The following is a 123,996-nucleotide window of genomic DNA, read 5'->3' as shown; positions in this document are numbered from 1 at the left end:
TACTAAGCAAAGCAACGGAAAAGTAGAAGTTAAATCCACGCTCCGTCATGATATTGTTATTGGTGCCCATCAGCGTACGGTGGTATGGGGTTTAACCCAGTCCTACCCTGGAGGGGACAGTTTGGCTATCTTAGAGACTGCCGGAGATAATAAGCTTCATCCAGATCTTACTGTTACAACTAGTCTTATCTCGCTTCGCGGAAATGGTGGGAAATGTAAAATCCCAGTCGAAGTCACGAACATATCTGATGAGCCGGTTGTTATCAAAGGGAGAACGAAATTAGCGTGCATTTCATTAGCTTCTGCTGTACACGAACCAATCATCGAACCTGATAGGGGTAGTATTGGGGACATTGATAAAAGTAGTTTTCACGGGCTGTTTGATTTAAGTGGCGTCCAACTGAACTCTGACCAAAAGGAGAGAGTAAATATCATGTTGAATCGCATGCAAGGAGCTTTCGCTAAAGATGCGCAAGATCTGGGCTGCACCGGCGTCATTGAACATGAGATCAATCTTTCTGATGATGGTCCTTTTAAAGAGACAACTAGGCGTGTTCCACCTGGACAACTTGAGGAATTCAAAAATGCGCTTAATGATATGCTTAACTCAGGTGTCATAAAAGAGTCGAAAAGTCCGTTCGCTTCCCCAGTAGTTCTCGTCCGCAAAAAAGACAACTCCTTAAGAGTATGCGTGGATTTCCGAAGACTGAACAGTAAAACGATCAAAGATTCCTATGCTATTCCCAGAGTCGTGGATACCCTTCAGTCCTTGAGGGGATCTAAGCTATTTTGTACTCTCGATCTACAAAGTGGCTATCTACAAGTTTGCATTTCCGAGAAAGATCAACCAAAGACCGCCATGACAACACCGTTCGGACTTTTCGAGTTTACTCGAATGCCGTTTGGACTCACAAATGCACCGGCCACGTTTCAACGGCTGATGGAACATTGTCTGCGAGATCTCAATTATAATACATGCGTCGTCTATATGGATGATGTCATTGTTTTTGCGAGGAATTTCGATGAAATGATGGTACGTCTCGAGGAAGTTTTGACTCGACTCATGAAGTGTGGTCTAAAATTGAAACCATCCAAATGTAAACTCTTTCAGACACGTGTTAGATGTCTAGGTCATGTAGTGTCTGCAGAGGGAATCGAACCTGACCCTGAAAAGGTAGCTCCGTTACACGAATGGTTGTCGAACCCACCAAAGAACACAAAGGAACTGCAAACCTTCTTAGGTTTTGCTAGCTACTATAGGTCGTTTGTCAAGAACTTCTCAAAAGTTGCAGAACCTTTGCGTCAGTTACTCATTACAGGACCAGCCAAGAAACATAAACAATCCTCGCCACCTTCCTCGTTTACTTGGACCAGTGAATGCCAGTCAGCATTCGAGACATTGATTTCACATTTGACAAGTTCTCCTATTCTTGGCTACCCTGACTTCGAGTTACCTTTTATTCTGCATATAGACGCAAGTGGATCAGGTCTTGGAGCTGCACTCTACCAGAAGAAGCATAACAAGTTGCGGGTGATTGCGTATGGCAGCAGAGCTCTAACGCCTGCCGAACGAAACTACTCTGCTTATAGAAGGGAGTTCTTGGCTTTAAAATGGGCAGTGGCAGAAAAGTTCCGCGACTATCTGTATGGGGCAAAGTGTGATGTCTTAACGGACAGTAATCCATTAACTTACCTTGTATCATCTGCGAAACTGACCCCTACGGATCACCGCTGGCTTTCAGCTCTAGCCCCCTTTGATATCACCATAACATATCGCCAAGGAAAGTCAAATGGTGATGCGGACGGCCTGTCAAGAATACCACGAGAGGGGTCTGAACCCACCCCCGAGGATAAGGAAGACTACTTAAAGCCATTTCTTGAACGCCTTCAGACATCGGAAGAAGCGAGCACCTGCCCCAAAGAAGTATTTCAAGCTATAGTCCAATCACTAGTTGTAGACACTGACGACACTCCTGAATGGATCCCGGTTGCCGAGCAAGTTGGTGCCAGACCAGAAGCTGTTGCAGTAGATTTCCAGGAACATCAACGTTTTGTCCCATCTTCTACTCCATTTATTTCAGAGAACGACTGGCCGAGATTACAGCAAGCAGACCCTGTGATCAGTAAAGTGCTACCTTTTGTTACTAGTGGTTTACCCCCGACAAGACGCGAACTAAGAAAGCTGAACTCAAATGCAGCGAGATTAGTAAAGGAATTCGAACGCTTGGTAGTGATTGATGGAACCTTGAAACGCCGCCGAGAGGTTGATGGGGAAACATCCTTACAACTGGTTTTGCCCTCAAAGTTTCACGCCCAAGTGCTTAAGGGTTTGCATGACGATGTTGGACATTTGGGTCGAGACCGTACTCAAGATCTGATTCAGTCTCGGTTTTACTGGCCCTTCATGGCCAGAGATGTCGAAGCGCATGTATCAAATTGTCAACGTTGTATTGCTCGGAAAGCACTGGACCCACCGCCAGCACCCATGCTCTCGCTACAAGCAAATGAGCCGATGGATCTCTTGGCGATGGACTTCCTTTCTCTTGAGGAGGGGAGAGGGGGTATGTCAAACATCCTGGTCGTTACGGATTCGTTTACGAAGTTTGCATGGGCATTCCCAACTCGTAATCAGAAGGCGGGTACTGTAGCGAAGATTCTATGGGAGAAAATACTCATTAATTACGGGTTTCCAAGGCGTCTACACTCGGATCAGGGTCGCGATTTTGAGTCCAATGTTATCCGCGACTTATGTCTTTTGGCAGGAATTACCAAGTCGAGAACAACCCCGTATCATCCTCAGGGAAACGCCCAGACGGAGCGCTTTAATAGAACCCTGTTGAATATGTTAGGAACATTAGATGAAGATAAGAAGTCGAGTTGGCCGGAGTACGTGTCATCAATGGCGCATGCGTATAATTGCACACGGCATCAGACCACAAAGTACTCACCATACTTTCTAATGTTTGGCCGACATCCGAAGCTACCAATTGATGTAACATTGGGGGTTGCATCGGAAATCGCACCCACGAAATCCTTGTCTTCCTACGTTGAGAGTTTGCGTGCAAGGCTTGACTATGCTTACAAGTTGGCTTCTAAGGAGAAAGATGCAGCGGCTGATCGAAACAAAAAGAGATATGATGTTCGCGCTCGTGATGTAGCCCTCCAACCAGGAGATCGGGTCTTGGTTCGCAATTTGAGTATCCGAGGGAAACATAAGCTGAGTGACCGCTGGGAAGAGACTGTTCACATAGTCGAAGCGCGCCATGCCGACTTACCAGTCTACACTGTGCGACCAGAACAGGGTGGTAGAGCCCGAACTCTACATCGGAACTTGCTGTTACCAGTTGAAAGGACGTACCAACCAGTTGGTTTGCCACCAGATCACAATAGCCGACCCAGACGGCCACCGGAGGGCAAGAGACGTAGGAGAATACTACCTCAAGTGCCCCCAAGACCAATAAGACAAGAGGCCCAGGACGATTCCAGCTCAGCTGAAGACAGCGATGGCCTCGACCTGTTTGGGGTTCCCACTGCGGGACCCCCAGAGCTGCTGTTTCAAGCCGAGGTTGAGGAGCAAGACCCACAGGTAGCTGACGAAATGGAAGACACAGCTCCACCGGTAGTGGAGAACCACGCGGCAAGGCCTCCAAGCCTTGCCTCATCGGATGTCTCTGATGTGCAGTCGGAACCAGAGCAGAGAACCAGATCAGGGCGTGTTTCCAAGAAGCCGCAGCGTCTGGTAGAGGATCCAGTTTGGTCAAGAAAACTGACAGCGATTATTTATCTTATAGACTGTCGGAACCAAAAGGTTTCGAGGAACTGGCATTTAAGCCATTATTAGTAGACATTGAGATCGTATAAGACATTGTTTATTATTAACGTTTATTCTGTTAAACGTCGGGACGCCGTTTCCCACTAGGGGGGACCGTGTCAGAGCGCGATTTCCGGTCACTTGTTAGGAAAAGTCCTAGGCGTTCATGTAGCGCGCTCGCGCCGGCCTGGACCGGAGTCAGGCACCTTTGTCAGGACATGTTCAGTTATGTAATGGCGATCGAGCGTGTTGATAATTACACAGCGCAAAATCTCGTCGAAATTGTGTGTTAAAGTAGTCTTTCTCCGCTCGGAAACCTTTGGAAATAGTCCCCGATTTCCCCTGTTACACAAGCATTATAAAAGCACAATAATATTATAACTGTCATGTTCTCTATACAAATCGTCGTCCAAAACTCACCTTGGCAGTGTTTTTTGGTCGCTTTCACTTTGCCGCCTGTGTTTGTGTTGGCTTTTTGATGTAAACTGTGAACTTGTCGACTTTCTGCTAGCAAGGAACTCGTCGACACAAGTTTGGGGTCAGGTACTGGATTGCGACGGCCCACGAGTCGCGCGGAGGGCGGGGCAAAACAAATTCCTCTGAAACCTCAGCAAGTCAAACATGCTACAAAAACATGCAAAGAAGGCGTCTACAGCGAGCTCAGGGGCGAGCACTAGAACCCGGGCTCGCGCGGTTCTAGACTCGACTTTAACCTCGTCTAAATTGCCTTCAGACATATTTAAACTCATCGTCTGATAAGTTTGGGGTCTGGTACTGGATTGCTACGGCCCACGAAACGCGCTCTCCCAGGGAACCATGGCAACTAGGCTACAATCCCCCGCCAAAAGGTTTTTCGAAAAGGAGGAAGAGTGGCAAGGGCCATGGGACCTCCACACCTCAAACGAAACAAGCACCACACACACACCAGCGAACATGGGAGACTGATTTATTAGACTAGTTTACTGGAAGCCCCCGCTGGAACGCACGTGTGTTCATTTTCTAAACGGGTCAGTTTTGGACGCCTTCACGTGAATGCGCAGCATGGTTGGATTAGACATAGAGTCAACGGAGATGTCCGGGACACTTTAATGGAGATCTGGCGAAAAAAATGCTACTACTGTTGACCGTAAACTCTGACGCGCGTAAGAAACCGAAGTAGGCCAGGCGGCATGCGGCCCAGAAAATAGCATGGTCAAACAGCGTAAGATCCAGATGCTTATAAATCATTGACATGACCTCGGTGGTGACAGGAAGGCGCGAACAGGGTGATGTGCCTATCGTGCGATTTATGCCACGTAGAACCCTTTGCAATCACAGGCCACCGGCAAGCGGGTCAGGCCCGAAGCGTAAGACCTCCGTGTAGACTGGGCTAAGCCTTGTAGTAGCAGCTCCCGGCATCTGGCTTCTAGGGTGGCTGTGTTAGCTCCACCAGGACCGCCGGGGGTATTGAGGTAGTTGACGGGGCAGCCCAAGGCGCGAGCGTGAGGAAGGCCTGCCAATTAAAACGAGACAGCGCGTCAGCGACGGAGTTCTCCGCGCCGGGAACGTGCGCCGCAGAAAAGGAGAACCCTTGCCTGGCCGCGACTAGCAGCAGACTGCGTAGCAAACGCATAATAGGAATGCGCGAAGTCCGCGAGGAGTTTCTCCTCCGGGAGCTTAGCGATCCTATTGACAGTGTCAATCTGGATACCGAGTACACAGAGAGTAGTAGAGGGACCCTCGCATTTCCCGTGGTACAAGGGCAACCCCACCTCGCTGCACACCTTTAGATGCGTAGCTAGGTTGAGGCCACACTAAAGAGTTGGGGGGACCCGCCATGACAAAGTTATCGAGATAGTGTACAAGGTGGGTCAACTGATAGTTGGTCAAGAGTATACACTGGACCGCGGAGGCTACGCTTTTGAAAATAAAAGGGGCTGACCGAAGACCGAAAGGGAGGGCGAGGTCTACGTAGAAGTAATTGCGCACTTCATTCCGAGAAGGTAACGGTCTAGTGGATGAAAGGGGATGTTCCTGTAGGCTGTTAGAACATCAAATTTAGCTAGAAGCGCTCCGTTACCCAGACCGTCGGCCATTCAGAGCACGTCATCCACCGTAATGTAGTGGAGTGCGAAGAGGTCCCCATCGATGCCGTCATTGACGCTTGCTCCCTCTGGGTAGGAGAGATCAACGATGAGTCGCCGGGGTCTGGTTGGCCCCGCTGATGACCCCAAATTTGCTAATATGAAGGTTTGCGGACGGCGAGAAAGAAAAAGGGCTAGCAACCCTTCCCAAATGCACTTCGTTCGCCAGGTATTCGTCTAGCATGCCCGGGAACTCACTAACAGACTTGCTGTCCTGTGTAGCTGACCTTGTAGATGACCCACCATCAAAGCCAACCCGAAAGCCCTGGCGGATGCCGTCGATCACAAAAAAAGTAAATTTGTTATTTGGCTGGTTGCGCAACTCCCAAGCAAAAACAGTTGGGGTCGAGAGGCGTGACGGACGACGCGGGGGGCAGTATGGCTGCAAAGGACACGAAAAGCACCCGTCAGAGAAAGGGTGGATGGAGGGTGTAGCGGTAATGAGAACAGTATAAGCGGGATCCCGGATGCTTGGATCCAATTTGCTGGAGGGCGAGGGGCCTGCAAGCGAGGGGTCACTGTTGGGTAGGAAGTGGATAGGGACGCAAAGGCCGCTAGGGGCGCAAAGGCAAATGCTGCAGGGGCCGTAGAAGCGAAGGCAAGGGGCCACGAAGGGCGTGCACAAGGCAGAAGGCCGCGGTGGCCGCAAAGGCCGCGAGGGCCGTATAGGCAAAGGCCGCCGAGGGCGTATAGGCAAAAGGCCGCAAGGCGCCGCAAAGGTGAAGGTCGCAAGGGGCCGCAAAGGGCGCAAAGCCAAGACCGCAAGAGGATGTACTGGCAAGGGGGGGGGGGGGGGTGGGGGCGATGGCCAAGGCAAATGCCGCGGAGGCCGCAAGGTAGGGCCCGCAAAGGCAGCGAGGGCCGTAAAGGCAAAGGCCGCCAAGGGCGCATCGGCACAGGCCGCGAGGGCCGCAAAGGCCACACGGGCCGAAAAGGTCACACGGGCTGCAAAGGCCACCAGGGACGCAAGGGGCCTCAAAGGCCACCCGGGCCGCAAGAACCGCAAAGGCTGCAAGGCCACGAGGGCCGCACAGGCCACCAGGGCCGCAAAGGCCACCAGGATCGCAAGGGGCCACAAAGGCCACCAGGGCCGCAAGGGTCCGCAAAGGGCACCAGGGCTGCAAAGCCACGAGGGCCGCAAAGGCCAACAGGGCCGCAAAGGCCACCAGGGCCGCAAAGTCCGCGAGGGTCACAAAGGCCACCCGGGCAACAAAGGCCAGAAGGGCCGCCCGCGCCGCAAAGGCCACCAAGGCCGCGAAGGGGCCGCAAAGGCAGCAACTAGGCCACCAGGGCCGCAACTAGGCCGCAATAGCCGCAACTAGGCCACCAGGGCCGCAACTAAGCCACCAAGGCCGCACAGGGGCCGCAAAGGCCGCAACTAGGCCACTAAGGGCCGTAACTAGGCCACCAAGGGCCGCAATACAATAATGATAACGTTATCGCAATAGCGATAAAAATAGCAATAGCAATAATAATAGCAATAGCAATGACAATAATAATAGCAATAACAAAAATAATAGCAATAGAAATAACAATATCAATAACAATAGCAATAACAATAATAATAGCCTTTATTCCCAAGTGTAGGGGGGAGGGGAGCACCGCTGCGACGCAGGGAGGGGGGTCAAATCGCATACAGATGCATTAACAGCCCATGTATCCTAGGCTAGGGCTATTTATTATAAATAAGCAATAATAAGCAAGACAACAAGAGCCGGTGCGCTACTAGGCTAAAGGCCGAAGAATAGCGGTTACGACGTGTAGTGCTGTATTAGCGTGCGCAGAACAAGGCCATCGGTGCTAAAAAGTGTAACGAAGTGTAGCGAAATAAACCAGGCACCGGTCCTCGGCCCAGCAAAAGCGGGGTGTAACGCGGGCTACATGAAATAAATTCACTTAATCGACGGAGTACCGGTTTCTTGTTGTCAGAATACGACATCATTGTTCTGCCAGGCTCGCCCGGCAAACTGGCGATAGGTGCGGATGATCAGTAGGAAGTACTGCTGAAAGTCTTTGAAGCGCTGGGGATGGTAGTGAGTCGCTACGGCCATGTAGATGGAGAACGCCTCCACGCAGGACACGATGTCCTCGATAGCTTGCTTGGGCTTCCGGGATTGTCAGGATGAGCCGCCCATCCAGCATCAACTGCGGCTCCGCTTCGGTAGTTGGGGAGCAGTTGGCGGGCATGAAGTCCCTCAGGTCAACATATTTACCAGTAACAATTTGGATGACCATTTTTGCCGGGACTTGGGGATATCACGTACATACCCCCTGGGGCCGAAGGGGACAGCAAGCTACCAGAGTACGATGGCGGGCAGGAGTTCACCGAGAAAGTTGAAAGAAAGCTTGGAGCGCCGGATGCGATATTGAAGGACCTACCGGGGATTGCTGTAGAGGTCGTTGGTAGCGGTTCGAGTGGTGTTGCTGGCAGAGGCTGTCATATCCCCCGGAGCTGTCGATTGGGAGGATGACGGCTTCTCATTCTGCTATCCGGTCTGGTGGTGGCTCTCATGATCAAGGCCGACCATCGCTCGTTGAATCTCCTCTCTTATGAGTTGTGTGAATGACAAAGGAGCGTGTGGGCTGGTGATGTCTTCAGGCGAAAGCATACTGTTGTTTAAAGCCCGAGGTAAATAGAGAAGAAGGCAAAACAGTCGAGCACGCTACAAAAACATGCGATAGGGGGCGCCTACAGCGAGCTCAGGGGCGAGCACTAGAATGATTTCTGCATGAATTTCGAGAATAAAATCTCCGTTGTTTAAGGGCGACTGTACTGGAGCACTGCACTATGACAATCTTTCTTATCTAGTTTATCTGATTGGATATTATGATAAAAATCCGTACTCTTCCGTTCGGATAATTCGAATTTCCTAGCGCTACCAGCCCTAATCAACACCACGTTAAAATTTTACCAGTACACCACAGGGTAACCGCTCAATGACCACAAAACCAAGTCGCATAGCAATACCATATTTCTATACCTATGGAGCTGGCCCCGCTATAATTTTAAGAGATTTTATATGTTTTATAAATTTCTTTAGCTTTATCAAATAAACCGATGGGAATGGATGCTTCTCGCATTTGGTATTTTGCTAGGACGACAAAATGGCGGCTGGCAGAAGCCCTTGAAGAATTATATTTGATAAAACACAGATTGTTTTATCAAATAAAGTTATTTGGACTTCAAATGCATTACTAGTTTGGTTTGCTCAGCTTGCTGAGAAGTTGACTAGATCAATTCTAGGTCCTGGCGCCCGTTTCTCGAAACACCCGAGAATTCTCGGGCCCGAAAACTTTATTTTGCATTTTCGACCAAAATTTCGTATGTTTTCATTTTTGAGAAGCGCTTCCATGTTTTAGAACAGTTTGAACTTCCTCTTGGTTCATATTCCAAATGATTACGCTCAATAGGGCTATTTTCGAAGTTTTGCTGGAGCCATAAAGTTACCCGAGAAACGAGCCCCAGCTACGTTTTTTTTTTTGCTCACTAGGATAGTTTCTACAACTTCGCGCGCATTATGCAAATTAGGGGGGGGGGGGGGGGGTATGCGCTCCAACTTGTTGGTGAGAAACAAATATATAAGCTACTGTATAAGCAGACGCGACTCCCGTGTGTTACTTCGACTTTCCCTTCCAAATAGAAAACATTGAAAGATTACGGAGATGAATCCTCTGGAGATGACGAGGGTGAAGCCCTGGACAGCGTGCGCCGTGTTTATCTTATTACTACAGCAAGGCGGATTTTATAGAACTAATACTGTCTTTGACACCGCCAAGGTTTTTTTTTTTAACTCTACGGAACTCGCGGTCAACGGTCTAAAGAGTAAAATACATACATTCACTTTTCATCAATTACGGTGAAGACCGATAATATTATTGTCAACACGAACACTTAAAAGTGCAAGAGAAATGCTGTAACAACTCAAGCGAGGTTATTTACGTTTCGTTTTGCAACTTTTAGGCGACATTAGATGACATTTTTAGTATGTAATTTCGGTGCTTCCAAAGTTAGAAGCTTCTAAAAATAGCATGCTCAATTTTGCCGCGTGACTTATGTCACGCACATTAGTCATGGCTTAGCCTTCTTTAGCCTTATTTGATCTTCCTTTTACAATCCGGTAAACTGTTTTACCCGAGACTTTGAACTTTTGCATTATATTTGTTAGATTTGTGCTTGTATACTCCTAGAAACGTAATGTAATCTCGCGTAAAGTCATCTACACGACCTTCGGAAACCATTTCGATAAGAAATTTTAAGCGTGAGCATGAAAACTTCACTCTCATTACTTATTCCATGTAACGAGATGTGCACGCTGAGCTAATACCATCTCAAAGGACTCTCTCTGGTCAATTTATCGACATATAAAGAAAAACTTCAGTCAACAATAAATACCTATATTTGCCCTTATTGGCCAAAGACATAATCTAATAGGACACGCTTCTGAATATTTTGTAAGATTTGTAAGATTATTTAAGTCTATTTATTTAGATTCTTGTGATCACTGTTACTTATAAAATATTCATCCAAGAACGCCTTGTTTGTCATCTTCTCTTGAACCTAGAAAAGGCAAATAGCACAAATGAGATTAAGCAAGAAAAGCTGTTTACCCAAAGATCTGAAAATTTGCAGAACTCACTTTTTCTTGGACTTGAATCTTCCAGGTTTCTTTATCTTCTGTTTTGGTTCAGGTCCATCGCTAAAAAATTGAGAGAAATTATACAATATGACATTTAAAAAAATAATACATAATAATAACATAATAATGAAGATTTGTATCTCCTGCTTCTTACCCTTTTCTGAATTGCTTCAGAGCCTTTTTGCTGGTGTCTGTCAACTCTTTGTCGAATGCCATCAACCTGCTTTCCTTGCCTTTTGACCGTCCTTTATCAAAAAATAAAGACAGGGTATCATTACACAAGTAAACTCTCCACAAAGGCAGGGTAAGATTAAATAAGTTCACTCTCCGAGAAGGCAGGGTAAGATTACATAACTTCACTCTCCACAAAGACAGGGTAAGTTTACCATTATCACTATCACTGCCATTATCACTATGTTACCTTTGGGAAGGGAGTCTTGTGGGTCAGTAGGTGGGAAAGCATACAGCTTTTTCTTTTTCCTCGATCTCTTGGCCTCCCTTTTGAAGTAATCCATCTCTTTCTTTGCTTTTTTCTCTTCCTCCTTCAATAACAAATTGAACAAGGTCCAATGTTACTAGTAAACAAAGCTTAACATTGATCTACTGTATCCATTTAATATACCAAACTACAATTCCACAACCTGCAGTTTTTTGTAACTCTACTTATGTTACATTACATGCTGTTCAATTATCACGATTATGTTGGTTGCTGTATCACAATGCTGTACCCAACATTCATTCACATCTGAAATCAGGAAAAAAATCATTAACTTACAGACAATTTGATTTCCCTATTTACAGCCCTGACTTCTTTTGTTGGTCTCTTCTTTGCAGGAACAATACCAGTCTCTTCGTTTGCTAAATAGTGAGCATAACATTTTAACAACATAAGTACTGTTGTAGGGAAACTTTTTTAAACAAACAAACAAACAAACAAACAAACAAACAAACAAACAAACAAACAAAGGAACCTTTGCAAGCAACACCAAATGAGAGAAGAAAAGCCAAGACCTGTTGGGGTACAAATCATTAATGGAATCCCTGCACTCTGATTGGGCAAAGGGTTTTCAAATAAGGGTCTTGCTTCACGCTATCACTTTTGCAACCCATTTCTCATGCCCCCCTCCCCCCAAAAAAATACAAATTTGGAACAAATGTATTTAGGGGAGTGGGCTGATGTATCTAAAATAGGAGAATCCAACATACATCTATCATGAAAATACATATACATACACACTAATCAGGAAAAGAAGTAAAATTCTTGATTGGGATAGACCTGAATTTCTTCAAGTAGATAAAGCATCAAATTGCATCGCCAGTCGTCTCACCTCCCCAGTTAGAGGATATTATAAAAAATGTACTACAGTATATGTCATAGTATGGAAACTGGGGATGAAGGGGAGAAAGGAGACCACCTGTTTCGCTCACAAAAGAAAAAAGAAAAGCTCCAGGTGGGTTCTAGCAATGTTGTGCCCTAGTTGCTTTTTTTCTTTTCTGCATAAAATGTTAATGCCTGATGTATTTGGATATTTAAGTGCTACCTTTTCTCTTGAGTTCCTCTTTGTCTTGAAACCAAACACGTGCAGGACGAGAGAAAATCTCTTTCTCATGTTCAAGCATGTTACGTGCTTTGTTCACTTCCATCTCAGATATACGCATCTAAAGAACAAGTGATTGTAATAAATGAGTACCTTTTCAGTGATTTATTCATCCTTGATGGCTTCAGTAACAATGAAAAATTTAACTAAACCTTTCAATCCTGGGTACACTACCAGTTAAGTTAAGCTACCGCTGACCCAAGACAGTATGCCTTGAAGTTTCCAACAATGCACGCAGTGTTTTAACTGTCTAGCGATGGCACTACTACATACAGCCTGTTGCTTACAACAGTTTTGTTTGTAATTTGCTTAAAAATTACAGCTTTTTCACATCTGGAGAGTGCCTTAGGGCGTCATGAAGTCTATTTGGGCATAATAATTGCTGTGCTTATGGATGTTTGCATGCTGAGGTTGATTCGATAGGATAATTCCTTGTTCGGGTTTTAACGAGCGAGAATGGAATTATGTAGTGAATGGCCTCATGTGGAACATCTTTTGCTATTCAAAAATTGTTTTCTGGCTTATTTTGGGTTCCTTGGACCTGGAAATGTTGTGTTTGGCTTTAGGGCAAAGAGAATTATAAAAAAAAAACTGTTATGATAATAGGGGGGGAGTTTGCCCGCCTCTCTGTGAAGATGTTTTCAAGACTCACATGATGCAGTGCAGGCATGCAATATAGCCTAAAGATGGCGACTCGCTTCTAATGGAGGTCTTAGCATTGATTATTGTGGCTGATGGCTGTAAAATGGGACCTGACGGAGCGCAATAGAGGTATCTATTTGTGACTTGATCTGTGTTTGCTTGCCTTTATTTGCAGTAAGGCATTTTTTTGGTAAGAAATATTTCTGAGTTTAAGCATTTGTTTAAGAATTGGTAAGAAATCAAGGTTGATATTTTGACAATGGAATCAATTCTATTACATTACTTAGATGCGCTTTTAAATGTCGTCTATGCCTTGGATGAATCCATGGTGATGTTTAGTTTGCATTTGTTGAGCCTATATTTTATGGACGTCTGGGGCGTTGAAGTAATGGAAGTGCTAGATTTAGACCTTTTGCTTAACTAGTCCATCATAAATTCACTGTTTTGCTTATTTTTTCTTAAATGACAAATTAATATATATTTTCGCAAAACACTAGCCATAAACCAAATTACGTACACACCTCCTTTTCTTCTTCCTCTTGTTTGAGGATGTCTTTTATGTCTTGTTCCAGGGCCTCTATCTTGCCACTGTATTTCTCAATTATTTCTGGAAGCACCAACAAAAAACAATTATACCATTAAATCACAAATCAGTTCAGCTGATTTCAGTTGCGAATCAGTATAAAATAGCCCATAGGGGGCTGAGTTCAAGATCATGTTCATAGTGTATTAGTGTATGATTTTTCCACAGTCATTGAGAACCAATAACGTTTCTTGTATGTTTGTAAAGGTCAACGTTTAGGGCACAGAAAAAAATTGTCAATCTTGATACAGTTGCTAATAGTCATGCTACATACCCCCCCTCCACTGTAATCTTGATACAGTTGCTAAAAGTCATGCTACATACCCCCCCTCCACTGTAATCTCGATACAGTTGCTAATAGTCATGCTACATACCCCCCCTCCACTGTAATCTTGATACAGTTGCTAATAGTCATGCTACATACCCCCCCCTCCACTGTAATCTTGATACAGTTGCTAATAGTCATGCTACATACCCCCCCCTCCACTGTAATCTTGATACAGTTGCTAATAGTCATGCTACATACCCCCCCCTCCACTGTAATCTTGATACAGTTGCTAATAGTCATGCTACATACCCCCCTCCACTGTTGCCCACATATACTTTTATGATTAGAGTTACTGTAGCCACCATATCATAGCTGTCAATCCAACTTGTGAAATCGGTGAAATACAGTAAAAAAAAAAAGACCCTAGAGAGCCAATGCGAGTGAATACAGAGAATGTTTTGTGGGAACATTCTCACAAAAAATAGGCTTTTGATAAGGTCCAAAATCTTGTGACACCTGCCTAATGCGGGTGACTTGACAGCCACACAGAAAAAAATTGGTGGATCATCTCAAGACCTCCTGCATACTGTATCATTTAAATGTTAGATTACATGGATTACCTCAAGACCTCCTACATACTGTATCATGTAAATGTTAGATTACATGGATTACCTCAAGACCTCCTACATATTGTGACATGTAAATGTTAGATTACCTGGATTACCTCAAGACCTCCTACATACTGTATCATTTAAATGTTAGATTACATGGATTACCTCAAGACTTCCTACATTCTGTATCATGTAAATGTTAGATTATCTGGATTACCTCAAGACCTCCTACATACTGTATCATGTAAATGTTTGATTACCTGGATTACCCCAAGACCTCCTACATATTGTGACATGTAAATGTTAGATTACCTGGATTACCTCAAGACCTCCTACATACTGTATCAAGTAAATGTTTGATTACCTGGATTACCTCAAGACATCCTACATACTGCATCATGTAAATGTTTGATTACCTGGATTACCTCAAGACCTCCTTCATACTGTATCATGTAAATGTTAGTTTACCTGAATTACCTCAAGACCTCCTTCATACTGTATCATGTAAATGTTAGATAACCTGGATTACCTCAAGACATCCTTCATACTGTATCATGTAAATGTTAGTTTACCTGGATTACCTCAAGACATCCTTCATACTGTATCATGTAAATGTTAGATTACCTGGATTACCTCAAGACCTCCTACATACTGTATCATGTAAATGTTAGATTATCTGGATTACCTCAAGACCTCCTACATATTGTGACATGTAAATGTTAGATTACCTGGATTACCTCAAGACCTCCTACATACTGTATCATGTAAATGTTAGATAACCTGGATTACCTCAATACCTCCTTCATACTGTATCATGTAAATGTTAGATAACCTGGATTACCTCAAGACCTCCTTCATACTGTATCATGTAAATGTTAGATTACCTGGATTACCTCAAGACCTCCTTCATACTGTATCATGTAAATGTTAGATTATCTGGATTACCTCAAGACCTCCTACATACTGTATCATGTAAATGTTTGATTACCTGGATTACCCCAAGACCTCCTACATATTGTGACATGTAAATGTTAGATTACCTGGATTACCTCAAGACCTCCTACATACTGTATCAAGTAAATGTTTGATTACCTGGATTACCTCAAGACCTCCTACATACCGTATCATGTAAATGTTAGATAACCTGGATTACCTCAATACCTCCTTCATACTGTATCATGTAAATGTTAGATAACCTGGATTACCTCAAGACCTCCTTCATACTGTATCATGTAAATGTTAGATTACCTGGATTACCTCAAGACCTCCTTCATACTGTATCATGTAAATGTTAGATTACCTGGATTACTTCAAGACCTCCTTCATACTGTATCATATAAATATTAGGTTACCTGGGGGGACAATTCTGCTTTTTACTGCTGTTCTTGCATTCTTTACAACCTCTTTCAAGGCCTTCCTTTCCTTTTCACCAACAAGAGTCACTGACCTGAAACAGAACAAGAAACCAGTATGTAATCCCTTCAAATGCCGAAACCAGACATGCCCACTGTCCACATGGTATCAATCTACTATTGTAGACTGGAATACTACTTAAGCTTTTCGCTTAATTAATTCTGACCATAGACATGTCAGCATTTATCAATAAAGACCTCCAACAATAAATGAAGTTAGGGTTCATTATAGAGTTCTAATTAAATTTAAAAAATCAGCAACAGTAAGCACCTTCCACTTTTGCCGGCTCTTGCAGTCCGACCAACCCTGTGAACGTACTGTTTGACATCAGATGGCATGCTGTAATTTATAACCTACAGGGGGAAAATAGACAAGGATAAGTCAAATTGTCTTTGTGGCTGTGCAACAATTACAGTTTCTCTTCCAGTTGCCTCGTACAGTATAGCTAGAGAATGGTACATTTTACTAAATTTTATATACTTATCTGGTCACATGCCAAATTCTGACCAAGAAAAAAAACACATTTTCAAAAAAAGCAATTTCAGGTCAAATAGTTTGCTCTGCACAATCCATATCATCCTCACTTACTGTTTTGACGCCAGTTACATCAAGACTCATCCTCACTTACTGTTTTGTAGCCAGTTATATAAAGACTCATCCTCACTTACTGTTTTGACGCCAGTTATATCAAGACCTCGGGCAGCAAGATCAGTGGCCACCAAGATGTCAACCTCTCCATTTTTGAATTTTTGCAATGCCTCTAATCTCTAAAGAAAAAGGAAAAACATGAATATTTTCTGTTTTCATGTTCTTGTATGTCTCCACAATGTAAGAAAAAGGTAGGGCAAGGATCTTTTTTTGAGAATCTATCAAAATTTAGATAAAGTATTTACTGTTGGACATGAAGAGACATATTAGGCGTATCAGGAAACATCTTTATGTGGTCTTTATATGTAGAATAGGATCACCTGAAGTTGAGTTAGGTTCCCATGCAATTCATCAGCATTAAGGCCCATGAGGCCTAGCACAATGCGTAACTTGTGGGCCATCCATTTCGTCTGAAGGAACACTAGGCAATGATCACTGAAGGTCCTTGAACACAACGCTGATAGACATGACAACAGTGAATGAGACAATGCTGATAGATATGATGACAGTGAATAAGATAACGATGAACAGTGAATGAGACAATGCTGAACAGTGTATGAGACAAAGCTGAACAGTAAATGAAATAACGCTGAGCAGTGAATGAGACAACGCTGAACAGTGAATGAGACAATGATGAACAGTGAATGAGACAACGCTTAAAAGTGAATGATACAACGCTGAACAGTGAATGAGTAAACGCTGAACAGAGACAATGCTGATAGATACTGTATTATAACAGTGAATGAGACAACACTGATAAATATGATAACAGTGAATATGAATGCAAAAGAATTTGTATTTTTTTCCTGTGAGCTTGGGTATGTCCCTTGGTTACACTGTCAGCCTGTCACTGAAATCTTGATAAGTGACGTAAAAGAGTGTTTGCTTCAAGTAACAGATGATTAATTAGGGAAGCTTTTACCACCTTTTTGCTGGGATACCATAAAGATTAAATGTAAATACCTGCAACAATAGCTAGGCGGTCCTCCTCTCTATTTGGCCTGATTCTGATAAATTCTTGTCGCAGGTTGTAGGCCACATCTGTGTTGCTGTCAACAAAGAGCCTGACAGGTTGGTTGAGAGAAAGCGTTACAAGCTCTTCAACCTAGAGGGATAGAAAAGTTTAACAATTGGTCCTCAAATCTGTACATCTTTTGAATCTATTCATGCTTGCTAAATGTCTTGTGTGATGCTGGCTAAATGGGCAATGCACAAGCAATATGAATGTTTTGATCTTTTTCAGACATTGAGAAATGTTGTATGTAGAAACCATTCAAGAGGTGTGTTCTGTTGGTCGCTCTAAAACACAAATGTGCGGCAGACACTAACAGTACTTTTCTCTTCTGGAGGGTTTTGTAATTAATTCCTTAATCTAACCTCATCTGTCATTGTAGCTGAAAACAACATGGTTTGTCTCCCACGTGGAGAGAGCTTAATGATCTCGTTCATCTGGTCCCTAAAGTGCTCATCAAGCATTCGATCCGCCTCATCAAGCACCAGGATCTCAATAGACTGAAGGCCAAAGGACATGGTGTTGTGTAGATGGTCTACCAGGCGACCAGGTGTGGCTATCACAATGTCTGGATTCTTGCGAAGGGCTGCTTCTTGGCTTTTGAGATCCAGACCACCTAGCAGAAAATATCACATAGTTTTAGTAATTTTGGTAACTTGTTGATAACTTGTGCAGTTGCTGGGTTGTGATGGTGGTTAGGGAGATGTGGTTGTGAAAATGTTGATGATGCTGCTGGTGATTTTGATGATGGTGGAAATGGTGGTGGTAATGATGGTGGAGGATGGTGGAGAATGGTGGTGATGGGGATGTTGTTGTTGGTGGTGACGGAGATGTTGGTGGTGATTGTGAGATGGTAATGGAGATGTTGGTGGTGGTTGTGAGAATGGTAATGGAGATGTTGGTGTTGGTTGTGAGAATGGTAATGGAGATGTTGGGGGTTGTGAGAATGGCAATGGAGATGTTGGTGGTGGTTTTGAGAATGGTAAAGGAGATGTTGGTGGTGGTTGTGAGAATGGTAATGGGGATGTTGGTGTTGGTGGTGGTTGTGAGAATGGTAATGGAGATGTTGGTGGTGGTTGTGAGAATGGTAATGGGGATGTTGGTGTTGGTGGTGATTGTGAGATGGTAATGGAGATGTTGGTGGTGGTTGTGAGAATGGTAATGGAGATGTTGGTATTGGTGGTGGTTGTGAGAATGGTAATGGGGATGTTGGTGTTGGTGGTGGTTGTGAGAATGGTAATGGAAATGTTGGTGGTGGTTGTGAGAATGGTAATGGGGATATTGGTGTTGGCGGTGGTTGTGAGAATGGTAATGAAGATGTTGGTGGTTGTTGTGAGAATGATAATGGAGATGTTGGTATTGGTGGTTGTTGTGAAAATGGTAATGGAGATGTTGGTATTGGTGGTTGTTGTGAGAATGGTAATGGAGATGTTGGTATTGGTGGTGGTTGTGAGAATGGTAATGGAGATGTTGGTATTGGTGGTGGTTGTGAGAATGGTAATGGGGATATTGGTGTTGGTGGTGGTTGTGAGAATGGTAATGAAGATGTTGGTGGTGGTTGAGAGAATGGTAATGGAGATGTTGGTGTTGATGGTGGTTGAGAGAATGGTAACGGAAATGTTGGTAATGATATACATATGGCACATTAACACTATAAAACTGTTGGTCAACAACAAAAAGAGCAAATATGTAATGGCCAACCTGCTGCCAGACAAACTTGGATATTTGTGTACTTGGATAAATTATTTGTTACTGAGTGGATCTGCAAAAAAATAACAATTACCAAACAGATAGTAAGTATGACTCAAAAACAAAGCAGAGGGTTTTAACAGACACCTGGCATTAATGAGTTATCATTATTTGTCTGAGGGAAAGGAGATCTATTGTGGCCACTTAAAACAGTTGCTGATAATCTATTTTCTTTAATAATATCTACCAGCAAATCCCGGCTATTGTAAGTTCTTTACGGGTATGGTACGCTTGATACCTAACAAGTTCTACAGTGTATCTGTATGGCTAGCTCTATACCTATATGACAAGCTTGATAGCTAACAAGTTCTATATCTGCATGGCCAGCTCTATACCTATATGACAAGCTTGATCGCTAACAAGTTCTATACCTGTATGACAAGGTCTATACATGTATGGAAAGCTCTATACCTGTATAGCAAGTTTGATAACTGTATGGCAAGCTCTATACCTGTATGGCAAGCTCTCTTGTTGGGGTGATCACCAGCACTCTTATAGCAGGGCTTTGTGTTGGGCGATACAGAAGTCTCTCTAATATAGGTAGCATGAATGCTGCTGTTTTTCCTGTTTAATATGATGTCAATAACATATTATTATATATAGATGTGCAATCACAATGCAGTAGTTATAAGTACTAACACACATCTGACATATGTAATATGCTTCTGACATATGTAACATGCTTATGACATGTGTAACATGCTTATGACATGTGTAACATGCTTATGACATGTGTAACATGCTTATGACATGTGTAACATGCTTATGACATGTGTAACATGCTTATGACATGTGTAACACGCTTATGACATATGTAACATGCTTATGATATATGTAACATGCTTATGACATATGTAACATGCTTCTGACATGTGTAACATGCTTCTGACATGTGTAACATGCTTATGATATCTGTAACATGCTTCTGACATGTGTAACATGCTTATGACATGTGTAACATGCTTATGACATGTGTAACATGCTTATGACATGTGTAACACGCTTATGACATATGTAACATGCTTATGATATATGTAACATGCTTATGACATATGTAACATGCTTCTGACATGTGTAACATGCTTCTGACATGTGTAACATGCTTCTGACATGTGTAACATGCTTCTGACATATGTAACATGCTTCTGACATATGTAACATGCTTCTGACATGTAACATGCTTATGACATATGTAACATGCTTCTGACATGTGTAACATGCTTATGACATGCGAAACATGCTTATGACATGTGTAACACGCTTATGACATATGTAACATGCTTCTAACATATGTAACATGCTTCTAACATATGTAACATGCTTCTGACATATGTAACATGCTTCTGACATATGTAACATGCTTATGACATGTGTAACATGCTTATGACATGTGTAACATGCTTATGACATGTGTAACATGCTTATGACATGTGTAACATGCTTCTGACATATGTAACATGCTTATGACATATGTAACATGCTTATGACCTGTGTAACATGCTTATGACATGTGTAACATGCTTATGACATATGTAACATGCTTATGACATGTAACACGCTTCTGACATATGTAACACGCTTCTGACATATGTAACATGCTTATGACATATGTAACATGCTTATGACATATGTAACATGCTTATGACATATGTAACATGCTTATGATATATGTAACATGCTTATGACATGTGTAACATGCTTATGACATATGTAACATGCTTATGATATCTGTAACATGCTTCTGACATGTGTAACATGCTTATGACATGTGTAACATGCTTATGACATGTGTAACATGCTTATGACATGTGTAACATGCTTATGACATATGTAACATGCTTATGATATCTGTAACATGCTTCTGACATGTGTAACATGCTTATGACATGTGTAACATGCTTATGACATGTGTAACATGCTTATGACATGTGTAACACGCTTATGACATATGTAACATGCTTATGATATATGTAACATGCTTATGACATATGTAACATGCTTATGACATATGTAACATGCTTCTGACATGTGTAACATGCTTCTGACATGTGTAACATGCTTCTGACATGTGTAACATGCTTCTGACATATGTAACATGCTTCTGACATATGTAACATGCTTCTGACATGTAACATGCTTATGACATGTGTAACATGCTTATGATATATGTAACATGCTTATGACATATGTAACATGCTTATGATATATGTAACATGCTTATGACATATGTAATATGCTTATGATATATGTAACATGCTTATGACATATGTAACATGCTTCTAACATATGTAACATGCTTCTAACATATGTAACATGCTTCTGACATATGTAACATGCTTCTGACATGTAACATGCTTCTGACATGTGTAACATGCTTATGATATATGTAACATGCTTATGACATATGTAACATGCTTATGATATATGTAACATGCTTAACTAACATAACATGTTCACGATAGGTTGTACTTACCAGTGCCTGTTGCAGCACATGCGCAAACATCTTTTCCCATCAGCGCAACAGGAATTGTTGATGCCTGAATTGGTGTTGGATGCAGAAAACCTAGCTCATTTACAGCCTGGATAGAACAATAACAGTACAGAACCTGAGTTATAGTACAGTATGTAACTTAAATACAAAAACAGTAAAGCACTGTTAAGAGTTATAGTACAGTATGTAACTTAAATACAAAACAGTAAAGCACTGTTAAGAGTTATAGTACAGTATGTAACTTAAATACAAAAACAGTAAAGCACTGTTAAGAGTTATAGTACAGTATGTAACTTAAATACAAAACTGTAAAGCACTGTTAAGAGTTATAGTACAGTATGTAACTTAAATACAAAACAGTAAAGCACTGTTAAGAGTTATAGTACAGTATGTAACTTAAATACAAAAACAGTAAAGCACTGTTAAGAGTTATAGTACAGTATGTAACTTAAATACAAAACAGTAAAGCACTGTTAAGAGTTATAGTACAGTATGTAACTTAAATACAAAAACAGTAAAGCACTGTTAAGAGTTATAGTACAGTATGTAACTTAAATACAAAAACAGTAAAGCACTGTTAAGAGTTATAGTACAGTATGTAACTTAAATACAAAAACACTAAAGCACTGTTAAGAGTTATAGTACAGTATGTAACTTAAATACAAAAACAGTAAAGCACTGTTAAGAGTTATAGTACAGTATGTAACTTAAATACAAAAACAGTAAAGCACTGTCATGAGTTATAGTACAGTATGTAACTTAAATACAAAAACACTAAAGCACTGTTAAGAGTTATAGTACAGTATGTAACTTAAATACGAAAACAGTAAAGCACTGTTAAGAGTTATAGTACAGTATGTAACTTAAATACAAAAACAGTAAAGCACTGTCATGAGTTATAGTACAGTATGTAACTTAAATACAAAAACAGTAAAGCACTGTTAAGAGTTATAGTAAAGTATGTAACTTAAATACAAAACAGTAAAGCACTGTTAAGAGTTATAGTACAGTATGTAACTTAAATACAAAACAGTAAAGCACTGTTAAGAGTTATAGTACAGTATGTAACTTAAATACAAAACAGTAAAGCACTGTTAAGAGTTATAGTACAGTATGTAACTTAAATACAAAACAGTAAAGCACTGTTAAGAGTTATAGTACAGTATGTAACTTAAATACAAAAACAGTAAAGCACTGTTAAGAGTTATAGTACAGTATGTAACTTAAATACAAAAACAGTAAAGCACTGTTAAGAGTTATAGTACAGTATGTAACTTAAATAGAAAACAGTAAAGCACTGTTAAGAGTTATAGTACAGTATGTAACTTAAATACAAAACAGTAAAGCACTGTTAAGAGTTATAGTACAGAATGTAACTTAAATACAAAAACACAAAAGCACTGTTAAGAGTTATAGTACAGTATGTAACTTAAATAGAAAACAGTAAAGCACTGTTAAGAGTTATAGTACAGTATGTAACTTAAATACAAAACAGTAAAGCACTGTTAAGAGTTATAGTACAGAATGTAACTTAAATACAAAAACACAAAAGCACTGTTAAGAGTTATAGTACAGAATGTAACCTGCACACAATTAACTTAGAGATAAAATAACTATGGTAAATTCACAATTATTGCAAACTAACAGACCTTTAACAAAGGTCTTGATAAATTCATGCTGGTGAAACTCTGGTGATGGACTTGAGGAGGCGGGTCTTGGAAGAAATTCTTCTTTTCTTTTAACTGTTGAACAAATAAAATAACTTGTGCATAGAGCAGCAGACTGCAAATTGTACTGTGCTGTTTGATAACAATTATATTCCATATTATATATTGTTTAGAAAAAAAAATATTGGTGAATTTCACAAGGATTAAAGTAAATTATTTCTACTAAATCTTTAAATTTCTTGCATGCTTATTGGCCAATTTTTTGTTGGAGGCCACTGTAGTGAGATGATCACACTATAACACCGTGGTGCCAGCTACTGAGCAGCCAGTTTATCATAAAGTTGTTACCCGATCTTCAGCTTCTTCATCTAAGCTGTCATAGGCATTAAGGACTTCATCTGAGGGCCTCGCCTCATCTGCAAATTAAAGAAGAAAAAACAGGATAAAATACCAAAAGATTTGCAATAACAAATATATACCACAATTGGCATGAAAACCAACAAATTTCATGGAAAATTGAAACTGTTTCAACAAAATGGGTCAATAATACAGTGATGACTGAAATTAGTGCAACATTTTCTGTGGTGACCGTGTCCAAGATTTTTCCATAAAAAAGGGTTCTGCCACGGTCGGCCGCGTTGACCGCGGTAACATTGTATTTATACAGCTGCGGCCGTAAATCCACAGTTAAGTACCACGTTACGTAAGAGCTGAATCTACATAAGGAGTGATTTGATTTACAGTATATCAAGAGAAGTGGGTTTGATGTTCAGTTGGACGCCACGTGTGAGACACAGCAAACTTTACTGAACTGAATGATTTGAACTTCAATCACCACCACAGAACAGCTGAAATGTGTAAGCAGACATTTCTGAATTGTGACCCAAGCTAGAAAGACTTCAAGAATATAAATAGTTAGCAATAAAACGTTTTCTAAGTATTTGTGTTTCATGAAACTAAAAAAGCCTTCAAATAATTTAAGAAATCATTTTGGATTAACCATTTCTTTAAATGTGGATCAGAATTTGTTTCACTGTGTTTTAAAAACTGACCCATAGTATTATCTCTTGGTAAACTCTTGATTTGAAGGCCTCAACGTTTTGAGGATCACTGTCTTCCTAATAAATGTACAGTTACACATTTTTGCTTAACAAAAGGTGTTGTTTGCCCCCATGACTTGCTTTTGATTTGCAAGCCTAGGCTTTGCTATTCAAATTTAATGCACAACTTCACAAAGTGCTGTGTTCCATGCATACACACTAAAGCGCAATTCAACAACAAATGGACTTTTTACCACTCGTGTGTTTAGTGATTATTTTTGGTATTCAAACACTCCTTCCAGAAAAGTCTTTCCGAACTTTGTTAATTTACAACAGCAAATGAATCCCAGCAAAGACAAGTGTTGGACTTTTCACACATTCACTTAGCGATCAAAGTTTCTTCATGAAAACAGTCTTCCCTATATATTTTTAGTCTTTACATACATACAAAGAACAAAGAAATGGATTTCTCAAGAAAGTTTTGATCAACATTTCACACATTCATGTGTTTGGCGATTTATTTTTATCATTCGGACATTCCTTCGTGAAAATAATATTTCCAGACTTGCCCAAAGGCAAGTTGTCTGATTTTTTTCACATTCGCGTGTAAAGCAAACATTTAGCGATCAAAAGTTTCTTCACGAAAACAGTCTTTCAAGTATATTTTTATAGTCTTTACATACATAGAGAGAAATGGATTCCTCAATATATGTAGTTTCATCTGACTAAGTGAAGAGCATAGAGCAAGAGCAATGTCATGGGGATTGTGTGTATTTTTTATAGTTGTTTGTATAGTTTTTGATGAGGTTAGAGCAGCCGAGAAGTGTGAATGTGGTTACCATGATTCTTCACTGAGGTTACCATAGTCAAAATTCAGTCGTCACTGTGTGCGCAAGCCTCCAATTATCAAATGACCTAAACCATTTGGACCTTAGCTTTAAAAAAAAGATATCCCTGTAATACTGACAAATTGGAAAGTGTCTCTCCCTTACACTTACCAATATCATTGTCTTTGCTTTCAACCTGTTGTTCTTCGTCATTTGAATTTTCCTTCTCTTCAACTTTTTCTCCATTTTTTAATAATTTCTTTTTCTGTTTCTATAAAAAAGATGCATAGAGGTTTTTAATAAAAAAATAGTTTCTTATAATTGTATATTACCTATAAATTCTTAATTCTTGCTACAGCCAGAGAAGCACATAAAAAAGCTTGAATAAAAGTTACAGTATTTACCTTTCTGTCTTCTCTTTTCTTTGATATTTTGTCCTGGATAGATATCATTGGTACTTTCTAAAAAAAAAAAATCAAATCAAAAACACTTTTTTTGCCTACCAACATGTCTTGAAGTCTGTTGTGTCGGCATTTATGACAATTTTGTTTGTACAGATATGTTGTTGTGGGAAGTACAAAAGAACTACTATGGACCGATAGTGCTATCTTCAGTGACATTACTTGACATTACAAACTACAGTTCTAGTTTAAAGGGCGCATTAATGTCATATAAAATTTTATACATTGTTAATTCAGCATCTAAAGCCATTGTTTGTTCTGGAAACACAAACTATACAGCATCAAGACCAAGCTGAAACTGTACAACAGCAACATGAAGGCTGCCCTACTTTATGATCTGGGGGCTGGCAAGTTGTAAATGCGGACATGATTAGATCAGTACCTTTCAAAATGGGCGCTTATGGAAGATACTAGAGAATTACTTGGGATACCTGTGGAAGGACTGAGACTAGCTCGGTCAAACCCTGTTTGTAGTTGTCCATCATTCCGTTTGTTATGCACTTTATTAAAGCATATTAAAGCAAGGAAATAGATGGACTATGATGGACAACTAGACACCCAAGGAAGACATCAAGCTACTTCTTAGGAAGAAAATCAAGCCATTCCACAAAGAAAACTGGCAAAGAACAGCAAAAAACAAGGACAATTCGTAACGGCGGCCATCTTGGATTTTCCACAGCCGCCATTTTGGACCCTGCCAAGACCTCAAACGAGTTCCACACACCCAACAAAGCAAAATAACGTTCCTCAAACACCCCTACAGCCATGCCAAATTACAAATGCCCTTTTCCATCATGTGAATACGAGACCGATGATGTTACAGACGAGCTGGCAGCTGTTCTCATCACAGTACACTCCAAAGGCTCTCACACTACTCCTGAAGCCCAGGCCAACTACAGTTCCACCAAAGTCGAGAAGGTCCGACGACCAACGATAACAACTGCAGGGACAAGTGAAGAGTGGTCTTACTTCACAACCAGATGGCTAGACTATGTTGAGGCCACACATATCAAGGGCAAAGAAAAAGTTATCCAACTTCTTGAATGCTGTGACGAGCAGCTAAGAAAAGACCTTACCCGCAACGCCGGTGGTTCCCTTACAAGCAAATCTCCTGAAGAGGTCCTTGAGGCAATAGAGAAGCTGGCTGTCAGAGAAGAAAATGCTATGGTAGCAAGAGTGCAGCTACACAACATGAGGCAGGACAGAAATGAGGCCATAAGAAGCTTTTGTGGCCGCCTCCGCCAACCTGTGCAACGTGACAAGCGAAGACCACACCCTCAATGGCATTTCCCTAGACCACCATCTATATAATAACATGAACGACTGCTGGATCCGATGCGCCTCCCAGCCACAGCCATTCATCCCTCTCAAGATATCCATCCATCCTCATGACTATGTGGCCTCAGGATACAGGCCGGTCACTCACACACCCAAGTCAATCGAGCTACCCGCAATGGCAGCTTGAGCCTCATTCGCCGAGAGCAGCTACAAGAATGGCTTCTGAACCATTACAAGTCAGGCACTTTCAACACGTGCAAACACCAGCAGCTCCCTCTCATGGGCAGTGTCCCAATGCGACTCATGGTTAACCCTGATGCAGAGCCAGTGGCCCACCATACCCCCATCCCTGTGCCACTTCATTGGCAAGAGGAAGTAAAAGCTGGTCTGGATCAAGACGTCGCCCTAGGCGTCCTGGAGCCCGTGCCAGTGGGAGAACCAGTTACATGGTGCCATCGCATGGTTGTGTGTCCAAAGAAGAATGGGAAACCACACCGAACAGTCGACTTTCAGTCCCTCAACCTACATGCTACACGCGAGACCCATCACACACAGAGCCCATTCCATCAAGCTCGCTCCATGCCCCACAACAAGAAGAAGACCGTATTTGACTGCTGGAATGGATACCACAGCGTCCCTCTGCATGAAGATGACCGCCACCTCACCACCTTTATCACCCCCTGGGGACGGTATCGCTACAACACGGCCTCCAAGGATACATCGCATCAGGTGATGGCTGCTCCCGAAGGTTTGACAAGATTGTATCCGACATCCCAGACAAAATCAAATGCATTGATGACACGTTGTGGGCAGACGACATAAGCAGCAGCTTCCACCACTGGCTTGACATCTGCGGGCAACATATGTAGCATAACCCTCAACCCCTCCAAGTTTGTCTTCGTTTGCAGGGTTCGAGATCACAAATGACAGCATGCACCCATGCACGAAGTATCTCGATGCGATCCGCCACTTCCCTACACCTGCGCTCCTGGTTTGGTCTGATCAACCAAGTGTCTTATGCCTTCGCAGCAACAGAACGCATGCTCCCATTCCGCAAGTCACTGAAACCTGGGATCCAATTCTTGTGGAATGACGAACTCAACCAGCTCTTTGAAGAATCCACATCAGTGATCATCAGCGAGATCGAAGATGGCGTGCACATCTTTGACAAATCAAAGCCTGGCCACAGACTGGTCCAAGACTGGCATTGGGAACTGGCTCCTCCAAAAGCACTGTCAGTGTCCCTCTACAGAGCCCTTCTGTTGCCGCAGCGGCTGGAAGGTGACACTCGTTGGCAGCCGCTCCACACATTCAGCCGAGTCACGCTACACCCCTATTGAAGGTGAAGCATTAGCAGTCACGGACACACTCGACAAGGCACGTTTCTTTGTCCTTGGATGCAAGAACTTAATCATTGCAGTTGACCACAAGCCTCTGCTAAAGGTATTCGGGGATAGATCCCTAGACGAAATCTCCAATGGTCGACTAAGAAACCTCAAGGAGAAGACACTTAGATACAAGTTCAGTATGGTACACATCCCCGGTGCACGACACAAAGCTGCAGACGCTATCTCGAGGCGCCCAACCGGACCCACAGACCCTCACTCAGCATGCCTACCTGGGCACCCCTTCCTGGCAAGCATCCGCACCAAAGAACAGCCACAAGATTCATGCTCCTACAGCATCGATGACGGGCTAGTATCATCAGCCTCATCTATCCTCAACACAATGGCAGTCACTTGGGAACGTGTCAAGCTAGAGACAACCAGCGACCCAGACTTACAGACTCTGACCAGCATCATTGAATCAGGATTCCCAGAGTTCCAGCATGAGCTCCCACCTGCCCTTCAGGAATACCACAGGTTCCACCAGCACCCCCATACCATCGATAGTGTCATCCTCTACAAAGATCGTATTGTGGTACCCACCTCTCTCAGAGATGCGATATTGTCAACGCTACATTCTGCCCACCAAGGGGTCACATCAATGACAGCCAGAGAAGAGTCAGCCATCTTCTGGCCAGGCATCACACCTGCCATCACAGCACTACGTGAACGGTGCTCCCACTGCAACCGAATGACTCCTTCACAGCCAAGTGCCCCACCGTACCCATCAACACTACCAGCATACCTGTTCCAATGCATCTGTGCTGACTACTTCCACTACAAAGGGGTCAACTACCTTGTAGCAGTAGACAGATATTCTAATTGGCCAATTGTTGAAAGAGCAAGGGATGGTTCTGCTGGGCTTATTGAATGCCTCAGACGTACCTTTGCAACATATGGTGTCCCCGATGAATGCGCAACCGATGAAGGACCACAGTTCACTGCACAATCAACACAACAGTTCCTGAAAGATTGGGGAGTCCATCACCGCCTATCCTCAGTTGCATTCCCACACTCCAACTGCAGGGCGGAGATCGGGGTGAAAACCGTCAAACGACTGATCACCAATAACACAGACCCACATGGGGACCTGAACACCAATGAATTCCAGAAGGCAATTCTACAGTACCGAAACACCCCCTACCCGAACACGAAGTTGTCTCCTGCTCAGTGTGTCTTCGGTAGACCCATAAAGGATTTCATCCCCATACTGCCTGGGCACTATCTCCCCCATCCAACCTGGCACAAAACCCTCGCGTTGAGAGAAGAAGCCCTACGAAACCGACACATGCAAGCATCAGAGAGGTGGGCTGAGCATACCAAAAGGCTCCCTCCCCTGGTAGTTGGAAACCATGTCAGAATCCAGAACCAGACCGGACCACACCCCACACGATGGGACAAGACAGGAATTGTCGTAGAAGTGAGACAGTTTGACCAATATGTGGTACGAGTTGACGGATCAGGAAGAATCACCATCAGAAACCGCAAATTCCTAAGAAAATACACACCAGTTCAGGCAGCACCACCATGGCGCCTACTAAGCGACGATTTCAAATTCCTCAGCAAACCTTCACCCATTATGCCACCCAAGCCAAGTCTTGAAGCCCTGATGCCCTGGTCTACAAGTGTTCCCCCAGCAGGTCAGACCAAAGTTGGCAGGGAAGATCGCACTATGCCACCTGAGCCACCATCAAACCCTGAAACAGCGTACTTACAACCAGAGAGTCCCACACAGCTACCTGTTGAGGCTGAAGCAAGTCCAGCAATACGTCCTTCAGAGAAGAAGCTCCCACTGGCCTTGAGAAGGCTCAGGGACCATAACAACAAAGGCCTACTAAAACAATGACTTTAAATCTAAGGAACGAAAGAACATTCATGTTTATAACCCAGTTGTTTTGTTATATTTTATATCAGTCTTTACTGCTCCTCCACAAGTAGTTATACCACAGGAACACTTAAAGACTTGGGGGGGGATAGAGAATTACTTGGGATACCTGTGGAAGGTCTGGGACTAGCTCGGTCAAATCCCGTTTGTAGTTGTCCATCATTCCGTTTGTTATGCACTTTATTAAAGCATATTAAAGCAAGGAAATAGATGGACTCTCATCTAGATACTCTGCCTCATAAGATAACCTCAACTACAATCAAAGGCTCTGTGAGCCAACTCGTGAATGCAATTTTTTTCTAGTTATTTTCTTGTGTGCATAAAAGAAAGAACACATCCAAGATGCTGAGAGTACACAAAAATGTCCTTACACCTTTTTTTTCTTTTTGATGTCATGACACACCGAGATCAGTATAATTATTAAATATTTATCATTATTGTTATAATAAAAAAAAAGAAAAAAAATGCTGTCAGTGGGAATTTAACCTGGGTCCCTGCAGCCCAAGACAAGTATCCGCACCACTAGACTAACGTGGAATTACTGAATCAAGCAGTAACTAAATTAGTTTTAATGCTATTGGTATTGTACCGTTCGAAAAGTTTTTGCTAGCATGTCAAATTTCAGCATATTCTTTCCGGAATCAAATTAAAATACCCGCAATAATTGATCACGCTACTGTCATACAATGTGTTTTATGCATGTCAAAATTCTAGAAAGGCGCAAAATCGTTATTCGATGAATGAGCGAGGGCCATGTGTTTGTACGAGTTTTGTTTGATATTTAGTTTAGCTGATTGGGAAGAATTAATTAATTTGAGGAAATCTATCCTCTTCTATTTTGTCCTTCTAACAGAGGCTTTTTTTTTATTACCCTGCAAACAGAGACCCTGCTTAACAGAGGCTTTTCCATTGTGTTTCTCGGACTTAAAAATCGCAGTTTTGGCTATTCACTTTTTGAGCACAAATTCAAGCAAACAACACGAAAACCCAGAGACGCGAATCAGCAAGTTCTAAAACAAAGAGAATTAAAAGCTTTGCTAGCATTTTACTTGTTTTGTTTGCAAACTAACAGCTTCGAACTGAACCATAGTAGACTGACGTCAGTGATGAAGGCGCATGCGCACGCTCAACCCACATGGAAGACGTTCCTGAAAAAAACTAGCTTATATATACTTTACGGTCATACTCAAGAATGACCGTAGCGGTCACAGGCCGATGACATAGCCCTTTTATAGTACTAGGCTTTAACCGGAAGTATATATATGATTTAAGGATTGCTGTGTTGCTCAAGCACAGAAAGACCACAAAAAGTTTACGGATGATCGATCCGACAATCGAGTGACACAGAAGTTCATCCAATAACTTGTAAATGCTTTGCTAGCATTCACGAGTTAAAAACTGGTTCAAACAACATGACAGAAGAAATAAAATGCCGCCCCCTAAAATTTCTTGGCCACATACTCAGGATGGGACAAGAAGGAATTTCCCTTATTACCTGGGCTTTCTGTGGAATGCCCGAGTTATAAATTTGGATTTTTTGGTTGTTTGTTTTTTTCTTCCTGCCAGATCGCGCTGTCTTTGTCGAACTCCCATCAAAAACACAAACCACTGCCTATACCATTGCTTTTTCTTAGTACGCCTGTCTACGAGTTTGAGCTTCCATATCCTCCAAACAGTCGAGCTCCCATCAAAAACACAAACCACCGCCTATACCATTGCTTTTTCTAAGTACGCCTGTCTTTGAGTTTGAGCCTCCAAAAGTAAAAAAAAAGGTAAATAAAGTTTTTATCTTGGAATTCAGCTATTTATTTATACCAAACACCTGATATGTGGATAATTTTTTCAGTTGCCAAAATCATTGAGTTTCCAAAAGGGGGGAAATTGACACAATACGTGACATGCATTGGAGCAAGTGGCTGTAAAATTGAAATAAAAGTAGAACCGGAAAAGATAAGAAACCTGTTTGACTGTGTATCTATGGCATATAATATCAGCATCCTTACTTCAATTGTTTAGTTAAACGGTTTTAAAAAGTTAGTTTATTTTTGCTTAGAAAACTCGCTTGTCTTATCTTGTGTTAGACTTTGCGTTTAGAAAGCAAACTCTTAGGTTTTTAGTTTATTTGATGGATGTGATGACATAACTATAACTCCTAACTATGTATTTCAAATACAGGTGATTGACTACCATAATAACCATATTGTAAATTAGAAATGATCATGTGATAGTTTATTTTTTCTATGTGATTTCCTTATAAGTGTACATATTCCTTTTTCAACTGAAACTATTTTGGTGGTTTACATATCCCAGTAACCCCATGGAATACAGTTTACCTTATCAGAGGGGCTTATTTATCACCAATACACTATCTTTGTTCTCTTTACTTCACATTGGCTAGTGTTTTTTTTTTGTACAAGTTTATGGAAACCACTGTAAAAATTAAAGATAGCAGATAGATAGCATTGGGAAATATTAAGAAAAGTACCGTACCAAAACCGAAAAGTGACATTTCTTCTGGTTTCGGCAATGTTTATACAAACATCGTTTTGAATGCTCAACGAAGCGCCATGTTGTTTGCCTGAGCATGTTGCTCGTTGATCTCAAGTCACGTCTGTTATCAAAAGTCAGTCAAATAAGTAAGTTTATTGTAGGCTAAAAATCATCTACAGCCTTTTATTTACAATCATTAGGTGCCAGAGAGCGTTCTTTCACTGAGATTCTTAATGACCACTATCTATCACAAATGAACCATTTTCCAACACGGGGTGATAAAATACTTGACTTGGTTATTACTAATGCCTCCGATCAAGTATGTGTGAATGAGGTATTGTCTCCTAATGAAGCAGGAGTGTTTTCCGATCATGGTGTGGTCTGTTTTGAGTTCTCTGCGTTTGTTAAAGCACCGTCCAAATTCCACCGTTCAGTCTACAACTATACAAAAGCCGATTTTGATGGCTTGCGCGCCTCTCTCAGTGCATTAGAATTGACAATGAGCTCTAACGAAAACAGCGATATTGACACGGACTGGCAAAATTGGAAAGATCTATTTTTGGCTGCCGTAGCAGATCACGTTCCATCCAAAAAGCTTAGGGGTCGCAATCCAGTACCTTGGATGAATGGAACTATTCTCGACCTAATTAAGAAGAAAGAAACGACTCGAAGGCGTCTAAAAAAGACCCCTGCTAAAGCGTCTCTGAGGGAAAAATTCAAAGCACTGCGGGAAAGTCGTGAAAACTTTTTCCAGTCTCTCGAACGGGACTATAAAAACAACACCAAACGCTTTTGGTCTGTTCTAAAACAGAAATCCAAATCACGTGGGCTCCCATCTCACGTCTCTATGGCAACCGTAAATCCACCCACTGGTTCCCAGGACCCCACGCCACTAAGAACCACAGCTGATGATCCGGAAGCAATTGCAAATTTATTTAATAAATACTTTGCTTCAGTGTTTTTAAAAGATTCTCTTCAAGACCTAAACACTGACCCGGAACATTGTGCACTCCCTGTACCCGAGCTATCTAATATTTCATTCGATATAAATGATATATTATCGGTTATCAGGGGGCTGGACGCCAGTAAAGCTTCTGGACCAGATAACATCCCCGTCAGATTACTAAAAGAGACCGCGGCTGTGATTGCTCCCTCTCTTTGTCAGATTTTCAATAAGTCTATCAAGCTTGGCAAATTTCCTTCTGAATGGAAAATTGCTCATATCGTTCCTGTTTACAAGAAAGACTCTGCTCAACAAGTTGAAAATTACAGACCGATATCACTCTTGTCTGTTGTGTCGAAAATTATGGAACGTTGTGTATTTAATAAGATAAGAGAGAGGGTGCACTGCCTCATCCAGAGGTGTCAACATGGGTTTATTGCAGGCCGCTCTTGTGTCACCCAGCTGGTGGAAGTCCTTGACACTATTGGCTCTCACTTAGACAATGGGAACCAAATTGATGTTGTATACCTTGATATGTCAAAGGCTTTCGATAGAGTAAGCCACCGTATGCTAACACGGAAACTAGTCCAATATGGTTTTGGCGGAAATCTGTTGAAGTGGTTTACATCATATATCACCAATCGGAGCCAACGCGTAGCTATTCCAGGGGGGGTCTCAACATGTCAACCTGTGACTTCCGGCGTCCCGCAAGGGTCAATTCTCGGTCCTATACTGTTCGTCCTCTTCGCAAATGACTTGCCAGATTCAGTTTGCTCATGCAGTGTTGCGACATTTGCAGACGACACTAAGGTCTTTAATGTTATCAACTCGGCGGACGACACGGATGTGTTACAATCTGACCTGAACAGTCTAAATGGCTGGGCGGCATCGACAGGCATGACATTTAATCAAACAAAGAGCAAAGTCATGCGGGTTTCGCGAAAGCGTAAACCAGTTCTCAAAACATATTCGCTTGGCGGTTTGCCTTTAGCCTGCACTGAGACGGAGAAGGATCTCGGCGTCTGGATGTCAGACGACCTCTCTTGGACTAAGCAAGTTGACGAGGCATGTAGTAAGGCCAACAGGACGCTGGGGTTCGTTAGAAGACACTCAAGATCCATAAAGAAAACCAACATAAGAAGATCGATGTATCTCGCCCTAGTACGTCCTCACCTAGGATACGCAACACAACTGTGGGCACCGCAGACAAAGGACCTGATTAGACGAGTTGAAAGAATCCAAAGACGAGCTAGCAAGTACATGTTAGGACTCCCATTTAGATGCAGCCAAACATACAAAGAAAGACTTATTCAACTTAAATTATTGCCACTATCGTATTGGCACGAATATTTGGACATGTCATACTTTTATAAAATCATAAATGGGCTTGTCAATATTAATCCATCAATTGTTCCCAAAGTTCGCTCAGTCCGTCCTACGAGATCATCTACAAACTCAAGCGCACCACAATTCTTCGCTCGCAAATGCAAAACTTCTGCTTTTCAAAAATCATATTTAAACCGTTGTACAAGAATATGGAACACTCTCACTAATTTGTTAAATAGTTCTAGCTACTCTGACCATGCTTCTTTCAAGCGCGCTTTATTAAATTACTACTTAAATGCTCTTTCGATAACTTACGATCCAGAGGATCCGCGCTCATGGAAATCTGTCTGCCTCACCTGCAATCGGGCCAGGGTGCTAACGCACCAAATTTCATGTTGTTTCTAATTTAGTTTTTGTGACCTTGTAACTTTTACACATTTTAAACTCGGGTCCGCCGTAATTGGCCTAGCTGTGGCGGATACCCTGCCCTTTCGTTATTGTATGTATTTATGTTCTGTTTCTCATGTATAACGTATTATGTATGTGTATTTTTTTTTCTCCGTGGGCAAAGTCAATTAAAGATTAAAGATTAAAGATTAAAGATTACTTGTACTATGTTTGGTGATTCGGCAATGTTTTGATCATTAGAGCCATTGACAGGGTTCTCGGCAAAATGTTGTTGTTTAGTCCGAACATGGATTACACTCTTCAATGATAATATCTGCTTTTATGGGCAGCGAGTGAGACGATCTTTATATGTTAAAATTTAGCGAAAAAAGAGCATTATTGTTTAGTTCTTTATTTCGGATAAGTAGTCTAAGTACATCAGTCTACAAGAACTTCGTGACAATGCCTACCGATTCTTCTTTCTTCTTTGCTGTCTTTATCGCAAGGTCAAGATCCCACGTTTTCTCGGCAAAGTCGTCATCATCAGCAAATTTAAATCCGTCTTCGAATAAGGCTGATTCCTTCTTTTTACTGGATTTCTGATCTTTTTTCTTCTTTCTCGACTACATTGACCACCAAAACAAACATAAGATTAGCGTGGGAATGTAAAACTTGAGAGTCTAAATAGCATTTAAGAATATTTATCACTAATATGTACCTCTTTGTCATCGTCACTGTCCTTCTCTTCGTCTAAAACATCGATTTCTTCGTCGGATTCTATAGTGCCAACAAACGGCAAAACAGCGGCCATCTTGAATTTCTTCCCCACGTGCAAGTGAGCCTGCGCTAAAAACAATGCGGTGTGTTTGATCGCGCATGTGCACACAAATAGCCTACGTGTAGCCGCTGACTCGCGCAAATATCATCTACGAGAGCGATCTTGGATGTGTCAGCGGACTTTTTGTGAAAATTACTAAATGATATTAGGGTAAATCAAGTAGTTATTGTCTTTCCCTTTTTAAAAATATATTTTCCAACTTCGATTTTCCATCGTATTCCCTGAGTTTTGTTGGAGTGGATTTCTCCCAAAAATTGCATTTTACTTTTCACCACTTGCGGGTTTCCTGTGTAGTGACGTAGTGGGGAATCCCCTCATGAAAGTGAAAGCGCGCCGAGAGTTGAGTTTCTCCCTCCTTTTCCGACTATGAGTTGCCCTCTTAAATCGTCCTCACGCTTGCTTTCCCACTATGAAAACTGCGTTAATGGACACCAACTTTCCTATGTCATTTGCGAGCTGTAGAGCGCTCGTTTTTCAGTGCGACCTTGAAACAGAACGATGGCAACCGGTTGGAGAAGTCAATGAGTATTCGACAATTCATCTCTTGCTACAGCAAAGCACTCAACACGGAAGGGTTTACAAGATATTTGGGCGCCTGGAAAGTAGTGGATCGGTAAGCCATTGATACTATGGAAAAACCCTTTCAATTAGATTTTTTAGCCAATCGAATTCCTCACGCTACTCTTAATCTGGCGGTGATCTTACTATTTCTTTGTAAAGTCAGCGAATTCGCAGTAAACAGGAGGGCGGATATTTTATGAGTAAATTATCATAAGATTTTGAATATAATTCTAAAGATTATGATTTCAAACTCGTACAGCAGCAGGTGAGGAATCATGTATTTCTTGTAGTTTGTAAAACGTCTAGTTCATAATTAGATATTACTCTTTTGGCGACACATCCTGCTCGAAGATCCAGCGCACTTTGCGGGGGCTCCCATGGTCACTCTCGCGAAAGAGCCGCTGGAAAAGTTTATAACAATTTTAAGATCCAAAACGCTGGGAGCTGCTGTGCTGCGATTAGGCCTTTTTAAGTTGAGAAAAAAAGGCCCAATCATAGCACAGCAGTGTTTACTTGTAAATCCTGACAAATGCTTTGTCTGTTTTATGGATTCAGTTTCTTTGTTTTGTACGATAAGAGAAACTCTAAAGCCAGAACAATTTCTTGTGATACAGTCGTGTTAAGTGGAAAAGAGCGATGTTTTTGCTCAGCTACCAATAGGCTTTGGTAAAATCATGGTATTTCAAATCTTGTCCCTTCTTTTCAAAGAAGACCACAAATTTGGTGACTCAAATGTTCCTGAGAACCCTGTCATTGTGGCCGTTTGTCCACTGAAGTTGATCGTCCAACTACAAGGGAAGAATCTCCAAGCGCTTGGAGATCAGATCTATATTGAGATGAATCCTTTTTTGAGTTTAAGTAAACTTTATGTTTAAGTAAAATTCCCTGCTGGAACGTCGGGCTGCAGCATGAAAATAACTTTTAACAAAGGCTAAATTTCCCACATTTTGTCCACGACAGCGTTTCTTCCCAAAAAGTTCAAACTAATAAAAAAAAAAGACAACGATTTAGTGTGCAGACTGGAACAGGAAAGGAACATATTTCTGATGTTCCATTTTGGTATCTTGAAGAAAGAAACTGTGTTCAATTCCATCAGAATAGTTTTAATTTCATCGACTGTCAGTTTTAAATTGGCGACTTGTCACGCCCCCAGAACTAGTCTTACTAGATAAACTTTTCCAGCGGCTCTTTCAAGAGAGTGACCTTTGGGAGCGGCCGCAATGTACGCTGGACCTTCGAGCGTGGGTGAGCTTTCAATGTACTGTATTCCTTCGATTTTCTAGGTCACTTTAGATATTACTGTCTTGGTAACAAATAAGATGCAATATACTGTACTCTTTTGATTTCTAGGTCACAGTAGATATCACTCTCCATCAAGGCATTGTGTATAATGTTGTTCAGCCTACATGGCATGAGATCCATGTAAGCAGACATATTGTGTTTGGTCTGATGCTTGGCAAAGATTCTGATGGTGGAAAATTTTCAGTGGTTGTCCAAAACACGCTTACAGGTAAAACCTTGGTCCAGTCTCATGTTACTGCTTAAATATGATCCAAAATCATCACTCCTGACCAATCAATCAACCGACCGGCCGACCGACCGACCGACCGGCTGATCGGTCAGGGATGGGAGCCCATGCTAATTAAAAAAATGTACTCAAATATTGGCACCATTTTCAGCTTGCCCAAGAGAGAACCCAGCTACTTCCCCACAGTTCCCCATCCCAAAAGAGGCTTGGGGCCGCCCTGCATCAACTCAATTCCAGCACTACCCAACCACAGATCTGTACAGGCCACTTAGCCCTTCAGTTGTCCCTAAATCATCGGTCGCAAGTCTTCCTGTATACACTGCTAGTTACCCTTCACCGCCACCTGTAGCAATGGCGTCTCCAAGGAGCCCCAGCCCAAGAACTCCAAACATCTCATCACATTACCAGACAAGTACATCAGATAGCTCTGTAGGTTAGTAGGTGGTGTGTCCTTACATGGCCATTATAAGGTTGCTTGTTACTCTGGGGGGGGGGTATAAGCTCCTGTTACTTTAAGTTCTACTTCCATCATGGTCCCGGAAGTGATGACGGAGTTTAAAAAGTGTATAATGCAGTGTGGATTTCTAAAACTATTTAGGGGCATCTAAAAAAATGTTGCATCGCGTAGCACTGTCAGTTCCCCTTACTTCCCTTCTGATGTACAGTACTGCCCCCTCATCATTGACGTTGGTACCAATGTTGGCACCAATGCATGACCTTGCTCGCTTTCCGAGAGACTGGCTTGGAGCAAGTGTAATGCACCATCTTACAGCCATCAAAATATTATGTAAATGCATAGCTGCCAACTCACCTGCATTAGGCAGGTGTCACAAGATTTTGGAAGCATTTCCTTAGTATCAATTTTTGCAGTGTTTCTATTTGCAATGCAAATTCATGGTGGAAAGCACTTGAATTTCCCCACATTATTATCATCATTATCATCCTCATCAGCACCATCACAACCACCACCAGCATCTTCAACACCACCAGCATCTTCAACACCACCAGCACCTTCAACACCACCAGCACCTTCGTCACCACCACCACCATCAACACCATCAACACCACCACCACCTTCATCACCAGTCTCACCAGCATTGTCATCGTCATATATTTCATTATTTACAGTAACCAGATGATAGAATTGTAAAAACCTGATACATCTTAACATTCATTAATATTTTATAGACAATTGCTGTGCTGCATTAGAATCTGCAATTGAAATGGGCGACACAGCTCAAGCAATCAACATGGTCAGAACTTTGGCTTCAAAAAAACTGGCTTTGACTGTTAAACCTAAGGACCAAAAACAATCTACAGTTGAAGTCATTAAAGAAAAGACAGTAAGGTAGGAAATTTATCACCAATTTTATAAAGACTAATTTCAAGTTGAGTGCACAATTTATTTGCAAGATTTGCCATGAGGGTAATTGGATATTTGTATCTGTTTCTATATTATTTTTATTTTTAAGGAATTTTAGGTTTAATGACTTTGATTTACTCAATGCTTAAGAATTGCAGTTTGTTTATCTTACAGTACAGTAGATGGTGTAATCTTATTTCTTTGAGGATCCACAAGTAACTGACTTACTTGCCGCAGTCATGTCCTTTCTTTGTTTCACCTGGTGCTAAAGAAAGTTGAATGACAAGGAATATTTGGAAGAAAAAGCCAAATAAAAGTAGATAAAAGAACTTGCTTCTATTAACATTGTAATGCCTTATTTTTATTTCCGTCTGAGTAACTGTTTTTTATCAACGTTTCCATTACTATCCTAAATAACTGATCTGGCTACTTGTTTGTAATGGTGTAAATTAGTTTTTATTAATTTAGCCTTTTGTTACAATCAATTTGAATAATATTAGTTGTCCTGCGTGTGAGCCCTAGCATGCAGGGCACACGTAGAATTGTAATTGTAATTATAACTCTTACATGTTCTCTTTAGGTTGCGTGTTGTGGTCGAGGACAGTGAGACTTCAGGAGGGGCATTTAATCTACAAATACCTTTAAATACAACCATTGAAAAACTGCAAAATGAGGTGAGCAAACTATTAAACCCAATTTGAAATTTTTGTGGTGGTGATGATGATGGTTATGATAATTATTAGTAAGAATGATGCTGTGATTGTATGTGACTGATTGAGGATTTTGTTGTTTGTTTGATGATTGTGTGTGGCTGGTTAAGGATTGTGATGTTTGCTTGATGATTGTGTGTGGCTGATTGAGGATTGTGATGTTTGCTTGATGATTGTGTGTGGCTGATTGAGGATTGTGATGTTTGCTTGGTGATTGTGTGTGGCTGATTGAGGATTGTGATGTTTGCTAGGTGATTGTGTGTGGCTGATTGAGGATTGTGATGTTTGCTTGATGATTGTGTGTGGCTGATTGAGGATTGTGATGTTTGCTTGATGATTGTGTGTGGCTGATTGAGGATTGTGATGTTTGCTTGATGATTGTGTGTGGCTGATTGAGGATTGTGATTTTTGCTTGATGATTGTGTGTGGCTGATTGAGGGTTGTGATGTTTGCTTGATGATTGTGTGTGGCGGATTGAGGATTGTGATGTTTGCTTGATGATTGTGTGTGGCTGATTGAGGATTGTGATGTTTGCTTGATGATTGTGTGTGGCTGATTGAGGATTGTGATGTTTGCTTGATGATTGTGTGTGGCTGATTGAGGATTGTGATGTTTGCTTGGTGATTGTGTGTGGCTGATTGAGGATTGTGATGTTTGCTAGGTGATTGTGTGTGGCTGATTGAGGATTGTGATGTTTGCTTGATGATTGTGTGTGGCTGATTGAGGATTGTGATGTTTGCTTGATGATTGTGTGTGGCTGATTGAGGATTGTGATGTTTGCTTGATGATTGTGTGTGGCTGATTGAGGATTGTGATGTTTGCTTGATTATTGTGTGTGGCTGATTGAGGATTGTGATGTTTGCTTGATGATTGTGTGTGGCTGATTGAGGATTGTGTGTGGCTGGTTAAGGATTGTGATGTTTGCTTGATGATTGTGTGGGGCTGATTGAGGATTGTGATGTTTGCTTGATGATTGTGTGTGGCTGATTGAGGATTGTGATGGTTGCTTGATGGTTGTGTGTGGCTGATTGAGGATTGTGTGGGGCTGATTGAGGATTGTGATGTTTGCTTGATGATTGTGTGTGGCTGATTGAGGATTGTGATGGTTGCTTGATGGTTGTGTGTGGCTGATTGAGGATTGTGTGTGGCTGATTGAGGATTGTGATGTTTTCTTGGTGATTGTGTGACAGCATTGTATGAAATGTTGATGCCAATGGGAGATGTAGAATGTTTCATTGTTTAATTTTGTTCCTTAAGGTTGCTGACAAGTATGGTTTTCCTCCAAAAGTTCAGCGATGGATCATTGGCAAGAAAATGGCAAAGCCCAACGAGTCTCTTCTTCAATGTAAAGTCAGAGAAACAGGTTTTACTGCTTACCTTTACCTTCTATCTGGAAGAAATGTTGAACTTACAAGAGAAGATGTTGAAACTCTTAAACTTCAGAAACAAAAGACTCAACCTAGTGCAACCAACAGGGTGCAAGTAGGCGTGGCTAACATGGCACACCTCCCTGAGGTTACAAGGCAGAATGTCTTAGAGGAGCCATCTGCAATGCATAGAGCGGCCAGTATGCCCTCACTGCGTGAGGATATTAGTCGACCGTTGCCCCAGGGTGCTGATATGTTCGGCAGTCAAATTAACCTTGAAAATCCACAGAGGACTGGCTCTTCTCTCTCAAGCTCTTTGGGGGTCGAACCACAAGTAGCACAACCACAAAATGCCGGAAACGTTGATGGAGTTTGTGGAGCTGTCCCTTCTGGCATCCAAGTAGAAGAGATCGGAGCAGTTGGACCACAGATTGATAGAGATGTCACTGCCGTCAGTGAGGAACCTAAAGGCTGGGTGTGTCCGCAGTGCACATTGATAAATATACCTACTCGTCCAGGGTGCGCCATGTGCGGAGAGGAGAGGCCTGAGGACTATATCATCCCCCAGAATATCCTCCCACATGGAGAAGAGTGGATTAGGCTGGAGCAGGAACGAATACAGTCTCAACTGTTTCATGAGGTATGTAGAACATCCTTCCACAGGGAGAAGACTTTATTAGGTTTGGATTCAATTAGTAACTGATACAATCCCAGTTGTTTCATGGACGGTAGCTATAAAAGAGCTTCCATATCGATAAGGCTCTCAAGAATGCTGTTAATTTAATAGTATATAACAATAAAGAGCTGCTATATCGATAAGGCTCAAGAATGCTGTTAATTTAATAGTATATAACAGTAAAGAGCTGCCATATCGATAAGGCTCCCAAGAATGCTGTTAATTTAACAGTATATTACAGTAAAGAGCTGCCATATGGAAAAGGCTCTAAAGAATGCTGTTAATTAAACAGTATAGAACAGTAAAGAGCTGCCATATCGATAAGGCTCTCAAGAATGCTGTTAATTAAACAGTATTTAACAGTAAGGAGCTGCCATATCGATAAGGCTCTCAAGAATGCTGTTAATGTAACAGTATATAACAGTAAGGAGCTGCCATATCGATAAGGCTCTCAAGAATGCTGTTAATGTAACAGTATATAACAGTAAAGAGCTGCCATATGCAACAGGCTTTTATTAATGATGTATAACAGTATCTGGCTGTGTTGTGTGCTTTGCATCTTGGTATTAACTTGTTCACAGTATGGTAGAGTATGCTATAGTCCAAGTTTTGTCGTGTTTGTTTGAAAAGACCAGAGATTCGTGTGGCATCCGACCAATAGTGGGATCCGACCAATAAATGTCCACTAAATCATTTAGACCACTAAACAATAAAATAAGCTTGTGAAAATTCGTGCTCCATCTACCTTTTCATCTTTTGCTATCGTAAAAATAGAGCTGTATGCACAAGATGAACCATTGTTATAATTTTTTTAGGCTACAATTGAAACAAATTTTTAACCTTATCGAACAGATATTTAACCTTAGAACTATTAGATTATACTTCATATTAAGGGACCATCATTCGGGGGCTGGGTGATTTAGTTATTCAGATTAATGTTTTTTATGTCCATACCTAAAAATCTGAGTTTTTGGAGCACCCCCCTGTGGGGATTGCGTCAGGTTCCCCTTTTTATATTCAACTCAGAAATTCGAAAACATATGGCACTGGCATCGCTTAAGTTTATTGTTAACTTCATTTACAGTATGACTAGAGTTCTTTTAAGAAAACTAGCCTTTTCAGCGTTTGCACTGACAATGTTTTTTTTTTTAAATAGGTGTATAAAATACTGCATTTATTTCTATTTGCCTCTCAATTATTTGTAATTATCAGATAATGTTTGCTTGAGGTCCGTGCTTTCTTGTTCTTCGATCATACCCCACACCTGTCACCAGGATGCTGGCCCTCTCCAAAGTTTGCAAAGTATAGATCACAAATCAGACTCAAGCTTTTGAATTAAAAAAATCTGAATCAGAAGTAATTATTTGCTTTGGTTTACTTCTGAATTGAATTTGATTAATACGACAGGGGCGTACGCAGGAAGTTGCAGTCAAAGCATTCAGAAGCTGAATAAGGGCGTGGCCCTCATCCCGCATCCCCGTGAAGATTTCATAGCTCCCGCTTTTGGGTTTGAAATTGGCGTCATAGTCCATTCAATCTGTGGTTTCATGTGGAACTTATTGCAATAGAATTTCTCTCAACGGATTTTGAACAAGTGATATAACCTAGTTAACATACTAAAAGTCTCTAAAAATCCCTTTGGATCCCTTTGGTCGTTAAAACGAAAAAAAAATTAAAATACACAATATATCTGTATTCCAAAACCACACGCCGAAAACCCTGAAGAAATTGAAAATACAAGTCTGAATCAGAAAATTTTGAAGATCATTGGCCACAATTTTTTGCATATTTTTGCATTCTTTGCTCTCGCGTCAGTGACTGAAATTTGTCTAGAAAACAAACTTATATGTGACATCAGTTCAGTACGTAGCCTATTCAATACATGTAATACAGCGGTAATCTTGAACACTTTTGTAATTTCTTGAGGTTTTACATCAGCCTAGAGAAAGCTACTTACACTTCTAATGAAACTGAACGTCTACCTCTAGCTTGATTAGTCCAGAATTGTGACAAGTCTGACCTTTACACTTTCCAAACGTCGCACTACAGTCTAGACCATTCTTCTTGCAGGTTCATCCTCTGGTGCTGTAATCCGATTAGCATTTGTATCGCATTATATTTATCAGCGATCATTGGGGATGGTCCAGTGCGGACAGACTTGCCTCCAACACACGGATCGCTGCTAGAAATGATTCCACCTGGGCCATAAAAATTTCATAGATTGACTGGAATATCAATGCGTCAGACGTTTGAGAATATTACACGATCCTCTGTCATCCTCGATCTGAAATAGGACTTCAGTCGTCGCGTGGCACTGAACGACATAACAATATGTTTGGAAATCATCTGTAGACTACCATGATTAAGAAAATTATAGTTTTTATCCTCATCATATATATAAAACTGCGTACATAAAAATAAATGAGTAAACATTTGATTTTTTCCCCTCGTTATGCAAATAAGATCGCCATTTTTTTTGCAGTCCAGTGACTGCAGGCGTATAGGCTGCGTACGTCCCTGTATGATATAGTTTATTCTATGCTTTAGCAATAGAGTCGAGCGATTGTTATGCTTGGACGAAATCACATTCATTTATTTGTTTGTTTTTGTTTGTTTGATTGTTTTTTTTTGCTAGGCTCCAAATAAAGTTCCCCCTTGAATGTATTGTTAGTAAGCATTGTAAGCACTCTCACTGGGGGGTGGTCACGGTCAGAGGGTTTATTGCGTCCCCAGTGGTTCTTTTACGTCCCTTCGGTTCAGGTTAGTGTAGTGCAGCTTGAAGAGACGGGACCTCCGGTTTAGTGTACTTATCCGAGAAGACTGGAAACACGGGAGAATAACTTCAACTCACTTGTCACACAAATATAGATATTACAGGTGCCCGCTGGTGCCCATATATTGTAAGGCAGACTGTTCTAGCTAAGCATAGGCTTGCCGACAAGTCTGATATATTTTTGTCTGTCCTCCCAGGCAGAGGAAGAACAGAGAATCAACGCAGAAAGGTTACTCAGGCTTCTACATGTTGGACTTCAACCTGAGACAGAATAGAAAACCCAAGAAACTCACCTGTCCTATACTTAGCTTATCAAAAAAGTGCTTGTGGAATATGACAGCGCTACATGTGCTATTGTGCCGCAAGTCACTGAAATTGCACATGGCCTATCATCAATGCCACATTCTGATTGACCTTCTAGTTTACTATAAGTTATAGAATAGCGAATGACCAGACAAGACAACGTTCTTGACTACACAGATTGAAACCACTGGTATTTGACTAAGCCTTATGGGCTTTTGACTCAGAGTCCTTTTATGCTTAAAGAATAATTGTTAGACTTCTACTTTGGGGCTGGTTGATTGTGTAAGATTCAAGACATTTTAGTCATTGCTAACGAGAAAGTTAGAGCTTGCACCATTCATTTAGATGGTTTTTTGATTTTGTTTTTTTTGGATTTGAGTCTTATGGCAGTCTAGTTTATGCCATAACATAGTCAGTGTTCTTTTTTAAATATATGATATTTAGTCTTGATTATCCTCTAGAATATAACAGATTCCTTGTGCCCCCTAAATATTATCTCTCTTAAAATGTCAAACATTTCTCTCATTTTCAACACTTGAATTTGTTTTAGATATTTAATACTTTAGAAGTAGCTGTTATCATAGTGGAATGGGTTAAATTGATTGTGCTTTTTAAATAAATGTATCATTTGCATAGGATTTCGTAGCCTATTAAAACATGCGTAACGCAAGTCAGACACAGCATATTAAAAGCTATAAACACAAGGTAGAAAAATACAATATGTTGTACGCCTCTGTGAAACAGAATTGTTGCACTGACGTGTTGATCGTCAGCCCTTCGTCAAAGCAAAAGAGAGGAGAAAAACATTCTGATAACATACGTAACGCAAGTCAGACTCGAGAGTTTTAAGTTTAAACATACGTAACGCAAGTCGGACTCGAGAGTACAATAAGTACAATATGTTGTACGCCTCTGTGAAACAGAGTTGTTGCACTGACGTGTTGATCGTCAGTGCAAAACATTCTAATAACATACGTAACGCAAGTCGGACTCGAGAGTTTTAAGTTTAAACATACGTAACGCAAGTCGGACTCAAGAGTTTTAAGTTTGAACATACGTAACGCAAGTCAGACTCGAGAGTTTTAAGTTTGAACATACGTAACGCAAGTCGGACTCGAGAGTTTTAAGTTTAAACATACGTAACGCAAGTCGGACTCGAGAGTTTTAAGTTTGAACATACGTAACGCAAGTCGGACTCGAGAGTTTTAAGTTTGAACATACGTAACGCAAGTCGGACTCGAGAGTTTTAAGTTTGAACATACGTAACGCAAGTCAGACTCGAGAGTACAATATGTTGTACGCCTCTGAAACAGAGTTGTTGCACTGACGTGTTGATCGTCAGTGCAAAACATTCTAATAACATACGTAACGCAAGTCGGACTCGAGAGTTTTAAGTTTAAACATAACGCAAGTCAATCTCGAGAGTTTTAAGTTTAAACATACGTAACGAAAGTCAGACTCGAGAGTTTTAAGTTTGAACATACGTAACGCAAGTCAGACTCGAGAGTTTTAAGTTTGAACATACGTAACGCAAGCAAGACTCGAGAGCTTTAAGTTTAAACATACGTAACGCAAGTCAGACTCGAGAGCTTTAAGTTTAAACATACGTAACGCAAGTCAGACTCGAGAGTTTTAAGTTTAAACATACGTAACGCAAGCAAGACTCGAGAGCTTTAAGTTTAAACATACGTAACGCAAGTCAGACTCGAGAGCTTTAAGTTAAATCTTGGGCAGGGAAGGGGGCTTGAAGGGTGGGGTCGTTCTCGTCCCAAAAATACTTTCGAAAATAAAAGAGGAAATGACCGGGGGCTTAGCTGTATCCCCAGTTTCTTGACGTCTCTGTAAGGGCCCAGCTTGTTCGAAATTCTTTTAACTGAGCATTTTCATTAATAATATTTACCGTAGCAGCAAAACTTAATAACTTTAATAATCAAGATGACATGACATTGTAAAAGTATCAATTATCATCGGCTGATCTGGGGAAGGTACTGCGATATCATTCCTTTCAAATTTGTACCTGCCATTTTACTTTTCAGGCGTAGCTAGATGTTGCCTTATTTATTTTTTCCTTAACTTAGAATTTTCAGTTTTGAATCGCAATTGCTTTGAATCACAATCATTAAAGCTCTATTCTCCCTCCTCCACCATAAATAGAATACTGTCGATCAGCTTCTTTGTTATTGTTAGCATTTTTAAATGAAACTGTTCATTCACAAGAAAACTAAAAAATAAACATCTATGAATGAATTTTAATACTTTATTGACGATATTTAACTAAAAATGTATCAGCAACTCGCTTAAGTTAAACGATGGAAATGGATGCTTTGTGTGACTCGGCATTGAGCGGGAGCGTAGAATGGCTGTGTAATTGGCCTTCTTTGACTACTGTCACATGTTATACTCTTATCCCCAGGCTCAAGAGAGACAGCGTACCGAGCAAGCCATCGTCCGTCAGAAGAACTTCAACGCATTACTCCAGACGGCGCAGATGCAGCTTATCCTTAACCAAGAGGAGTTTGACTGCGCCATCTGTTTCACCGAGGTACCCCCTGGTGAGGGTGTGGTTTTGCGAGAGTGCCTTCATAGGTTCTGCATGTAAGTTCACCAAGTTAAAGTGTCCTAAAAGTATCCAACACAGGGGCCATTAACACGCTAACAGTTTATTGTAACAATTATTGTAAAGTGTGTGACAGCAAGTGTCAACACGGTACGCCTTCATCTGGAAATACCCCATGGTCCCCATGAGCCTATGGCCCACATTCAGCCAATGGCCCACATTCAGCCAATGGCCCACATTCAGCCTATGGCCCACATTCAGCCAATGGCCCACATTCAGCCTATGGCCCCCATTCAGCCAATGGCCCACATTCAGCCAATGGCCCACATTCAGCCTATGGCCCCCATTCAGCCAATGGCCCACATTCAGCCAATGGCCCACATTCAGCCAATGGCCCACATTCAGCCTATGGCCCACATTCAGCCAATGGCCCACAGTCAGCCTATGGCCCCCATTCAGCCTATGGCCAACATTCAGCCTATAGACCCAAATAAGCCAGTTCAGAGTTTAAGAAATGCCGTGAGGGACTGGGCTTTTTCGGACAAAAAGAGCGATTTCAGAAGAAAGTTTGTATTGCGGTCTTGGAGAAAAATCCTTTCTACAAAACAGCTTTAAAAGATATGGTGAAATCATTCATTGCCACACGTGAGGACTTTATTGCACTTCGTATAGGGGGCAATTTGGGATGAATAAGGCGCAAAAGGTATTTCTACGGAGCGATTTTCTGAGTCATTCCTTCACTCAAATACTGTAAGAGTTTATCGGCGAACTCCGAATCGGAGTATAAATGCATCGGTAGAAGTGCCGTTTCAATTTTTATGCCGTAAAATTCAAATCAATATTCTTCTTAGATGTTTAGCAAAAAAAATTACTTGAATTTCGTGGTCGAAAATCATTTTGTTTTTACCTGAGGTACCAAAGTTAATTGTTGTTGCTTGTTTTCATCGGTGTTTTGCGAGCGGAAGTCGACCAAATTAGCTAACTGAGCGAAGTCCGTAAAAAATTTTATCGGGCCGTATTCATAACAAAACGCGGTCGAAAGGTAAAACAATAAGTCTGCAACACATAAATGTGGTTGGTTTTCCCATATCTTGTGAAACGGCTTTGAAGGAAAGATTTTTCTCCAAGATCGCTAAACAAACTCTTCTGCAAAATCGCCCATTTCGTCACCCTATTTCGTCTTTTCTTTTCTGGCTTATTCAACCTATGGCCCCTATTCAGCATATGGCCCACATTCAGCCTATAGTCCCTATTCAACCAATGACCCCCATTCAGCCTATGGCCAACATTAAGCCTATGGCCCCTATTTAGCCTATGGCCCACATTCAACCTATGGCCCCTATTTAGCCTATGGCCCACATTCGGCCATGGCCCACATTCAGCCTATGGCCCATATTCAGCCTATGGCCCCTATTTAGCCTATGGCCCACATTCAGCCTATGGCCCCTATTCAGCCTATGGCCCCCATTCAGCCTATGGACCACATTCAACCTATGGCCCACATTCAGCCTATGGCCAAAATTCATTCTATGGCCAACATTCAGCCTATAGTCCCTATCCAACCAATGGCCCCCATTCAACCTATGGCCCCATTCAGCATATGGCCTAAATTCATTCTATGGCCAACATTCAGCCTATAGTCCCTATCAACCTATGGCCCCCATTCAGCCTATGGCCCCCATTCAGCCTATGGGCCACATTCAGCCTATGGCCCACATTCAGCCTATAGTCCCTATCAACCTATGGCCCCCATTCAGCCTATGGCCCCCATTCAGCCTATGGGCCACATTTAGCCTATGGCCCACATTCAGCCTATGGCCCCTATTTAGCCTATGGCCCACATTCAGCCTATGGCCTCTATTCAGCCTATGGCTCCTATTTAGCCTATGGCCCACATTCAGCCTATGGCCCACATTCAGCCTATGGCCCACATTCAGCCTATGGTCCACATTTAGCCTATGGCCCACATTCAGCCTATGGCCCCCATTCCGCCTATGGACCACATTCAGCCTATGGCCCACATTCAACCTATGGCCCACATTCAGACTATGGCCAACATTCATTCTATGGCCAACATTCAGCCTATAGTCCCTATCCAACCTATGGCCCCCATTCAGCCTATGGCCCCCATTCAGCCTATTGCCCCCATTCAGCCTATGGCCCCCATTCAGCCTATGGCCCACATTCAGCCTATGGCCCACTTTTAGCCTATGGCCCACATTCAGCCTATGGCCCACATTCAACCTATGGCCCACATTCAACCTTTGGCCCCTATTTAGCCTATGGCTCACATTCAGCCTATGGCCCACATTCAGCCTATGGCCCCTATTCGGCCTATGGCCCACATTCAGCCTATGGCCTCTATTCAGCCTATGGCTCCTATTTAGCCTATGGCCCACATTCAGCCTATGGTCCCTATTTAGCCTATGGCCCACATTCAGCCTATGGCCCCTATTCAGCCTATGGCCCCCATTCAGCCTATGGACCACATTCAACCTATGGCCCACATTCAGCCTATGGCCAAAATTCATTCTATGGCTAACATTCAGCCTATAGTCCCTATCCAACCAATGGCCCCCATTCAACCTATGGCCCCATTCAGCATATGGCCTAAATTCATTCTATGGCCAACATTCAGCCTATAGTCCCTATCCAACCTATGGCCCCCATTCAGCCTATGGCCCCCATTCAGCCTATGGGCCACATTCAGCCTATGGCCCACATTCAGCCTATGGTCCACATTTAGCCTATGGCCCACATATAGCCTATGGCCCCTATTTAGCCTATGGCCCACATTCAGCCTATGGGCTCTATTCAGCCTATGGCTCCTATTTAGCCTATGGCCCACATTCAGCCTATGGCCCACATTCAGCCTATGGTCCACATTTAGCCTATGGCCCACATTCAGCCTATGGCCCCCATTCCGCCTATGGACCACATTCAGCCTATGGCCCACATTCAACCTATGGCCCACATTCAGACTATGGCCAACATTCAGCCTATGGTCCACATTTAGCCTATGGCCCCTATTCAACCTATGGCCCACATTCAGCCTATGCCCCCCATTAAGCCTATGGCCCAAATTCAGCCTATGGCCCACATTCAACCTATGGCCCACATTCAGCCTATAGTCCCTATCCAACCTATGGCCCCCATTTAGCCTATTGCCCACTTTTAGCCTATAGTCCCTATTTAGCCTATGGCCCACATTCAGCCTATGGCCTCTATTCAGCCTATGGCTCCTATTTAGCCTATGGCCCACATTCCGCCTATGGACCACATTCAGGCTATGGCCCACATTCAACCTATGGCCCACATTCAGCCTATGGCCCACATTCAGCCTATGGCCCACATTCAGCCTATGGCCCACTTTTAGCCTATGGCCCACATTCAGCCTATGGCCCACGTTCAACCTATGGCCCACATTCAACCTTTGGCCCCTATTTAGCCTATGGCTCACATTCAGCCTATGGCCCACATTCAGCCTATGGCCCCTATTCGGCCTATGGCCCACATTCAACCTATGGCCCCTATTCAACCTATGGCCCACATTCAGCCTATGGCCCAAATTCAGCCTATGGCCCACATTCAACCTATGGCCCACATTCAGCCTATAGTCCCTATCCAACCTATGGCCCCCATTTAGCCTATTGCCCACTTTTAGCCTATGGCCCCTATTCAGCCTATGGCCCACATTCAACCTATGGCCCACATTCAACCTTTGGCCCCTATTTAGCCTATGGCTCACATTCAGCCTATGGCCCACATTCAGCCTATGGCCCCTATTCGGCCTATGGCCCACATTCAACCTATGGCCCCTATTCAACCTATGGCCCACATTCAGCCTATGCCCCCCATTAAGCCTATGGCCCAAATACACTATGGCCCACATTCAACCTATGGCCCACATTCAGCCTATAGTCCCTATCCAACCTATGGCCCCCATTTAGCCTATTGCCCACTTTTAGCCTATAGTCCCTATTCAACCTATGGCCCACATTCAGCCTATAGTCCCTATTCAGCCTATTGCCCACATTCAGCCTATGGCCCAAATTCAGCCTATGGCCCCTATTCGGCCTATGGCCCACATTCAGCCTATGGCCTCTATTCAGCCTATGGCTCCTATTTAGCCTATGGCTCCTATTTAGCCTATGGCCCACATTCAGCCTATGGCCCCTATTTAGCCTATGGCCCCTATTCAGCCTATGGCCCCCATTCAGCCTATGGACCACATTCAACCTATGGCCCACATTCAGCCTATGGCCAAAATTCATTCTATGGCCAACATTCAGCCTATAGTCCCTATCCAACCAATGGCCCCCATTCAACCTATGGCCCCATTCAGCATATGGCCTAAATTCATTCTATGGCCAACATTCAGCCTATAGTCCCTATCCAACCTATGGCCCCCATTCAGCCTATGGCCCCCATTCAGCCTATGGGCCACATTCAGCCTATGGCCCACATTCAGCCTATGGTCCACATTTAGCCTATGGCCCACATTCAGCCTATGGCCCACATTCAGCCTATGGGCTCTATTCAGCCTATGGCTCCTATTTAGCCTATGGCCCACATTCAGCCTATGGCCCACATTCAGCCTATGGTCCACATTTAGCCTATGGCCCACATTCAGCCTATGGCCCCCATTCCGCCTATGGACCACATTCAGCCTATGGCCCACATTCAACCTATGGCCCACATTCAGACTATGGCCAACATTCAGCCTATGGTCCACATTTAGCCTATGGCCCCTATTCAACCTATGGCCCACATTCAGCCTATGCCCCCCATTAAGCCTATGGCCCAAATTCAGCCTATGGCCCACATTCAACCTTTGGCCCACATTCAGCCTATAGTCCCTATCCAACCTATGGCCCCCATTTAGCCTATTGCCCACTTTTAGCCTATAGTCCCTATTTAGCCTATGGCCCACATTCAGCCTATGGCCTCTATTCAGCCTATGGCTCCTATTTAGCCTATGGCCCACATTCCGCCTATGGACCACATTCAGCCTATGGCCCACATTCAACCTATGGCCCCCATTCAGCCTATGGCCCACATTCAGCCTATGGCCCACTTTTAGCCTATGGCCCACATTCAGCCTATGGCCCACGTTCAACCTATGGCCCACATTCAACCTTTGGCCCCTATTTAGCCTATGGCTCACATTCAGCCTATGGCCCACATTCAGCCTATGGCCCCTATTCGGCCTATGGCCCACATTCAACCTATGGCCCCTATTCAACCTATGGCCCACATTCAGCCTATAGTCCCTATCCAACCTATGGCCCCCATTTAGCCTATTGCCCACTTTTAGCCTATGGCCCCTATTCAGCCTATGGCCCACATTCAACCTATGGCCCACATTCAACCTTTGGCCCCTATTTAGCCTATGGCTCACATTCAGCCTATGGCCCACATTCAGCCTATGGCCCCTATTCGGCCTATGGCCCACATTCAACCTATGGCCCCTATTCAACCTATGGCCCACATTCAGCCTATGCCCCCCATTAAGCCTATGGCCCAAATTCAGCCTATGGCCCACATTCAACCTATGGCCCACATTCAGCCTATAGTCCCTATCCAACCTATGGCCCCCATTTAGCCTATTGCCCACTTTTAGCCTATAGTCCCTATTCAACCTATGGCCCACATTCAGCCTATAGTCCCTATTCAGCCTATTGCCCACATTCAGCCTATGGCCCACATTCAGCCTATGGCCCCTATTCAGCCTATGGACCACATTCAACCTATGGCCCACATTCAACCTATGGCCCACATTCAACCTATGGCCCACATTCAGCCTATAGCCCCTATTCAGCCTATGGCCCCTATTCAGCCTATGTCCCCCATTCAGCCTATGGACCACATTCAACCTATGGCCCCTATTCAGCCCATGGCCCACATTCAGCCTATGGCCAAAATTCATTCTATGGCCAACATTCAGCCTATAGTCCCTATCCAACTAATGGCCCCCATTCAACCTATGGCCCCATTCAGCATATGGCCTAAATTCATTCTATGGCCAACATTCAGCCTATAGTCCCTATCCAACCTATGGCCCCCATTCAGCCTATGGGCCACATTCAGCCTATGGCCCACATTCAGCCTATGGTCCACATTTAGCCTATGGCCCACATTCAGCCTATGGCCCCTATTTAGCCTATGGCCCACATTCAGCCTATGGCCTCTATTCAGCCTATGGCTCCTATTTAGCCTATGGCCCACATTCAGCCTATGGCCCACATTCAGCCTATGGCCCCCATTTCGCCTATGGACCACATTCAGCCTATGGCCCACATTCAACCTATGGCCCCCATTCAGCCTATGGCCCACATTCAGCCTATGGCCCACATTCAGCCTATGGCCCACATTCAACCTATGGCCCACATTCAACCTTTGGCCCCTATTTAGCCTATGGCTCACATTCAGCCCATGGCCCACATTCAGCCTATGGCCCCTATTCGGCCTATGGCCCCATTCAGCCTATGGCCCACTTTTAGCCTATAGTCCCTATTCAACCTATTGCCCACATTCAGCCTATGGCCCACATTCAGCGTATGGCCCCCAATTCAGCCTATGGCCCACATTCAACCTATGGCCCCTATTCAACCTATGGCCCACATTCAGCCTATGCCCCCCATTAAGCCTATGGCCCAAATTCAGCCTATGGCCCACATTCAACCTATGGCCCACATTCAGCCTATAGTCCCTATTCAGCCCATGGCCCACATTCAGCCTATGGCCAAAATTCATTCTATGGCCAACATTCAGCCTATAGTCCCTATCCAACTAATGGCCCCCATTCAACCTATGGCCCCATTCAGCATATGGCCTAAATTCATTCTATGGCCAACATTCAGCCTATAGTCCCTATCCAACCTATGGCCCCCATTCAGCCTATGGGCCACATTCAGCCTATGGCCCACATTCAGCCTATGGTCCACATTTAGCCTATGGCCCACATTCAGCCTATGGCCCCTATTTAGCCTATGGCCCACATTCAGCCTATGGCCTCTATTCAGCCTATGGCTCCTATTTAGCCTATGGCCCACATTCAGCCTATGGCCCACATTCAGCCTATGGCCCCCATTTCGCCTATGGACCACATTCAGCCTATGGCCCACATTCAACCTATGGCCCACATTCAGACTATGGCCAACATTCATTCTATGGCCAACATTCAGCCTATAGTCCCTATCCAACCTATGGCCCCCATTCAGCCTATGGCCCCCATTCAGCCTATGGCCCCCATTCAGCCTATGGCCCCCATTCAGCCTATGGCCCACATTCAGCCTATGGCCCACATTCAGCCTATGGCCCACATTCAACCTATGGCCCACATTCAACCTTTGGCCCCTATTTAGCCTATGGCTCACATTCAGCCCATGGCCCACATTCAGCCTATGGCCCCTATTCGGCCTATGGCCCCATTCAGCCTATGGCCCACTTTTAGCCTATAGTCCCTATTCAACCTATTGCCCACATTCAGCCTATGGCCCACATTCAGCGTATGGCCCCCAATTCAGCCTATGGCCCACATTCAACCTATGGCCCCTATTCAACCTATGGCCCACATTCAGCCTATGCCCCCCATTAAGCCTATGGCCCAAATTCAGCCTATGGCCCACATTCAACCTATGGCCCACATTCAGCCTATAGTCCCTATCCAACCTATGGCCCCCATTTAGCCTATTGCCCCATTCAGCCTATGGCCCACTTTTAGCCTATAGTCCCTATTCAACCTATGGCCCACATTCAGCCTATAGTCCCTATTCAGCCTATTGCCCACATTCAGCCTATGGCCCACATTCAGCCTATGGCCCCCAATTCAGCCTATGGACCACATTCAACCTATGGCCCACATTCAACCTATGGCCCACATTCAACCTATGGCCCACATTCAGCCTATAGCCCCCATTCGGCCTATGGACCACATTCAACCTATGGCCCCTATTCAGCCTATGCCCCACCTTCAACCTATGGCCCACATTCAGCCTATGGCCAACATTCAACCTATGGCGGCCCACATTCAGACTATGGCCCACATTCAACCTATGGCGGCCCACATTCAGACTATGGCCCACATTCAACCTATGGCCCACATTCAGCCTATGGCCAACATTCAACCTATGGCGGCCCACATTCAGACTATGGCCCACATTCAACCTATGGCCCACATTCAGCCTATAGTCCCTATCCAACCTATGGCCCCTATTTAGCCTATGGCCCTATTCAGCCTATGGCCCACTTTTAGCCTATAGTCCCTATTCAACTTATGCCCACATTCAGCCTATAGTCCCTATTCAGCCTATTGCCCACATTCAGCCTATTGCCCACATTCAGCCTATGACCCACATTCAGCTTATGGCCCACTCTCAGCCTATTGCCGACATTCCTTCACTATGGCCTTTTTTGGGGATCATGTTATCAAGATGATAAATGCTGCCATTCTTCCATCAAGCATAATGGCGATAGTTCTCCTCCCTATTTTGCCACATTTGTTTGGAACTCTCGAAGAATTTCTGGAAATCAGAGCAATTTTTAGAGCAAGCACAAAATAGATTCTAATGCTTTTTATCATTACATTATTTTTTCTAATTATTTCTAATAATGTGATAGATTAGGTAGTTATTTTTTATCCCAGATTTGTAATACGATTTGTATCATGTACGTATGTAAAGGCGCTATTTAAGTAAAAAACATTATTATTCTCCGTCGCCAGAGATTGCTTGCGGGAGCACATTCGTAACTGCACAGATCCTGAAGTCCAGTGTCCTTATCAGGATGAGCAATTCGCCTGTCACTTCATCATCACAGCGCAGGAGATTAAAGCGGTCAGTTGCACGACCTATTGTAAGAGACTATAGATGTAGGATATTCCGAGAGTAATGCACAGAAGACGTTATTGATGTCTTGATATATCCGCTTGGGTCACCCTCAGAAAATCAAATCTAAAATCATGTGAATCAATAAATTAATTGCCCCATAAGTATTGATACAAATGACTTTCGTCACATATTATCAACCGATAGCCGGATTTTTGTACTCTGATAATCATAATGCCATGCTTCTTTTAGTTTCTGCCCTTCCAAGCTCTTTAGTAAAAGCATTTTAAAACTTCGAAATTTCATTTTATTTCCTGAAATTCCATTTTTTCGTAATGATTTATTTCATTTGGTGAGATTTGATTTCATTTTGTAAGATTTCATTTCATCTAGTGAAATGTAAGTGTTGTGTTTATTCTTGTGTAGCTCTTATCAGAAGAAGACTTTAACAAATTCTTAAATCGAAGTCTGGCGACTGCAGAGAGTCAAGCAGCAAACAGCTTCCACTGTAAGACACCTAACTGCCCCGGGTGGTGCTTGTACGAGGACAACGTGAACACCTTCCACTGTGAGGTGTGCAGCAAGGTTAACTGCCTCACGTGCAAAGCTATCCACTTCCCGGAAATGAATTGCAGAGAGTACCAGCAGGATATCCAGCGACGAGCTCTGAATGATGATGCTGCCAAGCAGACCCAGCTTTATTTAGAGGTACTACAAATGGGGGATGCGCAAGACATCTAGGATGGGCATGAATTAGAGGGGAGGGCGGTACAGACAAGACAATACAAGACAATAGGGGAGGGGTATGATGCACAAGAAATCTATGATGTGCCTGAATTAGGGGAGGGGGATACAGGAGATATAGGATGTGCATGAATTAGGGGGGTACAGAAGACAATAGGGGAGGGGTATGATGCACAATGGATGGATGTGTGTTTTGAAACGAACATGCACACCACAAACTTGTACTGGGTCATTTAAAGTATTTCAATCACGCTGCCATGTTACAAAATGTAATCCGAGTCACACTATGCATCTATTTTTTTTCAGTCAAATTAAATTATTTTCAGTCAAAGCATATTATGCTAACCAAGTATCAGACTGTTATTGCGAGTGGTTATTTTTTAGCCAATAAGCCCTTTTTCGTATGTAAATAATAACCAGGGAATGGCTGAGTGTTTTTTTTTTACAAAGATAATGATAATTCATAATAACTAGGTTCAAGATGATAGGACCACGAAAACATGAGGAGGCTTCATTTTCAGCGTTTTGAGTCTCTATTATGTCCTTTTGCACAGGACATGATAAAGAAAGGCGATGCTATGCGGTGCCCTCAATGCCAGATTATTTTGCTGAAAAAAGATGGCTGTGATTGGATGAGATGCAGCATGTGTCGGATGGAGATCTGTTGGGCCACCAGGGGACCCCGGTGGGGACCACAGGTATGTGTTACTAGGGGGAGGGGAGGGGAGGCAGCATGTGTTGTATGGAGATCTGTTGGGCAACCGGGGGACCCCGGTGGGGACCACAGGTTTGTGTTCCTAGGGGGAGGGGAGGGGGATGCAGCATGTGTTGTATGGAGATCTGTTGGGCCGACAGGGGAGCTTTCGAAAGGGGAGATGGAGGTGGGGGGTTCGATATTGCTAGTAGTCACGTCATATTCATATACGAAACTGAGGGTAAGCAATTATGACCTGGAAATAGAAAAAGGCAGGTACGAAAGACCTTATAAAAGAGTTGAACAAAGGCTATGTCGACTATGCCCACCAAATAAGGACGAAGACGAAGTGCACTTTATCCTTCGTTACAATACAACAAACTTGCGCAACGATCTGTTTAATGATATTATACATGGGTCTACCTACTGGTCCGAGGCCCGAAAACCAATATCATATTTTAACCGACAAATGACATAGCGAATAGGACGTTATGTATATGATAACTTTGCCCTCAGAGCCTCTGCAGTGTAAAACCCTATGACTTAATAGTAATTCAATGCAGTGTAAAGTTTCCGTTGTCTATATTGGACCGAAACTGATGTAAACCATTTACAAAGTTCCAATAAATATCTATCTATCTATCTTTTATAAGGTTTCAGAGAATCTTTCTCACTTTACTAAAATTGAGAGGGGCGGGTGGGGACTTTGTTTGAGCATACCTGTGAGTATACGACAACAATGAACAAAAGTAGCCGTGTGTCTTCGCCTGCCCTAGGGTCTCACTTGAAGGATAACGCTAATGCTCTTGTCCACAGGGTGTCGGTGATACCACTGCCGGATGCAAGTGCCGCGTGGGAGGCAGAAAATGTCACCCAAATTGCCGCAATTGTCACTAATGTTTGCCCGCCGAGCGTGCCCCTTGCCCTGTCGCACGCGCTTAATCCTTGATTTTAGAAGTGTTGAAAAAGCGAGAGGGGGAATTACCCCTCTATTTCAGGCTCTCGTGCGACCAGTACGAAACAGGATGGCAGCCACGACTCGACGCGTTTAATAAAAAAGGACCGAGTACACGCAGAGTGCACGCCACCTCATTTGTAATGCCGTTTTTCTTAGACGCGTTTGCTTTGAGTATAACCCCTGATGCAGGAAAAACGAAACAATGTCACGCAGCATGTCTACATGTCATAACATTTTGTATTACCTTTTTATATGTTAGAATTCTGATAAGAATGTTGCATTTAAAGACGCGTAAGCAGTGTAATCATGGGAATATTTTTTGCCAAATGAATACTGTACTAAGTTTAGTCAAGAAAGCATAAGATAAGAGAAGGACTCTTTGGTATTACCCACCAAAGAGTCCTTCTCTTTGGTGGGTAATAGCAATCCTGGCTATTTTTTTTAGAAAAAAACCTACCCTATTTGCCCTAATAACATAGAAAATTTCATTCTAGCATCAAGGATACATGCAGTTTACAGTTTTACGCGGTTGCTTGCTGACTTGCAGTATTTCGAAAACGTGTGAAAAATATGAGAAAAAGACGAGACTTGATTCCAAATCAAGAGCGAAAAACCTCGTGCTTCCGCTCTAGCTTGCTGCCTTCATGGTTTCTAAACATTCATCTTCTTCCTAGGGTGAAACAAAATCTGTAAGTTAGATATGATATCGGATATTTTGCGAATATCCCGGTGAATTGAGAAGGAATCCAAGAAAAATACATTTCATAAAACTATTCTTGTAGCAAGGGAATGCATTTTTGTGATGATCAAAGCCAGCAGGCCGAAGTATCTGAGCTTTTTTCTTACGCGTTATTTTACATGATCTCTTTTCATTCCTATCGAGTTGGCAAAAAAAAAAAAAAAAAAGAAACACACGCAACCCGCGGGGAAGTAGGACAAAATAAAAGGAGCAAATCCTCACGCGCAGAGGATGGGAATCGACATGCCGCTCGGGTAATAGCAGAGCTCCCAAGAAAAGCGCCGCGTAATCGGAGCCCCATACCTAAGAAAAGTGGTATTATATAAAACAACTATATGGTGACAAATATTGGTAACCCATCGACTTGAATGTCCGCGGTCCGTCCCTTAAAAGCATCGTATGACAACCAAACTTGGCAGGCGTCATGTTTGTGTCAAGGGAATTGCAAAACTGTGATTGGCGACGTCATCGATGACGTCACTAGAAGTAAAAATATGCTGACGTCATCAAAACAAAAAATATTTTTTATTTCACGAAGGAAACATTGTATAACAACCAAACTTGGTAGGTGTCATGTAGGTGTCAAGGGCGGTGCCAAGATATGGTCACGTGATGCGTGACGTCATCGATAATATTACTTTAAGAAAAACTACTCCGATGTCATATCTATTTTCATCTCCTAAACGAAACACCATATGACAACCAAACTTGGTATGTGTCATGTATGTAAGGGGGTGCAACTATATAGTCACGTCATTGTGACGTCATGGATGACGTCACAAGAAGCAAAAATATGCTGACTTCATCAAAATAAAAAATATTTATATTTCACAAAGGAAACATCGTATGGCAACCAAACTCGGAAGGTGTCATGTAGGTGTCAAGGGGGATGCAACAATATGGTCACGATTTTTGTGACGTCATCGATGACCTAACTTAAAGCAAAAAAACGTGATTAAAAGCAAAATCATTCATATCTCTTTAAAGAAACATTGTTTTACAACCAAACTTGGCAGGTGTCATGTTTGTGTCAAGGGGGGTGCACCAAAATAGTCATGTGATGTGACGTCATCAATGACGTCACTAGAAGCAAAATATGCTGACGTCATCAAAAAAATATTTATATTTCATTAAAAAAACATCGTGTGACAAGAAAACTCGGTAGTTGTGATGTATGTATCAAGTGGGGTGCAATAAGATGCTGGTGTGACGACATCGTTGACGTCAATATATTAAAACTACCCTGACGCCGAAGCATCGTATGACAACTAAACTTGTTATGTGTCATGTAGATGTGGGGGGAAGGGGGTATAACAAGTTGGTCGCGTGATCTATGAAATCGTTGACGTCAAAAACAGAAATAATAATATTTGATATTTTTTAATTATTAAGCGAAAATAGGCAAATAAATTATTAAGCGAAAATAAGCAAAGATTTGGTCGTCTGGAGCTCCGCGTAAATAATCAACAGACGCGCGTAAACAATCAGAATTAGTGAGATGACAATCAACAGTGTGCGTAGATAATCAACAGACGCGCGTAAACAATCAGAATTGGTAAAAAAACAATCAACAGTGTGCGTGGATAATCAACAGACGAACGTGAATAATCAGAATTGATGAGATAACAATAAGCAGTGCGCGTAGATAATCAACAGACGCGCGTCAACAATAAGAATTATTGAGATAACAATAATCAGTGCGCGTAGATAATTAAAAGACGCGCGTCAACAATCAAAATTGGTAAGATAACAATGAGCAGTGCGCGTAAATAATCAACAGACGCGCGTAAACAATCAGAATTAGTGAGATAATAATGATCAGTGCACGTAGATAATCAACAAACGCGCGTAAACAATCAGAATTGGTGAGATAACAATTATCAGTGCTCGTGGATAATCAACAGACGCGCGTAAACTAGCAGAATTAGTAAGATAACAATGATTAGTGCGCGTAGATAATCAACAGACGCATAAACAATCAATTTGTGAGATAACAATCAACAGTGGGAGTAGATAATCAACAGCGCGCGTCAACAATAAGAATTAGTGAGATAACAATGATCAGTTCGCGTAGATAATCAACAGACGCGCGTAAACTAGCAGAATTAGTGAGATAACAATGATTAGTGCGCGTAGATAATCAACAGACGCATAAACAATCAGAATTTGTGAGATAACAATCAACAGTGTACGTAGATAATCAACAGACGCGCGTAAACAACCAGTATTGGTGAGATAACAATGAGCTGGCGCGTAGATAATCAACAGACGCGCGTACACATGCAGAATTGGTGAGATAACAATGATCAGTGCGCGTAGATAATCAACAGACGCGCGTGACCAATAAGAATTAGTGAGATAACAATGATCAGTGCGCGTAGATAATCAACAGACGCGCGTGAACAATAAGAATTCGTGAGATAACAATGAGCAGTGTGCGTAGATAGACAACAGACGCGCGTTAACAAGCAGAATTAGTAAGATAACAATGATCAGTGCGCGTAGATAATCAACAGACACGCGTAAACAATAAGAATTCGTGAGATAACAATAGCGCGCGTAGATAATCAACAGACGCGCGTAAACAACCAGAATTGGTGAGATAACAATGAGCTGGCGCGTAGATAATCAACAGACGCGCGAACACATGCAGAATTAGTGAGATAACAATGATCAGTGCGCGTAGATAATCAACAGACACGCGTAAACAATAAGAATTCGTGAGATAACAATAGCGCGCGTAGATAATCAACAGACGCGCGTAAACAACCAGAATTGGTGAGATAACAATGAGCAGTGTGCGTAGATAATCAACAGACGCGCGTTAACAATCAGAATTAGTGAGATAACAATGATCAGTGCGCGTAGATAATCAACAGACGCGCGTGACCAATAAGAATTAGTGAGATAACAATGATCAGTGCGCGTAGATAATCAACAGACGCGCGTCAACAATAGGAATTATTGAGATAACAATAATCAGTGCGCGTAGATAATTAAAAGACGCGCGTCAACAATCAAAATTGGTAAGATAACAATGAGCAGTGCGCGTAAATAATCAACAGACGCGCGTAAACAATCAGAATTAGTGAGATAATAATGATCAGTGCACGTAGATAATCAACAAACGCGCGTAAACAATCAGAATTGGTGAGATAACAATGATCAGTGCTCGTGGATAATCAACAGACGCGCGTAAACTAGCAGAATTAGTAAGATAACAATGATCAGTGCGCGTAGATAATCAACAGACGCATAAACAATCAGAATTTGTGAGATAACAATCAACAGTGGGAGTAGATAATCAACAGACGCGCGTAAACTAGCAGAATTAGTAAGATAACAATGATCAGTGCGCGTAGATAATCAACAGACGCGCGTGAACAATCAGAATTAGTGAGATAACAATCAACAGTGTGCGTGGATAATCAACAGACGAACGTGAACAATCAGAATTAGTGAGATAACAATCCACAGTGTGAGTAGATAATCAACAGACGCGCGTAAACAATTAGAATTAGTGAGATAACAATGATCATTGCTCGTAGATAATCAACAGATGCTGACATAATTTCGTGGAAATCAGGTATAAAAAGCGTGCAACTATAGACAGGTTTTCACATGTCAACGCAAAGAAAACAAAACCTCATCAAATCTACTTGCAAATAAATGTTTTTAAAACGTTTACTTTGTAGGATTAACTTTTAGCGTTTATGGAATACAGCTGCAGATTTAACTATTTAGCTATGCTTTTTTTGCTTCAATATTTACGAATGGCTCTCTAATGCATTACAGGTTATCTTGACTGCGTGCGTTCTTAGTTGCGTTTTCAATCGAAAAGTGAAACTAACTGTGCTTAGCGTAGCATTCGATCGCACACGATTATATGGAGACTAGCCTCAAAGGTCCTTCTTTTTTAAAATTTTTATTTTTTCTTGTACATGCATGTACATGCTTTCTTTCGTCATGCGTGCTTAACTTGTATTTCAAGTACGCGTCCTGCTTTGCGAAATCTCAAAAGTGAAACTAACTATGCTTAGCTTGGCAAAACGACAAAAAAAAAAAAACCAGTTCTATATCAACATGTTTGACCAATGAGATACGGCTATTTGGCATTAATCAGCAGTATTATAGATGCTGACACAATTTCGTGGAAAATTTGTGCTCGTATAAAGAGCTCGTCTTACGGGTTTCAGCACACATCTGTCGCTAGAAGCTACGAGAAAACAACCCGATCTCATCGTACCCTCGTCAAAAAACAGGTATTTAACGGTTAAGGTTTCCTTCAGGGTTTATGTGCTTTAAACAAAATCATCAAAAAGACCACCGCTACACTTCTTTGTCCAAACAGTTAACCCTTTCGCGCCTAGATACAGAATTTTCCGTATTTTGCTGTATGCCTCTTTGTCTTGGACAAAAAGACAAAAGGACTGCCTTATATGGAAACCTAACACGGAATCGATGAGCACGTTTCTCTCTTACAGCTCAAGTCAGTACAACGAACCCTTCTTCATGAAATTTTTATCCAAAGTTAAAACTTTTTTGCGTGTTCGAAATCCATCCACGACCACGGACCTTGCCTTAGATCATGGACTTGACTCGTGATATTTTGGGTGATTTTGATAGCGATTTAAAAGAGTTTTACGGCCTGGGAGAGACAGATTCACAATCGGTAAACAACGATGGCCGTGGGCTAATTTCTAGCAGAAAAATGTCGGTATTTTGCGACCCAAAGACCAACTTTGGTACAGAACGGTACTGCCATTGAGGAACAAGAAGCTACTCCATTCATCGGACCGAAGAATCATCCAAATAATGACTTTGAACTTTGTTTTTTTTTTATATTTTCATCATTCTGAATTGATTGAATTTCTTGTCAATCGAACAAACTTGTTTGAGGCGCTTCTAAATGGCAAAAAGGAAACGAAGAGAAAGATTCTGAGTGGTTTGAGAGCAACAGCGAACGATGCAGGAACTAGCGGTGAATAAATTCAGCCACCATCTCGGTATTTTTGTAAGTACTCATGGCATCGGACTATTGCCAACAATTCGCAAATATTTGAGTGAAAAAGACTTGTTTCTCGTCCAGTTGGACATTGCAAAACCAATAGCAGCAAATAATACTTTTTTGCAAGCCTATTTTGGCCGCATCTGAACAACAATGCAGAAAATTCTTCACAATACCATCTTGAATTTGTTCAATAGTCACCACTCGTTCCGCTCGATGATGTTCTCAAATCCTCGTGTTGTCGTGCTATACTTGATGTATTCACAGATTATGGCCAATTGTCAATCAATTAGACAATCATGAGCAAAAATGGACAGTTGAGTTTTGTTCAATCCATGAAATAAAGCCGCTAAAATTTACAAATGAAATGACCATGCAAGCCGTGCTTTTATTGCCGCAATGTTGATGCTGTATTGTGTAGAAACGGTGCTGACATGACTATCACAACCAGCTCGCTTAAACCTGAAAAATAGCTATGTATAATACTTGGATATGCTTCCCTAAAGAGTTAACTCTGAATCTTTGAAGTTAATTTGATGTAGTTTATCTGAAAACATGCATAAACTGGAACTTACAAATGACGAGCACGCGGTTAAATTGCGCTAAATTCAAAAAAGTTTGTCTTTGCCTGCTTATAAAAATTGTTGCAATACAATATTTGGAAAACCAGTACTTTATTCCGATCAATAATTATGTGGGCAATATTTGTTCTTACTATGTCAGCCCATGAAATTCTAAGGAAAAAGAGAAAATCTATAAAAACTGAAGACCTGGTGTCATTTTGTGTGCGTCAGTCAAAAAAACTTGGGCGTGAAAGGGGGATTTGTGATGATTCAATTCTTCTGGAAAAATTCTTAAAGAAAGCTGTTCAAGCATTTGACTTTTTACTTAAAAGGTCTATTTCGGGTCGAATTGATGATCGATAAACTAAGACACAAAATCGACCTTTTAAGTAAAAAGTCAAATGCTTGAACAGCTCGTTTTGTACAAATCCCCGTTTATCGATCTATACTATTATAGTTTAAGGTACGGTGTGTCCCAACCATCGTGGAAAAATACACAAAACCCTCTTAGACTTGGAATCTTTTCCTAAATAATTGAAGTACTCCTCAACTTCGGTGTATTCTATGCTAAAAAGTACACCCCCCAAACAACAGCGCGAGACAAGCAATTATTTTGAAAAACAATCTTAAATTTCACAACCCTAGCAAAGATGGCGTAAAAACGTTGTATAATGCATTGAAGTCGAACACATATTCACAATTTTTTTACTCTAAACAATAGCAAAAATACAAATTTTTTTTATCTTCTTACCTTGAAAAATAGAGGAAAATCTCCCGTCATCTAGACAAAATAACAGTTTTTCAGCGAGAGAAGGAAGCTCAAATTTTCGTAAATTCGCTAAGCTATTTCGGCGAGTAGTTACACAAAGAGAATAGTATTTTCTTGTCCACTCTTATAAATCTATTTCTATACCACAGAAACTAAGATTTTCCGCCGCCTATAAAATACGTCTCACTCAATGATGCCATTGCTCTTGCAGTAACCTTTAAGAGCTTCAAAATGCCTGCCAAGCCACAACAAGGGCAGCAATCCGGGACAAAGAACCCGATGACCCAATCAGATGCGGCCCGTATCCAGTCTTCAGAGGCCAAAAAGAACGATGGGGGAGTACCTAAGGGCAGCTTGTCCTCTAGGGCTCAGTCAACTGCTGATAAACGCGCAAACAAGTCTTAGTAGTTGAGCACCAACATGCAATCATTTAAAAAATGTATGTACTTAATAATAAATGAACTTGCTAGGCTTTAGAATGTAAACTTTGCTGTTAAAAATAAAACCTAATTACAGTGTGGTTTGTGAAAAGTGGTTTGCTTGTCTATCACAGTCAAGGCATTGCCCAACAAACAACATGCTTCATTTCCAATTGAAACAAATACTTAGTACCTAGTACCCGGGGTACCATAGCCTCCAGGCTTCTTCTCGAGGATTGTCGCAACATTTTGGCTGAGCGTCACTGGACTACATTTTAAGAATCCGAAATCCGACATGAATCCAACAATCTGTTTTTTTTTTTTATTCGAATCAGTGATGCGCGTGCCTTTTTAAGCCGGATCCGCCGATCCAAAAACCTATCCACTCGCCTCTCCCCCTTGATGGTTTCATCCGTCTCCTTCACAATCCTCTGTGCGTGAGGATTTGCTCCTTTTATTTTGTCCTACTCCCCCGCGGGTTGCGTGTGTTTCTTTTTTTTTTTTTTTTTTTTGCCAACTCGATAGGAATGAAAAGAGATCATGTAAAATAACGCGTAAGAAAAAAGCTCAGATACTTCGGCCTGCTGGCTTTGATCATCACAAAAATGCATTCCCTTGCTACAAGAATAGTTTTATGAAATGTATTTTTCTTGGATTCCTTCTCAATTCACCGGGATATTCGCAAAATATCATATCTAACTTACAGATTTTGTTTCACCCTAGGAAGAAGATGAATGTTTAGAAACCATGAAGGCAGCAAGCTAGAGCGGAAGCGGTGTATGAAGCACGAGGTTTTTCGCTCTTGATTTTAAATCAAGTCTCGTCTTTTTCTCATATTTTTCACACGTTTTCGAAATACTGCAAGTCAGCAAGCAACCGCCGTAAAACTGTAAACTGCATGTATCCTTGATGCTAGAATGAAATTTTCGATGTTATTGGGCAAATAGGGTAGGTTTTTTTCTAAAAAAAAATAGCCAGGATGGGAATCGACATGGCGCGTGGGTAATACCAAAGAGTCCTTCTCTTATCTTATGCTTTCTTGACTAAACTTAGTACAGTATTCATTTGGCAAAAAATATTCCCATGATTACACTGCTTACGCGTCTTTAAATGCAACATTCTTATCAGAAATTCTAACATATAAAAAGGTAATACAAAATGTTATGACATGTAGACATGCTGCGTGACATTGTTTCGTTTTTCCTGCATCAGGGGGTATACTCAAAGCAAACGCGTCTAAGAATCAGAATTGGTGAAAAAACAATCAACAGTGTGCGTGGATAATCAACAGACGAACGTGAATAATCAGAATTGATGAGATAACAATAAGCAGTGCGCGTAGATAATCAACAGACGCGCGTCAACAATAGGAATTATTGAGATAACAATAATCAGTGCGCGTAGATAATTAAAAGACGCGCGTCAACAATCAAAATTGGTAAGATAACAATGAGCAGTGCGCGTAAATAATCAACAGACGCGCGTAAACAATCAGAATTAGTGAGATAATAATGATCAGTGCACGTAGATGATCAACAAACGCGCGTAAACAATCAGAATTGGTGAGATAACAATGATCAGTGCTCGTGGATAATCAACAGACGCGCGTAAACTAGCAGAATTAGTAAGATAACAATGATCAGTGCGCGTAGATAATCAACAGACGCATAAACAATCAGAATTTGTGAGATAACAATCAACAGTGGGAGTAGATAATCAACAGACGCGCGTAAACTAGCAGAATTAGTAAGATAACAATGATCAGTGCGCGTAGATAATCAACAGACGCGCGTGAACAATCAGAATTAGTGAGATAACAATCAACAGTGTGCGTGGATAATCAACAGACGAACGTGAACAATCAGAATTAGTGAGATAACAATCAACAGTGTGAGTAGATAATCAACAGACGCGCGTAAACAATTAGAATTAGTGAGATAACAATGATCATTGCTCGTAGATAATCAACAGATGCTGACATAATTTCGTGGAAATCAGGTATAAAAAGCGTGCAACTATAGACAGGTTTTCACATGTCAACGCAAAGAAAACAAAACCTCATCAAATCTACTTGCAAATAAATGTTTTTAAAACGTTTACTTTGTAGGATTAACTTTTAGCGTTTATGGAATACAGCTGCAGATTTAACTATTTAGCTATGCTTTTTTTGCTTCAATATTTACGAATGGCTCTCTAATGCATTACAGGTTATCTTGACTGCGTGCGTTCTTAGTTGCGTTTTCAATCGAAAAGTGAAACTAACTGTGCTTAGCGTAGCATTCGATCGCACACGATTATATGGAGACTAGCCTCAAAGGTCCTTCTTTTTTAAAATTTTTATTTTTTCTTGTACATGCATGTACATGCTTTCTTTCGTCATGCGTGCTTAACTTGTATTTCAAGTACGCGTCCTGCTTTGCGAAATCTCAAAAGTGAAACTAACTATGCTTAGCTTGGCAAAACGACAAAAAAAAAAAAACCAGTTCTATATCAACATGTTTGACCAATGAGATACGGCTATTTGGCATTAATCAGCAGTATTATAGATGCTGACACAATTTCGTGGAAAATTTGTGCTCGTATAAAGAGCTCGTCTTACGGGTTTCAGCACACATCTGTCGCTAGAAGCTACGAGAAAACAACCCGATCTCATCGTACCCTCGTCAAAAAACAGGTATTTAACGGTTAAGGTTTCCTTCAGGGTTTATGTGCTTTAAACAAAATCATCAAAAAGACCACCGCTACACTTCTTTGTCCAAACAGTTAACCCTTTCGCGCCTAGATACAGAATTTTCCGTATTTTGCTGTATGCCTCTTTGTCTTGGACAAAAAGACAAAAGGACTGCCTTATATGGAAACCTAACACGGAATCGATGAGCACGTTTCTCTCTTACAGCTCAAGTCAGTACAACGAACCCTTCTTCATGAAATTTTTATCCAAAGTTAAAACTTTTTTGCGTGTTCGAAATCCATCCACGACCACGGACCTTGCCTTAGATCATGGACTTGACTCGTGATATTTTGGGTGATTTTGATAGCGATTTAAAAGAGTTTTACGGCCTGGGAGAGACAGATTCACAATCGGTAAACAACGATGGCCGTGGGCTAATTTCTAGCAGAAAAATGTCGGTATTTTGCGACCCAAAGACCAACTTTGGTACAGAACGGTACTGCCATTGAGGAACAAGAAGCTACTCCATTCATCGGACCGAAGAATCATCCAAATAATGACTTTGAACTTTGTTTTTTTTTATATTTTCATCATTCTGAATTGATTGAATTTCTTGTCAATCGAACAAACTTGTTTGAGGCGCTTCTAAATGGCAAAAAGGAAACGAAGAGAAAGATTCTGAGTGGTTTGAGAGCAACAGCGAACGATGCAGGAACTAGCGGTGAATAAATTCAGCCACCATCTCGGTATTTTTGTAAGTACTCATGGCATCGGACTATTGCCAACAATTCGCAAATATTTGAGTGAAAAAGACTTGTTTCTCGTCCAGTTGGACATTGCAAAACCAATAGCAGCAAATAATACTTTTTTGCAAGCCTATTTTGGCCGCATCTGAACAACAATGCAGAAAATTCTTCACAATACCATCTTGAATTTGTTCAATAGTCACCACTCGTTCCGCTCGATGATGTTCTCAAATCCTCGTGTTGTCGTGCTATACTTGATGTATTCACAGATTATGGCCAATTGTCAATCAATTAGACAATCATGAGCAAAAATGGACAGTTGAGTTTTGTTCAATCCATGAAATAAAGCCGCTAAAATTTACAAATGAAATGACCATGCAAGCCGTGCTTTTATTGCCGCAATGTTGATGCTGTATTGTGTAGAAACGGTGCTGACATGACTATCACAACCAGCTCGCTTAAACCTGAAAAATAGCTATGTATAATACTTGGATATGCTTCCCTAAAGAGTTAACTCTGAATCTTTGAAGTTAATTTGATGTAGTTTATCTGAAAACATGCATAAACTGGAACTAACAAATGACGAGCACGCGGTTAAATTGCGCTAAATTCAAAAAAGTTTGTCTTTGCCTGCTTATAAAAATTGTTGCAATACAATATTTGGAAAACCAGTACTTTATTCCGATCAATAATTATGTGGGCAATATTTGTTCTTACTATGTCAGCCCATGAAATTCTAAGGAAAAAGAGAAAATCTATAAAAACTGAAGACCTGGTGTCATTTTGTGTGCGTCAGTCAAAAAAACTTGGGCGTGAAAGGGGGATTTGTGATGATTCAATTCTTCTGGAAAAATTCTTAAAGAAAGCTGTTCAAGCATTAGACTTTTTACTTAAAAGGTCTATTTCGGGTCGAATTGATGACCGATAAACTAAGACACAAAATCGACCTTTTAAGTAAAAAGTCAAATGCTTGAACAGCTCGTTTTGTACAAATCCCCGTTTATCGATCTATACTATTATAGTTTAAGTTACGGTGTGTCCCAACCATCGTGGAAAAATATACAAAACCCTTTTAGACTTGGAATCTTTTCCTAAATAATTGAAGTACTCCTCAACTTCGGTGTATTCTATGCTAAAAAGTACACCCCCCAAACAACAGCGCGAGACAAGCAATTATTTTGAAAAACAATCTTAAATTTCACAACCCTAGCAAAGATGGCGTAAAAACGTTGTATAATGCATTGAAGTCTAACACATATTCACAAATTTTTACTCTAAACAATAGCAAAAATACAAATTTTTTTATCTTCTTACCTTGAAAAATAGAGGAAAATCTCCCGTCATCTAGACAAAATAACAGTTTTTCAGCGAGAGAAGGAAGCTCAAATTTTCGTAAATTCGCTAAGCTATTTCGGCGAGTAGTTACACAAAGAGAATGGTATTTTCTTGTCCACTCTTATAAATCTATTTCTATACCACAGAAACTAAGATTTTCCGCCGCCTATAAAATACGTCTCACTCAATGATGCCATTGCTCTTGCAGTAACCTTTAAGAGCTTCAAAATGCCTGCCAAGCCACAACAAGGGCAGCAATCCGGGACAAAGAACCCGATGACCCAATCAGATGCGGCCCGTATCCAGTCTTCAGAGGCCAAAAAGAACGATGGCGGGGTACCTAAGGGCAGCTTCTCCTCTAGGGCTCAGTCAACTGCTGATAAACGCGCAAACAAGTCTTAGTAGTTGAGCACCAACATGCAATCATTTAAAAAATGTATGTACTTAATAATAAATGAACTTGCTAGGCTTTAGAATGTAAACTTTGCTGTTAAAAATAAAACCTAATTACAGTGTGGTTTGTGAAAAGTGGTTTGCTTGTCTATCACAGTCAAGGCATTGCCCAACAAACAACATGCTTCATTTCCAATTGAAACAAATACTTAGTACCTAGTACCCGGAGTACCATAGCCTCCAGGCTTCTTCTCGAGGATTGTCGCAACATTTTGGCTGAGCGTCAATGGACTACATTTTAAGAATCCGAAATCCAACATGAATCCAACAATCCGTTTTTTTTCTTTAAATCAGTAATCCGCATGCCTTTTTAAGCCGGATCCGCCGGTCCAAAAACCTATCCACTCCCCTCTCCCCCTTGATGGTTTCATCCATCTCCTTCCCCATCAGGTAACCCGAGGTCTGTGCCTGTATTTTACTCCAAGAGCACCTTGTTAGCTTCTCACACAAGCAAGCCTGGGTCATTGTGATTTCTTTGTGTCTGATTCTATGTTTTTTGAGCTGCCATGATGTATAAGCACAAGCCCAGTCATCACTAATGTTGCACCCATCCACCACTTCAAAGACAAGGTCTCTTGAAATAACACCACACCAAGGAATGCCTAGGGAAACAAATAGCAATTTATTGAATGCTACAATCCTGGGCAAGACTGTTGAGACCCACCAAATTTGGATGACAACAGTCCATTGATTCACACAATTCTGTTATATCTCCCCCTCCACTTCAAAGCAATGTTGAACACCCTGAATATTCATGCTCACTCTCCTAGCACCCCGTCATACACAACATTGCTTTGTGGGGGGAAGGGAGAGGGAGATAAACATCTTTAGTTAAGCACATCTTGGATTATCTTTAGTTAAGCACATCTTGGATTATATAAAGTGTAGCACATTTAGGTGAGGCCCTTATTCTGGGGAGGTTCTTATTCACATTTATCATCTAAGGCGAGGCACTTATTTGAGGGAGGTGCTTATTCATATTTATCCTCTAAGGCGAGGCACTTATTTAAGGGAGGTGCTTATTCATATTTATCCTCTAAGGCGAGGCACTTATTTAAGGGAGGTGCTTATTCATATTTATCCTCTAAGGCGAGGCACTTATTTAAGGGAGGTGCTTATTCATATTTATCCTCTAAGGCGAGGCACTTATTTGAGGGAGGTGCTTATTCATATTTATCCTCTAAGGCAAGGCACTTATTTGAGGGAGGTGCTTATTCATATTTATCCTCTAAGGCAAGGCACTTATTTGAGGGAGGTGCTTATTCATATTTATCCTCTAAGGCGAGGCACTTATTTGAGGGAGGTGCTTATTCATATTTATCCTCTTAGGAGAGGGGCTTATTTGAGGGAGGTGCTTATTCATATTTATCCTCTAAGGCGAGGCACTTATTTGAGGGAGGTGCTTATTCATATTTATCCTCTAAGGCGAGGCACTTATTTGAGGGAGGTGCTTATTCATATTTATCCTCTAAGGCCAGGCACTTATTTGAGGGAGGTGCTTATTCATATTTATCCTCTAAGGCGAGGCACTTATTTGAGGGAGGTGCTTATTCATATTTATCTTCTTAGGAGAGGGGCTTATTTGAGGGAGGTGCTTATTCATATTTATCCTCTAAGGCGAGGCACTTATTTGAGGGAGGTGCTTATTCATATTTATCCTCTTAGGTGAGGCACTTATTTGAGGGAGGTGCTCATTCATATTTATCCTCTTAGGTAAGGCACTTATTTGAGGGAGGTGCTTATTCATATTTATCCTCTAAGGCAAGGCACTTATTTGAGGGAGGTGCTTATTCATATTTATCCTCTTAGGTGAGGCACTTATTTGAGGGAGGTGCTCATTCATATTTATCCTCTTAGGTGAGGCACTTATTTGAGGGAGGTGCTTATTCATATTTATCCTTTTAGGAGAGGCGCTTATTTGAGGGAGGCGCTTATTCATATTTATCCTCTTAGGTGAGGCACTTATTCAGGGGAGGTGCTCATTTGGGGGTAGGCGCTTATTCAAGCAATTACTGGAAACTCCCTTTTACAGTCTCCTACTACAAAATCCTCATTTGAAAGCAGAGCATTCTATAGTATGGTGATTAGTCTATAAGATTCCTCTAAATGGCTACTCTTGCAATCCTTAGTCAATTTTCACTTTGCAACAAAGTCTTGGCTACTTTAAGCAATGAAGTGAGAAAAAAAAATACTTACTGTAAAAATAAGGTTGGTCCCAATGTTAGTAACACTTGAGACAGCTGAAGAACACTTTTGCAAAGACTTGACAAACAAAGTCCACATCAGCGCATTCATCACAAACACAAGACCAAATGATATTATCTGACAGCAGACTACAACCTGTTGGCATAGGATAAGATGGCATATGGAAAGTAGAAAATTAGGATATTGGCGCAATCATGCCAGGAGAACAACAATAACTAAAGTCAATATTTTTTAATAATAAGTTAAACCATATGTTTTTCAGATTATCTTGGGGGATATTGCTCATTGATAAAAGTAAAATGTGGGCTCTGTTTGAACTTAAGGAGTTCTTTAAGCCTGCACGATGCTGTAGAACAGAATGGAATATAAAGTGCTGAATAAGTCATATATTACGGAAACTAAAGTTTTTAGTTCTTCTGCAATGTTTTCAAAATCAGTAGCACAAGTTATTTCTTGTTTTAAAGGCTTATAATAAAAATCTTGAAGCGGCCCCAAACAAAGATGTGGGCGGGAATGGAAAACATCTGTTTATTTTTACTTGGCCTAACAGTGAAACATTTTTAAGGGTGTTGGGACATTTCTCTGAGGGCCTTTGCTAGGAAAACTTCAAGACGTTATAAATCCGCCAAACATTTGTGAAATGGAATTCATTTAGTCATGGCATCAATGTTTATAAACCTCTAATTTTTGAAATGACGTCACAACAGATAAAATCCAAAATTTCGGCTGTTGAAGTATCTGCAATAATAAATGTAGCTTAAGCATGTGTTTTCAATTTTTCCAAATAATAAAATCTTGGCACAATTTGAACTTTTATTTTTCCACTCTAATTTGAATAATTTCCTTAATTTTTAAAATATCAGGAAATCAATACATAGTTTTATAGCAGCAACTAGGTACATGTTCTCTGCCTAAAACAATCCAGAGCATCTGTTCTTCGCAAAAATTATAGAGTTAGAAACACAAACTGGAAGTAGATTCATCTACACATGCGCATGATGTGATAAAGCCTGGTTACTAATGCGAATGTTGTGATTTTTAAAATAAAAATATTGACTTTTCTCCCGCTTTTTAACAGTGATAGGTGCCCTAGGTAAAAAATCACGCTATCTTATTTTTTTACAGCATTTGCTGTTAATTCCATTTTTCTGGCCAGTTTCGGGCTTTTGTTTACGTAGCTAAAAATGTGGCGTGTACGTTAATTGTTTTCCTGCCACATGATTTTCCCGCCTAAAAGTATGAAGTTCTCAAATGATCGCATGCATGCCTTAAAACCGAATTGCTAAGTAACGAAATATGTCGCAGCACCCTTAATCTACTTAGGCTTGCTTTGATGTCTTATTTGTGTGCAAATTGCTTACCCTAACGTGTCTTAAGTATTAAGCAGATCTTTAGTTTCGTGACACAGATCTATCGCCACATACCCAATTACTAAACCATAATAGGGCTATATTTTTTGTTCTTTGGTCCAATTCAAATTTGAGTTGAAGTCTAATCTACAAGTAACTTGACGCTATATGACCCCTCTTCTTCCTGTTAGTTTTTGAGCCTTACAAATTATATCAATTATATCGATATAATCATTATTGTCAATTGACCTTAACATTTTCAGTTGAGCTTCCCAAAGAGATATATGTATGTGTATTATGCTGCTAACACGAAACAGGTCTAACCTTACCCAAGGGCAATAAGTCTCGTCTTCTGAACTTGTTGTGTCTTGAACTGAAGACAACAAACCACTACACAGTAAGCGATGCCAGAAATCGGGAGACATAGCTAGTTTGGCAGAGCACGAAGCGAAAGCCGCAGAGCATCCCGCTAAACAAGCAAGCGTCACCCCGGCCATCCCCCTTCCGATCAGTGCAGCGCTATCAAAACATGTCAGGCGTTCTTAACAATCGGAGGGCTACCTGTGGTGCAAAAAAAATATGATTTTGTTAAAAGCTCTTATCGAAGCTAAATAAAAATCCACTTAAAAATTAAAAATGACCTCTAAAACTAAGTATGCACACGAAAAGGGGAATAACTTTTTATTTTTTCTATTTGTTTTAAATTTGAAATATGATGTCGGGTAGCCTGTGTGTTGTCGTTGTCGGTGGTTTGATGTCATTTTAAAGATGGCGGTGGAAGTGACTTTGACTCCTAAACTTCACGAAGCGATACAGAGAATTCTTGAATCCAGTGACCTATCCAAGACACTGCGCGAAAAGCTGACAACATTAAGCAGCAAGGATGCAGAGAAAGAGAGTGAAAAACGTCATATAATGTTTGGTTTAGTAAAAGAAATATGGCAGCAATCGAAGGCATTTCGCACTGGTAAGCTTTCGTGTTACAATCTTCAGATTTGCCAGGGTGTAGTTCAGAAACAATAAAATGCTAGACTCTGCCAAGTTTGATATTTTTAGATAATTATTATTTCCTGTATTCTATCTGTCAATATACCTATCAGTCTATTGAGGTTTCAATTATGTACAATAATAGAAGGGGTCGAAGCCAGAAGCTTTCCCGGCGTAATTAATCGATGAAACCGATAATCGATGAAAATCGATATCAATCGAAATCAATCGATTAATATTGGAAATCGATGGTTAATCGATGATCCGCCAATTTGTGATCTTTCATCGATTTGTAATCGATAATGGTACCATAATCGATTAATATTGATTTTCATTAAATATGATCTGAATGATCGCAAAGAACATAAAAGAGTACAAATGTATCATATCCAGGCTTCACTGGCCCATCCCCTTTTCCTTTGACGGACCCTTGTGAATCCTTGAATAAAAGAACGAATGCCATTTATGTTGTGTCGGAGTAAACGCGTAATTCGGGAGCCGAGCTTGCCTGGCAAGATGAGTGTAGCGAGCGGCCTGCTATGATCTCTGTCGACAAAACGAGCAAAACATTAAAGAGCATTTCAACAAATCATAGCTCCACTAATGACTATCAACAATCGCAACAACAGTCATTCAGTAAGCGTTTTTTTTTTCGATACACCGAAGCTGATTCCACTTCCACCAATGAGCGTGGTTGGAGCATGGGTGGCCTAGTGTGTTAGGGCGTCGGCCTCTCACGGATGTGGCCCAGGTTCGAATCCTGGCTCAAACTGGGGATTTTTTTCCAGGTTCCTGCCTTGATTCGAATTTGTGTCACAAGTGAGTTGAAGTCATTCTTCCGTGTTTCCAGTCTTCTCGGATAAGGACACTAAACTGGAGGTCCCGTCTCTTCAAACTGCACAACACTAACCTGAACCAAAGGGACGTAAAAGAACCACTGGGGATGCAATAAACCCTCTGGCAGTAACCACCCCCAGTGACAGTACTTACTAACCGAGGGCCATTTGTTAGAAAACTGTATATTCGGTTAAATATGTTACCCTCGATAAACAAAGATTAAACTGAAAACTAAACTGAAACATTATGAACATTTGTTGGCCCCGGAAAATGTTATAAAATATCGAAGCCAGGGTAGTCAATCGATGACAGCCGATGATAATCGATGAAATTAAGGAATATCTTCGTGTGACTATCGATTAATCATCAATTACCAATATCAATCGATATTAATCAGCTGATTTCATCTATTAATATCAAGTTATCGATCGGCAAACCGATGATCGATTTTTGTCGATTAATTACGCCGGGAAGCATTGTATGTAAGGTATGTTAAGGGTGTACTGACATTAGTGTTGCTCAAACGACGTTGCTACGCTGGTGGCGTTGAGCGCGCGCATATACATAACAAGGAATTTGTCATTCACAAGCTTTCCTGAAGTAAAAGAAACAAAAATTTGCGTTTCAATTTCCCCAATTTGACTTTAAGTTGATATCAGCCTTTTCAGGTGATGATATTTCCCATATTTTGTAAAAACGAAGATTCAGCAGAGATTTATTGAAGCCAACCTGTTTGAAGCCAAAGTTTTCAATTTTCACTACCTGCGTGCGCTGCAAACACCGGTTGCAAACGCTCGCGCATGCACTGAAAAATCTTATTTCAAAGTAGCACGCGCTGTATCAGAATTTTAAAATACTTTTTCAATTTTCATCATGACATGATGGATGTCGTTCCTTTGAAGTTTAAATACCACGAAACACTATTGGAATTTGTTTTTAAACTTTCAATTTCATCATGTGAGATATCAGTGTGTCTAGGCAGGCCGAATGTGCATGCGCCAGATTTGTTTCACTTCTGGTTCTGCGTTTTTCTAAAAAAAAAGTTTTTTTTGTCGTCAAATTATTTCAAAACTTAATATTTTTTCTGTATTCTTTTTTATTAAAACCTCCTTCATAAAGCCAAGCATGGATTTAGCGTTAATCTAACAGAAACCAAAATTATATCAAATAATCTGGATTTCAGGACCTTTGAAAAATCATTAAAAAAAAACAATTACTCAATCATTTCTAAAACGCATGCTTGGCTTAATGCACCCATCCCTCAAGATTCATAAAACGTATTCAATATTTGTTTTCGAGCAAAATTACTTTGAATATTTGCTTTTATCTGTATCTATGACGTCACATTATGACGTCACGGGGTAACGTCATCATAATAGTCAGCACACTTTTGTTGGTCAACTTGGCAAATATCAGTCCCTCATGACTTTCTACAAGGCTTTTATGCTATATTAACTTTTCCTTAGCAACAGATGTCAGTACACCCTTAAACGCCGCTGTGAAACAGAGTGGTTGTGCTGACGTTTCGAGCGGTAGCCCTTCGTATTTTTTGGTTCACTTCGCTCCAACGAAGAGAATACATATAAAAGGAGAGAAGCATACTAATCAACACTGCATACATTCATAGCTGTCAACCCATCTTGGACAGAAATCTTGTGAAATCAGGTGAAATACAGTAAATATGTGGAAAAAAAAAAGAACTAATGCGGCTGAATACAGAGAATGTATGAACATTCTCACAAAAATTAGGCTTGTGATGAGGTCCAAAATCTTGTGACACCAGCCTAAAGCAGGTTAGCTGACAGCAATGTAAATTGTTAAATAACTAACTACTCATCTTGCCCACCATTTACATGCTTTGTTAGACTTTGTCTTATTTCCTTAGAGGATGACAGGCCAGCGTACTTGCATGAAATGCTGGAGGGAAGTGAACTTTATGTGGAACCTCCAAGGCCACCAGAGAGGGTGAGAAGTGGTAACAATGTTACGCTTGGGACTTTTGTTTAACTGACCCCCATTTTTGAAAGCTGAAGTTTTAAACGTTTATCAATTGACACTTTAATAATTACTTGGTCAACATTGACTTCAAGTGGAACAAGTAATATACTAATAACAATGTTGCCTTTAAAGTATTACAGTGAAAATTGCCTTTGAAGTTTGCATGCATAAGGAAACATTGAAAGCAGTTCAATTTTTAAGATTTTTGTGTCCATTGCCTTTTTAGAGCTTCTCTTATTATTAGGTAAACCCCTGTGTTAGACTCCTTGCTATTGAACTAAAGCTTGCTTGCTTTTGAATTAAAGTGCATCAGAAGGAATAAAAGTGATATCCTCCAAAACTTCCCAGTCATTGATATTTTATAATCTCCTAGGCTAGAAGAAACGATATTACCAAAAAAAATGTTTTCTTTCACAAATCCCCTATTCTTTTACAGCTCTTTGAATATAGCAATCACCTTTGTTGCTGAATGACAAATGATTGCGGTCACGTGGCGCAAAAATGTAACTTGTCAGCTCGCGCGCAGTCTGCATCTTCATTCATGAAAATGAGCACTTCTCCTCATGAAACGACAAGCTCTGCTGAGTGAGAAAGCGATGCCAGTGACATCGAGACAGAGAAAGCAACTCAACAAGGCTACAGCAACATATATTTGCCATACCAAGACAAGCCTTCTGCTGATAATCTATGTTTGGCTGGCAAATTATCAAAAAATAGAGAAGCAAAAGGACAACAGTAGAATCATGAGTGTGATATCTGTAGATACAGACAAAACAAATTATATGAGTTAACTTACATCATAAAGTTTATTTTATTTTATTTTTATTTCATGGCAACATCACACCAGTACAAGTGCTCACCAGATATTTTGTTGTTTGATATTAATTTTTTTTACGTAATCCTTCGCTTTGGTCTTTGATTCTACGCTACTTTTGTTTGAACACAGCAAATTGTACATTCAGATGCTGTCTCTAAAATATACGCTCCTAAAATGAAATTAAACAAATTACCCGTTTTCATTATCGATCTTTTTCCAAGTTTGCATGAGTATTTTGTAATGTATAAATATCTTTACATGAGCACTCACAGTAACGCATTTAGCGTAAATTCCCTTAAGCATTTCATCTAGGTTTTGAGGATCATGTATCATTGAAGTTGTCTGTGACCCATACGAATACCTAAAAGACCCAACTTTGAGCAAGATATCAAGCATTTTTTGCTAGGTGGAATTGCTGTAACCCACACCAAAATGGCAAGTTTTGGTGAGATGAAATTGTTAGACAAAATATGACTGCTCAAAGGGTCTTTATTTTCATCTACGACTAGTCTTAGTCGTCAAAAGTGCATATTTGATGCTTAATATTGATATTTAGTCAGAGCACTGAGAGGAAAAGACAGCAAAAAGCATTTAGCAATGTTTACATTTCTAGTGAGATGGAACAAAATATGGTGTTTAAATACACAGCAAAAATGTCAAAGCAAATTCTATTACTATTTGTGCAAAAAAATGTCATACATTATTCAAATTATATGTGAGCTATATCTATATATCTAAAGAACACATCTTTCAGCGAGATAATCAGCATTTCCTACAACTAGTTTAGTAAACTATGATAGAGGCACCATGTTGGGGCAAGTAATGCAAATTAAATGGCTTCAAAATTGCAAATCCATTTAAGCTATCAATAAGAGCTACTTTAAAATGCAAAAGGAAATACATTTTATATTTGTATAGCCAGCTACCAAGAGGAAAAACACTTTATTTCCATGTCAAATAAAGTTTCAAAGTAAAGACACTGCATGTGTTGTTTGAATCGTTTTCTCTCACAAAACTCACACAAACTTGCACAATACTCCTTATTTGGTGATCCTTTGTGCCAACTCATGCTTTAGCCGTGAGGGGACTGGGCAAGTAGGTGTTTTACAGACAGGTTCAATCAAAGGGCCGTAAAAGAATCTGGGATTTGGGAAAAAAATGATTTTTCTGGTAGTAGCCATTCTTCTAGCATAGAAGATAATAGATATCAATGAATTAACTGTTTTGGAGGAAATCCCTTTTATTTCTTCAGATGCACTTTAAGCAACCCAATTTCTTCTTGCCTATCAAATCAACTGACCAGGTGTGATTTCTTTGCTCAGAATCCTGAACTAGTTGCTCGGCTGAATAAACTGCGGGCCAAACAGGAGCAAATACAATATGACCAGATGGTTGCCAATGTCGGGCCTGCACTGGAGCAGAAACAGAGAGACACTCTAGGAGCTGAAGGTCAGTTTCATTTAGTTCTTCCCATAGACAGTAGTAGGTGAGATTTTAAATGCAGCACATTCAAGCTCACACTGTGCATCACACACAGAACTTCAGACCTCTGTCACTCTCTAAGTCACCCTGTCACTAAAATGCCACACTAATGATGCCACAACATGATAAAGCATTGGAGGAATACAGCCACTCCCTAACTGGTCATTTTTTTATTATTTTTTTAGAAGTTTTGAAGGATTGGGACAGATAGGGGGATCAAGTCCCCTAACAGTCCCCTATCCCTTGCTATGGAAGGCCCTGAAGAACAACTACATCCCATATCTACATGAGTTTGAGCAATACTTAGAAGTGGCTATATAACAGACCATTGTCTCTAAAGTTTCTTCTCCTCTTGCATCAGTTTCTTATAAGTTATAGCATGGCACAAGGGAATTTATTCCCAGCAACCGAAGTCCTTACGCCGCAGGCTGAGGGACTTTAACTAGTCATCCTGAGGTTGAGGGGACATATAAGCACCAAATTCCCCGATATGCCATGCTATAATTTCTCTCATGCACTGATGTAGAGGGAAATTTCCCTCTTTATTAATGCATGAGAGAAATTTAGAAACTAAATTTCCCTGTATGCACTTGCCAAAGGACACATCACTAGAATGTGAACTATAAGACATGTTGAATACCCCTGTCTAAAAGCTTTAATCTGGTATGTTTGTAGTCCGCTCCACCTCAAGACAAGTCTCATCGATTGTCAACTTTGTGCTCAGCGTTGGGGCTGCCTTTATGTTTGGGTTTGCATCATCCCAATTTGCATTTCAGGAAATGAGCATGGTAAGGTTAATAGATTTGTTACCATATGGGGGGGGGGGGTAAGGGGTGTGCTAAGTAAGGTTAATAGTTTGATATCAGATGGGGGGAGGGGTGTGCTAAGTAAGGTTAATAGTTTGATATCAGATGGGGGGGAGGGGTGTGCTAAGTAAGGTTAATAGTTTGATATCAGATGGGGGGTAAGGGGTGTGCTAAGTAAGGTTAATAGTTTGATATCAGATGGGGGGTAAGGGGTGTGCTAAGTAGGGTTAATAGTTTGATATCAGATGGGGGTAAGGGGTGTGCTAAGTAAGGTTAATAGTTTGATATCAGATGGGGGGGAGGGGTGTGCTAAGTAAGGTTAATAGTTTGATATCAGATGGGGGGTAAGGGGTGTGCTAAGTAAGGTTAATAGTTTGATATCAGATGGGGGGAGGGGTGTGCTAAGTAAGGTTAATAGTTTGATATCAGATGGGGGTAAGGGGTGTGCTAAGTAAGGTTAATAGTTTGATATCAGATGGGGGGTAAGGGGTGTGCTAAGTAATGTTAATAGTTTGATATCAGATGGGGGGAGGGGTGTGCTAAGTAAGGTTAATAGTTTGATATCAGATAGGGGGGTAAGGGGTGTGCTAAGTAAGGTTAATAGTTTGATATCAGATGGGGGGGAGGGGTGTGCTAATTAAGGTTAATAGTTTGATATCAGATGGGGGGGACGGGGTGTGCTAAGTAAGGTTAATAGTTTGATAGAAGATGGGGGGGGGGGAAGGGGTGTGCTAAGTAAGGTTAATAGTTTGATATCAGATGGGGGGAAGGGTGTGCTAAGTAAGGTTAATAGTTTGATATCAGATGGGGGTAAGGGGTGTGCTAAGTAAGGTTAATAGTTTGATATCAGATGGGGGGGAGGGGTGTGCTAAGTAAGGTTAATAGTTTGATATCAGATGGGGGTAAGGGGTGTGCTAAGTAAGGTTAATAGTTTGATATCAGATGGGGGGTAAGGGGTGTGCTAAGTAAGGTTAATAGTTTGATATCAGATGGGGGGTAAGGGGTGTGCTAATTAAGGTTAATAGTTTAATATCAGATGGGGGGTAAGGGGTGTGCTAAGTAAGGTTAATAGTTTGATATCAGATGGGGGGGGGTAAGGGGTGTGCTAAGTAAGGTTGATAGTTTGATAGAAGATGGGGGGGGGGAAGGGGTGTGCTAAGTAAGGTTAATAGTTTGATATCAGATGGGGGAGGGGTGTGCTAAGTAAGGTTAATAGTTTGATATCAGATGGAGGGTAAGGGGTGTGCTAAGTAAGGTTAATAGTTTGATATCAGATGGGGGGTAAGGGGTGTGCTAAGTAAGGTTAATAGTTTGATATCAGATGGGGGGAGGGGTGTGCTAAGTAAGGTTAATAGTTTGATATCAGATGGGGGGAGGGGTGTGCTAAGTAAGGTTAATAGTTTGATATCAGATGGGGTAAGGGGTGTGCTAAGTAGGGTTAATAGTTTTATATCAGATGGGGGTAAGGGGTGTGCTAAGTAAGGTTAATAGTTTGATATCAGATGGGGGTAAGGGGTGTGCTAAGTAAGGTTAATAGTTTGATATCAGATGGGGTAAGGGGTGTGCTAAGTAAGGTTAATAGTTTGATATCAGATGGGGGGAGGGGTGTGCTAAGTAAGGTTAATAGTTTGATATCAGATGGGGGTAAGGGGTGTGCTAAGTAAGGTTAATAGTTTGATATCAGATGGGGGGTAAGGGGTGTGCTAATTAAGGTTAATAGTTTGATATCAGATGGGGGGAGGGGTGTGCTAAGTAAGGTTAATAGTTTGATATCAGATGGGGGGAGGGGTGTGCTAAGTAAGGTTAATAGTTTGATATCAGATGGGGGGAGGGGTAAGGGGTGTGCTAAGTAAGGTTAATAGTTTGATATCAAATGGGGGGTAAGGGGTGTGCTAAGTAAGGTTAATAGTTTGATATCAGATGGGGTAAGGGGTGTGCTAAGTAAGGTTAATAGTTTGATATCAGATGGGGGGTAAGGGGTGTGCTAAGTAAGGTTAATAGTTTGATATCAGATGGGGGGTAAGGGGTGTGCTAAGTAAGGTTAATAGTTTGATATCAGATTGGGGGGGGGGGGGGGGTAAGAGGTGTGCTAAGTAAGGTTGATAGTTTGATATCAGATGGGGGTAAGGGGTGTGCTAAGTAAGGTTAATAGTTTGATATCAAATGGGGGTAAGGGGTGTGCTAAGTAAGGTTGATAGTTTGATATCAGATGGGGGTAAGGGGTGTGCTAAGTAAGGTTGATAGTTTGATATGAGATGGGGGTAAGGGGTGTGCTAAGTAAGGTTAATAGTTTGATATCAGATGGGGTAAGGGGTGTGCTAAGTAAGGTTAATAGTTTGATATCAGATGGGGGGTAAGGGGTGTGCTAAGTAAGGTTAATAGTTTGATATCAGATGGGGGGTAAGGGGTGTGCTAAGTAAGGTTAATAGTTTGATATCAGATCAGGGGGTGTGCTAAGTAAGGTTAATAGTTTGATATCAGATTGGGGGGGGGGGGGTAAGAGGTGTGCTAAGTAAGGTTGATAGTTTGATATCAGATGGGGGTAAGGGGTGTGCTAAGTAAGGTTAATAGTTTGATATCAAATGGGGGTAAGGGGTGTGCTAAGTAAGGTTGATAGTTTGATATCAGATGGGGGTAAGGGGTGTGCTAAGTAAGGTTGATAGTTTGATATCAGATGGGGGTAAGGGGTGTGCTAAGTAAGGTTAATAGTTTGATATCAGATGGGGGGTAAGGGGTGTGCTAAGTAAGGTTAATAGTTTGATATCAGATGGGGGCAGGGGTGTGCTAAATATGGTTGATAGTTTGATATCAGATGGGGTAAGGGGTGTGCTAAGTAAGGTTAATAGTTTGATATTAGATGGGGGGGAGGGGTGTGCTAAGTAAGGTTGATAGTTTGATATCAGATGGGGGTAAGGGGTGTGCTAATTAAGGTTAATAGTTTGATATCAGATAGGGGGAGGGGTGTGCTAAGTAAGGTTAATAGTTTGATATCAGATTGGGGGGGGGTAAGGGGTGTGCTAAGTAAGGTTAATAGTTTGATATCAGATGGGGGTAAGGGGTGTGCTAATTAAGGTTAATAGTTTGATATCAGATGGGGGGAGGGGTGTGCTAAGTAGGGTTAATAGTTTGATATCAGATGGGGGGAGGGGTGTGCTAGGGTAAGGGGTGTGCTAAGTAAGGTTAATAGTTTGATATCAGATGGGGGTAAGGGGTGTGCTAAGTAAGATTAATAGTTTGATATCAGATTGGGGGGGGGGGGTAAGGGGTGTGCTAAGTAAGGTTAATAGTTTGATATCAGATGGGGGTAAGGGGTGTGCTAAGTAAGGTTAATAGTTTGATATCAGATGGGGGGTAAGGGGTGTGCTAAGTAAGGTTAATAGTTTGATATCAGATGGGGGCAGGGGTGTGCTAAATATGGTTGATAGTTTGATATCAGATGGGGTAAGGGGTGTGCTAAGTAAGGTTAATAGTTTGATATTAGATGGGGGGGAGGGGTGTGCTAAGTAAGGTTGATAGTTTGATATCAGATGGGGGTAAGGGGTGTGCTAATTAAGGTTAATAGTTTGATATCAGATGGGGGGAGGGGTGTGCTAAGTAAGGTTAATAGTTTGATATCAGATTGGGGGGGGGGGTAAGGGGTGTGCTAAGTAAGGTTAATAGTTTGATATCAGATGGGGGTAAGGGGTGTGCTAATTAAGGTTAATAGTTTGATATCAGATGGGGGGAGGGGTGTGCTAAGTAGGGTTAATAGTTTGATATCAGATGGGGGGAGGGGTGTGCTAGGGTAAGGGGTGTGCTAAGTAAGGTTAATAGTTTGATATCAGATGGGGGTAAGGGGTGTGCTAAGTAAGATTAATAGTTTGATATCAGATTGGGGGGGGTAAGGGGTGTGCTAAGTAAGGTTAATAGTTTGATATCAGATGGGGGTAAGGGGTGTGCTAAGTAAGGTTAATAGTTTGATATCAGATGGGGGGTAAGGGGTGTGCTAAGTAAGGTTAATAGTTTGATATCAGATGGGGGGAGGGGTGTGCTAAGTAAGGTTAATAGTTTGATATCAGATGGGGGGAGGTGTGTGCTAAGTAAGGTTAATAGTTTGATATCAGATTGGGGGGGGGGTAAGGGGTGTGCTAAGTAAGGTTAATAGTTTGATATCAGATGGGGGTAAGGGGTGTGCTAATTAAGGTTAATAGTTTGATATCAGATAGGGGGAGGTGTGTGCTAAGTAAGGTTAATAGTTTGATATCAGATGGGGGGAGGGGTGTGCTAAGTAAGGTTAATAGTTTGATATCAGATGGGGGGAAGGTTGTGCTAAGTAAGGTTGATAGTTTGATATCAGATGGGGGGAGGGGTGTGCTAAGTAAGGTTAATAGTTTGATATAAGATGGGGGGGTAAGGGGTGTGCTAAGTAAGGTTAATAGTTTGATATCAGATGGGGGGAGGGGTGTGCTAAGTAAGGTTAATAGTTTGATATCAGATGGGGGCAGGGGTAAGGGGTGTGCTAAGTAAGGTTAATAGTTTAATATCAGATTGGGGGGGAAGGGGTGTGCTAAGTAAGGTTAATAGTTTGATATCAGATAGGGGGGAGGGGTGTGCTAAGTAAGGTTAATAGTTTGATATCAGATGGGGGTAAGGGGTGTGCTAAGTAAGGTTAATAGTTTGATATCAGATGGGGGGTAAGGGGTGTGCTAAGTAAGGTTAATAGTTTGATATCAGATGGGGGCAGGGGTGTGCTAAATATGGTTGATAGTTTGATATCAGATGGGGTAAGGGGTGTGCTAATTAAGGTTAATAGTTTGATATCAGATGGGGGGAGGGGTGTGCTAAGTAGGGTTAATAGTTTGATATCAGATGGGGGGAGGGGTGTGCTAGGGTAAGGGGTGTGCTAAGTAAGGTTAATAGTTTGATATCAGATGGGGGTAAGGGGTGTGCTAAGTAAGATTAATAGTTTGATATCAGATTGGGGGGGGGTAAGGGGTGTGCTAAGTAAGGTTAATAGTTTGATATCAGATGGGGGTAAGGGGTGTGCTAAGTAAGGTTAATAGTTTGATATCAGATGGGGGGTAAGGGGTGTGCTAAGTAAGGTTAATAGTTTGATATCAGATGGGGGGAGGGGTGTGCTAAGTAAGGTTAATAGTTTGATATCAGATGGGGGGAGGTGTGTGCTAAGTAAGGTTAATAGTTTGATATCAGATTGGGGGGGGGGGGGGGGTAAGGGGTGTGCTAAGTAAGGTTAATAGTTTGATATCAGATGGGGGTAAGGGGTGTGCTAATTAAGGTTAATAGTTTGATATCAGATAGGGGGAGGTGTGTGCTAAGTAAGGTTAATAGTTTGATATCAGATGGGGGGAGGGGTGTGCTAAGTAAGGTTAATAGTTTGATATCAGATGGGGGGAAGGTTGTGCTAAGTAAGGTTGATAGTTTGATATCAGATGGGGGGAGGGGTGTGCTAAGTAAGGTTAATAGTTTGATATAAGATGGGGGGGTAAGGGGTGTGCTAAGTAAGGTTAATAGTTTGATATCAGATGGGGGGAGGGGTGTGCTAAGTAAGGTTAATAGTTTGATATCAGATGGGGGCAGGGGTAAGGGGTGTGCTAAGTAAGGTTAATAGTTTAATATCAGATTGGGGGGGAAGGGGTGTGCTAAGTAAGGTTAATAGTTTGATATCAGATAGGGGGGAGGGGTGTGCTAAGTAAGGTTAATAGTTTGATATCAGATGGGGGTAAGGGGTGTGCTAAGTAAGGTTAATAGTTTGATATCAGATGGGGGTAAGGGGTGTGCTAAGTAAGGTTAATAGTTTGATATCAGATGGGGGTAAGGGGTGTGCTAAGTAAGGTTAATAGTTTGATATCAGATGGGGGTAAGGGGTGTGCTAAGTAGGGTTAATAGTTTGATATCAGATGGGGGTAAGGGGTGTGCTAAGTAAGGTTAATAGTTTGATATCAGATGGGGGTAAGGGGTGTGCTAAGTAGGGTTAATAGTTTGATATCAGATGGGGGGTAAGGGGTGTGCTAAGTAAGGTTAATAGTTTGATATCAGATGGGGGGAGGGGTGTGCTAAGTAAGATTAATAGTTTGATATCAGATGGGGGGAGGGGTGTGCTAAGTAAGGTTAATAGTTTGATATCAGATGGGGGGAGGGGTGTGCTAAGTAAGGTTAATAGTTTGATATCAGATGGGGGCAGGGGTAAGGGGTGTGCTAAGTAAGGTTAATAGTTTGATATCAGATGGGGGGAGGGGTGTGCTAAGTAAGGTTAATAGTTTGATATCAGATGGGGGGGGGGGGGGGGTAAGGGTGGGGGATAAGGGGAAATGAATACAAGATTAGGTAATCAAGGCCCCAAAGACAAATGCTTCTCACCTTCCGTACTTATTATTTATTTATTTCCTCCATGCCCAAAGAGTCACCTTCTTACATTTTATCATTTACATGTCTGTCATTTCCACCCTAGAGAGTCATCATTGGTACATTCCTGGCGATCATAGTGGCTATTGCTGATCTGTATTTCATGGCCAGGACAGAAATCTAGTAGATCACGGCCTGACAGGAATCTAGCTTAACATGGGTGGACAGAAAAGTTGTTTCCGCTTCTCTTGTCATAAAATTCTATATTATTTTTAAAAAATATTCATAAACACCGGATTAAAGGCAAGTTGTATATGGACGTAAGTCATTGAAGACAACTTTTTGAAGAATTGAAGAATTGAAAAATTTATAATATTTGACGTATCATACATTGCGTTTCCTCGTTTATGTTCTACGACGAAAAAAAACAATACAACGAACAGAAAAACTAGTCGCAAGGAAAAGGCATTTGAGCCATTTTAAAATGCCGAGATATCGTTTAATATCATTTAATACCGGCCAGATTGATGCAACCGCAGTTGTGAGAAATTATTTATTTTATTTTTGATAAATTGCAGGCTCGTACCCAGGATTTTTCTTGGGGGGTGCGAAGTCCGAAAAAGTGGACCTAATTTTTCTGGGGTAGAGGGGGGGGGGGGGAGGAGTTTTCTGATAAAAATCTGACCACCCCCGAAAGAACAAAAAGGATTTTTTGCCTTTGCAGTATCTCCACGGGACGTTTATTGTCGGATTTGGCTACAAATACAAGTCTGACTTATGGATTAATAACATACAAGGAAATATAGTTGATGCTTTATAGTTTTGTCTACGTCTATTGAGAACCGAAAGTGGACTTTCGGTCGTTGTAGGGGGGTGCGTTCGCACCCCCTGCAACCCCCTGGGTACGGGCCTGAATTGATCAGGGAAACAACTTCTTTGAATAAATACATGATAAAATGATGCTCAGATTAATTTATTTACGAAAAAACGGGTGTCGACCACCCCCCCAACCCCCGCCACCTTTCTCCTTTGCATAATACGACAACGACGCACAGAGAACGTGTCCAAAAATTGAATGTTTTGATTGAAATTTGACTTATCACTTACTGCAGCGAAAGGTTTTTCTTCACATTATTGGTCAAACGAATAAACAACATGTTACCTTACCTATCTATTTTGTGCCTAGTGGCACATAACGCCACAGAATGCTTCCAGTGTCTTCTGTTGGCAGCAACAGCATTTGCCTTATCCATGTCTTCCATCCTGCATTCTTCATTTCTCTCTCTCTCTACTGTTGTTCGTCAAGTGGTTTTAGGCCTTCCTTTCTTCTTCTTCCCTTCAGATGACGAAATAATGTTATTTTAAAAAGAAATCGATAGAAGGAAATGTTACTGGATTTAAATCCAGTAAGGAAACATCTCAAATGTTTTGTCGAAAAATGGATTTGAGACTGTGAAACGAAGCAAGCAGAACTTGAACAGAACCAAACATGTCAAACTTCGGACTCGCAGGTGATGGTCGTGTTTGCACAGCCTGTGGGCCTGTTGTCAGGTTATTGCAGTAGCTTGTACCTAACTTCCTTTATGCTTTGATGTTTTATATACAAATACATACCTCGATTTATTAAGAACCCAAACAAAACAGCAACCTTGAGCCCTAAATTAGCTGAATAATTAAAACGCTCAGATCTTCTTTCCGCGTTGTAAGTAAAAAAAAAAATGTTAAGTGCAAATGTACGTCCCTAGCGGGTTCAAGTTTTATATTCTCGTAAAGACTTAGAAGAAAAATACTTATTATTTGGCGTGAATAAGGGCGTGTTTTATATTTTAAAGCAAAACATCAACAGAACATAATTAGTTTATTATCCGTTATCATAGTCTTAAATACACTTTTTTTTATATGAACCCTTTTATAAGAACATCCAGAGATTTCACCAGATTTAAAGAACATGCTAAGAACATACCGAGGCTCAGATAGCAGAAACAAATTTCCTTTTTAGTCCTGGTGCGTTCTAAAATGCAAAATCATATTGTGCTCATAGTAACAACCTTTATTATTGCTATTGATCATTATAGATCTTCCTAATAATTCGTTGGGTGTTATATTCTTATATACACTAAAATGTAAAAACATCGTTAAGAACATATCACACCTCCAAAAATAAGAACGGCTCAGCCTCAACTGAAAATTACACGTTCTTAAGAAAAAAAAAGAGTGAGCCTTTTTGGCTGAGAAAGACGAGTCCCCAACAGTTCAAAATCATGTAAAACTCGCTTTAGTTTAATTCAGTTGACTTTTTGTAATCTCGCTTTTGCCCTTTTCTGTACCGTGTTTGTGATAATGTAACCTTACGTCATGATGAGTCATCTGGTTGTTATCCTCTTGATGAATGGCCAAGAGTTCGTCCCATCAATTTACCATTGACAACAGGTGCTAAAGTTGTTAATTGATATCCCATGTGCTTATTTATCACCTAAAATGAAAACAGGAATTACCTTAATAAACGTATTGTAACTCACTTTTTGTTTAAACCTATTTGGTCTGACTGTAGAGAGCCTCAATTTCGGTTGATGCTGTGCCCAGTGTCGTAAAATAACTATGTAGAGCGCTTTTATTGTTTGACCTGTCAAAATAGACATATTAATTGAATTTATTAATAACCCAAATCATTTGCATCTTAAAATGTTTTCCTGTATGCGAATTGCATAGATAATCTCACCTAAGCCTCTGTCACTAGTTTTCGCAAACTAGCAAAACAATGTTAGTAATTCAGACTGCTTTTGATAAAACAGCATTCCAAGAGAAGCGAGTATTAATCAGATCTTGACGGGTGACGTAAGTGTTTGATAAAAAATACGATGTCTAAAGCAAATATTTAGTGAGTACGCGAGTAGTATTTTTCTTTCCTTTCTTTTTTCCTACCATGTGTGAACCGAGAATGATTTCTTCTGTGAATAAAAACCGGAAATTCTTGAAATAATAAACAGTCTCGGTGAATGAAAACATGTAAGTTTCGCACCTCTGTTGTTTACTCTTGCTGGCTATTACAGAACAATATGAAAGTGCTGGGTAAATATTGTGTTTACAAATAAATGGGGTCAAATAGCCGGCTCAAATATTTTGAAGAAGTGTCGAAGTTGTTTGCTGAAGCCTGTATCATGCTTAAAAACCAAAAAAAGCTTTTCTGTTCGATGGTTTGGTACGGCTCTTGTCAATCTTTCGGATCTCAGCTTTGTTTGCAAATGACAAAAGGATTCAAAGGCTGTACTGTTTGGACATTAGTATTAATCATGCCTTTGAAGTGAATGAAAAGCGAGGTGTTTGCACAGAAGGTCAAACTCAACAGCGCAGGGATTTAACCAAAAAGCCGTGTAAAGTTGGTGACAGTATCGGCGCGCGGGTTCTGCTTTTTGTCTAAGCACGAACAGAATTTATCACTCTGCTTCGCCGCGCCTTTAAGCGAGGATTGAAATGATTGACAGGGGAGCGAACCGTAGCATTTTACCATCCCATGCGTTGTATGTAGATCACGACATTCGATACGATATTTGCCATATCACACACCTAGCCAATGGGAGGCTCTCCTCAATCCTCACCCGCACTCCTACACTCTCATTTGAACTCTAACGCCCGGATTTTATGCGGCTGTTATCATGATTATTTTTAGTGAAAGTCACCGCGAGAACTAACGCTTTCTGGCTGATGTTGGCATGACCTTTGCAGTAATCTAGACGCCATTCAAACGATATCCCAGGCTTAATCTACATTTCCGACCAATCCGAAGCCAGCGATCAAGGATTTTATAAATTCTCAAGCGAGTTATTTTTGCGTATCAAGTTAGGGAGTCTTCGGTTCAACCTTGTAAGGCGCTCGTTCAACGGCCATATGCTATGGGTTTTTAAACTCACGGGTTCCTAATAACTAGCCACAAAATGAGTGCTGGCCGGCTGGCGGCTGTGCTAACCACTCCACTATTATTTCTTAGTTTGCTTAAAACTTTTCAACTGGCAAAAGCGCAGGACACTTTGATCGAAGTGAATTTCGATGAGGGTCGACCGGCTCGTTCTTCTGTCTACTTGTTCGACTCTTCTAGTGGCGATGTATTCTCGCTGTACCAAGCAGATCCGACAGTGCCGCTGCTATTTCAAATATCTGAGGTTGGACACGTAACATCGAATCAAGAAATCGAGTACGAAATAGGAAAAACAAATAAATACGACTTGACAGTGTTACAAAGACCTCGAGGAGAAACTCTCGGCGGAATTGCCATAACTCTTCGGATTACCATTCTTGATGTGAATAATTTCCATCCTGTATTCCAACTCTCACAAGGGGAACATTACGAGGGCTTCGTGAAAGAGGGTACTGCAGAGAATACAATTGTGGAAGGGCTAGAACAGTGCCATGCAACAGATCGAGATACATCGGGGATACGAGGTTATTCCATCATTAGCGGGAACGAGAAAGGCTACTTCAAAGTCGATACCGTACAGATCGGCAGCGGGGTAACGAGCCGTAAGTTCTTAGTGTTGAAGACTACGGGTAAACCGATTGTTCGTGATGATAATAATCCTTATATTATGCTGACGGTACAAGTCACGGACGGGGGGAACCCCTCGCACTCGGGAACTGCGAACATTCGCGTGAATGTTGAAGACGCGAACGACCAGACGCCGGTGTTCGAGAGCTCACAATACCGTGAAACAATAGCCGAGAATACTCCCATTCAGACCTCTGTGCTACGCGTACGGGCTACAGACAAAGACGACGGCACGAACGGCGGGATCTACTATTACATGAAGAATCCTGTGAATAGCTATTTCACCATTGATGCTATTACAGGAGTGATTAGGGTCGCTAAAACGCTCGACTATAACGCCAGGGATAAACACACGCTGTACATTTCCGCACGGGACCGGGGGGACCCTCCTAGGACGAGTGCTGAAGCCACCGTAGAAATTTCACTGAGAGAGAATATTCAGGGATGGCCGCTACCTGATAGCGCAGACCCGAAGGAAAATACGAAACCATATTTCCCCCAGTCCAGGTATACATTTAGTATTCGCGAGGATTTTCCGCCTAAAGGTGCACTACTGGTGATGCGCGCGGCGGATAATGACCCGATTGGACCAAATAAGAGATTACGGTACTCTTTGTCTGGAAATGGTGTCTCTAAATTTGCGATCGATCCTGAGAGTGGTGTGGTAACACTGACGGATTCTGTGGACTATGAAAACACCCCAAATAACCACGTGTACGATCTCACAGTCACCGCTACCGATCAGGGCCCAGGGTCTCTTAGCGCCACTACACAATTACTCATCGAAATCCAAGACGTCGACGAGAATAAAAACTCCCCAAGGTTTGACCCCCAGCAAGCAATCCTGGAAATTAGTGAAAATCTTAAACAGAACTCGCTAGTGACTACAGTAAGCGCTACGGACTCAGACAGTGTCGGGAACCCGTCGAGCCCTGATGGGAAAGTGGTCTACTCGATTGTAGGGGGAACTGGGCTTGGCGTCTTTCGCGTGGATTCAAATACAGGGGAGGTGAAAGTCGCTGTACCTTCTCTAGACAGAGAAGGTACATCCCAATACACTCTAGTTGTGAAAGCGAGCGATAACGCTACATTCCCACGATCGTCGCGCCTTTTTCTCATGATAAATCTATTGGACGAGGATGACAATTTCCCGTACTTCAGCCAGCCTATCTATATAGCCCAAGTCCCGGAGAACCAGCCGTCTGGGACCTTCGTCACAGTGGTGGTTGGCAGGGATGCGGACGAGGGATTCAACCCAAGCTACACGGTGATCACTCCAGGGGTTCCGTACAAAATCGAGCCGTCAACGGGCGTAATCCGGACGTCCAAATCTTTGGACCAATCAGAGTTGAGCACAAGGGAGCTGCAGGTGATTGTTCGCGTTAGTACTGCCGGGTCCAAAACAGCGGACGGACAAGTAAATATAACAGTAATAAGCAAGGTCAACCGTCCACCCGTGTTCAAGAATACACCATATTCTGTGAAAGTCCCCGAGGAAATGGGGCCTCTGCCCAACTTATTCTGCATCGCTGCTGTTGACAGCCTCTCGAGGCCGGTCCAGTACACCCTAGCGCCGGGAGCAGATGGTCTATTCGAGGTCGATAAGGACTCCGGTAAGTCATTTGCAGGCGCGTACCCAGGATTGGCTGAGAGGGGGGGGGGGGGGGGTGCGCAGTCATAGTTAACATATGGAAAAAGTATTAGTATTTGAAGATCCGTTCATATGAAATGACCACCTTTTGGGTGAACGCGCACCCTGCGCACACTCATGTGTACTGATTTGCATCTCGCGTATTTTTACTACTAAGTAATGTGCTTATTGTTTCGTACCTGTCACTTGAGTTAAGTGCACTTCACTAAATCGCTTAACCACCCGCTCAGTTGGAAAACATTAATAGCAAAGTTTAACACTTCGGGTCACTTTTTTTCGCAAGGTCGTAATCACGGTTTTGTTTCAACGTGGGAAATTCGTTGCTTTTTGAGATTATTTTATTATTATTATTTTGAGATTATTTTAAAAGTCGACTTATCAAGTCGCTATTTATCATTGCACGCGATATCACAAAGCATGAAATAACGAATTTGGAATTGAAATATCTACTGATTTGGATAACACGATAACAAAATATTTGCACTAGTTTAGCACTTAAAGATTCTGCTAAGTACCAACAACTCTGTTTTCCGGTGTTCTTTTATTTGTTCTCGTGCTTTAGTCTTAATTTAAGAATAATGATTTGCAAACTGCTTATGTATTTCACTGATGAGCTCATACACCAAAAGCACATAACAATTTATCTTTTCTATGTAATAATATAATACGCTGTGTCTACTTGCACGGCTTCCGGTAAAGGAGGAAAAAAAACTAGCTGCACGGCTGTCTCCAGTTTTCTCGATTTTTAGCCTAAATAACAAGTTTCTGGCTTTTAAACACTTCCACGATTATTTAGAACAGCCAAGCGACGATTTTTAGCCTGAAAAGCTATGCAACAAGCGGCCCGCAAATACTAGGCAAAGTATGAACGTAGCGTGGAGTTCGACATTTCATGCATCGTTTATTATGTGCCGAGTGTTCGCATGTCGCCTTTTGCGAATTTTTTCAAGCTCGAAGCCATCGTTTGACGGTTCTAAATAACGGTGAGAGGTTTTTAAAGTCAAAACTTTTCATTTTGGCTTAATGGCAAAAAGAAAAAAGGGAAGTGCATCTACTTTTTTTCTCCTTGCACAGCTGTTATGGCGAAAACGGTGTCGAATTCCACGCTTCGTTCATACTGTGCCGAGCATTTGCGGGTAACTCAATGCCCAGCTTTTCAAGCTAAAAAAACATCTCTTGGCTGTTCTTAATAATCGTGGAAGTGTTTTAAAGCCAGAAACTTGTCATTTAGGCTAAAAATCGAGAAAAAGGTAGCCGTGCAGCTAGTTTTTTTCCTCCTTTACCGGAAGCCGTGCAAGTAGAAACAGCGTTATATAATAAGCTAGGTATTTAGGTTATGGAGATTTTTAAGTAGCAAGAATTTCCCGCTTGCTTTTTTCCCTTCCCCATGTTTCAGTCTCAATATTTGTTAAGAATAATAATTACAAACTGCAATTTTGTTAATAATGTGATGCGCCAAACACAAAAATATTTCTATATTTTATATAAAAGGCAATGGCTTTTTTAACGCGCGTGGATTAAATAAAGCTATAAAAGGCATGTACATTCGTCTCCCACTGCGACAGACTAAACTCTGTTGTTCGCTTTTAAATAAAATGTAAAAGGCGTCAGGTTTATGTGGCTCCCGCTAGGCAATTCTAGACAAAACATATTCTCGTGGTTACTTATTAATATCAATGTGAACCCTCAGCCGCAAGCAGCACATTCGGATCCATTATGCTAAAAGGCATTCAAAGTCATTGATTGAATCCGGTGTCCTTTCTGCGATTATTAACAACTCGCCAGAACCTTCTATTTACAAAATACAGCAAAAACACCGTTATGATAAGATCTGCTAAGGCTTTACAAGCCTAATGAAAATACAGTTTGGAGCTAGTGATTGTCAGGCAGTCCTACATATTTCCTGCTCGCAAGATATGGAGTTTATATTCCGGCTGTTTCAACGCGATAGGGGCAAAGTTTACACGGTTATTTGGGCGGGATGCTGAATGACGCGCAAGTCTTGAAATAATTTCAAGGAACACTGAACAATTCTACTTTTTCCAACGACATATTCAATATACTCAATTTTTTATTCTATACATGTTTCTTAGGTAAAATATTGCCTTTATATCAATATATGCTCTAGTTCAAACAACGCAGATAATTTTTTTAGCGACCGTTTCTTATAAAAGTTTCTCGACCTTTGTTAAAGGCTGTTGACCCTTAGGCGAGGACGCCTCAATAACTCCCATTGAGCGTCATCATCGTCTCTTTGGGAGCGTTTTTAATATAAACACACTGGAATCCGTGCCCTCGTTTGCCCTAGGATTTTTTTGGTTAAGCTTTTTAGGGCTTGGTCTTTATGTCTTTATATCCACCAACGCCTCCATTGTTAATCAACTGTTGCAAAGAAGCTGTGTTGTGTGTATTCTAGACATATAATCTTTAATTTTGAATATTCAGCTAGAATATTCGTTTACTAACCAATCTTAAGTCACTTTTTGGTACGTGTTTCTTGTTCACATATGTTTTGAGAGGCATTTGAGGCCGGAAATTATGACCATGAAATACATTCCTATTCTAACTGTCTTATTAGTGTTTGTATTTCTCATTATAAAGGTAGAATTATTTGCCTTTTTTACATTATGTCCTTCAATTTTATCAAGGGTTCTTTGTAAATATATGCTATGATAACAGAATGAATAAGTTTCAAAATTTGTAAACAATTCCGTCAATTGTTGAAAGCTCTTAAAAAGATTTGCGTGTTTGAATTATTATTGTGTATTTGCGCTAAATTCTTTGTGTGAATTACTAATTGAATTTTGATTGATAAACGTCCAAACTAGAACAATTTACTGTCATTCCGCGGTGGAAACCCATTCAAGTGTTACGTCATAACACGTTCTAACTGTCTTATTAGTGTTTGTATTTCTCATTATAAAGGTAGAATTATTTGCCTTTTTTACATTATGTCCTTCAATTTTATCAAGGGTTCTTTGTAAATATATGCTATGTTAACAGAATGAATAAGTTTCAAAATTTGTAAACAATTCCGTCAATTGTTGAAAGCTCTTAAAAAGATTTGCGTGTTTGAATTATTATTGTGTATTTGCGCTAAATTCTTTGTGTGAATTACTAATTAAATTTTCATTGATAAACGTCCAAAATAGAACAATTTACTGTCATTCCGCGGTGGAAACCCATTCAAGTGTTACGTGTTATGTGGTTGCCACGTCACGTAATCTGTCACGTTACTAGGAGGGTCTATTTTTGAAGTAAAAGTTCCGTCTGTTGGCGTTATTTTATCGGATTTCGCTTGGGTAAATAAAGCCGGCACAGCTCGGCTGAACAAGTCCCCTTTTGCTGTTTGCTGTGGCGGCGTCTCCAGCATTCGAGATTATACCAGTCACGGGCATGGCACAGACAATGCAATATTGTTCTTGACCTCGGTCAAAATTTGACTGAAAATAGAAATACACCCCGCAGGCAATGCATTATTCTAGAATCAGCCATTTTTTCAAATGTCTGGATACACTCTTTTTTATAAGAACGTCTAATTTTGAGTTTAGGCTTGGCCTCAACTGAGACATTTCAAGGGACATTTCAAGGCTGAATATGTTCTTGACGATGTTCTTAAATGTTAGTGAATATAAGAAAATAACACCCAATGAATTATTAAGAAGAGAATTGCACTAATGATCAATAGCAATAATAAGGTTCTTACTACCATCACAAATTGATTCTGCATTTTAGAACGCACCAGGACTAAAAAAGAAATCTTAGCCTCGGCATGTTCTTATCATGTCCTTAAAATGGGTGAAATCTCAGGCTGGACGTTCTCATAAAAAATGTTCTTATAAAAAAAGAGTGTTACTTTTTTTTTATCTTTTTGGGGATTCACATATTGTAGTGTGTCTACCACAGCGATCCCGTTACTATAAACTAAATTGATACCGATATATGGATGATATCGCTTATATCACCTAAGTTCTTTTGAATGCCCCCTTCCATCTTGTATTCCATGCCTACAAAAGCCACACACACCACGTGACTCTATATTCCGTCTCTAATAGGTCGACTGCATACCAAAAACTCCTTCAATTACGAGAACGTCGATCGCTACAATCTCCGGATCGAGGCTCGCACCAGCTCCGTCCAGGAAGTGGCGTCCGCCTCGCTCACCGTCGAGGTCACAGAAGAAAAAGACCTGCCAAAATTCTCTTCCGACTCGTACCAGCTAACTGTGGATGAGAGCGCTGCACCGGGGACTACCCTGGCTCCAGGGCTCCTCATCATCGACTCTGACACCTCCAGTGATCAATTCGACTGTTCTATGGAGGCTATCACCTCTCTCCACACCCTATACAACTTTGAAGTCACCCAACAATCAGGGCGTTGTTTTCTACGCGTTCAAGCAGGGGGAAAGCTAGACGCTCATTTAGCATCCAAGTACACGTTCAACGTTCGCGCGACTGACAGGAATTTCAGAAACATGTTTGCGACAGCCCAGGTGGAGGTCAACGTGATTGACGTGAATGACCATAAGCCGGAGTTCTTGCAGGAGTCGTATTGGCTTTCGGTACCCAGTAGTACCCCCGCGGGGAGTAGTTTGGTGACGGTTCAGGCCGAGGATATGGATATTGGAACCAATGCGCAGGTTCGGTATGAGCTGCTGAGGCAGGAAAACTCAGAAAGGTGAGTAGCGAGGGCGTACAGAAATATGTAAAAGTATTTGTATAGCGGAAATGAGCTGTACGAAATATGCGACTAAATGTCCATTAGTTCAGCTATAAACAGCTCCACATAGTCTACAATCTTGCTTGTGAGTTTGTGTGTAAGCACCGTCACTAAAGATGTTACCACTACCACGGGCCAGTGTCCCAAGCCATTCTGTTATGCTCCCCCCCCTCCCCAAATACAGGTTAATGAAATGCGATGGAAGACGGAGCCTCCGGCTATCAGGACATCCTTTTTAAGAAACCCTGTTTTTTGGAAGAGATTTGTTTGTTTAAATTAAAACTGTACTTTACCTGTTTGCTAGGTTTATCTTGAATGACAACAACCAGCTGTCCACAGCGTCCACGCTGACTCCGAACGTCCGTTACCAGCTGCTTATACGCGCCTCCGACTCAGGTGAGTATCACATGCACAGCTCGTGACGCATAGCGAGGGCACACGTGACACTAATACAAAGACACGTGAAGCCACTCTGCAGACTCGATTGGTACTCTGCCTCTGAGAGAATTTAGACACCCTTCTCCCTAGCCCTTTTTATGATGCGCGGACAGCTTTTTATGATGCCACATTTTGGTTTACCCGCTTGTGGGCTGCTAGTTCTCGTCGTAGGCCAGCTTCAAGAGCGTCTGCCATTTTGAATCTAAATGAAAAGAGCTGACCAAGTGGAACCTGGGAAAGAGGCTGATACAGAACGTTTATCAACAAACATGCACACGACTATTTGTATTTAAAGTCACTCGCCATACAATCACAGTGTTTTGTGGTCACCAAGTACAATTTTTACGAGCGTTAGCCAATGAGAATGCAAGAATCACACTTTCGATTGACACGAACTTCATACAGGTTGGAAGATTCCTTCTGTTCTAATAGGCACTTCATACAGGAGGAAGATTCCTTCTGTTCTAATAGGCACTTCATACAGGAGGAAGATTCCGTCTGTGGGCACTAATGGGCACTGAAGTATTCCTTCATACAGGTGGAAGATTCTATCTTTTCTAATGGGCCTCACTAAAGTATACCTTTGCAACGCTGGTTTGCTGGTGAAGCTCATGTAAATCGTAATCAGACAGCACTTGTCTTTGTCTTTACACGTTGTCATTGGCCTGGTTCACAAACCTGTCAAAGTGACCACGTTAGGCTATCCTGATCTCGTCGCCTCAAACCTAGCTAGCTTGAGTTAACGAGGAACTATCGCTGACCCAAGCTAGGCTTGTTAGTAACTAAAACGATAGCGCGCTTCATATATTTTGAAAGATATCTTATTGTTCGACCTTTTTTGTTCAGCTACAAGGAACCCCTCCTCAGCCCAGGTCCCCGTCTACGTCTCCGTGTACAGCCCAAGTGAGTCTCCGATCGTCTTCGACAAGTCTTCGTACAATCAAAACCTTCCCGAAGATTCTTCTGCTAATACACTTGTATTCACGGCTAAGGCCACGAGATCCGGCAGCAGTAGCGGGATCACGTACGAACTCGTCGGTGGTTACAAGCAGATCGGCGAGGCCATGTTTAGTATCAAGCCGGACACTGGCCAGGTCTACCTAATAAAAAAACTCGACTTCGAGACCAAGTCATACTTTCCGATTGCTGTCCGAGCCAAGTATTCGGGAGGCGCCATCGAGCTCGCCTCCGAAGTAGTAGCCAAAGTCACAATCGTCGACGTCAATGATAACGGCCCGAGGTTTGCATTCCATGAGAGCAGCAAGACTGTAGTGATTGACAGCTTTTCTGCCAAGGACACACAATTGGTCCAGGCAAGTAATGGGACTATCACTTGTTGAATTTTTTAAGAATTTTCTAAGGGGGGTAGTTATAGATGGTATCACCCGAAAAATGGATAGAATTCGACCTTCCTTCAATCGAAATGACCCACTTTCTGGCACTTCCCTGGGGGCATTGATATTATTTGCAGAAACTCGCGATTCTAAAATAAGGAAATTCCGCTCTTAATTGTTCGATGGAAGCTTGGTATTCAAGCATCGCGTGTACTAACCAGGTTCCTTCGTAACATAAGGAGCACATTAGGCTAACACATGCCCCTGGATCCACTCTCTTCCACACGCCCTTTGACGTCGAATGCTTTAGCAATATATCATTATTGGATTAGGTTGGCGCCAGTTTGGCAAGCGTGATATTATAATACGTTCTGAGGTATGACATTGTGTTTAATTCGTTGTGTAATCTGGAAATTTTTCCTAGGCACGAGCGCTTGACGCTGATTCTGGTAGCTTGGGCGAAGTGACGTACGGGATCGACGGTGGCAGAAGTACAAGTAACTTGCCTTTTAATATCAACGTAAAGACGGGAATGATTTTCGCCACCAGGGAGATACTGTGAGTAATAGAATATTTGATATCCATTTCTAGAAAAATATTGCTTGGCAACCATCACCAAGGATATTCTGAGCGTAAATGATATCTCCATAAACTAAAATACTTCGAACCTTATATCCATATCTATCCGCCTTGAAGGAAGGAGGAGCCCATCTTGGAGTATGTCAAGGGGAATATTTTATGATAACCTTTTAAAGAGCAGCTGTTTCGTATGCAAACCTTTCCAGGTACACACAAGGGTCATCGTACATAATAATCGTCGTGGCAACAGATGGTGCCACGGATGGTAGCCAGAAAATCCAGAAATACACCGTCAATGTCCAGGTACTGGACACTCCCCGTCCGCCCAGTTTCCCCCAAAAGACATATTCCGCACCCGTGACTGAGACTGCGGGAGTTGGGGACACCGTGACCACCGTCAGGGCAGTGTACAGCAAGCCTAACGCCTTCCTCAAGTACACCTTCGTGAGTGGGAATGAGGACAACACCTTCTGTGTCAACGGGTTTGGCATCATATCTGTTGCCAAGTCACTGGACCGAGAAAAGGTAAGATCAGCAATGTGTAAGATATATAAAAATTATAAAGCTTGTACCACGGTCCAGCGTTGCCAGTTCCCCATTGCTTTAACCCGAGGCCTATAGTTCGTAAAGCGAGCCCGTTCTCGAAAAAAAATATCGCCTTCTCTTATTTTCTATGATTTTCAGGTCTGGGTACACGCTAGGCTTGTGGTTGACGTCATGTGACACCTCATTTGCTTTGATTGATAGGTCGCTTGGTACGCTAGGCATATAGGGAACATATGATTCTGTTATGACGTCATTTGTTTTGATTGACAGGTCGCTGGGTACACGCTGGGCATGCGGGTGACCTTGGGTCAGCACGTGGACGACACTACGGTGTACGTGAACCTCACTGATATCAATGACGACGCTCCACACTTCACATCCGCTATCTACAGGCGCTCCATCAAGGAAGGACTTGGTCAGTGCACGTTATACCTGTATACATCTATTAGATGCTCGTTTTTTGCGCCTTGGGCTCCTGTTTTTTTAGTCGCGAGGCACGCGCTAATACAAAGCGGGGCGCAAATTTTAAAATAAAATCTTTATTTCTCTGTGAATAACTGCCATTTCTATGTAAAATAAAAAACGTTATCGAACAGTAAGACATTAAACAAGAAAAACTCATACAAATAGTTCAGTTGGTGTGTTGCAATTTTGAGTGCTAAAAGCCTTACCTTTGGTCATTCTTGAACCCTTCTCTCGCCCACCCCGTATTCCAGTAGCATGCTTGTGGGCTGGACTTGCCAACGTTGTTGTGTACTCTATCGTCCAACAAACACTTCACAAATGTTTCTTTTTCTTTTAGCTGAAGACACAGAGATACTGCCTCCTGTGATTGCTGTCGACCATGACTTTGGCAGCAACGGAAAAATTTTGTACTCAATCCTTTCCGGGGTCCATCCGGACTGGAACAAGTATTTCAATATTGATTCTGCGACTGGTAAAATCACGACTAAGATGACACTGGACTATGAAACGCACAAGTCGCACACGCTGTTTATACGAGCCGAGGATAATGGCAGTCCCAAGAGGCTCAGCGGTAAGAACAAGCGTATACTAACTGCAGGGTGCGGTAGCGGAAGGCTGATATCCTATGTTTCTTTTTCTTATAAAATGCCGTTTTTTATTCCTTACCTAGCCTGCTAGCCGGCTCTCAAGAGATTCGGGATTCCTGTGGAAGGGGAAAGAAGAGCCGGCTGCAAGACCCTATGTTTTTGCATTCCCCCCACTTCACAATTGACGTCACTTGTCAAATGAAAGTGATGCCAGGATATGTCAAATTGAACCAATCACAGCCGTTTAAGAAAAAGTAAACAAAATGACCAACGTCCTACCAAGCGGCCGATCAAAATAATCGTTTGACCCATGAACCTGTTTAGAAAAACTCGCACATTACATACACTCTTTTTTTATAAGAACCTTTTTTACCAAAATTTAAAAACATGCTAAGAACATGCCCAGGCTCAGATAGTAGATTTTTAAGTCCTGATGCGTTCTAAAGAGGCGAATCAAATTGTGCTCATAGTAACAACCTGATTGCTATTGATCATTAGTGTAATTCTCTTCCTAATAATGCATTGGGTATTATATTGGGTATATAAATACGCTCAATATCAAGACATCAAGTTCGTCCCATCATGGTCGTCTCATCAACAAAGATCGCACTTAGCGGAGGTCTTCCGCTTCAGCGCTTATCTAAACTCGGAGGCTTACACAAATAGCATTTGCTTCTTGGCTTAAGAGTCATTCTCTAACTTAAGATCTTTTAAAGGTCTGCCTTGTTCCTGAGGCTTTCTGTCTCCTTGATCTGGTCGCACATCAACCCTAAGAGCGAACAAATGATTAAACTTTCGGACCTTCACCGCCAGGCTCGAAACTCATGGCGCTAACAAATACTATGCTTTAACCAAAGCCCGTTTGTAAAATCCCTAAAGAGAAGATACTCTACAGCAGACTTCTTCTCGTTATAATTGCAATACGTAAAAGTGGTTCTGAAATGGATGCGGCGTGCAGTGTCGATAGATGAGCCCAGCCCTATTTGAGAACTTGTCACTTTATTTAACGAGCATTAGCCAATCAGAAATTGCCAATCAGCGTGCTCCGTTGAGTGAAGCCTTGTTTCTTAACATCACATAACGGCGGTGTTCCTATGTCTATAGGAATTGCTCAAGTCGACATAGACGTGATTGACAGGAATGACAACTCCCCCGTGTTCGCTGCCGCGTTCTACCGCGCAAAGATCTCCCTCGGTGCGGTCAAGGGGACGAGTGTGCTACAAGTGCATGCTACTGATCTGGACAGCGGACAGAACGGTCAAATAACGTACTCAATCATCCAAGGCAACGAGGAGGAAGCCTTCACCATCAACGAACAGGGTGTCATACTCGTGGACAAGTCGCTAACAACGGTTGCTGCGGATAAGTTCTCGCTGAAGGTGAGAGGGAGAAAAAGGGATAGAGGGTGTAAAGAGGAAGACAGGAGATGTAAAGAGGGAGAAAGGGGGATGTAAGGTGACTTTTTGCACCGAAGAAAAAGATAATTGTGTATGGGCAAAAGCCTCAAGGAAAGAGATTCGGAGGGAGGGAACATGGCTAACTGAAAGAAAACGGAGGTTGCTGGAACTTTGTTTGTTCTTTATTTCAAAATAAGAGAAGAAACAGGGTTTGGGGCAATATCAAAATTTCACAAAATATAACTCTATGTACAAACGGTTTTTTAACGTAATGTTGACGATTTTCAGGTGGAGGCCCGCGACAAGAACGCATCTCCCCGCAGCGGTAGCGTTACTGTTGAGATCAACGTCTACCTTCCCGACGGTCCACCCATGTTCGTGGTTTCCCCGGTTACGGTGTACGTTAAAGAGGGCGTCCCAGCCAATCATCGCGTCGCTGGTGTCAAGGCTGCCACGTCAGAGGCCCTGACGTACACTCTCTTGTCTGGAAACGAGGCCGGCATGTTTAGGATCAACCCATCTACCGGTAATTTACGTTTCTATTTTTCTGCTTTTGTTTACCCGTGTTATTAGTACTAGTATACTCACTTGTAAAAGCATATCAACCGTAGACTAATTTTTGGTGTTGTACGGGATTTCGTGGTCGGTCATGAGGTCATTAACTGCAGAAATACCAGAGACAAGGCAGTCTGTGCCGAGTTAGGCTACATCTGACCTGCTGATAAAACTGTCTGCAGTGCTCTTTCTAACCTTTAATCACCTGCAGGTTCCCTGGATGCGACCCGCGAACTCGACTACGAGGAACGCAGGCGCTACGAACTGAAAATCGAAGCACGTGACACTCGCGACCGCAGCGCAATGGTTGAGCTTATCATCATTGTCGTCAACATCAACGACAACAAGCCCACCTTTGTCGACATCGTCGACGGACAAATAGATCGGAAAGCCATCGGGACGTGCTCGCCGACCGACATTGCTGAAGGAGAAGTCATCACTCGGCTCGGGGCGTTCGACCGAGATGGCGACGAGATAACTTTTATAGTCCCGGATGAGGTAAAAGACCTCTTCAAAATCGACTCCCGTGGTGTCGTTACTGCCAAGAAGCCTATCGAAGACTTACCGAAAATTTACCCGTTTAACGTCAAAGCTCTCGATAACGGCGAACCGCCACAGGAAACGGACGTCAAAGTAAGACTTGTTTTTGTTCATTACCGCCCGGACCAGAAGCACGTTCGGGTAAATGTCCGGGAAGACACGCCTACCGGGAGTGTTATCGCCACTGTCCGGAGGTACTTCCCTAACGGCATCGTCTCATTGTTGCTGCCAGAAAAAGCGAATTTCAGCGTAAGGGCCAATGGTGACGTCATCTTGTTAACACCGCTGGACTACGAGAGCCAGCAGTTTCACCGGATGACCGTTCGAGAGGAGCTTGGTAACCAGACAAATGATGTTGATGTGGAGGTTGTTGTTTTAGATGTGAACGACAACAGGCCGATCTGGATGGAGCGAGAGAGACTGGCGCGAGTAAATACTAACAGCCGCGCCGGCGCACAGGTTAGTGTTGTCTCTAAGGTGATGCTATCTCTAGCCACTTTTTGTTGGAATGTCAAGCAATACTCAACATTGTTATGAGTAATATCTGTTCTAGAAATTGATCTTGGTTTTGTGCCACAGGTATACCAACTCGAGGCAAGAGACGAGGATGACGGTTCCAGTGGCCTTGTGGGATACCAGTTGAAATCTCCCTCGAATGATGCGAAACGCAAGCGCCGCTCACCTCCACAACATCCTTTCACCATTAACCCCAAGACGCGCCAAATGGAGGTGGCGGGCTCACTGAAAGATCAACGCTACGATTTGGACGTTTTCGCATTTGATTACGGGATTCCGCGTTTAACCAGTGACACTATTACGCTCAACGTGGATGGCTCTGCGGCAGGGCAACTCCCGCCCAGGTTCTCAAAGGTCAGCTATCACTTCATGGTATCCGAAGACGCGAAGTATCTCTCGCTTGTTGGGATAATACTTGCTCGCAGCATCTCTGGAGCCCGATTGGACTACAAGATCGTCAGTGGTAATGTCGGAGACAAGTTTATCGCAATGGGTGATGGACGAATCTTGCTGAATTCCTTGCTCGACTTTGAGCGCGACCAGACGCAGTATAATCTTAAAGTGAAAGCGACCGAGCAAATACCTGATGGTTTGGACTCTACAGTAGACGTCAAAATCGATGTCATCAACGCCAATGATCACTTCCCGTACTTTGATCAGCAACTTTACTCGGTCCAAATACCGGAGAGTACTGCAGTAGGAGTCCTCGTGCAAGAGGTGACCGCTAAAGACTGCGACTGCCTCTCTAGCTGTACCTGTTCTCCAGGTTTCCTTACCTATTCCATTGAACCCAGTAAAGAGCAAGGAGGAAAGTTCTACATTGATCCGGCAACGGGTAAGATTTCAGTCAGCGTGGCGTTAGACTACGAGGATCAACGATACCACTTACTAAAAGTCTACGCAACGGATAAGGGAAAGAAGTCCTTCCAAGGACTGTGCTTTGTCAATGTTACCCTGACTAATGTAAATGACAACCGCCCTACCTTTCTAAAGAGCGCCTATGAGTTCCGCGTAGCCGAGGGCGCCGCAACCGGCGAATCCCTCGCGATCGTGGTAGCAGTGGACGCAGATGGAGACGCGGTGACCTATTCAAAGGCAGGTGGTGCTTTACAATTCTCTGTGGATCAATCAACCGGCGTGATCACACTGAACAGTGCTCTGGACCCGAACAAGAACCAGTATACCTTGCAGGTGAGGATAGCCAGGTTTGAAAATACGTTTTTTTTAGAGTGGGGATTCGTACCTTGGCGTGGCGAAAGAAACTGCAATAAAGGGAAATAGTAGTAGTACCCCAGCAGAGTTCAGGTCTCTGTCACGCAAGCACTGGTAGCCCGAGTGTAGCTACCAGCGCTTGCGTGAAAGAGACCACGAAGGCTGCTGAAGGAGACTTGGGGATAAGGGGTTGCACTAGTGAAAAGAAAGGCAGTCAGCGGAACAAATTAATTTTTTTTGTCATCAGTTTTTAATATATATTCTGGGTGATTTCGTCTAATAAAGTTTGTAATTCAGGGTCATTTGTTTGTCCTGCTAGCCAGATCGTCCTTACAAAGGACATATCGGTTGTGCAAGTCAAGATAAAACGTTGATTCTATCTATCTGCCTTTGTCAGCTACATATTTGTAGTTGTTTTCATTCGACATTCGAAATATAGAAATACAGAGCTTACAAAAAATGGATAATTTTCCAAACTTGTTGTTTTGCTAGGATTTACTGACAAATCTTAAAAAGATTCTCTAACCCTAGAAAGTCATTCCAGAAATAGGGTTGCTTTTTCACTGCCATTGTCTTTTTTTTAGGTGATGGCCAAAGACTCTGGAGGACTCACAAGTACCGTATCCGTCACTTTCAACGTCGCAGATGCTAACAACAACGTACCACAATTCACCAACTGCGGGACAGTCAGCATCCGCGAGAATGACCCGCGGGACACTAAAATCACGCAACTGACGGCTACGGACGCGGACAGAGGGCAGAACGGACAGATAACTTACTCCATTGAGGACGCCAGCTCACAGACTCTCTTCTCCATCGAGCCCCGTACTGGTGTTGTCCGCAGCCTCACCAGCCTCGACAGAGAAAACAAGGACAGTTATAATGCAATTATCAAGGCAGAGGACGGGTCTTCGAAGCAAGATGAATCTGAGAGATTACTTTGGTATTGCTACTTGACCATTAATGTAGAAGACGTGAACGATAACAGGCCGTATTTCCTCGCCGCTAAGTACTTCGGGAGCGTGTTTTCCAGTGCGCCTAACGGGTCCAATATTCTTACGGTCCAAGCTACTGATGCAGATAGTGGCTCTAACGCTAAGATCAAGTACGCATTATTAGACTCTGCTGGGGGGCTCTTCCGGTTGGATTCGTCGGGGATACTCAGAACCAATACTAATCCCGCCCGGCTACAATTGGAAACTGGGAAGAAGCTACTTTTGGAGGTGTCTGCTAAGGATGTTGAGTCTATCGCTGGGACGCAACCCGGTAAACCCACAAAGTACACCACCCAGATCGAGATACTCGTGTCGAATGAGGAACCACCAAAATTTTCTCAACAGGTATGTCCTGTTATGTTTATGTCAGTCACATAGTTTTTCCATCATCATCTTGATGATTATCATCGTCATAAGTATCATAGATTGTAGATTGTAATCATATCGTCAACACAAACATCCCAATCATCATCGTACCATTATCAAAATCTTCATCTTCATCATCGTGACAATTATCATAATCTTCATCTTCATCATCGTGACCATTATCATAATTTTCATCATCATCATCATCATCATCGTGACCATTATCATAATCTTCATCATCATCATCATCGTGACCATTATCAAAATCTTCATCTTCATCATCATCGTGACCATTATCATAATCTTCATCATCATCATCGTGACCATTATCAAAATCTTCATCATCATCATCGTGACCATTATCAAAATCTTCATCTTCATCATCGTGACCATTATCAAAATCTTCATCATCATCGTGACCATTATCAAAATCTCCATTATCATCATCGTGACCATTATCAAAATCTCCATCTTCATCGTCATCATCGTGACCATTATCATAATCTTCATCTTCATCATCGTGACCATTATCATAATCTTCATCATCATCATCATCGTGACCATTATCATAATCTTCATCATCATCATCATCGTGACCATTATCAAAATCTTCATCATCATCATCGTGACCATTATCATAATCTTCATCTTCATCATCGTGACCATTATCATAATCTTCATCATCATCGTGACCATTATCATAATCTTCATCTTCATCATCGTGACCATTATCAAAATCTTCATCTTCATCATCGTGACCATTATCAAAATCTTCATCATCATCATCGTGACCATTATCATAATCTTCATCATCATCATCGTGACCATTATCAAAATCTTCATCATCATCATCATCGTGACCATTATCAAAATCTTCATCTTCATCATCGTGACCATTATCAAAATCTTCATCGTCATCATCGTAACCATTATCATAATCTTCATCGTCATCATCGTAACCATTATCAAAATCTTCATAATCATCATCATGACCATTATCATAATCTTCATCATCATCATCGTGACCATTATCATAATCTTCATCATCATCATCGTAACCATTATCATAATCTTCATTATCATCATCATCATCATCGTGACCATTATCAAAATCTTCATCATCAACATCATCGTGACCATTATCAAAATCTTTATCTTCATCATCGTGACCATTATCATAATCTTCATCGTCATCATCGTAACCATTATCATAATCTTCATCGTCATCATCGTAACCATTATCAAAATCTTCATCATCATCATCATGACCATTATCATAATCTTCATCATCATCATCGTGACCATTATCATAATCTTCATCATCATCATCGTAACCATTATCATAATCTTCATCATCATCATCATCGTGACCATTATCATAATCTTCATCATCATCATCATCTTGACCATTATCAAAATCTTCGTCTTTATCATCGTGACCATTATCATAATCTTCATCTTCATCATCGTGACCATTATCATAATCTTCATCTTCATCATCGTGACCATTATCATAATCTTCATCTTTATCATCGTGACAATTATCAAAATCTTCATCATCATCATCGTGACCATTATCTCATGGATCTCAAACATCCCAATAATCACGATTTTCGAAGCCATCGCGTCCTTATTTGTGCGATAGCTAGACACATAAGCAAAGCGCATATCAAAGGATTCCAATAACAGAACTGTCCGCAAATATTATCTTTCTCTTCTTTTTTCCTTTATTCTTAATTTTCAAATATCATCCTGAAGAAGCAATAACTTTAACCTATATATTATTATAAAAACAGGTTTATACAGCGAGTATCAACGAAAATATGGAGACTGGATCTACGGTCACACGCATCACCGCCACTTCTAGCACGGGCGCAGAGATCAGCTACGAGAACGTTGACACGAATCCTCGCGCGAAAATTCTGTTCCGCGTCCAGCCGGACGGGTATATCATCACGGGTGATCGGCCCGACTACGAGCGGGGTACCACCTACAACATGCAATTCGCCGCCAAGGACAAAAAAACGTTGCTTTACTCCACCGTTAAGGTTGTCATCAACATCATAGACGTAAACGACGTCTCTCCAGCCTTCCTCCTCGCGATCAACACACGCAACGCGCGCGTCCTAGAGAACAAACCCGCGCCCACGAAGGTTATTAGCATGAAGGCCATCGATGACGATGGCAGTGAACCGCATCGACGCGTGACATACGAGATGAAGGATAACCCCAATTTCCAGATCGACGCGAGCACGGGCATGATCACTACGAAGACTACTTTGGACCGCGAGGTGACGCCCAAGTATGACGTCGAGGTGACGGCGAAGGACGGGGTCAACAAAGAGTCGGCCATTCTCTACATTACGGTTGTAGATCAGAATGATCAGCCTCCCGTGTTTGCGCCCAAGAGCTACGCTATCAGTGTTCCTGAGGATTCACCCATAGGTAAGCAAAACACCCGGCAATCATTGTTTGAAAAAGGTTCGACAAACCTACTCTGGTCTATTTATGCGCGTACACCCCCTCACTATAGAAAGACAAGAAAAATTGAGAGTTGGCAAGTTTAACTATCTTGTATTCCTTCATGATGCAAACAAGGTAACGAGACTCACGATAAGGCTCATAATGATATATATTAGTCTGCCGTTGCGTATTATCCAGCATCAAGCTCCTAGCTAGTTGCCATTAATAAATTTCACCTCGAAAGTTTGTTTTGACATCGACTGTTCTGGTTACAGGTACTTCTGTGTTAGATATCTACGCTACTGATGCAGACGTTGGCGAAAACGCAAAAATTACTTACTTCATCTCAAAGGGTGACCCCGAGGGCAAGTTCTCCATCGTCACTTCCCCCGTCAAGGGTGAGCTAGTGGTGAATGGTAAACTGGACTTCGAGACAAAAAGCAGTTACACGCTTGAGGTGACAGCTACCGATGGCAAGTTTAGCGACACAGCTGTGGTTACTGTAACGGTAAGTCATCTGAAGAAGTAGTGAAGTGGGCACCGAAGTAGCACTGATTTTGAAGTGTAGGCCAAGGGCTTGTCACGCCTCTCATGAATGCATAATGATATAAGATAAGCTACACCAACATACGCCTACGCCTTCTATACCCTCAACAATCCCCCACTTTATCGCTCAACAATTCTGTACGGTTACAGATCCAAGATGTGAACGACCTCCCACCCGTGTTTTCCAGTCCTCTGTACGAGTCTCGTATCCAGGAGAACACAGGGCCTGGTGCGGGCGTTGTCATGGTAACAGCATCGGACATTGACAGCCCCACAATATCCTTCTCACTGGATGACCGCGGAAAAGACTACTTCCAGATCACGCCCATTCGTGCGAGTGGCCCAGGCAACGTGTGGGTGGGTGACATTAGGACCGGAAGCAAGCAACTTGACCGAGAGGAGTCGCCTGTCAAGGTGTTCACCGTCATCGCCAACGACGGCAAACACACCGCACAGGCAGAAATCAGGGTTAACCTAACGGACGTCAACGATAATGCTCCAAGGTACGTAACACATCTCACAGGAAGAAGTCAGGGTCAACCTAACCGACGACAGCGATAATGATCCAAGGTACGTAACCATGACAAAGCACTATGACGTCACACTATGAGGCAGAAGAAGCACGGGCAGATTTAAGGGCAAACCTTACCGTCCCTTTGGGATATACTTAATACACTTCAGTTACTTTAATTTAAATCACTTTAAGTTACCACTACGTCCGAAGGGAACCAGTAGCGGTGATTTATTGAAGGTCATGTCCATTAGCCAAGCTGATACCAGTTGTACTACAGTACTGATTGATATCTGTATTTATATCAGGTTCCCAGCGTCCCCGTACATTGGATACGTAGAGGAGAACAAACCGTCCGGGACAAGCGTCATGTACATACAGGCTGTCGATGATGACGACCCATTGGCAGGCGGAAATGCCAAGCTCTCCTACGAACTAACGGATTCCGCCGGAGACAAATTCAGCATCGACCCTCTGTCTGGACTTATCAAGACAAAGGTGACATTCGACCGGGAGCAGACTCCCAATAAGTTCAAGGTACGCGTCAAAGCGACCGACGCTGGAAACCCGAGACTATCTGCAAGCGTGGATGGTATTATCCATGTTTCTGACGCCAATGACCACAAGCCGAAGTTTACGGAAAAATTTTACCGTGGTAGTGTTGCGGAAAATGCGCCACCGGGATACTCGGTACTCCGAGTAACAGCAACCGATGAGGATGTTGGCCCCAACGCGGAGTTTGAGTTTGTGGTGGTCCAGGGCAACGACCCACACGCATTTTACATTGACCCGTTTAACGGTACTGTACTGGTGTCGGGAATTCTTGATTATGAGAAAAAGAAAGAGTACACCATAACGCTAACGGTGGCAGACCGCGGAATGCCTCCCTTACAAGGCGACGAGACCGCTTATGTTGTAATTGAAATTCTGGACGCAAACGACAACGCGCCGGAATTTATACCAAAGATATATAACGCATCGGTGCTGGAGGATGTCGGAGCTCGGCAGCCTGTGCTTACTGTGACTGCAGTTGACAGGGACAGCGGTCCTAACGGGAACTTCACATTCGCTATCGACCCCCGAAGTGATCCCGACGATGCGTTCACAATAGAACCTGATCCAAATAATGCAAGTATCGGAATTATCCGTACGCGCGTACCTCTGGACCAAGAAAAGACTCCATCGTTCCACCTTAAGGTTACAGCTACGGACGCAGGTGGACTCCAGGGTGAGGGGGAGGTGAGGATTAATGTAATTGACGTCAACGACAATGGCCCTTGGTTTGTTCCCCCTTTCTTCGTTGGCCAAATCAAGGAAGGGGTGAGTGCGCGTCAGTTTGTCAACAAGCTAAAGGCCTACGATCCCGACGCATTTGTCAAGGACCAAGTCATCACCTTTTCTATTTACAACGGAACAGTGGGCGAAAACTTTAAACTAGACCCCGTCTCTGTGACTAATGAAAGCGTAGACTTGCATTCTTACGGTGTCTTCGACCGCGAGGCTGCTCCAGTGTGGAAGATCGGCATCGAGGCTGTGGATAACGTTGGGCCGAAACCTCAGAAGAACTTTACATACGTCTACGTTGACGTTCTAGACGTTAACGACAACGCACCAAAGGACGGCAGCTTGCTTATCATTGTCAACGCCTATGACGGGAATTTCACCGGAGGTGTCATCGGGAAACCATACTACCAGGATGATGATTTTGACGGCGACGAAAACACCTATGAGCTCAACTCTCAATCGCCGGGTAGCTACTTTAGAGTAAACGAAGGCAACGGTGACATTACGGCCGCCCCCATGATACCCATGGGGGAGTACAACCTCAAGATTCGTGTTACCGAAAAGAAAGACAGCCCAAGTACTGTAACGTCATCTGTCCGAGTCCTAGTGCGGCGAATAGACAAAGAAGCTGTCGACAATGGAGTAGCAGTTGAGTTTACGGACATGAGAAAGGTTGGGTACTTCGTAGGGGATTACTATAAGGGCTTTGAGGACGTGCTTGCTAGCACTCTGGGTGTACCTACTGGAGATATCAAGATATTTAGTGTGCAGAAGGCTCACGATAATGGACTTGCTGTAGTTGTGTTCTTTACTGCTGCGGCGAAAGATAGTTACATGCCTCATTGGGACGTTGTATCCAAACTTGTTGACGCCAAGAAACCGCTAGAAAGCCTCGGTAGGTAACCATGTCACCTGGTGTCAGAGGCCCTACTTGATACTATCAATTTCTATTTGTACCTTTTTTCGCATTTGTTTTTTTTTTAATTTTGCCATTTTTTAATGGTAAACCTTTCATGGTATATTGAAAAATTCCTGAGCACAGAAATCATCATCATCAGAGTCACCCTGAGGCAGGCTGTTGTATACAGCCGAAATATAGGTGCTGTTGATCATAACAAAGTGTTTTCTCTTGTTATTAGTTAAATTGTATCGAGAATTTAGTTTTGACAACACAAAGAGATTCTTGTGATTTATTTAAATCATTATAAAGATTGAGTTAACATTTAAATAAAAGTATTCTATAGGATTGAATATCCTTTAGCGACCCTTCAGCTATTAAGTTTCTGCGAAATAAATTTGACTTCTTTTATATCTAGTGTCTTAAATCGGCAGCATGACACTTTATCGCCATGTTTGTTTTGTTGATTCATCGATGCGAATTGTCATTCTCTAAACAGTATTAATTGTTGGATTATTGCCTCTTCAGGGTTAAAGGTCAGTCGACTAGGAATGGATGAATGCTCCAAAGGCAATGTCGGTCAAAGTGTTGGCGTAGCCAAGAACATCCTTGTACGGTCATCCAATTTCTCCGTGGCCAGCGGTGATTACGGAAAAGTTCCCGCCCCAGCATCCTCTCTGACTATCGTTTCCATAGACATCTTACCCAAATGTCTCTACGAGGCCGTATTCCCACCTGAAAAGCGCTGTAAGCCGCATAACCCGTGTCTCCATGGTGGCAAGTGTTACGAGACGGTGCCTGATTGCCCAGGCTTTGTCTGTAAATGTCCCACAGGGTACCATGGTCCCTTATGTGAGATGACAACACGCACATTCTACGGCAACTCGTACATTTGGCTTCCAAAACTCATGACATACTCCTTAAGTGACCTCGAGTTCGAGTTCATGACGAAAACGGCGGACGGTTTGTTAGTCTATCAGGGACCTGAGCGTGAAGGTGCAAATAACGGCCTGAAGGACTTTATTGCCGTGGTGCTGCGAGGAGGTCGCGTAGAGCTCTTTGTTTCACTGGGACTGGATCCTGTGACCGTTAAGATGGATAAGGGACCTAGGCTTGATGATGGAGAGTGGCATACTGTGCAGGTCCTCAGAAATATGAAGGTTTGTGCCATAATCCCTCCTTCTTACACGACGTGACTTGCTAAACTGTACTGCGTGCATGGGTTACATTTGGTTTTCCCGTAACTTTCCCTTCTTCGCTCACAAACCATTCAACCAGATGATGAATTTTATTTAAAGAAGCTGTTCATTGACTTGAGAAGACATTCCACACATCTAAAGTCTGGTGCAAACAGTGCTAGCTAATTATCTTAATAGAGCTTAATTAAATATGTTTTCGCTCTCTTACGTCCATCAATACATGAAATGTAGGCCTTTATTTCCTGTCATTCGTCGGTACATTAAGTACGGAAATACACTAACTCTACTCAGGAAAGACAAAGACACTGTTCTTTTACCTAATTCGAAGCTATAAAAATGAAGTCGACTGTTTCATCTTCATTCGCATAAATTTACATTTGAAACGACACATGAAGGATGATCGTTTAAATTAGAGACCTTTTCTATATTAACAGGACATCCAAATCGTTTTCTAAAGACCTTTTCAGTCTAAACAGGACATCCAAATCGTTTTCTTAAGACCTTTTCTGTCTAAACAGGACATCCAAATAGTTTTCTAAAGACCTTTTCTGTATAAACAGAACATCCAACTCATTTTCTAAAGACCTTTTCGTTTTATAACAGGACATCAAAATCGTTTTGTAAAGACCTTTTCTGTATAAACAGGACATCGAAATCATAATCGACCGCTGTTCAACTGCTTTGCTTGAACACAAACCAGATGGCACGGTGGTGGAGAACCGCAAATCGTGTCACGTTTACGGGCGCATGCTGGGAAGATCTGTCTTTCTCGATGGCTTCGGTCCACTGCAGATTGGAGGCGTCTCAAACCCAAATATGGATTTCCCCGACATACCATATACGGTAAAAAACTGTGCTAAGGTTAATAGCTATTAGTGTTGTATCTTCTTCAAAAGTGTACAGCTGTGATCATTGTCACCAAGGGTGGTAATAGCCAGCGGGTTACTGCTAGTCATAAGTGGCTCGTAACGATGAGCTGAGTTGAATTGTGTTTGGTTGAGTTGAGCTCAGTTCAGCTCAGTTTAGTGGTTTGAAGAGGCTCATTGGCTAGTACTGTTGTTTTTCTCATCTATGATGTTGGTCGTGTTATTTTATTTCGCAGGGATTCAAAGGTTGTGTTCGTAATATCAAAGATAATCATAACCCGTACGATCTTAAGAACCCACTTAAAGTCGTGAATGCCCCAGAAGGTTGCCAGCTCGCTTCTGCTTGTCCTGAATGTAAGAACGATGGTTACTGCGAGCCGCTCATGGCTAGGGACAGCATTTGCGTGTGCAACCCTGGATACAGCGGGAAACACTGCGACGGACGTAAGTAACGCTTCTTGTTACAGTAGTACATCAGCATTAGGAGGCCAGCCCTGACCCATTTACCGCCGTTTGCTTAACTATTTTTTAAACAATAGCTGAATTTTGATACCTTTCGGACACAGACGCGTGTATGACGTCAAATTTTATGATTGCCGAAAAAGTATTTGAAACCTGATTTTCGAGACTTCTGTCTGGAGTGGCCTCGTTGTAATATTAGCGGTGGCTAAGGAGTGGTTTGGACTTGAATCATTCAAATCAAGGAGAACATAGCCAAAAAGGTGCTAAACTGTAAATTAGTTTTTCGTCGTTGTGAGTTCCCTTTTACCAGGGCACACAACGTTTCTAACGGCCTTCCACATTTCCAGGCGGTAAAGCGAGTTACTACCTGGCCAGTAGCTTCACTGAATATCTGGTTGCTGCCCGTCGTCGTCGTCGTGAGGTTGTTCCACCACCCACTGAGATCTTCAATAGGTTCTACACCACCTTGGCGTTACAGGTTAAGCTGGATGAGGACGCTACGAATGTTGTGGTATTCCTTGCCTCCAATCGCATGGGAACAGAGTTCCAGAGAGTGGACGTAAGTCTAACTAGCCTCTTTTTGTTCACTGTGGCATGCATAGAGAAAGACTAGAAAGGCATGAAATTCTTTTCGTTTCCCATCATCCATCGTTTTTGTATTGTTCTACTTGTACTAGATTTTCTTCTTCTTCCTTCTTTATTTCTTCTTTTCCCAGTATATATTCTGAGAGATGGCTTGTGGATAATCTACAGAATCCAACGTTACAAAATCATTCCACTGTGTTCGGGATGTGATTCTGTTTTGCCTTGTTTTTAGGTTAAGGACAGTAAAATCCGTTACGTGCTTCGCTTGGGCGCACGCATGCTTGTATTAAGCTTTCCGCAGCTCAACGTGACCGACGGCGTCTACCACAGCGTGATAGTTCGCAGGCAAGGAGACTATGCGATCATGCAACTTGACTACAGCGGCTACGTCATCGGCAGCTTGCACAGTCAGCGAACCCTCCTGGACATGAGTGGTGGAGAGATATTTTCCGGGGGTCTCCCTAATATCACAATCGTCCGTATCATCGAAGCGATCGTTGAGAACGACGGGAGTGCTGTGATCAGCACGAACGTGCGTAACGATGGAGACGGTTACGCCGCCGACGTTGGAGGGGTGCATGTCCGAAATTTGCAATTGTCTGGGCCCCTTAACCTGGTGTCTCGTAAAAGGAGAGCGTCTGGCACAGTCTCCGTGCTAGGAGACTTTGGAGGTAAAGCGCGTAGATATAGGTGGCGGAGACGTGATTATACAGTCAGCTCTCTCACTAGCGGACATCCTCTCGGATATTACCACGGAAACTTTTCTTACCTTACCAGCTGAATTAATTAATTTCTAATTTTGTGATAATGACAGGGCGTTTTTATCATTGTTATTTGCTCCCAGGGTGTATAGCAGGGACCAGTGTGAATGGCGCCAACATGGAGAGTGACCCGTCCATCAAGGTCCATCGGCAGAACGTTCTAGACGGATGCCCATGTCTCTCTAATTTTTGCGCAAACGGAGGGACGTGCGTGGACGCTATGCCGCCCTACTGTATCTGTGCCCCAGGCTGGACCGGTCCACTGTGTACCATAGTGGTGACTGCCCCACCCGTCGGTAAGATGGATCTCTGCAACACCGTACTCATCTGACAACCTTCAACACCTTACTCATCTGAAACCCTGTAACACCGTTCTCTGACACGCCTTTAACACCGTACTCATCTGACACCCTTCAACGCCGTACTCTGACACGCCTTTAACACCGTACTCATCTGACACCCTCCAACACCGTACTCTGACACGCCTTTAACACCGTACTCATCTGACACCCTTCAACACCGTACTCTGACACGCCTTAAACACCGTACTCATCTGACACCCTTCAACACCGTACTCTGACACGCCTTTAACACCGTACTCATCTGACACCCTTCAACACCGTACTCTGACACGCCTTTAACACCGTACTCATCTAACACCCTTCAACACCGTACTCTGACACGCCTTTAACACCGTACTCATCTGACACCCTTCAACACCGTACTCTGACACGCCTTTAACGCCGTACTCATCTGACATCCTTCAAAAACGTACTTTGCGCGCCTTAAACACCTTACTCATCTGACACCGTTCAACACCGTACTTTGACACGCCTTCAAACCTTACCCATCTGACATCCTTCAACATCTGACATGCCTTTAACACCGTACTCGTCTGACATGCCTTTAACACCGTATTCATCTGACATGCCTTTAACACCGTACTCGTCTGACATGCATTTAACACTAGACTCTGACACGCTTGTTTGTAAAACTCTTGTCGTCTGCGTTCACAAGAAAACCCTTTTATCTTGTGACTCTAGAATGTCGCCATATATAAGTTGACATTTAAAGCAGTCATTTAGAGTGGCTTGACTAAAATTGCAATTACCGGTTATACCCGTGCTGTTGAAATTGTCACTTGCATGTTGATGTCGGCTCAATTCACCCCGACAGCGTTAGAAATTGCGCGCAAGTCCACTAGCAATTATCCTCGAAAAGGGAGGGAAGATATTGAGGAGGGGGGGAGGGGTGTTGAAAATTTTTAAACCACATAAAGGGGGGCTCCGAATAAAAAGTTCATTTAAAGAGGGGGCTCTGAGTTTTTTAGGAGCCGTACTTTTCAGCTTTAGTATTAAACTGATATGATCTAGTAGTTTGTGGCACAAATACAGATTAGATATTAAGCAAAATTATCAATGTATATAATACCTCCAGCTTTCATTATATAACAGTTTGGATTTACCGAGACAGTTTATTATCAGTTAACAGGAACAAATGGAAATAAACTTCTAAACAGTGGTGGAGCCTGCAAATATATACGTTGGACATTCTCTGAAAGTATGAAACTAAAAGTTGTGAAAAGATGTCAGACTTTGAAATAATGATGAACTTTACTGGATCATTAATTCGGACAAGGAGGGCAACTTCTCAGTATTCATTTTCCAGATTTAAAGATTTTATTGTTTATTGTTGTAAAAATTGGGGTTCTGAAAGGGAGGCACTGTAAAAAATGTTTACAATGAAAGAGGGGCTCCTTCGGTGTATTTGATGAACACACCCTTATTAAAGTATAACATTTAACGCTATTTAATTATTAGACAATTATTAGACTGCTATAGTTGTTATATTCTTGCGAATCGATTGTTGAGCTCTTAATCGTAAATAGGAGTGGCTTGTGGACACTCTTTAAATGATTTTGAGTTTACTTTCTCACTGGAATTCATGTCGACTCCAGGTGAGCGAGGCACGCCGTTCATGCACCCTGCCGTCATCGCCATTATCTTAGTCGTCATGCTCGCCATCTTCATCATCATGGGCGCCGTCATCCTCAAGCGACGTCCTGAGCCCGTGGTCGTCTACGCTGACTCCACCGATACCGGCCACGTGCATGACAACGTGCGACTTTACCATGACGACGGCGGCGGGGAAGAGGACAATCTCGGCTACGACATCACCAAGCTGATGAAGTATACGTACATAGAGACCACTATAGCGCCGCCAAGTGTAGCGCCTTCTAAGGCATCCGAAGACAAGGTAAGACCCTGATGGATTGGGAATGGGGGTATCACTAATGGATATGGAAGGCTCGGACAGAGTCCTTTGTTTAGGGTGGGATCGGAACGCTGACGGTTTAGGAGAATGGATTAGGGGGTAAGGCAGTGTATGTCTGCTTAATTGCTATAATGATATTCGGTAAAATAGGATAGGTAGGGAAGGAGTTAAAAATTTGTAGTGCTTTAATATGCATTAATTTTCAGATACGTATATTTTTCTCTTATGCATTTCCTGTTCATATACTTCTAGTGCTGGTTCTATCTATGTTACCCATGTCATAGTGTGAACAAGACATAACCACCAATGTTCTCGCTTAGATATCTACCAGCTCGGACCAGCCCCTGCTCCAAGGAAGGCCCCCGGATGCCGTGTTTGGCTTAACGGGCAAGGCACCAGGGCCCAAGATGCCCAAATACATGGAGGGAGATGACGTGGGAGACTTTATCACAACACGAGTCAAAATAACCGATAGAGAGGTAAGAAATACCCAGCACTCACCTCGGTCACATCAGTAGAAATACCCAGCACTCACTTCGGTAACATCAGTAGTAATTCCCAGCACTCACCTCGGTCACATCAGTAGAAATACCCAGCATCCACCTCGGTCACATCAGTTGATATACCCAGCACCCACCTCGGTCACATCAATAGAAATACCCAGCACTCACCTCGGTCACATCAGTAGAAATACCCAGCACTCACCTCGGTTACATCAGTAGAAATGCCCAGCAGCCCCCTCGGTCACATCAGTAGTAATACCCAGCACTCAAGTCGGCCACATCAGTAGAAATACCAAGCACTCACCTCGGTCACATCAGTAGAAATACCCAGCACTCACTTCGGTCACATCAGTAGAAATACCCAGCACTCACTTCGGTCACATCAGTAGAAATACCCAGCACTCACCTCGGTCACATCAGTAGAAATACCCAGCACTCACCTCGGTCACATCAGTAGAAATACCCAGCACTCACTTCGGTCGCATCAGTAGAAATACCCAGCACTCACTTCGGTCACATCAGTAGCTTTACCCAGAACTCACCTCGGTCACATCAGTAGAACCACCCAGCACTCACCCCGGTCACATCAGTAGAAATACCCAGCACTCACCTCGGTCGCATCAGTTGATATACCCAGCACCCACCTCGGTCACATCAATAGAAATACCCAGCACTCACCTCGGTCACATCAGTAGAAATACCCAGCACTCACCTCGGTCACATCAGTAGAAATACCCAGCACTCACTTCGGTCGCATCAGTAGAAATACCCAGCACTCACTTCGGTCACATCAGTAGCTTTACCCAGAACTCACTTCGGTCACATCAGTAGAACCACCCAGCACTCACCTCGGCCACATCAGTAGAAATACCCAGCACTTACCTCGTTCACACAAACCACCGCGCAAACAAAACCAACCAACTAGCCTGAACAAGGCTTAGCCTTTAACTATGCTCCATGTTTCCTTCGGCTGTCGATGAGACTTAACCCTAGCGTTACCATGTGTCCATACTAGGTGTTCTTAGCTGTCGATGAACTGCACATCTACTGCTACGAGGGAGACGACACAGACGTCGATGATCTGAGCGAGATCGAGCCAGACGAAGAGGATGAGGAATATGAACAAGAGTTCGATTTCCTCAAGCAGTGGGGACCCAAGTTTGACAAACTTGCAAAGCTGTATGAAGACGTGGATGAGTAGTAATAGGGGATTTTTAAAATTGACATTTATGGAGGTAAAAAAGCGGTTTTGAGAAGCACATCATTTCATGTCAGCAACATGCCACTCGATATCCTGATGGACTCGACGTGTGCAACGTTATAACGGCGACATGGAAGGTGTCGTAGGCGTCACGTGGGGGATGCATGCAACTCAGCGAGCTATGTGACAATACGCGCGTTGTGAACTGCTGGTTGCAGCGCAGTGTTGCTGAATTCTTCCTATTTACCAGAAGGCCATCCTAAAGAGTAATCCCATATAAAGTTAAAGTTCTATCATAACTAAGACCCTATGTATACATCCAAAAAATTCATTGTACATACAGACTTTCTTATCTAGAAACACCTATTTTTCCATGTATTAGTTCCTTTTTTATAGACGCTTTTAGGAATGATTTTGATGGCATTGTTTGAGATGTATAATGCTATGTGTTTTTTGCCTCTCGAACACATTTTAAACAAACAAAAATATGCATGGCGTGTGCTTTTAAAACATTTACTGAATTTGCGTATTAGATAGGTAATGTTAATAATTCGACTACTGTTGGTAAATGCGTGTGATGTCGGTTGAACTTTTAGCCACATTGACTTTGAAGCAAACGGCTATTAGTCATGTGACAGTAATGATGTCACTGCACTGGTTTTTCATTTGCCCCCCCCCCCCCCCCCCCCCCCGATTGATTGACAGTTCATGCTTGTGCTTTTCAGTCAAAGCAGTTTTCACCTTCAGACCATTTCACCCTATTCTCAATTAAATAAACTAAACCAACAAGTTAACGTAATTATGAATATTCTTGTGAATCTTCATGAGTATTTCTTTCTACAGATTGATGCCCATAGTTTAGATTTCTCACTTTTAGATGGTTGCGGTGTGGCAATGCATCTTGGTCAGGGTGACTGGGTAATCGATTAACTGTCCCTGTACTATTTAATTAGAGATGTCCATAATTTTGTTTAAAATAGAGAATATTTTCCAAGTAGCTTAGACTTGGTAAAGGATTGGATGGACACGTATAATATTTTGTATTATTGTAGTTTTGTATTGTACAATGGTAAGATTTGAAATAAAAAAAAATTAAGAATTCTGCGTCGCAATGCTATATGAATAGCCTTGTCAAAGGCGTTCTTACCCGGGTGTCGGATCGGTATACCTGTGGCTGGGAAAAATTGTGACGTCTCAGTATACCATCATAGGTTTGTATCAGACTCTACTCTGCCACACGGTTTATTTCCGAGCACATGATACCCGGAAAAGTAAAAACAAGTAAGTATTATTATTTTATCG

The 123,996-nt window shown here is 42.1% G+C and overlaps 5 protein-coding genes and 2 long non-coding RNA genes across 12 annotated transcripts; 5 read left to right on the top strand and 2 right to left on the bottom strand.

The window, feature by feature from the left end:
- Positions 1-6,751: 6,751 nt before the first annotated feature.
- On the top strand, positions 6,752-7,216 carry LOC116617403 (proline-rich proteoglycan 2). Its single transcript, XM_032380101.1, has one exon. The coding sequence runs from the start codon at positions 6,752-6,754 to the stop codon at positions 7,214-7,216; it is 465 nt and encodes a 154-aa protein (XP_032235992.1).
- A 2,480-nt stretch (positions 7,217-9,696) lies between these two features.
- On the bottom strand, positions 9,697-36,151 carry LOC5510863 (probable ATP-dependent RNA helicase DDX27). Its single transcript, XM_048721029.1, has 22 exons — positions 35,994-36,151; positions 35,746-35,898; positions 25,525-25,581; positions 25,292-25,391; positions 23,602-23,669; positions 23,236-23,328; positions 21,569-21,674; positions 19,547-19,659; positions 19,048-19,108; positions 17,712-17,962; positions 17,298-17,439; positions 16,655-16,791; positions 16,355-16,453; positions 15,957-16,039; positions 15,626-15,720; positions 13,333-13,418; positions 12,113-12,230; positions 11,347-11,429; positions 10,993-11,113; positions 10,726-10,816; positions 10,572-10,631; positions 9,697-10,492 (listed from the first exon to the last, which is right to left on the bottom strand). The coding sequence occupies exons 1-22, from the start codon at positions 36,084-36,086 to the stop codon at positions 10,477-10,479; spliced, it is 2,226 nt and encodes a 741-aa protein (XP_048576986.1). The 5' UTR covers positions 36,087-36,151; the 3' UTR covers positions 9,697-10,476.
- Positions 36,152-36,421: 270 nt separating this feature from the next.
- Positions 36,422-59,948, top strand: LOC5510882 (ranBP-type and C3HC4-type zinc finger-containing protein 1). The gene is made up of 11 exons (XM_032380093.2): positions 36,422-36,726; positions 38,025-38,184; positions 38,354-38,635; positions 39,391-39,550; positions 40,146-40,239; positions 41,533-42,282; positions 47,808-47,989; positions 56,677-56,788; positions 57,206-57,487; positions 58,078-58,221; positions 59,034-59,948. The coding sequence occupies exons 1-11, from the start codon at positions 36,523-36,525 to the stop codon at positions 59,112-59,114; spliced, it is 2,451 nt and encodes an 816-aa protein (XP_032235984.2). The 5' UTR covers positions 36,422-36,522; the 3' UTR covers positions 59,115-59,948.
- Positions 59,949-62,845: 2,897 nt separating this feature from the next.
- Positions 62,846-66,785, top strand: LOC116617392. The gene is made up of 2 exons (XR_007306338.1): positions 62,846-64,176; positions 66,466-66,785. It is a non-coding gene; the product is annotated as an uncharacterized LOC116617392 (long non-coding RNA).
- A 7,290-nt stretch (positions 66,786-74,075) lies between these two features.
- LOC116617393 lies at positions 74,076-91,830 on the bottom strand. 5 transcript variants are annotated; one of them, XR_007306340.1, is made up of 5 exons: positions 91,221-91,305; positions 91,054-91,134; positions 89,869-90,037; positions 75,762-75,993; positions 74,076-74,218 (listed from the first exon to the last, which is right to left on the bottom strand). It is a non-coding gene; the product is annotated as an uncharacterized LOC116617393 (long non-coding RNA). The 5 variants fall into 5 exon arrangements; XR_007306341.1 differs by lacking the exon at positions 91,221-91,305 and adding an exon at positions 91,721-91,830 and having other exon boundaries at positions 89,869-91,174; XR_007306339.1 differs by lacking the exon at positions 91,221-91,305 and adding an exon at positions 91,624-91,753 and having other exon boundaries at positions 89,869-91,174.
- Positions 76,161-89,661, top strand: LOC116617391 (transmembrane protein 199). The gene is made up of 5 exons (XM_032380094.2): positions 76,161-76,399; positions 79,142-79,221; positions 81,394-81,520; positions 82,229-82,341; positions 88,808-89,661. Exons 1-5 carry the CDS (start codon positions 76,201-76,203, stop codon positions 88,883-88,885), a joined length of 597 nt encoding a protein of 198 aa, XP_032235985.2. The 5' UTR covers positions 76,161-76,200; the 3' UTR covers positions 88,886-89,661.
- Positions 91,831-92,633: 803 nt separating the features above from the next.
- Positions 92,634-123,793, top strand: LOC5510865 (protocadherin-like protein). Of its 2 annotated transcripts, XM_048721028.1 has the most exons (27): positions 92,634-94,854; positions 98,948-99,569; positions 99,916-100,007; positions 100,896-101,362; positions 101,808-101,941; positions 102,169-102,487; positions 102,779-102,923; positions 103,311-103,544; positions 104,665-104,939; positions 105,246-105,483; positions 105,724-106,511; positions 106,632-107,759; positions 108,365-109,120; positions 110,938-111,586; positions 111,880-112,112; positions 112,301-112,653; positions 112,970-114,840; positions 115,372-116,003; positions 116,688-116,885; positions 117,145-117,352; positions 117,718-117,929; positions 118,188-118,626; positions 118,800-119,012; positions 120,674-120,972; positions 121,311-121,469; positions 122,509-122,728; positions 123,538-123,793. In XM_048721028.1, exons 1-26 carry the CDS (start codon positions 92,634-92,636, stop codon positions 122,692-122,694), a joined length of 13,071 nt encoding a protein of 4,356 aa, XP_048576985.1. In that variant the 3' UTR covers positions 122,695-122,728; positions 123,538-123,793. The 2 variants fall into 2 exon arrangements, with proteins under 2 accessions (XP_048576985.1, XP_032235983.2); XM_032380092.2 differs by having other exon boundaries at positions 122,509-123,793.
- Positions 123,794-123,996: the final 203 nt, after the last annotated feature.

This window comes from Nematostella vectensis, chromosome 13 (genome assembly GCF_932526225.1).
Source record: "Nematostella vectensis chromosome 13, jaNemVect1.1, whole genome shotgun sequence".
Lineage (NCBI taxonomy): Eukaryota > Metazoa > Cnidaria > Anthozoa > Actiniaria > Edwardsiidae > Nematostella > Nematostella vectensis.
This window is presented reverse-complemented; position numbering and strand designations above follow the sequence as displayed.

Bases quoted from the DNA above. Each gene is read 5' to 3' on its own strand.
- LOC116617391 (XM_032380094.2), top strand. From the start codon at position 76,201: ATGGCGGTGGAAGTGACTTTGACTCCTAAACTTCACGAAGCGATACAG. The intron at 76,400-79,141 runs GTAAGCTTTCGT...TTATTTCCTTAG, and splicing joins ATCGAAGGCATTTCGCACTG to AGGATGACAGGCCAGCGTAC. The intron at 79,222-81,393 runs GTGAGAAGTGGT...TTCTTTGCTCAG, and splicing joins CTCCAAGGCCACCAGAGAGG to AATCCTGAACTAGTTGCTCG.
- LOC116617403 (XM_032380101.1), top strand. From the start codon at position 6,752: ATGCCGCGGAGGCCGCAAGGTAGGGCCCGCAAAGGCAGCGAGGGCCGT.
- LOC5510882 (XM_032380093.2), top strand. From the start codon at position 36,523: ATGAAAACTGCGTTAATGGACACCAACTTTCCTATGTCATTTGCGAGC. The intron at 38,636-39,390 runs GTTAGTAGGTGG...AATATTTTATAG, and splicing joins TACATCAGATAGCTCTGTAG to ACAATTGCTGTGCTGCATTA. The intron at 39,551-40,145 runs GTAGGAAATTTA...TGTTCTCTTTAG, and splicing joins ATTAAAGAAAAGACAGTAAG to GTTGCGTGTTGTGGTCGAGG.
- LOC5510863 (XM_048721029.1), bottom strand. From the start codon at position 36,086: ATGGCCGCTGTTTTGCCGTTTGTTGGCACTATAGAATCCGACGAAGAA. The intron at 16,040-16,354 runs GTAAGTGAGGAT...TTCCCCCTGTAG, and splicing joins ATATAACTGGCGTCAAAACA to GTTATAAATTACAGCATGCC. The intron at 10,817-10,992 runs GTAACATAGTGA...TTTTTGATAAAG, and splicing joins ACAAGACTCCCTTCCCAAAG to GACGGTCAAAAGGCAAGGAA.
- LOC5510865 (XM_048721028.1), top strand. From the start codon at position 92,634: ATGAGTGCTGGCCGGCTGGCGGCTGTGCTAACCACTCCACTATTATTT. The intron at 99,570-99,915 runs GTGAGTAGCGAG...CCTGTTTGCTAG, and splicing joins AGGCAGGAAAACTCAGAAAG to GTTTATCTTGAATGACAACA. The intron at 119,013-120,673 runs GTAAGATGGATC...TGTCGACTCCAG, and splicing joins GGTGACTGCCCCACCCGTCG to GTGAGCGAGGCACGCCGTTC.